Source organism: Sapajus apella, unplaced genomic scaffold (assembly GCF_009761245.1).
Source record: "Sapajus apella isolate SASKATOON/1434 unplaced genomic scaffold, GSC_monkey_1.0 scaffold36, whole genome shotgun sequence".
Taxonomy (NCBI): Eukaryota; Metazoa; Chordata; class Mammalia; order Primates; family Cebidae; genus Sapajus; species Sapajus apella.
In genome coordinates this window covers 26,052,642-26,176,273 of record NW_022436976.1, presented here as the reverse complement: position 1 = coordinate 26,176,273, position 123,632 = coordinate 26,052,642, and the positions used below count along the sequence as shown (strand labels likewise).

General features: G+C 36.7%; 2 protein-coding genes across 6 annotated transcripts; one reads left to right on the top strand and one right to left on the bottom strand.

Moving 5' to 3' along the window:
* The first annotated feature begins 2,988 nt into the window (after window positions 1-2,988).
* Window positions 2,989-66,552, top strand: HOOK1 (hook microtubule tethering protein 1). Of its 2 annotated transcripts, XM_032296841.1 has the most exons (23): window positions 3,008-3,309; window positions 10,199-10,284; window positions 16,188-16,260; window positions 19,283-19,330; window positions 20,532-20,664; window positions 22,466-22,533; window positions 23,988-24,050; window positions 24,972-25,055; window positions 28,053-28,219; window positions 33,074-33,214; window positions 34,354-34,555; window positions 35,114-35,224; window positions 43,552-43,560; window positions 48,399-48,486; window positions 48,789-48,849; window positions 50,042-50,182; window positions 52,479-52,572; window positions 54,259-54,293; window positions 54,817-54,899; window positions 55,521-55,621; window positions 58,235-58,336; window positions 61,241-61,309; window positions 63,002-66,552. In XM_032296841.1, the coding sequence occupies exons 1-23, from the start codon at window positions 3,244-3,246 to the stop codon at window positions 63,170-63,172; spliced, it is 2,196 nt and encodes a 731-aa protein (XP_032152732.1). In that variant the 5' UTR covers window positions 3,008-3,243; the 3' UTR covers window positions 63,173-66,552. The 2 variants fall into 2 exon arrangements, with proteins under 2 accessions (XP_032152733.1, XP_032152732.1); XM_032296842.1 differs by lacking the exon at window positions 43,552-43,560 and having other exon boundaries at window positions 2,989-3,309; window positions 63,002-63,186.
* A 15,550-nt stretch (window positions 66,553-82,102) lies between these two features.
* On the bottom strand, window positions 82,103-110,435 carry LOC116563954 (cytochrome P450 2J2). 4 transcript variants are annotated; one of them, XM_032296837.1, is made up of 9 exons: window positions 110,167-110,431; window positions 100,761-100,923; window positions 98,016-98,165; window positions 97,454-97,614; window positions 95,612-95,788; window positions 93,656-93,797; window positions 89,635-89,822; window positions 86,200-86,338; window positions 82,103-82,636 (listed from the first exon to the last, which is right to left on the bottom strand). In XM_032296837.1, exons 1-9 carry the CDS (start codon window positions 110,374-110,376, stop codon window positions 82,458-82,460), a joined length of 1,509 nt encoding a protein of 502 aa, XP_032152728.1. In that variant the 5' UTR covers window positions 110,377-110,431; the 3' UTR covers window positions 82,103-82,457. The 4 variants fall into 4 exon arrangements, with proteins under 4 accessions (XP_032152728.1, XP_032152731.1, XP_032152729.1 ...); XM_032296840.1 differs by having other exon boundaries at window positions 110,151-110,385; XM_032296838.1 differs by lacking the exon at window positions 110,167-110,431 and adding an exon at window positions 110,064-110,120.
* Between the last annotated feature and the right edge of the window lie 13,197 nt (window positions 110,436-123,632).

The window sequence follows — 123,632 nt, the reverse complement described above, 5'->3', positions numbered from 1 at the left end:
ATATATGTATACATATATATATATATACACACACACACACACACATTTCTTTATTTATTCAATATAACGACAGGGTCTCACCATGTTGTCCAGGCTGATCACAAACTCCTGGACTCAAGCGATCCTCCCACCTCAGCCTCCCAAAGTGCTGGCATTACAGGCTTGACCCATTGCACTTGGCCTATGTATTTATGTATATGTTGGGATCTATGCTGTATGCACAGATTCCATGATGACTTTTTTTCTTAGCATTATGTGATAAGCATTTTCCTGAGTAATTAAACTTATTTTAAAATATTTTAATGCTATGAAACATTTCATTGTATACATGTAAATTACTTTGTTTAATCACTTCTCTTCCAGACATTCATAGCTGTTTCTTTTCTTTTTGCTTTGATAAATAGCACTGCAATCAATAACTTTGTTGGCATATGATTATTTTCTTAGAATAGATTCTGAAAATGAAATAGTTGGCTTATAGACTTTGAACATTTTAAAGTCTTTTGATATATATTGTCAAAAATCTTTTCAGAAAGACTGTATCAATTTATAATCCCACAGCTAGGGTTGAAGAGTTAGTTTCACTCCACTCTCCAAACATGGATGCCAACTTCTAAAGGATTAATGCCAATTTAATGGAAATGATGACCCATGTTGTATTTAGCATTTCTTCTAAAGCCCTTTTTTTCTGATTATAAAGTAATATAAGATAATTGTAGAAAGCCTAGAAAATATGAAAGATTTCAAAAATAGTCATTTTTCATTTATAAATAACAACAGTTGGATGATTATTCCTTTGTAGTCTTGCTGTGTATATATTAAAATACATAAATTATATTTATAATATTGAGGTCATATGGTTGCTTTCATCTAATTTTTATTTAATAGTATACATTGTGACAACTTTCCTGAGTTAAATATTCTCCAAAGCATGGAATCTGCTGTAAAATATTTAGCCTTTCTTGCTTATTGGGTATTGTATCAATCAATTATACAATTGATCAATACACAGCATTGCCATACATATCATTGTTCAAAGCGTCCGAATGCACTTCTGATGGTTTCGGTAGAATTTATGACTGGGAAGCAGAATACATTGGAATAATGAGTTTAAATGATATGGATATTTTGAAGTTTCTTGATAAAGTTTGTCAAATTTTCCCTTCCCTGATAATTTACCCTCTATAAAGTCCAGAAGCATAACTTAATTGCCTCCCAGTTACTCTCATGAATTATTTTATTTGAGTAATTAAGTCACTTGTGGCTCTCAATGATAAATATGTTGAGAAGTTCCCATATGTATATATATTTATAGTAACTCATTTGCAAAGTTTACAATTTACATTTACCATGTATGTTTACATTTTAATTACAATGATCTTAGGGATGTGGAGGTTGGGGGCTATAGGAGAACAACCAGTGGGGAATAAAGTCAAGATTCATACCAGGTCTTCAGTTCCTAAATCTTGTAGTTTTCATTAAATCACATTACCAATGTTCCTAGCATATAAAGTGACTCCGGAGGCGTTAAGAAAGTTCTGGAATAATGTTAAGGGAGTCAATAGCAAACACATGTACTGTATTTGTAGAATGAGACTGATTTACACTTGGGGGCTTTTAATTGCAGTCGTCCATCAGTTTTAAACTTTCAGTGTCTAAATATAAAAAAGCGATATAAAAAAAAGACAGCTGTTTTCTTACTCAGAGCATGAATTGATGAGTTTATGAATGAGTGAAGTGACAGCAAAACTAAAAATAGTCTAGCCCTTTTCAATAACCTAAGCCATCTATCAGTACCTTGGAGAGCTTCCAATTTTAGGCCACCTCCCCGCGCCCCTTCTACCCTGCAACATTCTCAGAAAAAGCAAATTTTCAACTGCCAAAGGAAAATGGGTACACTGATATCTTCCATGATTTTCAAAACATTTCATTTATTTTGCTACTTGGAAATGGTCTTGCCTTTTGCCCATGTAAAATAAAATTACTCATGATATATGGTCCCGTGAGAGCTTATTTAAGAAGCATTGACGGATTTCATTTTTCTTATAAATGTGGCACATTTGCCACGTGTGCAAATGAAAACACCCTTTTCCAATGAGTGCCTAGAAGACTTTTCCTTCCTCGAAGAGTTTTAATTCATGGGTATGATTTATTTATTTATTTATTCATTCTTTTTTTTTTTGAGATGGAGTCTCGCTCTGTTGTCCAGGCTGGAGTGCAATGGCACGATCTCGGTTCACTGCAACCTCTGCCACCCAGGTTCAAGCCATTCTTCTGCCTCAGCCTCCCAAGTAGCTTGGATTACCGGCATGTGCCAACAGGCCCGGCTAACTTTTGTAATTTTAGTAGAGATGGGGTTTCACCTGTTCGCCTGGTTGGTCTCGAACTCCTGACCTCAGGTGAGTCACCGCCTCGGCCGCCCAAACTGCTAGGATTATAGGCGTGAGCCACGGCGCACGGCCCGTAAGATCTATTTCTGAAGACAATTTGGAAGCAGAATGTGAGCCTCTACAGGTGTAGCCAGGCGGCGTGCTACCTCGAAGAAAGCGGGAAGACACCTGAGCCCGGCGGGGGCCCTGCTGCCCCTTCTGCCACTTCGGCCACTTCGGCCACTCCCGGGCTGTGCAGGCTTCAGCCTCACCAATCCCCGCCGCGCAAGCGCGCTCGCCTCCCGCGCTCAACCTCCCGCCCCCGCCCTCACTGCACCTGCCAGGTCATAAACCTCTTCCCACTCACTCTCGCTCCCTCCCCAAGGCTCAGGCTTGTCTCACGTTGATTGGTCGGAGCCCACGAGGGCACGCCCAATGAGCAATCCCTCCTGCGCAACCTATCCCGGTTCTTCCCGCCCCCGCCCCGCCCCGCCCGCCCCGCCGGGAACCTACCTTCTCTGTGACTGGTGCGCGCTCAGGTCACTCAGGGCGGCGGGGTGAGGTGTGCGGGAGTGGGCAGGACGGGTGGGAGGAGGGGAGGGGGGAGGAGTGAGAGGAGGCGGGGCTCAGGTGCTCGGCAGCGCGGCCGGGGCCCAGCCGGGGGAGGGGGCGACCGCTGGAGAGAGGCGGGGGCGGGTGAGGAGGGGGTGACGCCAGCCACGTTGGCAGCGCGAGGTTTCGCGCGTGAGCGGCGCGGGACGGGCCCGGTACCGAGCTTTCCTGGGGGCTAGGAGGTCGTGGACGGCGGCTCCTGGGGGAGCGCTGGGAGGAGGGAGCTTCGGTGTCCGCGGCGTCATCGACGGCGGCACCGGCCATGGAGGAGACGCAGCAGCCGCCGCCGCAGCCCAGGCTGCCGCTGTGCGATAGCCTCATGATCTGGGTGAGTGCCAGGAGGCGAGGGGGCGAGGGGGCTGAGGCGAGGAGCTCGGGGCGCCCAGTTCTCCCAGATGAGCGGGGGCCACCTGTACAGGGGTCCCGGCGCGCCCTGCCCGTCGCGCCTCGTGTCGTCCTTGACCGAGAGGGTGCCACCTGCGGGTCGCCGGGCAGGTGTGTGTGCACGGGTTGGTGTCCGGGGGTGGGGGTAAAGGAAGCTTTGGGAGTGTAACGGTGGTGGCTCTGGCTTCAGCCAGAGGATTCGACCTGCATGGTGTCCCTAACAGCTGGGGTATGAACCAAGCGCCCATCCTCTTTCCTCCCCGCTGCCCATTTTCTCCCCCTCAACAGCGCCCGGAGCCCCGGACTTCCTAGATCGCTGACTCTCTTGCCTTCGTCCGCTTGGGTGTTGAAGACCCCTTCCGAAACCTAACCCTGCAGCCCCAAACCACCTTGCTCTACCTGGACACAGGTGGCCAGGAGGTGGCTGGCTGTTTTAGCTCCCAGACTAGTGCTCTTTCAGGACTCTAGAACATCCTATTTTGTAGAAGCCGCTTCAAAGAGATGTTTCCACGTATTTCCTGTCTGGAGAAAAAGATAGGAGTGGGGGGCTCATTTTCCTTTTTTCTCACTAGCCCCCTCTTCCTCCAAATGGACAGCATTTTCTTTAAAGAAAATGAGATGGCATTTTTCTTTAGGATTTATGAATGTTTAGGATTTTTGTTAATTTGTGTTTGGTCTGGACAGGCATGTCTGTCTCCAGATTGTTCAGTATTCCTGTCAGTAAAATGACGTCCCCACCTCTTAGAGTTACTTAAATATCAGTGCTGGCATTCAGGTGCGGTTCTTAACCCATACTGAGCAAGGATGGTGCTTGATGATCCACAAGGTGCTGTTGATGATGCTCATCCCAAACCAGTTGTTGAGTTGTGTGTAGGGGAGTGTGTACAGAATGGAATGTAAACAGACTGGATGAGGAGGCTGTAATCGGTTGAGATTCCCTAGTGATTTCCTATGCATCTAATTCCAAAGAATGAGAAAGTTAGGTTTATGGAAGTGTGTGATGTCTATTGGAAATAACCATAATTTAAAGCGACTTTTACACTTTGTAGGTAAATAACTTTTGCTTTTAGTGGAATGCAAATATTTAGGGTTTGTGAGTTAAAAGCAATTAGGTAACCGTTCAACTGTATTTTCATTTGAAAGAGTTACTAGGGTGGAAGTGCTGTATTTAAGACTGTCATGAAACAAGGCAACATTACTTTTAATGGTTTGTTTTGTTAAAACAGACTAATTAAAGGGTATATCTGAATCTGTTACATTGTTGTTGTAAACCTCATCTGACTGAAGTGTTAAACTTGGTCTTTATGATGTCATTGACTTACATGTGGGGTGGTGGAGAAGCACAGAGTTTTCTTTTGTGTTGCAATATTTTAAAATATTATGTGACTGTATCCATTCTTTTAACCAGAATTTATTGACTTCCAATGTTGAGCTAGGCTGCGGAGGGCTGGAGTGGTAGCCAGAGCTGTGTGTAATTACGGCGGAAGGTAAAATTCCTTAAAGGCTACAAAAATATTTTCAACCAAATGATAAAGAATTATAGATAACAAAGTAAAATTGGTTGTTTGCTTCAGTCTTCTCTTGGGCTGCTGAGCACTGTGGAGAAAATTGAATGACCTTGCAAACTGTTGCCTCCACTAATGCTGCTACTGCCAAATGCACCTTTTCTCATAAGATTGCCCATGCCTAAGAATAACCAGACAGTTTCTCTCACAGTCCTCTTAGCAGATCTTTATCAGTATTCTACCTGTGCCCCCAACTCTTCTTCCTCTCTGGCAAGTGACCACTTCCTTATCCTTGGCTCTGGGTTTAAACTCCATCCCTTCCACATCCTCTTAAACATTACTGTATTATTTGTTCCCTTGTTGTACTTACATCTACTTTGTCTCCATTGGCTCGTTTCTCTCTACATATAAACTTGCTGACATAGTCCCACTTTTAAAAAAAGAACAAAGAGCCACCCCTCCATGTTAAAATCATACTGCACTTCCCCTTTCCTTCACAGTCAAATTTGAGTTGTTTTATACTCACCCTTTATGCTTCTTTCACCCTCATTTAATCTTCAACCCACCACACTTGAGTTTCTTTCCTCTGTGGCTTTCACTTTATTACAAGTTTGCTAAATTCAGTAAGTGTTATATTATTCTTTTCTTACTTGATGGTTCCTTTGTGAAATTATATTGTCTTGATTTCTGGTTCTCTGTTGCTTTTTTTTTTTTTTTTTTAATCCTCTTTAGATGATGTCCAGTGAAATTTACTGTCTTTTTAAAGAAAATTAACTGATTATTTTTGCCTTTGCCAGCAACTGCATTATTGATCTTACCTCACCTACCCAACTTTCTCCAAAGTCGCCTCAAGCAACACTTCTTCAAGCCCATCATGCTGCACTGACTTTCTATCTGTCGAAGAAGCTAAGCTGTTTTAATGCATCAGGGATTTTTTCCCCCTCTACCTAGAATATTCTCCTTCTAGTTCTTCCAGTGTTTGACTGCTTCCATCATTGAGGTCTTGGGGCTGATGTTGCTTTTCAGGGACTCTTTGTTACAGCTATTTTGAAAGTAGTGACCTATTTGTCTCCCACCCTTATTCCACTGTAACCAGTTAACCTCTTTCTCTCTTATCTATAACACAGTATTTTCTAAAGTAATCCAGTTGGCTTTTGGGATCAGAGCTCTTACATGACCTATTTTCTGCTCTGTCCCTAGGAGAACACTAACAATTGCTGCCAATACGACACCAACACTGAATCAAAGTGGTGATGGTAAATATCACTGCCTTGGTTCTGACCTCAGAGACTAGTGTTTCACCATTAAGTATGATATAGCTTTTTTTTTTTTTTTTTAATACTCGGGAGTGGATTTTTAACTGGATCATAGATGGTGGTTGGATTTCAGCAGGCGCAAATCGGGGAAATTCATTCTTCAGACACAGGGAAGAGCCACTAGCAGTAAAACAAATGGTGTCCTTCAGCTACAGATTAGAGGGAGATAGTGGAGCATATACATTTGTCGTGATAACCCTGGCCCAGAGATAGAAGATTTTAAAAACTTATGATGGGGCCAAATCATGGAGATAAGACAGTTGGGAATAACTTTTTTCAGCACTAGGAGGAGAATGGAGCCAAGAACAGAATTAGAGAAGTCGTCAAGAAAAGTTGGTTAGGTGAAGGGATGCATCTTGTGAATTTTTTTTTTTTAATTGTGTTTTATGATTTGGAACTCACCTTCTTAAAATAATTGGTTCTTAGAAATACTGTATTGCTACTTAGCAGAAAATTCAGGGCAAAATGGTAAATATGGGCATCATTTATATGGTGGAGGACATGTATGAGAGTTGGAAGAAATGTTTGTATAAAGATAAATTTAATTCTGCTGCCTGGTTCTGTGACATGGGAAATTTGTTTAATATCTTTGGACCTTCCTCTCGCCAATAAAATTAAAAGGTTGGACCAAATATTTTAAAATGTTTTTCTTGGTTCTTGCATTCTTTGACAGGCAGATGAAGGAAAGAATAATAATATATACCCAAATTTAGAATATTATTAAAAGTTGAATTATTTTTATGAAGATCTTAAAACTCAAAGCAATGATTGTCTTTTTGTAATGAGGAGCTAGAGGAGGAAAATATGAAAATAAAGTTGATCTAAGATTGAGTTTTTGTTGGCTGCCAGTTGTGAAAACTTCATCTTCCTTGATTTCTGTGACATTTATATTGAAGTAATTTAGGAACAGCATTTCCACATTTCTGATTATTTGGTTGATTTATTAATATAGAAGAAAGTAAAGTAGTTATTTGCCAGACTGTGTTTAGTGATGGACACCTGTGGGTGCCCTATCTGTCCTTTTTGGGTCACTCACTAAAAAGACTTAAGTTTGAAAGAATACATTTTCCAAGATGGTGAAGCCCCATCTCTACTAAAAATAGAAAAAAAATTAGCCGGGTATGGTAGTGGGCGCCCGTAATCCCAGCTACTAAGGAGGCTGAGGCAGAGATTTCCTTGAACCTGGGAGGAGGAGTCTGCAGTGAGCCAAGATTGTGCCACTGCCCTCCAGCCTTGGTGACAGAGTGAGACTCCGCCTAAAAAAAAAAAAAAAAAAAAAAAGGAATACATTTTCTTTTGTCTGTCTGCTTTGACCTCACTCTCCCCACGTTTTTTTTTTTTTCTTTTTGAGATGGAGTCTTGCCCTGTCACCCAAGCTGTAGTGCAATGGCACGATCTCGGCTCACTGCAACCCCCATCTCCTGGTTCAAGTGATTCTCCTGTCTCAGCCTCCGTAGTAGCTGGAATTACAGGTGTGCGCCATCACACCTGGCTAATTTTTGTATTTTTGGTAGAAACAGAATTTCACTATATTGGCCAGGCTGATCTCGAACTCCTGACCTCAAGTGACCTCCCACCTCAGCCTCCCAAAGTGCTGGGATTATAGACATAAGCCACTGCACCTGGCCTCCCCACTAAGCTTTTTAATTTATTCACTGTTCTTGGTTGTAAGCCTTTCAATTGAGCCAAATGAAATTACATACCGTTTTCTAATTTATTTTGCAGCTATTTTAAGAACTTCTCAGAGGCACTCCAATGTCCATGGCTGTAAGGAGGGGAAATTGATTTTAATCTGAACATAGTGGTCATGGAGGCAGTCCCTTAGCATGTGTACTCCTAATTTTGCCTAATCTTCTGTGCCTCTGAAATTGTCTTTTTAAAATCATGAATTATATCCATTTTGTAAAAAGTTAATGATGTCACTTCTAAGTTACACATTAAAAGTTAATGTGTAAGTTGGAAGGACTGAAAAGTGGAAGTCACAGTTTATTTTCCTTTAAAAATGCCCCAAGCCTTGGAGTTTCTCTTTCCTCTACATCCACCCAGATGCAAAATACTTCTTATTTTATATTTTAAGTATTCTATTAATTCATCATATCCTCTCAGTCAACATTATGCTGATTCCCTCTATGCTATCTATTTTTGTCATCAGAGCCATTGCAGGAAACTTCTAACTGGTCTGCCCGACTCAAGCATGAAGCTACTCTGTGTCACTGTGCTGCTCTCCAAAATATACTAAAGAATGTCAGTCTTTCTTATTACTTTTCGGTGATTTTTCATTAACCAGAGCGATGGTTCTCAAAAAATGACATATTTAGGAATCACTTGAGGATTTTCTTATTTAATATGTCTAGAGAGTCTGATGCATATTGTTTCTAGACCCTATACTTGGAGAAACCCTGATTCATACCTATGCGCTAACAGCTGCTGAGCTCATACCACATGCCAGTCCCTGATATAAGTGTATTTCATTTAATTCCCCAGCCATCTTGTGAGGTAGAAACTATTCTATTTCCTGTTATGTAGATAATGCCATTAAGTATAAAACAAGTCTAAGCTTCTTGTCTTGGCCCTTTGGACTCCTGCCTGTCTCTTTAACTCTGTTAATTGTCACCTTTTCCCCAGCCTTCTTTGCACTGCAAATCCAGTGATACTAAACTGCGTTTTGCCTAAAAATAATATGTCTTCTCATGTATCTGTACTTTTATTGTATCCGTATTTCCTGAAGCTTTCATTCCTTGACTCTTTCTTTATTTAGAAAATATCCTACTCACCCCTCTAGCCCTTCCATTCAGAAATCATCTCCAAGAAGTCTTTCCTAAATACAAACCCTAATTAGATTGACAAACCCATTTTTTGCAGAACATTTTGTGCATACTATAATCACGGAACTTACCATATTGTCTAGAAATGATTTATGTCTTTTTTCCTCTCCTTAACTCTTGACTGAAGCTACCTTAAGGGTAGAAACCTGGTGATTGTCCTTTGTAGTCCCATCATATGCCACAGTGTCTCACATAGAGTAGGAGCTTAGTAGTGTCTCTGTGTGCTTTGAAAGTAACTGGCTACGTTTTGTTTGCCGGTATCATTCATCTGCATTATGTTAGATAATGGAGATCTGAATTACCAGTTGCCAAATTTCAAAATGCACAAAACCATTAAAAGTGAATTATGGGGGGAGAGAATTTTATTGGATTAAGATAGTTAAATGGTAAACTAAGAAATTATTACTGAATAGTGAAGTGGGTGAGTATGTGTGGCAAAAGAGAATCATAGTATATTTACTTTAAGGTCTTTATAAGTTGAGATTACATCTCCAGGAAACATATCCATCTTAGTTCTGATGTAATTTGCTTTCTAAAATTTTTTCTATCTCATATTTGCTTATTGTAAAAGATAATATTCCACTTCTCTTCAATGTGTACATGAATGTTTAACAGATACATGTGAAAAGTTAGTATACCTAAAGCCAAAATAGATAGAAACAACTCGGCATGGTAGATAGGCCTTGACTCTTCAAGATGTAAGGCTAATTTTTAGATATGAAGCAGAAGTCCTGACATTTCAGAACTCATGGATCAACTGTAAGTAGCTTTAGACTTGACATTTCTAGCCTTTGTTTTTCTATCATATGATGTGAGTGAAATTTTAAGTTGCAAATGTTAGGTTTTCTTGAAGTTCTTTTTCTGATATTCTGCTAAATATAGACAAAACACAAGACTAGAGTTATATACCTGGCTTTGTATATTCCAAATTCTGTATTACTTTATCCATCGCACCAATGTGTTATAATGCCTTAGGCATGATTTTGTGACATGTTTAGTTTATTTTTATAAAGTTACACAGCCATAGAGACATACTAGCATAGTTCCATTTGTTTGTCCAGGTGTACGTTTAAACCAAACAGGACTTTTTTTTTTTTTTTTTCTGTTTTCAATTTATGTTTTTATTTTGTAATGCTACCTTATAGGCATAAAGAAGCAGTAAGGTCATTTGCTTTATGTCATTTTAGCTGCAGACATTCAATACTGCCTCACCTTGTCAAGATGTCAAACAGCTGACTAATGGAGTTGCCATGGCACAAGTTCTTCATCAAATGTGAGTAGTGGTTAGACTCTCCCTGAAAAGCATTGTTAACCTATTGAATACCAAGGAAGAAAACTTAGACTTGACTTCCAAAGGTTATCGAAACTTCATCTTATCCAGTGACATATTCAGGAATATGGCACCAAGGCATTCTTGCAACTAGGGAATAACTAGGGACATTATTCCTCGCTTGTTCATAGAGATACACCTTAACCGAACGTGTTGATCAGGATTCTTATTTATTCAAGATAATTTATTTTGAACTTGTTATGGGCATGTTCACACTATTTTAAAACTATGAAAGAAACAAGTGAATGATATAATTGCTTATGGTGTTTTCTTTGGTTGTACTGTTGTCATTTTAAGATATCCTTGCATGGAGATTATTATTTTAGAGATTATTGAAGCATAAAATATTGAATTTGGAAAAAAAATTTAAAGTATTAAATTTTAAAATTTATTTCTGAATTAATATTATTAATTTATGAGTTTACCAATAATGAAATGAGGAATGAATGGAATTTGAAGTCACAGTTACAGGTAAACCTTAACTAAAAAAGTGGTTGTGTTTGGGCTAGACCCATTTTATATGAGCATATAATATCAAAAGTTTCTAAATCCATTTTTCCCCTAATATTTGTCCACATTGTGTAATGGTTAGGGTTACAGTCTATAATATGAGCTCTACCCTAAGTAGGACAAACAAGGTCAATTCTGTACTCATAAATTATTAATTAATAATTATAACAACTTTATATTAGCTTACTTTGAGACAGAACCCTCTCTCTGCTTCATTGTTTTATAGTCAGATTATTTGTCGCCATCATGTTATATAGATTTACCATGATTGATATTGAAAGCCTTTTAGATGGGTTAGCAAAAATCCTATGCCTGTCTTAGAAACATAATTAAAATGATATTAGAATCCTACTTATTTAGAATCTTCAAAATGATCTATTGTGAATAGAGTGATTTAATGGCTAATTTATGGTTAACACTTTAAAAGACAAACTTAACATGTTAACTTTTGAGGGAGGTGACAGTTATTTTAAAATATGCCATACTCTTATTCTGTCTTTTAAAATGTTTCTTAAATGTTTTATTTATTTATATCTTAGTTGATCTTAAAATTATTTAATTAATCAGAACCAAGCCTTCTGGACATAGTTCTTTTTTGATGATTTGAGAAAGTCATCAATGTTTTTTGTCACTAGAATTTATGCCTTGCCTTCTTCTCATCATGCTATGTTGTAAGTATTGGTGTGGATGTATCAACATTGTGGTTGGTATTAATGTAAGTCTGGTATGCATTCACTCATTTCAACAGTTCCATTCAGAGTTGTCCTTTCTATATGTTTTGGTGGGCTTTAGTAGCTTTATGCCAGAATAGAGACCTGTTTTTACCATGATGTGATGCACAAAGCTCTTTAACCTCCTATACTCTAGCACTGGACCTGATGTTTAGAGTAGAGTCAGTAGATAGAGTCAGCTAAACTATATACTTTCCACCAACTCATTTTTCCACAGTCTGTTGGATTATGCTGTTAATGCTGATCTTCCCTCTCTCTGCATTTTCTTTATTTCTTCTTTCTTGTGTCTGTTATAGTCTTCTAAGAGCTTTTCTGCAGGAAAAATAAAATAGCCAATCGGAAATTCCCTGTCTTAATTAAACAAATGGCCAATGACCTAAAATTAACTCTAAGTACCTCTTTCTCTCTCCTTCTCTCTTTGCTTCATTTACTCAATTTTACATGTTCTTAGGTGCCTGAGCCTCCTTATCATCCAGGGGCTACTTTGTATTTATTTTTATTTTTAAACTCCTTTCCAGTTTTAGAACTTTTCACAAGTCTGGATCTGGATAGTGAGACATAAAGCATACATTTTGTCCCTGGCTTGGACCAGTATATCTTATTCCAATTAAAAGGATTAATTTTACCATATGTCTTGAAACATTTCAAAGCACTTTAAATATGTTACTATTTTGAACATATTGCATTTATGGCTATTGTGGCTGACATCAGATCACATCAAAATTGTTACTGAAGGTAGGACGACAAATTCTGCTTTTTAAGGAAGTAGCAGAATTTAACCCATAGTTCTTTTCTGTTTACTTTAGGCAGATATTTTTCCAAATAGTAATATCTTTAAAAAGTGGTATCTAAACTATTTAACTTAGACATGAAGAGTCATGGAGTTATGCTAGGCTTCTACAGTTCCTTAATCATTCTCTTCACTTTGAATATGTAACATGTAACTCTCTTTTCAAATGCATTTGGAAGCTTCAGTTATTTTAAAAACACATGGGAAGAAAACTGGACAACTGTATTAATTTCCTAGGGCTACTATACCAAAGTGCCACAGACCAAGTGGCTTAAAATAGAAAAATTAATTCTCTCACAGCTCTGGAAGCTAGAAGTTCTAAATCAAGCTATTTTCTGGGCCATGCTCCCTCCAAAGCTTCTGGGAGATGATTCTCTCTTGCCTTTTCTAACTTCTGGTAGCTTCAAGCATTCTTTGGTTTGTGGCAGTGTATCTCCACTCTGTCTTCACATGACCGTCTTACCTGTCTGTGTCTCTTTTCTTTTAAGGGTACCAGGTATATTGGATAAGGGCCCATCCTAATTCATTATGACCTGATCTTACCTTTATTATGTACTTGGAGACCTTATCTCAAACAAGGTCATGTTCACAGGGGTTAGGACCTAAACATTTTTTTTTTTTTGAAGGTAGGATTCATCCCAGAACAACTATAAATTGTTCATGCCATATCTTTAAAAGAAAGGCTTAGCCTTGTCACTTTAAGCACCAGTTAACCTCTCTGTTCCTATTGTCTTTGACTAAACTTTTTTTTTGTAAGAGGGAGAAGAATGAGACAGAAAATGTAGGATAGTCAGAGACCTTAACCATCATGCATTTATTTGTTTATTTGTTTAGCAGATATTTGATCATTTAACATATAAACCATGATAGCCAACATCTGAGTATTTACTAAATAAAGGCATCATTGTAGACCTCATTTGACATTATTTCATTTAAATTTTACTAGTCTAGTGAAGTAGGTGTTATTTTTACCTTGAATTTATAGAAGAGGACAGAGGTATAAGAAGTTGAAATTGCTTTCTGAAGTTAAATAATGAATAAATAGCAAAGCTAGGATTTGCATCAGTTTGGTCTTACTCCAAGTTCAGTGCTCTCAACCAGCTGTAATCATTGAAATGTATTGAAACCATTCCAATAGATTTTTACTTTGGAGTATTAATAAAATGAAAGTCAGTTGTGTATAAAGTATAGATAGATATCTCTATAAGTTTTTACTTTGGAATATTAGTAAAATGTCCATATAAGTACGGACATCTATCTGTGGACATCTATCCATAGACATACTTATATGGACATCTCTCTGTACTTTATACGCAACTGTTGAAAATATAGATCGCAGTTTGATTGATTAATAGAGAAGATTTTTGGATATTTCAAGAAGAATAGGCTCTGGGTGTACATTGAAGTGACACAATAATATTGTTTGTAGTAACTAGTAGGTATTACTTACTGCCTGAATTCAGTTGGTAAAATTGTTGTAGATAAATACCTTGGATAGAGTTAAAACATAGTAATTCTTATTTAGTTTTATTAGAAAATAATTGGACCATATTTTGGTTCGTTAGTCCTGTGTCCCATTTCTTATTTGATATCCCTTGAGTGTTATTGAAGTTCTGGGAAATATAAGAAAAGGAGCTAATTATTGGGGACCAAGACTCTATATGAGGTTGCGACACAAAAGAAAAAAAAAGATGTCCTGTGATTTCTGAGGTTGGAGATCAAGATTAATAGTAGAAAAGGTTGGCTGCCATTATAATTGTTTGAGAAGGGTGAATTTGTGTATAGGAAAATAGGAGATATATTTTTACTAAGAAAGTATTTCTCTGGGCTAAAGCTGATTTGAGGTAGAAGGGAAGATGAGAAATGTAAAGACAAAAGGAATTATCTTGGAAAAACTAGAGAAAAATCGATTATATCTAGATCCAATTTCTAAAGATAATTATAGCATAGAATCATATACTTGGATCTTTTTAGGGTCAGTTAGAAGACTGGGGTAGTAGTCAAGGGGCTCCAGAGAAAAAGAACCAATAGAAGGTCAGTGTGTGTATAATCTGTGCCTGAATATACACATGTGCACACACCAATTTTTTTAAAGGAGATGGCTCGTGATTTGTGGGAGATGACAAGTCTAAACTCTGCAGGGTAGGCCAGCAGGCTAGAGACTCAAAGAAGAGCAGCTAAATTTGGAAGGCCATCTGCTGGGACAATTTGCTCTTTCTTTGTTGGGGGTCAGCCTTTTTCCTAAGGCCTTCAACTGATTGGATGAGACCCACCCACATAATGGAGGGTGGTTTGCTTTATTCAAAGTCTACTGATTAAAATGTTAATCTCATCTAGAAAATACCTTCCCAGCAACATCCAGATGGATTTTACCAAATATCTGGTTACTGTGGGCTAGCTAAGTTGACACATAACATTAACCATCACACCTGGCATACTTCTTTTGGTTAGGACTTTTTATTAATCTGATATAAAAAGAAAGTGAATTGGACAGTTTTGACTCATTAACTCAATTCATTCAATCATTTCAAGTAAATACCTGGTTGGCAGTATAGCATTTAAGTTTAGATACATTGTTTTGGTATTTGCAGCCTTAGCATCTGGGGAAAAGTTGAGCACAATTAACATTAATCTGCTCAAAAGAAAATGGTTATATACAATTATTATGTGTTCATCATGAATAAAAAAATAAAATGATTACAAATTCCAAATAAATGAATTGAAAATGGTGAAGCCATTTTTTTTGGTTATCATAGCCAGAAGTGTTTTCTGTTTTTAGAACATATGAGCAGAAAGATTTCTAAAAAGCTAGGCACTGTGTTCTAGTTTCAGTTTTGGATTCTTTATTTCAAGTTATAACCTTGGAAAAGAAGCTCTTTAATTTTTCCCCTGTTTTAGTTGGCATACCTGTAAAGTAAGAATTTAGATGAGACCTTTAAGACCTCTTCCAGCACTAACATTCTGTGATTTTGAAGTTGTTTTACCCTTAGAACATTTATCACATTCTCCTTTGAGTGTAATTATTTGTGCTTTTTATTTTTCTTCTTTATTAGCTACTTTTCTAAGTGCCAAAATGGTAAATTATTATCATATTAATCTTGTTCAATTCCTTACTCAGATAAAGCATCTAGATATTTGTTTAGAAAATAGTCTATTAGCGTAGTTCACTATATATAGTCAAATGTTGTTCTTCAAATCCTTATTAAATACACTAAAATTTAGCATAGCAGTTCTTTGTCTTGGCCATACCAGTATCAATATAGGACTTTGCTTTTCATTAAAACTAAACTTGTCTTTGTAGACTTCTCATTTAAACTTATTCTGCTTAATTCTACTCAATCGAACAGATTTATTTTGGGCTTTGCCATGTACTGTTAATAGTATGACTCAGGGCAAATTACTTAGACTCTCTCGTCCTCAATTCCCTGAATAGTAAGACTGGATATAATAATGGAGTCTTTGCCAAGTTACCATGATATTTAAATGAAATAACTTGGAAAAACATCAAGCACAGTGCTTGATACAGAGTAGACACTCATTATAATATTGGTTTTTCACCTATTCAGAGTTGAGACTTTTACGTTTTCTGGTAGCAGGGTGCCTACTATTAAATATTTAGTAAATATTTGTTAAATTGAAGGTGTGAATGACTTAAATAACTTAATATGATAAATTATTACTATATAAGTAATATTAAGTATTGTTATTAAGGATAGGCTTTAAGACATAAAGTAACTTTCTCTGTTGGCTCTATTTATGTTTTTTATGTAATAAAAACATTTTCATCTTTAGTATTTTACTTGTTGTTCTTTCAGTGATGTAGCTTGGTTCAATGAATCTTGGTTAAGCCGAATTAAAGAGGATGTTGGGGACAACTGGAGAATGAAGGTATGCAGAATGAATGGGAGAAGTACTTGATTCAAACAGTGGTTCTAAAATTAGCACTAAGCTCATGCAAATCTTTTTTTTCAAATTAACATATAGGACTGTTTATTGTGTACAGTTTGAATTTTAAAACATGTATTCTTTCATGTAACTACCATCATAATGAAATAGAAAATATTCCCACTAACCAAAAATATTCACTTCAGGCCCATTTTCAGTTAATCCCTACCATCATTCTGGCCCTACGTAGCCATAGATCTGTCTAATGTCACTATGGAGAGTTCATTTCTGGAATTATGTGTAAATTGAATCATATAATGTGTACTCTTTTGTCTAACTTCATTCACTCAGTTTAATTTTTGAGTCTCATCCATGTTGCCTGCATTAGTAGTTCTTTTTTTGCTAAGTAGTATTTCATTAGACTGGTATATTATGGTTTGTTTAGCCATTCACTTGTTGATGGATGTTTGAATTTTTATTATTTTTGACTATTGTGAATACAGTAGCTATAAACATTCATACATGAATTTTTGCATAGTTGCATATTTAATTCTCTTGGGTGAATTTCTGGGTGGAATTGCTAACTTGTGTAAGTATGTGCTTAACCTTATAAGAAACTGCCAAACTGATTTTCTGTTTTTCAGTTAGTTTTGTTATGTCTTCTAGGACATTTGTTTCATATAGGTTGTATGATTTGATGATATACAGTTCTTAACTGAATTACTGTGCTAATAATATGCTAATAACTGATCTTTAATGATGTTTCCTTTTCTTTTCCTGCTATTGGTAATTTGTGTCTTTTGAATTTATTTTCTTTGATAAGTCTGGCTAGATGTTTTTCAATTTTACTTATTTATTTTTTAAAGAATTAGTTTACATTTTCTACTCCATTGATTTTTCTCTCTGATTTTGTTATTTCCTTTCATTTATTCTGTTCTTTTTCTTGCTTCTTAAGGTGGAAGCTTAAATAATTAACTTTAGACCTTCTTCCCCCCTAATATTAAGCACCATCTTAGCCTCATCCCATATATTTTGATATACTGTGATTTTATTTTCATTCAGTTCAAAATATTTGGTAATTTCCCTTGTGTTTTCTCCTTGGATCTATGAGTAAATTATAAGTCGGTAATTTAAATTCAAAATATTTGAGGCTTTTCCAATTGCCTTTCTTTTATTTATTGGGAACATACTCTTCATTGAGAAATTATTTTACATTTACTGAGTCTCATTTTATAACTGAACATATGGTCTGTCTTGGTGAATGTTCCATGTGTACATGAAAACAGCATGCATTCTACAGTTGTTATATAAATATAGATTTTGTCAAATTTGTTGATAGTGGTATTTTTTTACATCTTTAATGATATTCTGTCTTATTATACTATGATTATACTATGTGTATAGTATTGTACAAACTCTGTAGAGAGTCCTTAAATCTCTAATGACAATTTCGACATTGTTGATTTCTCCTTTGCATTTCTTTTTTTTTTTTTTCGCTTTTTACTTCGTGTATTTTGAATTTCTGTTATTAAGTTTATTACACACCATATTTCTTGAATGAATTCACTTATTATGAAATGCTTTTCTTTATCCCTGGTAATATTCCTTGATTTGAAATAAAATTTGTATGATATTAATATAGCCACTACAGATTTTTATGATTATATTTTTCATTAGTATTTATTTTTTCATTCTTTTAATCTGCCTATGTCTTTACATTGAAAGTGTTTCATGTAGGCACCCAGTAGTTGGGTCTTACATTTTTATCCAGTTTGACACTCTATTTGATTCTTTATTTTGAAAAAACCTATTTCTTATGTCCATGTTTTTGTTCAAATCCGTGAACGCCTTTAAACTAGAAGTTTTAACATTGTCTCCCAATTCTCTTATCTTTCATTTCTGAACCTATATGTATTGACTGAGTTTTCTTCTAATTTTGGTCCCCATTTTCCTGCTTCTTCATATGTGTAGTAATTTTTTAATTGGATGCTAGACATTATGAAATTTATTATTGAGTATTGATTTTTAAGTATATTCTTTTGAGGAGTGCTATATTTTGTTCTTGCAAGTAGTTTAAGTACTTGGAATCAGTTTGATCCTTTAAAGCCTGTTTTTGGCTGTGGTAGGGGACATATCTGAAATACTCTTTCCTTTAGGACTAAGTTAGACCCATTACTAAGCTGTGACCTTTATGGAGTCTTTAGTGAATGCTTTGTGCATGTACTGTACCATAGCGTTTTCATTCTGGCTAGTAAGAATTTCAAAAATTTTTTGGCTTGTATAGTCTTTGGGAATGGTTCGGCTTATAGTTCCCTGGATTGTTATTTCTTTGGAAAGAAAATTGAGTTTGACCCATTCACATACAAGCTGGTATTTAGCCAAAGAGTCAAAGGAGCCATTTTACACAAATCTCCAGAGCTCACTCTTTCCATAGCTCCCATCTTTGCATTTGTCTGCCCTGCAAATTCGAACTGCCCAGGCCTTCCTGAACTTCTGATGTCTATCTCTTCAGTCATTGAAAATATCAGGCTTGGTTTGGTTTTCACCTCCCTCTGCCATAGTCTGAAAATTGCCTTAAGACAGAAAGCTTATACTAACTTGTATAGGGCTCATTTTCTGTTTGTTTTCCTTCCTTCAGAAAGCAGAGTTCTGTACTACTTGTCTAAAGCTTGAAAACAATTGTTTAATGTATTTTGTCTTGTTTTCTAGTTATTAGTGACAGGAGAGAAAATCAAAACCCAGTTAATTTGCTCATGACTGAAGGTGGACATGCCCATATATACATTTTTAAAGTGGGCCCTTGAGTTCATTGTGGCCCACTTTAAATATAATCACCCTACTTAACTAACTACTGATTAAAGCTCTGATGGTTAAAAAGTATCATGTGTTTGTATTTCTAGACCTCTATTATAATGTTTTTGTTGTCCTTTTTATTTAGGGGAAAGTTTTTATTGTCTTTCATGGTGGTATAACTTTTCTTTCATTATTAATCTAAAATAAGAGTCTCTCTTTTTTTTCACATTAGGCTAGTAATTTAAAGAAGGTCCTTCAAGGAATTATGAGCTATTATGAGGTATGAAAAACATCTGACTTTGTTTAAATGAAAAATGCTATATGATAATTACTTTGAGATTGAAAAATCACTTGGTTTTTTGTTTATAATATTTTATTGGACTATAAGTCATAATTGGAAAATGTTTTATTGCCATTTTTATAGGACACTTATTTGTGAAAATAAGCAAGGTTAAGCTTAGATATATTGATTTGTGAGATAACATTGCTTAGGTATTGATACTCTCTAAACTGATTATTTTAAGGTAGAATTACCTTTATCTTTAATATGATTTGATTTTGTCCAATACTATGAAGTAGACTTTATAATTAATTAAATTTTCTATTTAAAGCATTATTTTGACATTTCTTCCCAGTGTAAACAATAACAAAGACATAACTGACATTATGCTCATACTCGTAAATTGGAAAAAATGAGAAGTGAAAGTATTATTATAAAGTCATCCTAGATAGTACATTAATCAAGTAGTTTGTTTTTTCTTATTCAGTATCATAACAAGTTCTCTAGTAGGGTTTTTGATATAAGAGAATTTATTGCTTAATGATTGGCAGCTTTTGAATGACTTTTCTATTAAAGAATTTTTGTTTCTATTTTTTTTAAAGTCGTCACACAATTAAATTTGTAATTTCTTCCAAAAATGTTTTAATACTCTCCAAATTTTTCAATTTATTAAATACCTAAAACTGATTTTGAAGCTGTTGTAATGTCAAGAACCTTTTTAATCAGCTAAAAAATAAAAAAGAAAGATAAGACCAGGAAAAAAATTAATTCATTAGATTTGTTGTTCATTTGTAAAAGTGCAGTGGTTTCCATTGCATTTCTCTGTTAATTGATTATATATCAAAATATTCTGAATATTCTTTGGCTTAACATAAGCTTATTATTTAATGGACAGGCATAAGTTTTATCATAGTAGACTAGGCCAAGTGCTTTTTAAATTAAATTCTTCTCTCTAACAGTGGAATCAAAGGATATGTGGTGTGAAACCAAAAGGAAATATAGTGCTTTTGGTTGGTTACTCAGAAATTTTGGGATGTTGCCTGAACATTGCTAACTGGTTTTAATCAATAATTATTGATTGTCATTTGTTATTTTATCTGAGTTGTTTCATGAATCTATGTTTTAACTGTAATAATATTAAATTTAGCAAATTCTTTGTAGCCAACATAAATGAGTGATCTAATTTATTTTAATATTGTAGTTTTTGGGGCAGCAGATTTCAGAAGCACTTATACCTGATTTAAACCAAATAACCGAATGTTCAGATCCAGTGGAGCTTGGGAGGTTGCTCCAGCTTATTTTAGGTTGTGCGATCAACTGTGAAAAGAAGCAAGGTAAGTGAATTTCAATCATTTGAAGATTTCTACTTTCTAGAAACAATCTACATTGCTATACAAGCTAGCATTAAAATGTAGTAATAAAGCTTGGCAGAAAGCACCCTGAGAGGTAAACCAGAAGATCTGAATTCTAGCCCAACTCTGTTATTGAAAAGTGGCATACCTTGAGTGTCCTATTTGTACCTGGATTTTGATATTCATATTCAGTGGCTAAATTAAACATATTTTAGTTTAAGTAGTTTAACATATCCAGTACAGTAAGATTTAGTGGCTAGTCAGTAAAAATTGTACTTATTCATCTGATGCATTATGTCTATTTTACATGTAAGAACCTTATGTGGATTCAGTTTTCATAAATAAATATTCAGTTACTAATTTAGAATTCAGGTTTCTTAAGCTAATCGTCTTCTCTTTTTAGAAACATATCTGTCCAATATATGCTCCAGATAAGTAGTCTAATGATATAAATGGAATTGGTGCATTGCATTGGTATATCTAAACACAGTGATCCATACTTTGCTGAGTACAAAAGGATCATATGTGATTGCATGTAATGATAAATGATGAAATGAACAGGCCCAGACCTCCTTCCATTGAGGGCTTGAATCTGTCTGGGTGGTTAGACTTTTGATGCTGATTTTTCTTTTTATGTGATTCATCCAAAATTGTTCTTAGTACACCACCTTTATGAAAGAATAATGTTGAGTGCTTAAGTTTGCAAAATGCAAAATACTTCCAGCCAAGGCCTTGGAAACATTCAACATTGTCTAACTAATGAAGAAAGGATATAAGTTGGGATAAATTTGATAACAAACTCTGAAAGGAGAAAAATAAAATACATGAAATTAATTGTAGTTTATCAATTATGAAAGGACAGCGACTGGGTGTCAGAGAATTTTTATTAGCCATCTCTACTGTTTACTAGAAGCTTTTTTTCTAGGACAAGCCAGTATTTCTCTATAGGCTTTTATTTCTCACTTATACATAATATTAAAGATCTGTATAATGGGTTTTTCATAAAAGCAGGGACATTTGCTCTTAGAAGGTTAGCACTTATCTAAATATTTAATCATAAATTGACAAATAGCAATTTATTTATAAATCTAGTAATTTTTTGTTGTAATTGTGATTCTTTTTATTTTTTCATTGATTAATGCTTTGTTAATATTTTAATTACTGGTTATTTGTAACTTACTTTTGCTTAATTAATCTTACCAGGTTTGAAGGTTTTATTATCTTTTTCAAAGAGCAAACTTTCAGCTTTGATTCTATTTTGTTTTGCTGTTTAATTTTGTTGTCCTCTCTTATCTCATTCGTTTTTCTTGTGAATTAATCAACTGTTCCTATTCTAAGCTGTAATAGACATGTTAAGTGCTGATTTTGCCTCAAAATGATTATTTTGTTGTATCTTACAAATTTTAATATTATATGTAATATTTCCATAATTTACTTCTAAGCATTATTGAACAATTTTGTCCCATTTTTAAAAGGAATTCTATTCCTATATACGTAACTTTATAAAAGCTTTCACACGTTTGTACTTTTGCCATGTGAATTGATTTTCAAAATGATTTCAAGATACTGCAACAATCTCAATCCTAAAAGAATACACTCATTTGGTTAACATTACTCAGCTTATCTTGGTGAGGAAGGAAGACATACTTGTGGACAAATAATGTATTTACATAAAGGATTATCTGTGGGTAAATGAATTTTTATATTCTCTTAATTTGATGGCCAAGGTACCATGTGTAAAGAATAGATTTTTTTTCAGATTTGATTTTTTTTTAAATCACAGAACATATTCAAAATATAATGACACTGGAAGAGTCCGTTCAACATGTGGTCATGACTGCTATTCAAGAGGTAAATTATATCATGTTCCTATGAATATAAAAATCCTAAACTAAATTATGTAAAACTTTCCATACTTTATGGTTTTCTTTTAATGAACTTGCTCTTTATTGTGGGCCTACTGGCCCTTAGCTAGTGGGTCTTCCTTTTTTCCCGAAAAAGAATATTTTAAAAGATCTTTATGCAATTTAAAAAAAAAGGCCTTTAAGCTCAATTTTAGTGCCTCTTCATTTTAAAAGCTGGTTAATAAATTAGTATTGTGAAGTTCCTTTAAATCAGTGGTCCCCAACCTTTTCGGCACCAGGGACCAGTTTTGTGGAAGACGATTTTTTCACAGACCGGGGGTAGTGGGGAGAAATGGTTTTAGGATAAAACTGTTCCACCTTAGATAATCAGACATTAGATTCTCATAAGAAGTGTTCACAGTAGTGTTTGTGCTCCTATGAGAATCTAATGCTGCCGCTGATTTGACAGGAGGTGGAGTCCAGGTGATAATGCTCTCTTGCCTGCTGCTCACCTCCTTCAGCGCAGCCCCCTTTTTAGCAGGCCACAAACTGGTACCGGTCTGTGGCCCAGAGGATTGGCACCCTTCCTTTAAATAAATTCAACTAAGCAGGAAATGCAGGATAAACAGTCTCTGACCAGACAGGAATTTTTCATTTTTCTTTTCTTTCAGCCAGTTATAACAATCTTTCTTGAAATTTTCATTTTCACCATATGCATTTTCAAAATGTTAGATCTGTGAGCAAATATAGTGGTACTTAGGCTTCAGAGCCAGGTTAAGTTGGATTAAAGCTAGTCTGATTATCTAAGTGGAGCCAGGAAAGATTAAGAATTAAATGTGGTGCCGTGTTGATTCTTAATATCAGCCTAAGGCTGAGGTGAAGTGCAGAGGTAACCTTAGGAAAAGCAGCTTTTGGAAGGGACATGACTTGGAGGGCAACATCATACAGGATGTTGATAGTCTGTATTCCCTGAGTTTACCTTGTTGGTTTGGATTCAGAGCATCCCTATACATAAATAAATCTGCCTTTCATCTCAAAGAGTTATTTCACAGCATCTTTTTTTTCATATAATTGTAATTCCTGCTTTTAAAATGACTTCTCAAAAAGGCTGCATTTAAAAAGTAGTAAGTTATAATGTGTATGAATCACTTAAAAATTATTTAATATGTTCACTCTTCATCAGTAATATGTCTTTTAGAACTTGTATTGAAATTTTTGAGTACACAAGTATTTTGAATATATGTATTTAAAGCACAGTTCACTTATAGGGTCCTCACTAATACGCTTCAATTTGTGTTATTAAATTAAACCTCTAGTAAAGTTTTTATTTGAATAGTGTTCTAAGGACCCTCAAACAAGGAAAAGCCAAATATAAACCATTTTACTGTCCTTTCAAGAAAACGTATTTGACTTCATAAATATCACATTATTATACTTAATTTTACTATTTTAATTTCCTAGTTGATGAGTAAAGAAGTATTGAGCTCTCCTGCAAATGATGCTGTTGGAGAATTGGAGCAACAGGTGAGTATTTTAGTATGGAAGAAAAATGTTGAAAGCAATGTTATTTTTTTTTTGCCAATTACTCTCATAAAGCTTACAAAGAGAGCATATACAAGGATATTTTCTTCCATGAAATTAAGTTTATTCTTCTGTAACATCCCAGTTGAATGGAAGTGGTATTGGTCTCCAGAAATTTTTGTGATCATGTTGAAAGAGTTGAGTGACATTGAACATTCCTTCTGACACGCGTAATGTGTATTTGGCCCATGCTGTATGGCTATACAGCGAAATAGAGGACAATTAAAAAGAAACTCTGCTAAGTTTTAATGTACCTAAGAATGTAATTTTTTTCCCTGTTGCTATTCTCTCACTTGATATTGAAGAAACAGCACAAAGGCCCTATACTCAAGACTCCTTTCCCTGGTTCTTTTTTAGGACTGTATTACAGGGGGAAAGGACACTCTTCTCCCATTTATAACCCTATCTGGGTTATAGGGTAAATGATAAGAGGAGAGGCAAATGCATTAAGTATTTTTTCTGTTATATTTTTAGACATTTCTGTTTTTATGAGTGTAACCAGTCATCTCAAGAAGTAGTTCAAGAGGGCATGTTTAAAGAAATAATTTATTTAAATGCAAATGTGCTGTGTTTTTTTCTAAACTTTTTTTCTGTAATAAAACTAAACAATGCCTCCTCTAATACTTGTAAAAATATTTTACAGGGATTAACATAAAATTGCCTCTGTGGGACCATAGCCTTCAATGTAAATGAGGCCATGTAAATATAATTCACACAAAGAGAACAAATTAAGACTCATTTGTTAATAGGTAAATTTAAAAAATTATTTCCCCTATCAGTGTATATGTGTGTTAAGAGAAGAGTATATTTTTCTATTTGTGTCCAAATGCAATTTACTAAGATTTGGGACACTTTATATTTTAGCTTAAAAGAGCCTTGGAAGAACTTCGGGAAGCACTAGCAGAAAAGGAAGAGCTGAGGCAAAGATGTGAAGAATTGGATATGCAGGTATGGGAAAAACCCTGAGCTGAGGAAAACTTAAAGTTTGCATAGGTTTTTTATTGTAATTCTTTAGCTGGTGGTATGTTTTGTAAATTAGGTTTCACTTCATGGAGGGAATATTAAAAGGATTTCTTACAGGCTTAAATATTCAAGCATTAATTTCATAAATATTTTTTCTCTGATAGTTGAAATTTGCTGGCTTAACTTTCTTTGACAAAATTACTAATTGTAGAATTTCAACTATTTAGATAAAGACTCAGTTTTCATTTTTGTAAAATGGGAAAATTAACATTTTTCCTCCATATTGTGTATGTAAATATTAAATAGAGGGAATTTATGGAAGCATTAAGTGGTACCTGACACTCCCCCCCAAAAAAAATTCAAGCATATGTTTATATGTATGTATGTAGTCTCTCATGCCAAGTTTTTGCTAACATGTATGCATATATGAACATGTATGTATATAATCTTGGGTTCATATGCACATGTATTTTAAAATGAACTTGGCATGAGCAACAATAATTAGTGGTTAAGAGGGTAGATTTTCAAACCAGGCTACCTACATTCAGAACCTGGTCATGTTACTAGTTGGTTATATGCTCTCAAGCACATTGCAGTTACTCTGTACTTCAGTTTTCTCTTTTGAGAAATGGAATGATGATAGCATGTACCACCCAGAGTGGTCACTGGGATCATGAGCGCTTAGAGCCTGGCACAGAAGTGTTATGTATATTGTTTGCATATGTTGTTACCATTACATCAAAATCCAAATGTGTATATTATGCAGTAAGTCTAGAAAAAGGTATACAGAAGGTTAAGTGTACCTTCATAATATGCTATATGTAAATGACTTTTTTTGTTGTTTAAATAATGAGCTAAATATGTAGTTGATTCTCTGAAAAGTGTAAGGGCAAGGAGCAAAGGTGTGGTAGCAATAGCCTTGCTAGAGGAAGTAAATATCTAAAATGACAGGGCTGTATAATGCTTCTAACCCTCAAGAGTTTGCAAATAGGGAAAAGGTAAAGACTTGGTTAGGATGACTAGCCACTTAGGGCAGTGGGAGCACTAGAATTTAGATCTTCTAATTTCCTCTGTAAAAACCAGTCGTCTGTACTTGAATGAAGTAAGCATCTCAGGTAGGGGAAATTTATTCTGTTCTCCTTTGCAACTTTCCTAACTACACATTGTAACATACACTTTTAAACACATGCAAAGTACCTGAAATGTGTTATTTTTAAATAGGATAATATTCACCCTGTAAAGTACTTCATAGGAAGAATATAAGATTGAGCTGTTGAGCTATTACCATTCTCTTGTAGGATCTAGGTACAGTTTTCTGAGAAATTCTTATTCAATAAAGAACACAAAATTCTACATTAAAAGATTTATGTGTTAGTAACAAAAAATGAAGGGTATGTGATCTGGTTTTAGGTGAAAAGTGCAGAAATTCTAAAGAGAGAGAGACAGAGGCAGGTGCAGATTGAACTTATTGCCATGAGAGCTTGTTGAAGGAGTTGCCTTGAACCCCCACCCCATGCTCCAAGTCCTGCTTCTAGGGTGGGAACAAGGGATGTCCCTGTCTTGCATCCCCCTTGCTCATGTCTGTACCAGAGATGGCTCTGGAGCCATGCGGAAGCATATGGATAGGAACACGATTGGTTATTCACCAGATGTTAAAAACTAAAATTTGCCCTTGGTCCTGTTTCTTTTTAGAGGAGTCCTACCCTGTTTTGATGACTGAGGGTGTTGTTTCTCCTCTGTCAATCATTTTATAATAGCCCCTACACTCAAGCTAGAATGAGATATTCCTTTCTTTGTGCCCTACCTTTACCCTATAATGTGCTTCTATCAAAGCACTTTCAACATATTTTACATAATTGTTTATGTTTCTACCCTAAGGGTCTTAAGGGCAGAAACTCTTATTCTTTTTTGTATCTGAATCACTTAGAATTATTATGCATGACAGGTAATAGTAGTCACTAAACAGCTTACATAATAGGCATGGGTGCATGCATTGAATTTGGGAACAGAAAGTTATTTCTTTGTATTGTCTGCCCAGGGACAGTTTCCCAGACTTCCTATTTTTCATTTAGAAGACAGTGTTTGTAACTTGCCTGAGTACTGTGTTCAGGGCAGTCACTTGATGTTAATTTCCTATTAGTTCTTTGTGTCAACATGTAGTCATATTTACATAACTGGGTTGAATTACATGTTTTGAAAATATGGATAGCAAACTTGTCCAGTAATATATTGGAAATCAGAATAGGTTTTTCAAACTAATTCTTAATCATATGTAAAACTTCTGTTCTTACGAAAAGACACAGCCTTAGCTATACATTTTTAAAGGTGTTTTTAAATGGAAAAGAAGTAGAACCAGGAGAGAAAATCATGCGTGTTTTAAAAGTATGAATACAAAAAAATTTCTCCAGGTACTGATGTTGATGTGGTTCTATACTAAGATGTTTTTATCCATTTTAAATCATAAGCAGTTTCAATGTGCAAATGAAAACAGCTTTTTGTTATTGATTCATTAACCAAATGTGCTTATTTCTTGAATATGTGTTGTGTGACTAATAATTTTATAATCTGAACCTATCATGATAACTTTGAACATATTTGTGTATATTTTGGCTAAGTAGGTAACAGCATTCTAAAAATTAGTTTATACCTAAAAGGGGGGACAAATTAATTTTTTGAAGTTTCATTTGTGCATCAAATTTTAGAGACTTATATATTTTCTTCCCCAAACAAAGGCAGGCATGGCATTTTAAAGATATATTTACTCTATTTTCTCCATATGTGTATTGATTTGATTTCTTTTGTTTGACTTTAATCTCCTAGACTCTGAATTCTATATTCAGAAGGATCTTTAGAACTCATCTAGTATGACAGACCAAGCTAATTAACGGCTTAGTCAGATTTAGAATTCAGAACTCCAGACTTTATTAAGAGTTTTTGTTTGTTTTTTCTGCTGGTGCTTATGTATGTGTATTTGTTTCTTAGGTGACTTCACTGCAAGATGAAAAGAATTCACTAGTTTCTGAAAATGAGATGATGAATGAAAAACTTGACCAGTTGGATGGCTCTTTTGATGATCCAAGCACAGTGGTTGCAAAAAAGTATTTTCATGCACAGTTACAACTAGAACAATTACAGGAAGAAAACTTCAGGTAGCATTTTTAATAGAAATCATTTTATGGAGTTCTATTATACTAGTAGCAAAAAATTACAATATCAACAACTAATTATTAAGCATTGTTAAGCATTTTTAGGATACTGATTAAGCTCTAAGCTCCTGAAAATACCAAATGGTATAAGTGGTTCCTGCTCTCACAGGGCTTATGATCCAGTTAGGAAGTGGGAGATATACATAAAAACAAAACAATTTAAATGTGCATTAAGGACCAAATCAAGGGCATAGGAAAGCCAATAAGAGTTACAGGGAGTGATTGCTGAAACCTGGGAAGAATGGGGAGTTTCTCACATAAGATAGGTAACCCTATAATAAATGGAAAAAATATAAATCATAAGCTAAGTAGATGCTTTTCATTTTAACTTGTATATTTCTTTAATAAAGTCATGAATACTTAACCTTTAACAAAAATTGATTATCTTTTGTGTGCTTACCACTGAGCCTTAAACTAGAAGACCTTGAGGACAGGCACTCTAATTGTACTATGCATATATTTTTTATCTTATTTTTGATATAACTTCAAACTCACAAAGTTACTGCTGGGGACATGGTGGGGGATGGAGACAGCAAACCACCATGCCATGTATGTACCTATGCAACAATCCTGCAGGATGCAGGATGTGCACATGTACCCCAGAGCCCAAAGTACAATAAAAAAAAAAGAAGTGAAGGAGAGATTATTTTTCTACAACAAATTCCAAAAGCAAAAGTTTTTGGCCCACGTTTTCTTGTTACTTTAAGGGAAAAAGAATTTATCAACATAATGATGGCCAAGGTAGTTCCATACATATATAATATATATAACATATTAACATATAATATATTGATATATCAATATATTAATATATAAATTACTAATATATGTTAATGTATTATATTGATATATTACTATATTATTTTGATATATTAATATATAATATATGCATGTGTGTATGTATGTGTGTGTGTGTGTGTGTGTGTATAAAATATGTATTTGCCTTAAATGGAAATAAAAACAAAATTTAACAACAACAACAAAAAGTTACAGGAATACTACAAGAAACTTGTTTATTCCTTTTACTCAGATTCAACAATTATTTTACAGTCTCTCCATTTGCTTTAGCAGTCTCTGTATATAGTCATAATTTGCATACTTTTTTCTCAGCTATTTGAGAGTAAGTTGGACACATGTCTCTTTACCCCAGTATATTTCAGTGCATATTTCCTAAGAATGAGGACATTCTCTTTTAAACCACATTATTTTCACATTATTGTGAAAAATGATATAACCATTAAAATTGGAAGCTTTTTCTGGACTCTCATTTCATTTCTGTTAGTAAATTTCTTCATGCCTATATGACACTATCTTATTGTAGTTTTAGAGTATAACTTTTGAGATCTAGTAGTGTAAGTATTCCAATTTTGTTCTTTCTTTTCAAAATTTGTTTTGGCTATTCTAAGTGTTTAGCATTTTACTATAAAATTGAGAATCAGCTAGTCAGTTTCTATTAACAACCTTTACACGCAAGTATTTTATGTTTTTGATGCTATTGTAAATGCAATTTCAGAATTATGAAAATTTGCTGCTAATATGTAGATAGATGTACAATTATGTATTGAAACTTCAATCTTATATCTTGAAACATATCTTAAATATATTGAAACATATATCTTGCAGTTTCTTGATTCACTTATTTAGCTAGTAGTGTGTTTACATTAAAAAAAAAAATCTTTAGTTCATTCCTGCTGCTTCAACAAAATACTTTAGACAGAGTAATTTATAAACAATAGAAATCTACCACTCACTGTTCTGAAGACTGGGAACTCCAAAATCAAGGCACTGGTAAATTCAATGTCTGTCTGAGGGATTGCTCTCTACTTCCAAGATCGCTTCCTCTTGCTGCATCTTTAGGTCCCTTTAATGGCTTTTATAAGAGCACTAGCCACATTCATGAGTTCAGAGCCCTCATAATTTAGTCACTTCCCAAAAGGCCTTACTTCTTAATACCACCAGAATGGGAATTAGGTTTCAACATGAGTTTTAGAGGAACAGAGGCTATGGATTCTACAGTCATCCATCTGTTAATAGAGCTGTACATCTTCCTTTCATTATTTCTGTCTTGTGTTTATTTTCCTTGCTTTGTTGCAAGAACAGCCATCATTGCTTTGTTCCTGGTCTTAGGGGGATCATGTGCAATTAGGAGCCATCAAGTGTAATGCTAGCAGTAGAGTCTTTCTTTGTGCTTTTTGTCAGATTGAGGAAATTCTGTTTCCAGCTTGCTAAAAGTTGTTTGTTGTTGTTGTTGTTGTTGTTGTTTTTAATCATGATTGGGTGTTGATTTTTGTCACATGATTTTTCTGCATCTTGAAGAGATGGTGTAGTTTTTCTTTTTCATTCCTTTAATATAGTGATTCATTTTTAAATGTTAAAAACCTACAATCTGGAGATAAACCACTTTGTTCATATTTTATTATCCTATATATATATATATGACTAGATTCAGTTTGTTAATAATTTGAAAGAATTTTTATAACTGTCTTTATAATAGATATTGGTTTGAATTTTGTCTCTTGTAATGTTTTGTTCAGGATTTGTTATCAGAGTTCTGCTAGTCTCATAGAATAGCAGGCATATTCTCTCTTCCTCTATTTTCTGAAGGAGTTTATGTAAAAATGTTATTTCTTTCTTAAATATTTGATACAGTTAATCAGTTTGGGCCTATGGTTTTCTTTGCGAGTGGGTTTTTACTGACAAATTATTTCTTTAATGGTCATAGGGCTTTTCAGATTTCCTATTTCATCTTGTGTCAGTTTGGTAAGTTGTATTTTTCAGTGTATATGTTTATTTAAGTTATTGAATTTATCGACATGAAGTTGTTCATGATACTCTCTTCCTATCCTTAAAATTCAGTGTATATGTTTATTTAAGTTGTTGAATTTATTGACATGAAGTTGTTCGTAATATTCCCTTCTTATCCTTATACTGACTATGGCAGATGTGATGATATACCCTTTGACATTCCTAATATTGCTTGGGTTTTCTTTCATTTTTCTTGATCACTCTTGCTAGAGGTTCATCAGTTTTCTTAATCTTTTCAAATACCCTTTATTGGCTTTCTATATTATTAGTTTTAGATTTCTTTTTTTATACTTACTTTGGATTTAAGTTTCTCTTCTTCTTCTAGCCTCTTAAAGTTGAAACTTATCATTGATTTTAAGCCTTTCTTTCTTTCTAACATAAACCTTTAAAACTGAGAGACACTGGTTTAGTGTTGTCCCCCATATTTGATTCCTTGTCTTTTTGTTATTGTTTAGTTTGAAACATTTTCTAAATTTCATTGCGATTTTTTTCTTCACTCAGATGTTATTAAGAAATGTGTTAATTATCTATTTAAAGCTTTTCTAGATTTCGTATTGTGACTGAGTTCTAATTTAATTAACCTTTATTACTAGAGAACATGTTCCATGAGATTTCAAACTTTTGACATTTATTGATACGTATTTTATTTATCATCATGTATTTTATCGTGTTGAATGTTCTATATACATTTGAAAAAATGTGAACCCTGTAAATTTAGGCTTAAATGTTCTATAATTGTCAGTTATATCAAGCTGGTTAATAATATCATTCAGATCTCTCCTGTATTTTTACTGATAATTTAGTTTTATCATTTATTGGGAGATGTGTTAAAATTTTCAGCAATGATTATGGATTCGTGGATTTCTAATTTTGGTTTAAACAGTTTTTGCTGCTGGCATTTTAAAAAAAACTTGGTTTTTAGGTGTGTATACATTTATGATATGTCTTTCTACTGAATTAACCCTTTTAAAATTATGAAATATCTCTTTATTTTTGGTAGTACTTTTTGTCTTAAAACTTACTTTATTTGAAATAAATGTAATCACCCAGTTTTCTTTGCTTGCTTCTTGCATGACATTTTACTTTTCATCTTTACTTTTCTCTGTCTTTATAGTACAATGTTTCATAATTAGCATATTCTTGAACTTTGCTTTTTTATTCTCTCTGATAGTCTCTACCTTGTGTTTTATTGATTTATCTTTTATTACGATTATTGATGTGGTTGTATTTAGATCTATTAATTTGCTATTTGTTATTTGTCCCATTTGTTCTTGTATTCTTTTTATCTGTCATGCATTCTTTTGGGTTAATCAAATAATTTTTTAATATTTGATTTTAATTGCTGTATTCTTATTTTAGTTTTTGCTTTTGTTGTTGCTCTAGAGCTTCTAAATTTGTCTTTATCACAATCTATACAGTTCATATTTTACCACCTTACATGCAATGTGTATTTTAAAATGCACAAGATATTTCTCATCTTTTGAAATTAAAATTTGCTAGAACTAGGTATAACTAAATACAGGTATTGATCGACTTACCACCTATGCAACTTATGACCATTCGACTTTATGACCACAATCGCTAGCCACGACTGCTCCACGTCTGGCAGCGCAAATGTTGCCCAGCTGGGCGTACAACAGTGCGGAGCAGCTTCCGGCAGCACCACCATCTCCGCGTGCACCATTTCAACTGTACATATAGCCTACTCAACTTACGAGCAAATCGTGTTACGACCGGTCCGCAGTCCCGACCGTGGTCGTAAGTCGGGCACTGGCTGTACATTGTTTCAGGAATGAAACTAAAAATTGCGAACGTTAAGTTTACTTCTCATGTCTGTTTCAAAATTAACAGCTGAAAAGTATCTTATTCCTTCAGTTTGTCCTTTCTTGAATATAGAATTTAAACAATTTTAATATTTTCTTCTAAGCTCAAGTTTTGGTAGGAAAACAAATCATGGAGGTTATAAATACTTACTTTTTTTTTTTGTTCAAGGCTTGAAGCTGCAAAAGATGATTACCGTGTTCACTGTGAAGAACTTGAAAAGCAGCTAATCGAATTCCAGCATAGGAATGATGAATTGACTAGTCTTGCAGAAGAAACAAGAGCCCTGAAAGATGAAATAGATGTTCTTAGGTATGGCATGTCTTAAAAAATATAATTATGCCATTTCTAAATTATTGTTTAGTCAATTTGAGTATTTCATATTTTAACCAGAGATTCGTAGGATTATTCCTGTGTATCAAGTATTGATCAGTTTTTAATCCAGGCTGGTATTTTTAACTTCTTTTATGTTTGTTGTTTGGGCTTGCAGTTCATGGATAATACTCAGTTCTTATGAGGACATACTCAATTCTTATTAGGACATTTTCACATTAGAACCCATAAACCCCAAATGAGACCTTTAATTAAATTTTGTAAATGGAGTAGTTATAGATACATTTCACTTGACCTCCTTGTACCTATCATTATATTTTGTGACATTTTTGTGTAAGGGAATATATTCTCAATCCATATTTTGACATTTGATTAACTATAAATCAAATATAGGCAAGAATCCTAACTTTTTATTAGGGTGGATTGTCATTTGGCAATATAACATTTATGTTTTTTTTCCTATGAAATGTTACCCAGTAAACAGTCTGTTCACATGATTTGTATTTTTTGTTAATTTTTAATTAGTTATTTTTTGTAGTTCCAAACACTCATTTGAAACAAAATTTGTATAACCATTGATTTGGGCCTGCTTGTGATAGTGAAGTGATTTGGTTTATTTGTTTGTTGGTTTATTTATGTATTTAAGTCAGGTAAGCACAACTCCAAAGGGAAGTGCTTTGCCTGACAAGTTTTTAATTTAATCAACTTTCTAAATACAGTATGTCAAATACTTAAGAACAAAACCATGCTGAATGTTATACACAAATCAAGGTTGACCTGTATGCTGCAGAGCAGCTGAGTTTAGTTTTATGTATAAAATCATATTTTTAAATTCATTGTGCTAATGTATGAAACAGTTTGATAGTTTAGTATGTCATATTTGAAGCATTTTATTTTGATGGCTTTATACCAAAAAGGTTGAATTTTAGATGGATTTAGGCCAGAGTCTGTTTCCATAGTTCTCACATTTTCCTCTTCGATTTCCTCTTCTCAGTCACTCTCATTTATTTTTCTTTTTTCTTTTTGGTGATAGTTTGGAAGATTCATTTTACAGGAAGAGTAAAATTATGAGTATATGCTAGTTTTTATACAGTAATGCTTAGTCTTTATTATTATAGGGCTACCTCTGATAAAGCAAATAAACTGGAGTCAACAGTTGAGATATATCGTCAGAAACTACAAGATCTGAATGACCTTCGCAAGCAGGTGAAAACTTTACAGGAAACCAACATGATGTATATGCATAATACAGTCAGCTTAGAAGAAGAATTAAAAAAAGCAAATGCAGCACGTACACAATTAGAAACATACAAAAGGCAGGTAAGAAACATCTTAATTTTTAACTGATAAAATGCAAGAGTTTAACTTTGTTATTCCTTTTAATTTCTTAAGAATGGTACAGAAATTAAGATGCATTGCTTATAATAAGCTACGAACTTATTCTGATGAATTTCTTTCTTTAATTTTAATTCAAGGATTGATAATTGAGTTTGAGTTATCTGGGTCTTTTACCTTTTTACTGCCTTCTGCTATTATTTTTTCTTTTGAGATTTTATTGTTTATTAGTATTTCTGGTAAGCAGGGTTAACGCCTAGTGAATGGAGCTGTAATCTAAAACATTCTGTTTGGTATTTACCAAATAACATTAGGAGGCTGACTTTTAATTTTTTTTTGGCTAAATTATTATTTGAATATTTTTAATTTTAGGTTAATTCTTATCTACATGTTATTTTCTGCAAATATTTAGAACTAGACTGCAATTTTAGTATAGATATTTTATTCCTAATCAGTTTTTCATTTACTCAATTCTGAAAGACTTTTGACATTTATACATTTATATGTTTATAAGGACTTTCTTCCTTTTGTTTCTGACATTAGGTTCAAGATCTTCATGTAAAACTTTCCTCTGAATCCAAAAGGGCAGACACACTAGCATTTGAAATGAAACGGCTTGAAGAAAAACACGAAGCTTTACTTAAGGAAAAAGAGGTAAACATAAATATAATTGATAAGGAGTATGTTTTTGTCTTAGATTTTTACTATCCTTGCTCTTCCTGTGGTGGTGATGATGTCTAACAGCTTTGTCTTCCTACGAATTGAAATTTTTGACACAGAATAGTCTTGCAAAAATGACCTGCTTCTTTGTTCCATTTTTTTGGTTTTCTTCACAATGGTAGATGAAATGTTAGAGGCAAGGCCATAAGTCTCAATGAATATTTTCTAACTGGACTGTCAATTGCTTGAGATAAAGGACCATAGATAGATAATAATTTTGTGACAACTTTATTAAAATTTAATTTACATACCATAATTTCACTTATTTAAAGTATACAGGTCAGTGTTGTTTTTTTTAAGTATATATTTTATTGCACTTTAGGTTCTGGGGTACATGTGCAGAATATGCTGGATTGTTGCATAGGTACATACATGGCAATGTGGTTTGCTGCCTCCATCCCCGTTACCTATATCTGGCATTTCTCCCCATGTTACCCCTCCCCAACTCCCTACCCCCGGCTGTCCCTTCCCTAGTCCCCCCCAACAGACCCCAGTGTGTGATGCTCCCTTCCCTGCGTCCATGTGTTCTCATTGTTAAACACCCGCCTATGAGTAAGAACATGTGGTGTTTGATTTTCTGTTCTTGTGTCAGTTTGCTGAGAATGATGGTTTCCAGATTCATCCATGTCCCTACAAAGGACACAAACTCATTGTTTTTTTATGGTTGCATTGTATTTCATGGGGTATATGTGACACATTTTCCTTGTCCAGTCTATCATCAATGGGCATTTGGGTTGGTTCCAGATATTTCTATTGTAAACAGTGCTGCAGTGCACATACGTGTACATCTGTCTTTATAATAGAACGATTTCTAATCCTTTGGATATATACCCAGTAATAGGATTGCTGGGTCAAATGGAATTTCTATTTCTAGGTCGTTAAGGAATTGCCACACTGTCATCCACGATGGTTGAAATAATTTGCACTCCCACCAACAGTGTAAAAGTGTTCTTATTTCTCCACATCCTCTCCAGCATCTGTTGTCTCCAGATTTTATAATGATCGCCATTCTAACTGGCGTGAGACGGTATCTCAATGTGGTTTTGATTTGCATTTCTCTAATGACCGGTGATGATGAACATTTTTTCATGTGTTTGTTGGCTGCATAAATGTCTTCTTTTGAAAAGTTTCTGTTCATATCTTTTGCCCACTTTTGTTTTTTCTTGTAAGTCTGTTTTAGTTCTTTGTAGATTGTGGATATCAGCCCTTTGTCAGATGGGTAGATTGCAAAAATTTTTTCTCATTCTGTTGGTTGCTGGTTCACTCTAATGATTGTTTATTTTGCTGTGCAGAAGCTGTGAAGTTTGATTAGGTCCCATTTGTCTATTTTGGCTTTTGTTGCCAATGCTTTTGGTGTTTTAGTCATGAAGTCCTTGCCTATGCCTATGTCTTGGGTGGTTTTGCCTAGGTTTTCTTCTAGGGTTTTTATCTTGTTAGATCTTACATTTAAGTCTTTAATCCATCTGGAGTTAATTTTAGTGTAAGGTGTCAGGAAGGGGTCCAGTGTCTGCTCTCTGCACATGACTAGCCAGTTTTTCCAACACCATTTATTAAACAGGGAATCCTTTCCCTGTTGCTTGTTTTTGTCAGGATGTCAAAGATCAGATGATTGTAGATGTGTGGTGTTGCCTCCGAGGCCCCTGTTCTGTACCATTGGTCTATATCTCTGTTTTGGTGCCACTATCATGTTTTGGTTGCAGTAGCCTTGTAGTGTAGTTTGAAGTCAGGTAGCGTGATGCCTCCAGCTTTGTTCTTTTTGCTTAGAATTGATTTGGCTGTGTGGGCTCTCTTTTGGTTCCATATGAAGTTTAAGGTATTTTTTTTCCAGTCTGTGAAGAATGTCATAGGTAGCTTGATAAGGATAGCATTGAATCTATAAATTACTTTGAGCACTATGGCCATTTTCACAGTATTGATTCGTCCTAACCATGAGCATGGAATGTTTTTCCATCTGTTTGTATCCTCTCTTATTTCCTTGAGCAGTGATTTGTAGTTCTCCTTGAAGAGGCCCTTTACATCCTTTGTTAGTTGTATTTCTAGGTATTTTATTCTCTTTGTAGCAATTGTGAATGGCAGTTTGTTCTGGATTTGGCTTTCTTTAAGTCTGTTACAATGGGGTCTTCCAAATATACAATCATGTCGTCTGCAAATAGAGACAATTTGACCTCCTCCTTTCCTAATTGAATACTCTTTATTTCTTTTTCTTGCCTGATTGCTCTGGCTAGAACTTCCAATACTATATTGAATAGGAGTGGTGAGAGAGGGCATCCTTGTCTAGTGCCAGATTTCAAACTGAATATCTCCAGTTTTTGCCCATTCAGTATGATATTGACTGTGGATTTGATGTAAATAGCTTTTATTATTTTGAGATTCGTTCTGTTGATACCTAGTTTATTGAGAGTTTTTAGCATAAAGTCTGTTGAATTTTGTCAAAGGGCTTCTCTGCATCTATTGAGATAATCGTGTGGTTTTTGTCTTTGGTTCTGTTTATGTGTTGAATTGCGTTTATAGACTTGCTGTGTGTGTTGATCCAGCCTTGCATCCCTAGGATGAAGCCTACTTGATCGTGATGGATGAGCTTTTTGATGTGCTGTTGCAATCGGTTTGCCAGTATCTTATTAAAGATTTTTGCATCTGTGTTCATCGTGGTTATTGGCCTAAAGTTTCTTTTTTAGTTGAGTCTCTGCCAGGTTTTGGTACCAGAATGATGTTGGTCTCATAAAATGAGTCAGGGAGGATTCCCTCTTTTTGTATTGTTTGGGATAGTTTCAGAAGGAATGGTGCCAGCTCCTCTTTGTACGTCTGGTAGAATTTGGCTGTGAACCTGTCTGGACCTGGTTGTTTTTTGGTTGGTAGGTTATTAATTGCTGCCTCAACTTCAGCCCTTGTTATTGGTCTGTTCAGGGTTTTGACTTCTTCCTTGTTTAGGCTTGGGAGGGTGAGAGTCCATAGAGTTGTTTGTAGTAATAAATTTATGTGCATAGAGTTGTTTGTAGTAATCTCTGATGGTAGTTTGTATTTCTGTGGAATCTATGGTGATATACTCTTTATTGTTTTTTATTGCATCTATTTGATTCTTCTCTCTTTTCTTTTTTATTAATCTGGCTAGTGGTCTATTTTGTTGATCTTTTCAAAAAACCAGCTCCTGGATTTATTGATTTTTTTGAAGGGTTTTTTGTGTCTCTATCTCCTTCAGTTCTGTCCTGATCTTAGTTATTTCTTGTCTTCTGCTAGCTTTTGAGTTTTTTTGATCTTGCTACTCTAGGTCTTTCAATTTTGATGATAGGGTATTGATTTTAGATCTTTCCTTGCTTTTTATGTGGGCATTTATTGCTATAAATTTTCCTGTAGACACTGCTTTATATGTGTTCCAAAGAGTCTGGTACATTGTGTCTTCATTCTCATTGGTTTCAAAGAACATCTTTGTTTCTACCTTCATTTCATTGATAGCCAGTCAACATTCAAGAGCCAGTTGTTCAGTTTCCATGAAGTTGTGTGGTTCTAGTTAGTTTATTAATCCTGAGTTCTAATTTGATTGTACTGTGGTCTGAGATACTGTTTGTTATGATTTCCATTCTTTTGCATTTGTTGAGGAGTGATTTACTTCCAATTATGTGGTCAGTTTTAGAGTAGATGTTATGTGGTGCTGAGAAGAATGGATATTCTATGGATTTGGAGTGGAGAGTTCTGTAGATGTCTAGGTTTGCTTGGTCAAGATCTGAGTTCAAGTCCTGGATATCCTTGTTAATTTTTCTGTCTCATTGATCTAATATTGACAGTGGGATATTAAAGTCTCCCACTATTATTATGTGGGAGTCTAAGTCTCTTTGTAAGTCATTAAGAGCTTGCTTTATGTATCTGGGTGCTCCTGTATTGGTTGCGTACATATTTAGGATCGTTAGCTCTTCTTGTTGCATTGATCCTTTTTACCATTATGTCATGCCCTTCTTTGTCTCTTTTGATCTTTGTTGATTTAAAGTCTATTTTATCAGAGATAGGATTGCAACTCCTGCTTTTTTTTTGCTCTGCATTAGCTTGGTAAATCTTCCTCCATCCCTTTATTTTGATCCTATATGTATCTTTACATGTGAGATGGGCTTCTTGGGTATAGCACACTGATGGGTTTTGACTTTTTATCCAGTTTGCCAGACTGTATCTTTTGATTGGGGCATTTAGCCCATTTACATTTAAGGTTAATATTGTTATGTGTGAATTTGATCCTGCCATTTTGATGCTAGCTTTTTTTTTTTTTCCCATTAGTTGATGCAGTTTTGTCATTGTGTTGATGCTCTTTACTATTTGGTATGTTTTTGGAGTGGATGGTACTGGTTGTTCCTTTCTATATTTAGTGCTTCTTTCAGGAGTTCTTTTAAGGCAGGCCTGGTGGTGATGAAATCTCTGAGCAATTGCTTGTTTGTAAAGGATTTTATTTCTCCTTTGCTTATGAAGCTTAGTTTGACTGGGTATGAAATTCTAGGTTGAAAGTTCTTTTCTTTAAGGATATTGAATATCGGCCCCCTCTCTCTTCTGGCTTGTAGGGTTTCTGCAAGAGGTAGCCTAGTCACAGTCTGCCAGCAGAGGCGTTGCTGAGCTGCTGTGGGCTCTGCCCAGCTGCTGTGCAAACTTCTTTGTGGTTTTGTTTATAGAGGTATAATTAGAACTGCCTCAGTAATGGTGGACTGCCTCTGTAATGGCTGACTGCCTCGGTAATGGCAGATTGCCTTGGTAATGGCAGACTTCCTCGGTAATGGTGGACTGCCTCAGTAATGGCGGACTGCCTCGGTAGTGGCGGACTGCCTCGGTAATGACGGACTGCCTCGGTAGTGGTGGACTGCCTCGGTAATGGCGGACACCCTTCCCCCCATAGAGCTGGACTGTTCTGGGTCCAGCTGCGCTTGCTGTGAAACTCTCAATCCAGAGTCTTTCAGATTGCTGGTCTTTGTGGGGGTGGGACCCACTGAGCCAGATCACCTGGCTCCCTGTTTCAGCCCCCTTTTTTAAGTTGAATGGGTGACCCTGTCTCCCAGGTGTGTCAGGTGCCAATTGAAACGACTGCTCAGATTTGTGTGAGTTTTTGTGTGGAGACCCACAGCGCCAGCTGAAACAGCCATGCTGGAGACCCTTGGTGCTTTTCTGCCTGGAAATCTCCTGGTCTGTGGGTAGTAAAAACTCATTAGGAAATACAGTGATTACTCACCCTCTGCGTTCTCGCTGAGAACTGCACTCCAGAGCTGTTCCTATTCAGCCATCTTGGATTGTCTCCCACAAGTCAGTGGTTTTTAGTATATTCACTGAGTTGTATTACCATCAACTTAATTATACTTTAAAACACTGCCATCACTCTGAAAAGGAATCTCATGCCCTTCACCAGTTAACTTGCCCCCTGTTCCTCTCAGCTCTACTCTTTGCAGCTGTTAATCTACTTGCTGTTTACAGATTTTCCTAGTCTTTCTAGAATATGTAATCATATACTTGGTGGTTTTTGTGACTGACTCTTTCAAGGTGCATCCATGTTGTAGCATGTATCAGTGCTTTATTCTTTTTATTGCCAAATCATGCCCCATTGTATGGATATACTGCATTTTGTTTATTCATTCTCCAGTTCGTGGACATTTGGGTTGTTTCTACCTTTTAGCTGTTATGAATAATGTTGCTATGAATTTTTATGTACAAATTTTTATTTAGATATGTTTTCATTTTTCTTGAGTATATATGTAAAAATGGTATTGATGGGTCATATGGTAACTATGGTTAACTTCACATCCTTATCAACACTTATTATCTTTTTGATTTTAACTATCCTAGTAGATATAAAATGAAATGTCATTGTGTTTTTGATTTGCATTTCTCTATAAACCAATGTTGTTGAGCATGTTTTATGTACTTATTATCCATTTGTATATCTTCCTTGGAAAAATGTCTGTTAAATCCTTTGCCCATGTTTTACTTAGGTTATATGCTTTTTAATTATTGGGTCGAAAAAGTTTTTTATGTATTCTAGATATAAGTTCCTTGTCAGGTATATGATTTGCAATTGTTTTTTCTATTCTATGTGTTGGTTGTTTCACTTTCTTGATGATATAGTTTGCAGCACTAAGTATTACATTTTGATGAGATCAGAGTTACTTGTTTTTCCTTTTGTTGTATTTCCTTTTGTTGTATTTCCTTTTTTGGTGATGTTTCTAAAAAAAAAAAAAAAAAAAAAAAAAAGATTGGGTAACCTAAGGTACAAAGATTTGCCCTGTGTTTTTCATTTAAAAAGTTTTTTAGTTTTAGCTCCTGTAGTCTGTGATCTGTTTTGTATATGGTGTGATGTAGGCATCTGACTTTATTCTTTTGCGTGTTGATACCTAGTTGTCCCAATAATAACTGGTTGATAAAACTATTCTTACTATATCAATTTGCCTTGGTATTCTTGTTAAAAAATCACTTGGCCATGATACTTTAATGGAATGGTGTACACACGTCATTATACATTTGTGAAAATCCATAGCATGTATAACAAAAAGAGCGAACCCTAATATAAATTATGGGCTTTAGTCAATAACAGTGTATCAACATTGGCTCATCAGTTCTAACAAATTGCCATACAAATGCAAGATATTAATAATAGAGGAGACTGAGAGTGAGAAGAGGGTAAGGGGAATATAAAGACACTCTGTGTTTTCTGCTCAATTTTTCCAAAACCCTAAAACTGCTCAGAAAATAACCTCTATTAATAATTTAAAAGGTTTAAAAAATCATTTGCCCACAAATGTAAGGGCTTATTTGTAGTCTTTTAATAGTCTATTATTGGTCTTTATGTCTAATCTTATGCTAGTACCACACTCATGTATTGATAATTTGTTACTGTAGTTTTGTAGTTTTGAAATGGAAAGGGTAAGTTTTCAAACTTTATTCTTCTTCAAGGTTATTTTTGTTATTCTGATTCCCTAGCATTTTCATGTGAATCCTGAAATCAGCTTGTCAATTCTTGCAAAAAAAAAAAAAAAAAAAAAAAAAAGGCAGCTGAGATTTTGATAAGAACTTACTGATCTGTAGATTAATGTAGACTAATTTAGAAATGATGTCACTTAGTATTATTTTTCTACTCCATGAATGTGGGATACCATTTCATTTATTTAGATCTTAAGTATCTTTCAACAATATTTTGTAGTTTTCAGTGTGCAAGACTGGTACCTTTTAAACATGTATTCCTAAGTGTTTCATTCTTTTTGTTATTTTAAATAAAATTCTTTTATCAATATCACTTTTTGATTTGTTAACTGCTAATATATAGAAATGCAATGGAGTTTTGTGCATTGATCATGAATCTTTCAGCCTTGTTGAATTTGTTTATTGGTTATCACAGTTTTTTGGTAAGTTTCTCAGGATTTTCTATATATAATATTAGGACCACTGCAAATAGAATTGGTTTTACTTCTTTATTTGCAGTCCTGATACTTTTTATTTTTCTTGCCAAATTGTACTGGTTAGAATTGTCAGTTCAATGTTAAAATAAAAGTGGCAAGAACAGATATCATTTTTTTGATTCTGATCTTAGGGGAAAAGCATTGAATTTTTCACCATTATGTATGAAATTAGCTGTGAGTTAGTTGTTTTCATTTTTAGATGCCCTCTATAAGACTGAAGAAGTTTCCTTCTATTCATAGTTTGTTGCCTGCTGTTATCATAAAAGGGTGTTGGATTTTGACAAATGCTTTTTCTGGGTCAGTGAGATGACATATAGTATTTGTATTTTATTATATTAGTTTGATGTATTACATTGATTTTTGCATGTTAAACTGATCTTGCATTACTGAGATAAATTCTACTTGTTTATAATATATACTTTTAAAAAATATGTTGGCAGATTCAGTTTGCGAATATTTCATTGAAGATTTTTCCATCAGTATTATAAGGGATATCGGTTTGTAATGTTCTTGTGAGGTCATCACCTGGTTTTGATATCACTAGCCATCTAGAGTGAGTTGAGAAATTTTCCCTGCTCTTTTATGTTTTGGGAAAGTTTGTGAAAATTGGTATTAATTCTTCTGTAAATGATTTGTGGAGTTCAGTTTTCTGGCCTTGAGCTTTATTTTTAGGCAGTTAACAAATTACTAATTCAATCTTCTTAGTTGCTCTAGGTCTATTCAGATATTCTATGACTTCTTGAGCTAGTGTTACTAGTTTGCCTCTTTTTAGAGATTTGTCAATTTAATTTATCTAATTTATTGGCTTACAGTTGTTTATTGTTGTTTCTTCTTTATGTGACAAACAAGAGAATTTTGGTAAGTAGTGATATCCTCTCCCTTATTTCTAATTTTGTAATTTGAGTTTCTCTGTTTTTTTCTTGGTTAGTTTAGCTAAAGATTTGTCAGTTTTGTAGATCTTTTCAAAGAACTATCTTGTGGCTTTTAAATTTGTTTTCTATTTTCTATTATTTTTACTCTAATATTTAATAATTCATTGGTAAAGGAACACAAATTCCTTTGTATTTAAGGTTTTTTTTTTTTTCCTAGTCAAAAGTTATTGATTTAAAATTATATAGACACTTACAGCTTTAAATTTACCTCAGGATTTATTTTGCTGTATTCTGTGTTTTAGCATATTACATTTTTGTTTAATTCTTTTGAATTTATTTTTACTTTCCCTTATGATTTCTTCTTTGACACTTGGTTGCTTATGAGTATCTTGCTCAATTTTCACATATTTGTGAATATCCTAAGTCTCCCTGTGCCATTGATTTATTTAATTCCATTGTGGTCAGAGAACATAGTGTGTATGCATTCAGTCCTTTGAAAATCATAGAGCCTTGTTTTATGACCTAGCCTGTGGTCTGTTGTGGAGAGTATTCCATGTGGATTTTTAAAAAATGTGTTTTCTACTGTTGGATAAAGTGCTATATATGTCAGTTAGATCTGGTTGGTTTATAGTGTTGTTCAAGTATTCTACCTTGAATCTTTGTGTATAGTTCCATCTTATTATTAAAAGTAGGATACTGATATTTCCAATTATTGTTGTTGTATTGTCTCTTTTTTCCTTTAATTCTGTCAGTTTTTACCTCATGTATTTTAGGTCTGTTTTGTTAGGTTCATTTACATTTGTGATTATTTATCTTTCTGATAGATTGATTTTTCTAATATCTCTTTTTTTTCTAGTTACAATATTTGTCTTAAAGTCTGTTTTGTTTAATGTTAGTATAATCCTCTATCTTTCTTTTGGTTAATGTTTGCATCATATTTTTCACTCTGTTATTTTCAAACTATATTTGTGTCTTTTATACTAAGATCTATTTCTTCCACCTAGATCATTTTTAATTGATTCTACCAGTATTTGCTTTTTGATTAGAGTTTATAATCCATTTACATTTATTGTAATTAGTGATAAAAATACCACTTAGGTCTGCCAGTTTGCTATTTGTATTCTATATGTCTTTTTTCATCTCCGTTTCTCTACTACTGCCTTCTTTTCTATTATATATTTTCAGTATACCAGTTTAGTTCCTTAGTTTCTTTTATAAGTTTTTAAAACTTGTTTTCTAATGATTGTTACAGGGAATTCCAATTAGCATCTTACCTTGAAACAATTCATTTAGAGTAAATGGTAACTTAATTTTAATAGTATACTGAAAACTCCAAAATAAAAATTTTTCCTCCCTTCTGGTTTATGCTATTATTGTCACACAAATTATATCTTTATGCATTATAAACTTATAAATGCTGTTTTATAATTAATGCTTTATACTGTTGTCTTTTAAATAAAATTGAAGACGGAAAGAGTTAAAAGTATGTTAATTTTAAAAATATATTTGTGTATATGGTTACCTCTGTTGGTGGTCTTTCTTTGGGTAAATTAAAATTACTCACTAGTGTCCTTTTCTTTCTACCTGAAGGACTCTTTTTAGTATTTTTCTGTCAAGAAAGTCTGCTAATGGCACATTCTGTATTTTGTTTACTCTTGGAAAAATTTCAGTGTATCTTTCGCATTCAAAACATGTTTTGCTAGATATGAAATTCTTGTTTGACAGTCTTTTTCCTTTAGCATTTTATGTCATCCTACTGTGTTATGGTCTCCATTATTTGATGAGAAATCTGCTGTTAATCTTGTTAAGGTTCCTTTTATGTGATTAATCATTTTTCTCTTGCTGCTTTTAAGATTTTCACTGTACCCTAAGCTTTCAGCAGTTTCATTTTGATATATCTAGGTGTGTGGATCCCTTTGAGTTTATTGTACTTGGAGTTTGTTGAACCTCTTAAAATTGTAGATTGATGATGCAAGATTGGAAAAAAATTGATTTCCAGATTTGAAATATTATATTATTTTAAATGTCAGGTTTTCAAGAAAAATGCAAAATATACAAGACATGATCTCTTTCTTTTTTATGGCTGCATAGTATTTCATGGAGTATATGTACCACATTTTCTTTATACAATCTGTCATTAATGAATATTTAGACTGATTACATGAATTTGCTTTTGCTCTTATTAATAGTGCTATAGTGCACATTTGTAGGCATGTGCCCTTTTTAAAGGATGGGGGGGATTTTATAAATTTTTATAAAATTTGGTAAGTTTTTAGCCATCTTTCTCTTCTTCTGGGTTTCCTGTTTTGTGTATATTGGCACATTTAATGGCATCCTACAGATCTGTGAGACTCCTCTGCTGAAGTCTGCAGTGAGCCCATCTAGTGATTTTTTTTTTTTTTTGACATGGTCTTGCTCTGTCACCCAGGCTGGGGTGCAGTGGCACAATCACGGCTCATTATAGCCTCAACCTCTCGGGTATGAAGCAGTCCTCTTACCTCAGTCTCCCTAGTAGCTGGGACTACAAGCACACTCCACCATACCTAGCTAGTTTTTGTATTTTTTGTAGAGACAGGGTTTGCCATGTTGCCCAGGCTGGTCAAACTCCTGGGCTCAAGTGATTTGCCCACCTCAGCCTCCCATATTGAATTTTTTGTCTGTTTTGCTTTTTTAGAGAGAGAGAGAGAGAGAGAGAGAGAGAGAGAGAGAGAGAGAGATGGGGACTCACTATGTTGGCCAGGTTGGTCTTGAACTCCTGGCCTCAAACAGTTCTTTAACCTTGGCCTCCCAAAGTACTGGAATTAACAGGCATGAACCACCACACCCGGACCCTATAGTGAATTTTTTATAACATTCATTGTTTTTTCAACCAAAATTTCTAGTTGATTCTTTTTTATAAATTCTCTTACACTCTCTTTGGTGAGACATTATTATAATTTCCTTTAATTCTTTACAAATGGTTTGCTTTAAGTTCTCTGAACATACTTAGAATACCTCTCTCTGTCTTAGTCTAGTATATCCACCCACTAGGACCCTCAATGGCTGTTTCTGTTGACTCTTTTTTTTTAAAACCTTGTATATAGGCTATCCTGTTTCTTTGTGTATTTTGTATTTTTGTTGAAAGTCTGACATTTAACTAATATAAAATTTCAAATCTGGAAATCAGATTTTTTTCAGTCTTAGGGTTTATTATTGTTGCTGTTTGTTTTTTTAAGTGACTTTTTTTTGGACTAATTCTTTGTATTGTGTAGCCACTGAAGTTTCTGCTCAGTTACCACTGTGGTTAGTTCATGATTGGTCAGAGATTACCATAGATGCCTTGAGTCAATAACTCTCACAGCCTAACATGTCAGAGCTTTTTAAAGATTCCTATGGGCATCCTGTTTCTCAGATCTTTCTTGTAAATTTTTGGTGAGGCTCTTGTGTACCACAGGCATTATCACAGCCTTCGGCACCTGTGGTGGTAAATGGTTGCTGATGATTCTGTTTGCCAAATGTCTTGGAAATACTGTAGGGCTTGTCCTGCAGAGCAAGCAGTGAATCAGGTCAAATCATGAAGAATCCCTATAAATGGGGTCTAGGGAGGTACAAGACAGGTTAAACAGTGACAGTTCTCTGAGGATGGGGCTATTTAAAGGAACCCTATATCCAGTCTGCCCAGTAGTTGCTAGAGCTGCTGGTTTTCACAGCTCCAGCGATTGAAAGGTTGCTGGTTTTCAAGGCTACTTCAGAGCTGGGGAGATGGGAATAGTAGTTGGAAAAGTTAAAAGAGCAAAAAGCTTGCTATTCTAACCAAGGTTTAGCAGGTTTACTTTAATAAATGCTCATCAGACTGTCGTAGGCCTTTGGCTTATTCCCAGAATTCTGAAATAGTTGGTAGTGACAAATGTGCTAGTGTGTGTGTTACATTAATGGAGGAACAGATTTACAGAGGTCTTTGTGCCTGTTTATGCTAGATCTCCAACCTATAGGGTTCAGAGATCCTTAAGGCACCTACAGACCCCTTGAATCAGTTACCAGTTTACTGCTAAATTGATTTGAAATACGCAATGGATTAATTAGAGCTTAGTTTCTGGACTTGGAACATAACAGCATTTAATAGATGATTTTTATGTTCAGCAGTACTTTTCAAGTTCTGGGAAAACAATTTAAACATGAGCCTTCTGTCCAGAACCTAGGAAGTTTGTCATTGGTGTAGACCCTAAAATAAAATAGTCAATGACATAAAGTACCAGTTTGCTGCCCTTGGAAAATGGTGTTTTTCCACCAGTGCATACCTCCAGGATACTAATTATCACTCCTTCAGTTGAGTTTCACGGTAGTGGTAAAAAGAAGTAACTAGTCTCCAGTATCTCTTACACACCAACGTATATTCTGGATCCTTGACTAACTACCACCTTTGTTACTCAGAACACCTCTGCAAGGATTTATGTATCCGTATTCCTATTTTGAAGTTATGGATACTGAAGCCAAAGAGTTATATAAGTTGCCTAAGACAGTAAAGCCAGGAAGTGGTGAAACTGATATTCAACCCATGCCTCCAAAGTCCACGCTCTTTTATTACCCCAGTTGCATATCTGTCCTCTGTTACATAATTGCATTCATTTTGTTCAAAGATAAACTATCTGATGGGGAAGTCAAAACCATGTATTATATAAAGACACATATTATTAATGTAACTTAATAGAAAATGAGCCTCTTAAAACTAAATCATTGTCGCTTAAAATTAACTATCAAGCTAGTTAAGCTAAATTATTGTAAGCATAAAGTGCATTGTTTATAGGCAGAGTTATATACTTTGCTGATGTCAACAATTCTTTTCAGAGACTAATTGAGCAGCGTGATACTTTGAAAGAAACGAATGAAGAACTTCGATGTTCACAAGTACAACAGGATCACCTAAACCAAACAGGTTAATTTTGTTAGATTTAGAAAAGTTTCAGCCTGGGGAACATAGTGAGACCCCATTCAACAAAAAATAAAAACTTAACATGTCATGGTGGTGCATGCCTATATTCCTGTCTACCTGGGAGGCTGAGGTGGGAGGATCATTTGAGCCCAGGAGTTTGAGGTTGCAGTGAGCTATGATTGTACCACAGCACCCCAGCCTTGGTGACAGAGAGAGATCCTATCTCTAAGAAAAAAAAAAAATAAAGAGTTCTTTTAAAATAGTTGAAATACTGAAATGCTAATTTATTTTTTGTTATTTTTTAGGTGCATCTGCTACAAAAAGTTATGAAAATCTTGCTGCTGAGATTATGCCTGTGGAATATAGGTAAATTTGTTTCTGTCATTTGATAGAATTATATTTAATATTATAACATTTTGTTTTTGTAAGTGTCTTGGCCTTTAAAAACTTATTTTGTGAATCATAGAGCTGAAAATTGCTGTTTGATCTACTTAAACTTTCTAAATCAGATTATTATTGTTACCACAGCAATTTAAAATTTTATCAGAAGTAAAATTTTACAAACCCGTTGAATAACATATTCTAATTTTTATGACATGACCCCCATAATACAAAATTGCTTTAACTAGGGAGGTATAAGTATATACTTTAAAGTTAGAAAATTATTAGAAGACAAAAATAAATATGATTTAATAAGTCTTTGATGGGGGAAGTGGTAAATGTATAAAATGAGAATAGTTACTTATCTTGCATAGTGGGGAGTCAATCATTAAGTTAAAATTAGTAATTTAAAAAATAGCCCTATGAGCTTTTTTAGAAAGAGTTATGGTATTAGCACAGTCCTGCAGGATCTGCACATGTACCCCAGGACTTAAAGTACAATTTAAAAAAAGAGTTATGGTATTGGCATTCAGAACAACAAAAATTGGGATTAATTGAAATTAGTTGCTTTTGAAGAAAGGGATTTGGCAGGGGAACAATTAAAGGAGAGTATGACTTCCCTATTTAATACAAACAATAATAAAGTAAAATCAATACTAATAAAAAGTTGCATTTTTAAAAAGTACATGTAAATCTTTAATAAAAAATTTTAGAAAGAGAAGATCTAGAAACTGTCTTATTACCATTATAAAGTATCTCTTAAAATTTTAGTCAAACTATTGCTTCTTAAAGCTATTTCTTTTATGTATTTATAAGAATATACTGTGTGTTTCCTTTAGTGAATAGTTTCTTAATTACCAAAGTAAAATAATTTCTATTATCTCCCTGGGAATGACATAATAATAATTTAATTATTTATAGCATAATCCTACATGGTGCCTCTAAAATTTTACTACTTTTTTTAAAGGCACAGTATTGCAGTGTACATAATTTTTTCTTAACACTTACATAAGTTTTTGTTGCAGTTTAAGAGTTTTATGCCCTACCAGCTGTGTTAGCTGGACCTGCTTGCATCTTAAAATGGCAGCTATTGAATGGACAGGAATTTCCTTTTTTTAACTAAAGAATATAATGACTCAAATTCTTAAAAATTAAAGATTTTGCTTTGTAACATCAGGGAGGTGTTTATTCGACTGCAACATGAAAATAAGATGCTTCGCTTACAACAAGAAGGCTCTGAGAATGAACGTATTGAGGAACTTCAGGAGCAGCTAGAACAGAAACATCGTAAGATGAATGAACTGGAAACTGAGCAGAGGTGATGTGCTCCTTAGTAATTGAAAATCTTGGCGATTTAATTAGCGAACCACAAAATCTTGATTCACAAAAGTGGAAAATATTATTGTAGTTAAAGTAATTAGAATCACCTAGAAATAGTTTGAATTTTTTTTGTTGGTAGTCTTTCATCACTATAAGCTTCACTCTGTGAAAGAAGTCAAGTGATTCATTTCAGTTATATTTATAAAATATATACATAATCCATTAATTTCAGCAGCCTTGGTTAACCAGGCTACTTATTCTTTTTATTATTATTATTATTTTGAGACAGAGTCTTGCTCTGTCACCCAGGCTGGAGTGCAGTGGCACGATCTCTGCTCACTGCAGCCTCCACCTCCCCAGTTCGAGTGATTCTCATGCCTCAGCCTCCCTAGTAGCTGCAATTAGAGATGTGCACCACCACACCCTGCTAATTTCAGTTTTTTTTTTTTTTTTTTTTTTCCTTTTTGAGATGGAGTCTTGCTCTGTCACCCATGCTGGAGTGCAGTAGCACGATCTGGGCTCACTGCAACCTCTGCCTCCCATGTTCAAGTGATTCTCCTGCCTCAGCCTCCAAGTAGCTGGGACTATAGGCGTGTGCCACTATACCTGGCTAATTTTTTTGTGTATTTTTAGTAGAGACGGGGTTTCACCATATTGGCCAGGCTGGTCTCAATCTCCAGACCTCGTGATCTACCCGCCTCAGCCTCCCAAAGTACTGGGATTACAGGCATGAACCACCACACCTGCCCAATTTCTGTACTTTTTAGTAGAGACGGGGTTTCACCATGTTGGCCAGGCTGGTCTCAATCTCCTGACCTCAGGTGATCCACCTGCCTTGGCTTCCCAAAGTTGCTGGAATTTCAAGCATGAGCCACTGTGCCCAGCCCAGCAGGCTACTTATTTTTGAATTTCATTTAGATATGTTTACAATTCAGAATATTTGACAATAAATAAATGACAATTTGGTTTTCTACTTGTCTCATGCATAGATGAGATGTAGATTGTGGAATCAAATTTAAATCCCACTTTTAATTTAACTTATTAACTGTTTCTGGACAAGTTACTTAAACTTACACTCAGTGCTTTCAAGTGTAAATACAAGTTGTTAGGAAGACTATAGATAATGAGCTTAAGGCAAATGATGTACTTACCTGGTACCAATGAAGTGCTCAAAACTTTTTCTAATCATAATAATATACTTTTCTAAGTACTTTTTTGCTATTAACTCAGTAAATCCTCATAATAACTCTATGAAATAGTAACTATGATTAGCTCTTTTTCTATGGATAAGGAATATGGATACAGAGAAGTTAAATAACTTACCTAAAGTTATATAGCTAGTAGCTTTGGATCCTACATAATGAACTCTCTGTCAATCTGATTACTGAATGTTTACTTTTAACTATTATGGTAACCTGCTTGTTATAAATAGCACTCTTACTATAAGGGTATTTGGATTTATTTAACCTTTATTGAATCCTAGAGACCAACAAGTTTTAGACACACGTGAATCTTATCTTTTTCAAACTTGTGTGTATAATGTTACGTGAACTGTGGTTAAAAGAAGAATAACAATTTAGTTTTCTGAAGAGGCCATTAAATATTACTATATTATTCAGTTCTATACCACTTGTTGGCACTGGGGAAACCATTCCAGCTTTTAAGGAATTAACATAGGAAAGTAGAAATGTAAATAGATAATTGCTGTATTATGTGATAACTACAACAATGGAGTATTATAACGGGTAGGTGAGTTAATGTGTGTGGATATACATGGAGGGAGACGGAGATACTAACTCTTGCTGGCAACTTCCAGTGGAAGTAACTCTTAAGCAGAGTTTTAAATAATGAGATTTTGCCATGTTAGAATCTGAATTAGTTGCTAGTACCAGTCCCTTTAATTTAAATTTAAAAAACCATGTAGAAATGATTGGAAAATGGTTGACTACTTCTTCCAGTACACTGTGAAATCTGAAATAGAAGACGGAAACCTTGTTTTCATTCATTAAAAATACAACTATAGAAAAATTAAGCTGATTTTCTGATTTTTCTAACAGTGAGTACAGCGTAGAAATGTTTTTGCCACCGACATTTAAGTTCCTTAAAATTTTAAATGTAGGCTTATATAGAAGTAGTCTACCCTACTCTATGTTATTACTAGGCACAGATAATTGTTCTGCATTTGTCATTGCTGTAAAAATATATTTTAGTTAATTTGCTAACTGGATGTACCTTTGTAGATCCTTAAGTACTTTTTCAATACAAATAAATGCTTATGACTCATCTTACAATAGGCTGAGCAAAGAGCGCATTAGAGAATTGCAGCAGCAGATTGAGGACCTCCAGAAGTCTTTACAGGAACAAGGATCCAAGTCTGAAGGCGAAAGTGTAAGTAACTTGGAAATTATAATAATTCTGCTGTGTATGGCTTCTCTCTAATAGGTCATGATGCCCAAATTAATCTTGTATTTGAAAGTGCAGCCCTTATCATTGAGAGTACCCTTAAATACCGTATATATCTGCATAATAGATGCAATGATTTTGCCAACTTGGGGACTATCAGTTGATCATGTACATTGGAAGGTAATTTCTATCTGTCCTACTTCAACAGTTATACCAAAGTTCATGATGATTCTTGATTGAGAGCATATTACAATTGAGGCCTTCATAATTCTGGTGGAATTCCAACAGAGCTGTCCTGAGAAAAATCCAAATGAGAGTTACTAGCAGTCAGAATTGAGGAAACCTTCTAGTGGGAAAAGAGAGAATGGGGAAATGATTTCTACCAAAACAGAATGCCAAAAATGGATTATACCCATCTCTGAAGGACAGAAACTTTAATGCAGTCTTGGAAGCGTCGCTTATTTCTTTTTCCTTCCTTAATGATTCATGGCCTTACCAAGTTCTGATGGTTTTTAATGGCAGATATTGTGAGGGCAGAGATAAGAGGATTTAAAAGAGATCAAACTTAGCTTAAATCTCACTATACCTAGCAACTTTTTTATAGTTTGGTCTTTTTATGTGAAGAGGAAAAGAAGTAATGATTGAGAGAGGGATGTACTTAATTAAAAATAAAAAAAAAATGGACTAGATATGTGTTAGGTATGTCTTTATTGATTGAGATTAGATAGAATGTTAGGTGATATACCTGTGTTGATGGGGGAGGAAAGTCTGCAGAGTAAGTAAAGAGATGAAAATTGAAAGGGTTGCATTTCCTTTCTGTCTTTTATGTGCTTTATATTATTTTCTTTTTTCTTCCCTGGGGGCTTGGAAAATAGAAATCGTCTCATGCATGGCGGCATCTCATATGTGCATATATACGGTATTGTAACTTCTCTAATACAAATATTATTTTAAGCCACACTAGAGAATACTTTTAAAACGAGGTCTTGGAGGGGGAGCGCATTTTGGCTTGCAGTATTTTAAAGATAAATGTCTTTATTATTTTAATATATTGGTGTCCAACTCGTATTTCAAATTGTGTATTTTAAACACTTCACCTATACAGTAGGTGTGGAAAAACTATTGCAATTTAAAGTACTGGTTTTTAAAAGAGGAAATTGTATGTTTAAAATTTTGCATTTTAGCAGTATTCAGTTGCTTCATTTTGGTGTTCATTATTAAAGTATTTGCAATTATAATAATAAAGTTTTATTATAAAGATAATTATTTTAGATCTTTAAGTTTGTTCCTCATAAGAGGCCCAAAATCTTAAAATTTGTATTCTGAATAAATGATTCTTTAATATTTTAATGTTTGATACTCCTCAGTATAGCACATTGAGCTTGCATTTGCCATTTTTCAAGTTCAGATTTAATTTTTATTCAGAAATATGAGGCATTTTTCTTTCGTTGTTGTTTTTAATCTCATTTTCTATTTTTTCTTTCCTTTTGGAAGTAAAAAAAAGAACCTAAAAAGTTCATGCTTCTTAAAATGGGTTATTAGAAATACAAATTTTAAAAATACAGTTTTGCACAGTACACCTTTAGAAGGAGGCAAAGAGATTTAGATGTCTGGAAAATTGACCTTTGTCAAGATAGTCATCTTACAGCAATTTTTTTTTAAATTTTATAGTCCAGCAAATTAAAGCAGAAGTTGGAAGCTCATATGTAAGTAAAACTGATACTCCTTTTCAAATATGAGAGGGGAGGGGTTGTAAAAGCCTCTAAAGTTAATCTCCTTTTCAGATTTTGTTTAGAAAAGCAAATATCTTGATGCTAACTGATACTCACACCTGCTGCAAAAACTGAAAAGCATGCTAAAGGTTCAGCCTGCCTGCTTACCCACCCCAAATTCCTACTTCTTTCATTTAATATCATTTGAAATGTTTAAAAAACATAACTATCACAACTAGATTAATGGGATGTTAAACCTATAAAATATTTTACTTTCTTAGGAAGCAGGGATGGCAAGGGAAACAATTTAACCTTTTTGGCACCCACCCGCTATGTGCCTGACTTTACATCCTCATGATGACCACTATAGTCAGGCAGATAGTATTCCCATTTCACAGGTGAGGAATTAAGGATCAGAAAGTGGCTTGCCTAAGGTCGACAAATGTTATATGGCAGAAACAAGTTTTCATTCTTAGGTCTGTCTGACCCCAAGCTCCATACTTTTTCTACCACTTAGGGAAAAACTCACAGAGGTCCATGAAGATTTACAGAAGAAACAAGCACTCATTGAAGATCTTCAGCCAGATTTAAATCAAAATGGTAGGTATTTGTGAAAACTTGGATCAGACAACAGTGTATATAAGGACCTTACCCTGTTTTATTGAAGGATACAAGGTCTATGTGTAAGTTTTCACACAATGCATAGATATATATATTGTAAAAAAGAACCATTATAATTTTTAGTGCTGAAGTGATTAATAAATGATATTAAAGCAAAAAAAAAACTAATTAAATTGATGGATATATGGGAGTATCAAACATTAAAAAATAAATTATAATTTGTGGAAATGTGGATAAAAATGACTTCAAATCAGATTGATAAGAACTTCAAAACATTGTGTAGAAATGCTTTATTTTTCTTGTGGTTGTGCTTACTGTGAGGTATACTTGCTGTTTATACTTGATAGAAAGCAGAAAAAGAACTAAATAAAGCAGATTGTAGATTTTTTTTAAGGGACAAATAATAAATAATTGAGGATGTATTGGTTGTATTTCCAAACTTTTAGATAAGAATTCACTACAAAGAATAAATAGTAGGCTTCTCATTTAAGTTATCTTATCAGTCTTTAGAAAATAAATATTATAATTTTATGTGAGGATGAAATATTTTAATAGTAAATATTAATAACTGGTCATGTTTCATTTTATTTTTACTAATAGTACAAAAGATCAATGAACTTGAAGCTGCTCTTCAGAAGAAAGACGAAGATATGAAAGCAATGGAAGAAAGATACAAAATGTACTTGGAGAAAGCCAGAAATGTGAGTGACTTATCTTTCAGAGCTCAAACCTTGGGGGCCCATGTTTTAGCGAGGCCCTTTTCACCAGACTTTTCTGCCGTTCTTGTATCTGTATCTAATCACTTTTAACTGTACTGCCTCACCTACCAGGTTTCTTTGGTATTTCCAGGTCAGTTCACATACTCTTAGTCTGACTCATCAGTGTCAGATAAAATAAACCATAACTAACAGGGACTGTTTAGACACAGACTGTAGTGACGTCAAGAGGCAATGGCTATAATGTATGGAATGTTAAGTTCTTGGAAAATAAGCCTAGAATTCTTATTTGCTAGAATCTTGGCAAATGTGCTAAGAACATAATTTTTCTAGGAATAGCAAAATGAACATTTTATCTTTTGTAAAAATTTAGCTCTTTAAATGTGTTTAAAAATTGTTGTATTATTTAGTTTTAGATTAGACAGCTAAACACTTTTCAAATGTTCATTGGACTCAAGGTTTAACAAGATAGACGTTTACTTCATAGTCACATTGAGTCCAATCATGAATGGGGAAGGAACACTGCTTCATGTAGTCATTCAGAGTCCTAAGCTGACAGAGGCTCTGCCTTCTTCAGCATAGGGGTCCCAGGTTCACTTGACATTGTCCAACTAGTACATGAGAAAAGACAACCTAGATTGCATAGGAGATATATAATGGCCTGAAAACTGCATAAATCACTTTCACTCCCACTTTGGATACAGGGATGTGACCACACCCAGCTTTGGGAAGCACAGCTATGTTTCTAGAAGAAAAGAGAAATAGGCTTGGTAAATATGTAGGCAGTTTCTACTGTAATTAAGTTTCTTCAGTTACAAATGTGTAAATGTTTATGGTAGAAAATATAAAATATAGGACGGTTCCCAGAGACACTATTGTTAACATTTTAGTGTATTTTCTGTTTAACAGTTCATTTTTTTCTATGTATATTTTCTCTGATGGGTGATCGTAACGTGTATGTGTGTACACAACACACATATACGTATATAAAACTTGTATTTTTAAACTTAATATTTATTGAGCACTTACTATGCTAAATACTAGGTAGAAATACAACAGTGAGTAAGACAGACAGACGCTACATTTATGGAACAGACTTTGCAAAAGTAAAATAATGCCTGTATAATATTTGTGTGGGATATAGCATAGTTTACTTAAGCATTATCCTACTATTAGAATTAATCTGTATTCATTTTCTTTTGGTTTTTTGATCCTAGAAATAAGACTATAGGCAACATAATTATACAGAAAGCTTTCTCTTTATTTTGGTTTATTATCTTAACCTTATTTCCTATAAATGGAAGTACTGGGTCATATAGTAAGACCATAAGATGCTTAATATGTATTTCTAAATGACATTTTAAAAGGATTGTAAATAATTGAACAAAACTATGACAATGAATACCATATTCTTGCCACCATTGAATAATATCATTTAAAAGACAGTTGCTTGTTTTCATAAACATGATTTTTTCCCGTTACCTTATTTGAGGCAAGAAGTTTAAATGATGGTTAAGATACTGGCTAAAGTAATAACATATGTCCATTGTAGAAAATTCAGAAAATATAAAATCGTTTATCATTTAGACATAATAAACTATGATTTGCTCTTTGTAATTAAATTGATATAAATTATTTAATGTGTTCTGCTTTTATGGTGTGCATTCCATGAGGGCAGGTACCGTGTCTCCCATAAATTGCTGAATCCTCATATCTGCCACATAGTTAACACTCAGTAAATGGTTTTTGGATGAATAAAGGAGCCACAGTAATATTTTAGTATATTACCATCCAGTCTTTTTCTTTTCTTTTACCTCTATAAATATAGATGACATTTTCCTAACTCATTAAATAATTTGAAATATTTTTAATAGTTTTATAACTATATCATACAGATGTCCCCGTTGGAAATATATGGTTTTTGCTTGAAATGTATTCTTGACATTTCTGAATTGTTTTTCTAACAGAATGCTATCTCCATAGTTTAGCTGAATCTCTTTACTACATTCAGGTCAAACATTTCTTTTTACTCAATTTTTAGTAATTAACATAAATATGCTTCAGCACCCTACCTTTTGCAAATAAAATCACCAGCATTTGTTATATTGATCTTATATATTGAATTACATTTGACTAGATAATAATAGTAAAAAAGATTATTGCTAAGAATTTTTTCTGTGTGTGTTATTCTTACTTTATACAAATCAGTAAGCTCCCTTAGTTATTAAATTTATTAAATTCATTTTTTTAAAAAAAATCTCAAATCTAATAAATATAGAAAGTGTTATTTCAAGACTTCAATGCTTAAAGCTTGAATATTGAAAAAGCTAAATAACTATCCCGTGTACTGAACTTTGGAGAAGGGAAATTTGATTTTGGAATGGGGATGTTCATATTTTTGTACTGAATTTTTATACTGTTTCTTGTATATAGAATGAGTTGTTTTTGTTATCCCAATTAGGATTGTAAAACAAGCTACAGTTAGCTCTTGGATGACTTTGTGGATTATTTTCCACCTGACTTACACAGTTTTTACAAGATATGTTCTATATGTTTTAATACTTTAAAGTGAATTTAACATTTTTTTTCTTTAAACAGGTAATCAAAACTTTAGATCCCAAGTTAAATCCAGCATCAGCTGAAATAATGCTACTAAGAAAGCAGTTGGCAGAGAAAGAGAGACGAATTGAGATTCTGGAGGTAAAACTTCTGTGTTTACTCATCTCTTAATTATTTTGTTGAATCCTGGTAATTAACTGCTGTCCTATATTTGCCATTAACGATCAAGTTTTACAAGCAGTTTAAAATGTCATGTTTTCACACTCAGTGTGTTGATTGCAAAGCATATCACTGGCCGACCAATTGATGGACTGTGTACAGCTCATGTACCTTGTTTATATGCAGTGTTGTATCTCTCCCCGTCTGTAACAGACAATATATGGCTATTCCTGACTTTCTAATGGAAGCCTGCTATAATGTTCCTTTAAAAATAATGCAAATATGATTTCATTGGGGGGAAAAAAACCCTGACCTTTACCATTTAAAAAAGATACTGTGTTGATTCAGTCAACTACATTTTTCTTATCTTCAGCCTGTTTCTCACCTGAACCTAGATAAACTTATTAATAGTGAAATTTCCAGGAGAAGGAAGTACTCACAGAATCCCAGTGAACCTCTGAACTAAAGTGGCAATCTTAGTTATTAATCATGCAAAATTATATTAGTAATGGCATGCTTTTATTAATTGAGTCTTTAAATTTTAAAGATAATTTTGTGTTAGTGGTTATATTATTTTTATGAGCCTTAGATAAGTATGTCCCTATGGAATTATGTATTCTTAGATTTATAATTGAGCACATTCTGGTTTCCTTTGCAAAGTGTTTTACAAAACTATATTTAATAGTGTGGTGAGATTTGATACTATTCTTCAAGTAAATATATACTTTCTTTTAATAATATATGCATAATTGAAGAGCCATGTTGAATTCTACATACTGGTCTTGAGATTCTCATAAATGGTACTCAGTTTCTTTTTTTCTTTTCCTTTTGAGATGGAGTCTTGCTCTGTCACTGAGGCAAGAGTGCAGTGGCACAATCTCGGCTCACTGCAGACTCCGCCTCCTGGGTTCAAGCAGTTCTCTTCCCTCAGCCTCCCCTTGTAGCTGGGATTACAGGTGCATTCCACCAAGCCTGTCTAATTTTTTTATTTTTTATTTTTAGTAGAAATGGGTTTTGCCATGTTGGCCAGGCTGGTCTGGAACTCCTGACCTCAAATGATCTGCTGTCCTCAGTCTCCCAAAGTGCTGGGACTACAGGCATGAGCCACCACACCCAACTGTATTCAGTTTCTTTTTAAATCTCCTAAGAATGTTCTATTTCAAATGAATGCACTCTATTTATGTACCTTTTTCTTGGTTTTTGAGCAAGTAGGTATGAACTGTGGTAGAAATATTTTTATTTAAAGACTTTAACACCCCCTCCTCCCTACATCCACAGTACATCACCATTCTCCCTGCATCCACAGTACAACGCCATTCTCCCTGCATCCACAGTACAACGCCATTCTCCCTGCATCCACGGTACAGCGCCATTCTCCCTGCATCCACGGTACAGCGCCATTCTCCCTGCATCCACGGTACAGTGCCATTCTCCCTGCATCCATAGTACAATACCATTTTCCCTGCATCCATAGTACAACACTGTTCTCCCTACATCCATAGTACAACACCAACCCGATGTGTCTATTAGTGCTTGTCTAGGCTATGTTGTGTGTTCTCAAAAGCACTGGGTAGGCAGATCTGTCTGAAGAAATGCTATTAATTCTTCAAGTTCCAAGTCAAATATCTCTTTCTCTTTTAAACTTTCCCTCTATTCCTTAGGGAAAGGTAGTCTCTCCATAGTGAGTCCATGTACTTTGAACTCATAATTTATTCCACAACAGCATTGGTGTTCCTTTTGGTACATGTGGATGCGTCTTGATGACAAAGACTGTATATTTTATCCCTGTACCCCTGACATTAAATATTTCATAAATCAGAAGCCAGGGTTGCAGTATTATTAGTAACTTCTTATCTTAAAATTGTTACTTCTCCTCTCTGGTTGGCCACCATTTCATCTATAAGATGATGAGACTGGGACTGGATAATCACTGAAATCTTAAATTGCTCTGTTTACGTCCCAGTGAAAGTCAATGAGAATATACACCATTGTTGATGTTTGAGATGTACATCCTCAATAGATATGATGAGAAAATAGTCTGTCTAACCATAAGACTGAGGCAAAGCGTAGGTTAAGTCATAGGACATGGGTGTTTAATTTGTGTGTGTTCATCTGGACACACACTGCAAAAAGAGAAAAGGAGAAATGTAAGTAGCAGAGGCTGTTCTAGCTGCCATCCCTCTTGGGAATTCTGTGCCTGGAGTGGGTGTGAGTCTGAAGAAGACCATCACTTCTCTTTTGGGCTTGGGTCTTATATACTTTTTCATGAGCATCCTATGTATCAAGATTATAGTATTTATATAAACCAAACTGTGGTACTCAGCAGAATTACAAAATTAGGTGTATTTGAGTAATTAAGAAAAGCACATCAGTCTCTGTGATGGCATATAAATATAGCTATGGAATCTAGTACACAGGCCACCAACAATTAAGAGAGAAATTTGTATTAATTTTTATTTGTATTAAGCTTTATAGGCAACTTAAAAAGATTTTTCTAGATATCTTTGGCTACGTCCTCTTTCTCCTTAGCTTTGACTCATCCACAGGTGCAGCTCTGTTTCGTTTACCTAAGCCAGTTGTTACTTTTTTCTCTAGATATGGTGGGCAGTAGTCTAAAAATCACTAGTTGTGTATGTATGTGTTTAAATCACTCTCTTCCACCAATAAGTTTCTTGAAATAAAGGTTTGTTAGCTACACATCTTATTCTTTCCTAAAGGTGTTGTGCATGCATTTGTGCATGACTCAGTTTACATTTGACTATGTCATGTGCCTCACAAATGCACTGTTTAGATTCTCTCAATAATGAGCATAGTGAAGAAATTACTCTGTTTTTAGTAATTTGGGGTAATTTCCAGGATTTTAATTGTGCTCGTATCTTTTTTCAGAGTGAATGTAAAGTGGCAAAATTCCGTGATTATGAAGAAAAACTCATTGTTTCTGCCTGGTATAATAAGGTGAGCTGAGGTTCAGCTAATGATTGAATGAGAGCAGTATTTATCAAACTTTTTTTTACCAAGTACAACATAAGGAAATATATTTTATTTTATACCACAAACCAAGACATAGCATGTTTATGTTTATGACTGAAACAAGTTACCCTGTGTTGCACTCAGATATTTCTTTGCATTCTGTTTTAGTGTTGATTCTAATCCACTAAATTGATTTTGTGACTCATCAGCCTTTAGCTGATACATATGAAGCATAGGTGAAATAATTCATAAGAATTTTTAAAATTGCATTGAGCTGAAACATTCAATTTGTGCCCATAAAGGGTTTCTGAAGAAATATGAAGATCTGCGTAATACAAAATTAAGTGCTTCGAGTACTCAGTGTTTATTTTAACGTCCTCTAAAGCCTCCGTGTGTCCTTTACTGTATTTGTTATTTTATTTTTTTATCCAGGGGATACTCTTCATAATTGTCTCTTTGTCCTACCAAAGAGAAAATAGCATAGTTTGAAATGTGTTTTATTTTGTCATTGGTAGTATAATGGGATATTTTCAAGAGTAGCATTTCATGATGTATATGGTTCTTTTGGGTTATTCTAATCAGCCAGAATAGGTAATAACTTAACTGTTATCTACTTTTATCTATTCTTATTTATACAAAGGCATATCACTTTATAAAATTCCCATGTGTGAATGCTGTGCTCTACCAGAAAGCACTAGTCATTCTCCCTGAAACATGACTCATGCTTTCATGACACCAGGCTTTTCATCCGACTTCTTTCTTCTGTTGGGTAAAATGTGGCTTAAAGGGCCCTGAAGGAAATTATGTGTGAGGTATTCTCAGAATTTTCTTGAGTCAGTCATCCTAGTTGAGATCAGGGACCATGTATCATTTATTTGTTCTTCCGTGACCTCTTGATACATAAATCAGTGAAGATATTGTAGCCGAGTAGTCCATGATTGATTCATTTTTTTCAACTTATATTTGTTGAGCATCTATTATCCATGTACTGTACTAGTTACTAGTGATGCTAAGTTCAGTAAAATTGTATTTTTTATGTGGTCTAGTGAGAGAGTAATGACTTCCCTTACAAGAAATCCAACAGCCAAAATATGGTAATTCGTCAGGTATCAGTATCTAGATAGACTATAGTACATTTAAACTATACTGGTGGTTCTCAAACATTAACATGCATCAGAAGACTTGAAAACACAAATTGCTAGATGCACTGGCAGAGCTTCTGATTCAGTAGGTCTGGGTAAGGCCCCTAAAAAAAATTGTTTTATTTTTAACAAATTCCCAGTGATGCTAATCTCGTTAATCCAAGGACCACACTTCAAGAACCATTGATCTAAACCATTTTATTATGACAGGTTTGCTCATAGGTGGTAGAATGATGGCCCAAACAAAAAAGTTGGTATAATTAAATCTAATTCCAGGCCATTATTTTAAGCTACTATTTTTGATGATTTTAAATTTAGTGGATTAAATAGAGAAATTGGATTTTGTGCCTTCTTACTAGCATTACCATTTCTCAGATAAATCAGCTTCTGAGCCCTTATTTTCCACTATAAAAATGAGGAAAGCCTTAGCTTTATAGGTTAGTTTTAAGGATTAAATATATTTATGTGAAAAGCACTTGGCAAACTCTATTTATAGTCATGTTAAATAAAGAATGTTATGTATTTCTTTCTTCAGAGTCTAGCATTCCAGAAACTGGGGATGGAATCTAGACTTGTGAGCGGCGGTGGTACCTGCAATGACACTGGTGCCGGCACTCCTGCACGGTCTTTCTTAGCACAGCAACGGCACATCACCAACACCAGAAGAAATCTCTCTGTTAAAGTTCCTGCTACAACATCTGATTAAACTGCAAAACAAAAGAACAAAAAACCATAAATAGAAGTGCCCTTAAAATATTTTATACCTTTCAACTAACCACCAGATTGAAAAAGAAGTTTATGATGCTGGATATCGGGTATTTTAAAATCCACATACATCAAATTAATTTTACGAGTTGACTTCAAAAACAAAGTATAGAATTAGCTGTCTCTCTGGGGGAGCACCGTTGAATAATTGGAAATGTAATTATACACATATTTCAAAAAAAACATTTGTCTTTTGAGAGTATTAAAATTTCAAATTGACTTTGTATATTTTAGTTAAATGTTTTCAGTTGTACTAGTAACAATTTTCAATAGATATTTAGTAATATTTAATCTTAAAATGTTATCTAGATTTGTTTTACCTTTTTTTTTTGATTCATATAAAAACAGTCTTGAGGCAGGCACATGGTAAACTATGCAAGGGTGATTTCTTTGACTTAATACATACAAGGCTTTACTTCTGTCCCTAATTCTTCCATTGAATGTGTACCTATCTCTACCTGTCATGTCATGGAAGATATAACATTTGGAAGATATGACAATTGAAATGACTTTGGAATAATAAAATTGATTAATTCGAAATTTTACATATTCTGAGAAGCTCATAGTTCTTATTTGTACCTATGGTAAATAAGGGCTTTTGGGCATCATGATTAAAATGTTAAGCATAGGAAATAAACTGACATTTGTAATAGAGGACTTTCTGATGGAAAGCAAGCAAAAATATATACATCTTTTGTGAAATGTCTACATACTTTTTAAGGTAATTAATGAGGATTTCAGTTATTGCTTTTAAACATAAAATTATAGTTAGCTTCTGCTAAAAATTGTATCATATAATAATTTTGCTTCATTGAAAAGAAATGTTGCAGTCATGAAACAAGGTAGGATCAGTTTGATTTTGTTTACTTATTAAGGAATTTATCTTGAGCTCAGCTTGTGGTATTCAGTTCATTTCGGCCCAAAGCTCTCATTTTAAAAGGTGTTACTTTTGAACTTTTGGGGTCATTTTTTAAAGTTACCACTTTTGAATTTTAGTTTTGATAAATATGTGCTGATCTATATCATAGCCATGAACCATATATGACAATTTAAATATAATTAATTGAAATTATAAACTCAGTTTCTTGGTTGCACCAGCTGCATTTCAGATGCTTAGTAGCCACATGTGGCTAGTGGTTACTGTATTGGACAGGGCAGCTCTAGAATACTTCCATCATTGCAGAAAGTTCTATTGGACAGCACCATAATAAATCTTTTTATAGTAACTTAGAAATACTATTTGATATTAGATGTTAGACCCCCCCCAAAAAAAAAAGAAAAGAAAAATGTTAGGACGATTTCTGATATAAAAAGGAGTTGAATTGTAACATAATTAGCATCTTACATTCCATACAGTTGAATACCTTATGTTGTGACAACCATAGTTAATCGTTTCAGTGCTGTTCAACACATGAACCTATCAGCAATGTGTTTAGACCAGGGGTCAGCAAACTTTCTGTGAATGGACAAAGAGTAAATATTTTAGTAAATGTCTTAGGCTTTGTGCAATCTTTGTGGCAATTACTCAACTCTACCATTATAGAGTTAAAGCAGCTATACACAGCATGTAAACAAAATGGGCATGATTGTGTTTCAGTAAAACTTTATTTACAAAGACAGGTGGTAGGCCAGATTTTGCTTGCATGCTGTAGAGCTGTGGTCTAAATTTTATTACTAGCTTTTCTTTGCAAATACAGTGTATTGTTCCATTTACAGTATTATTCTTTTTTAGGCACCTGGTTTTTAGATTCTTGCCTGGTAACTTTTTACTGAAAATACAAAAATTTCATACTGCATTTGCATCTCTGAGATTAGGGAGCACCTGTCAGGATATTTTGTTCTATCAGGGTTACTTCTGTTGACTACCTCTTAGATTTTGATACAATTATATTGTGGGGTTTCATTTTCGTATATTCTTGTAGTGTCTGCTTGCCTGTGACTTCCAGTAAAATAAAATAAGCCTTTGAAAATATTTTAGCATGGTATTTAACATTTTCTAAATATTATGGCATTTTGGCATATTTTAGTCAGTGAAGACATCTGCCCTTTTGGTGTTTCTACTTGCTTATGATTGAAATTTTACAAGTCCTTCAAAGCTCCCTTTTAATGGAATTTATTGTAAAACATTAACTTTAACAAATTAGTGTTTTCACAGGTTGGTTGCTTATAAATTTTCAACTATTATACTTGGAATTTCTAAATCATGCAATTTCTGAATAAGGACATTAAGGCTAGATACACTTTTCTTAATAGAGAAAAAGCAAATTTTCTGATTTATCACTTTTCTAGTTGATAAGTAGAATTTAAAATATTTCATATGTAAGTATTTATATGACTAATGCAATTTAAAGTTCTGTATTGTGATTAATCATACAGAAATTCAGGAACTGATCAGAAGTGAGATTCTTTTCCACATCTGGTTAATGTAGTGAGTTGACACCCTGTGGGTGGTAAAGCATTATAAATACTTCATCAGGAACCATGATTTATACACATCTGTGTTATAAGGGAGGCTTGAGTACATATACCAATGAAGAGATATTCAGCATTTGTCTATTTGATAAGGAATTAAATGTCCTAGTGATTACAAAGTAAAACTACAGACCAATTTGGAAGTGATTGTCAGTGTTCAGCATTTGCTCTAAGGTTAAAATTCCCTTTCTTTTTAAGGCTGTGTACATATGGCAGTGATATCTATATTGAGATTAACTTATGTATTGAGAAAAATTTGAAGTTTATTTTTTCAATGAATAAGGCTGTCACACGATTTAGTATAGATTAATGATGTCTTTTTTAGAAATATTAAACTGAGTATTCCTCATTATGTCATCATTTCTGATAGAGTGCTAATTCAAATGTTAGATAACGTTTCTACGTCTATACCTATTTCTTTCTAGGGGTACATCTGACCCTGGGGCTTGCGGGTGGCTTTTAGGCCATAGTAGTGTCTGTGTTAGGTTCTCTAAATGTGTATTTAATGAGATACATTCCTATGTAAAAATGTGTGTATATGAATGTATGCATACATTCTTATTGTGCACTTGTGCATTGTGAAAAAGTAGTTTGGAAATTTGTAAAGCACAAACCATAAAAGAAAATAGCGTGGAGTTATTAAATGATGTAGCACAAATGTAATGTTTAGTTTATGAAAGGTCCTTTCTATTTTCTATGGCAAAGACTTTGACACTTGAAAAATAGAACCAATATTTGATTTATTTTTGTAAGTATTTAGGATATTATTTTAAATAAATGATTGTCCATTATCAATATAATAGTTGTGAAATGATTTAAGTAAATAAACTTTATGCTTCTGTGTGTTGATTTTGATGGGTTTTTAGTGGGCGTAAATCCATGTTTATTTGCTGCATTGTAATAGAGGACTGAAAATATTTAGGTTGGTAAAGAAAAAGTAATTGCATTAATTCTTCTAATTTTGTTCTTCCTTTAAATTTTGGGGGGAATGAAAAGATATATTAAATGATTTGGGGATATGTCTTTTTATGCTTCCAATTTCACCTCTGGAACCTAGGCCTCTTGCATTAACACAGAATCAAAACATTCCTGGGGCCAGGCATGGTGGCTACGCCTGTAATCCTAGCACTTTGGGAGGCCGAGGAGGGCAGATCACTTGAGGCCAGGAGTTCAAGACCAGCCTGGTCAATATGGAAAAACCCCATCTCTACTAAATACAAAATTTAGCTGGGTGAGAAGGTGCACACCTGTAGTCCCAGCTACTTGGGAGGCTGAGGCATGAGAATCACCTGAATCTGGGAGGCAGAGGTTGCAGTGAGCTGAGGTTGTGTCACTGAACTCCAGCCTGGGTGATAAGTGAGACTCTGTCTCAAAAAAAAGAAAAAAGACATTCCTGGGTAATATTTTAGAGACTACTATTTATCCCTGAATATCCAGTCTACCCCTCTTTAGTGATGAATCCCATATGTTGGCTTGTTACATTATCATATCATCCAGTAAAAAAAAAAGAAAACCAAAACTGCTTCCCAGATTCCCACATAACTAGGTGGGCTACAGCTTTTTTCTGATACCTAGCTTGAATGTACACAATTCACATTCCTTTGAAGTCCCAGGAGATATGCAACTTTCAAGCTTCTCTCATTGTCTTTGGCTTTTGACAGTTTGACTATCAAAAGATGGTCAATTGTGGATCCAGGTGTGGACTTCTTCAAATTTATCCTACTTGCAGTTTTTTGAGTTTGAATCTGCAGATTAATGCTTCTCATTAAACTTGGGAAATTTTTAGCTATTATTTCTTGAAACATGCCTTCTTCCCCTTTCTATCCTTTTCTCTGGTACTCTCATGTACCTGTTTATATACTTGGTGTGCCACATGTCTCCAAGGCTCTGCCCATTTTTCATCATTCCCGTTTGATTCCATTCCTCAGAATAGATCATCTCATTGATTTATCTTCAAGTGTATTGATTCTTTCTCTGCCAGCTCAAATGTGCGGCTGAGTTCCTCCAGTGAATTTTTTATTTCAGTTATTGTACTTTTCAACTCTAGAATTTCTATTATTTGCTGCTTTCTTTTTATTTCTAACTCCTTATTGTGATATTCTATTCAGTGGAAAATCATTCTCATATATTTAACTTAATTCTATAGGCTCACAGAACATACTTAAAGCTTTTGTCTAGTAAATCCAATGCCTGGGCTTCCTCGGGTTTCCAGTAACTTTTAACCTGTGTATGAGCTGTTGTTTTCTGTTTCTTCACGATTCATAATTTTTTATTGGAAATCTGATCTTAATATGTGGAAACTCTGGAAATCAGACCCCACCACAGGGTTTATTGTTACTATTGTTGCCTTTTGTTTAGAGACTTGAACTAATTCTCTAAAAATTCCATTCTTCATCCTGTGCAGCCACTGAATTCTGTGCTTTTTAAGCATAGTGGTCAGCTAATTTTGGACAGAGATTTCCTTAAATGTTTTGAACTGATAAGTCTCTCAGCCTTTCCCAAAGGGGCTCTACAAATGTTTTGGGTTATACCTTTAACACTCCAGCAGGTAATTTACAATTCTATCATAGCCTTAGTTTCCTGCTTACACAGACCCTCACAGTCAGCCAGAGATGAGAGATTAGGGTCATTCCAGGTCTTTTCCTGGGCATGCATGTAGCCCTCACATGTGCATGGCCTTCTAGATTCCTAGGCATATGTCAGAGCGTTAAAAGCCCCAGTGGGCATCTCTATTCTCAGTGTATCCTTTTAATTCTCTGTTAGCTCCAACTTGTATTGCTACCTTGGGTTACCTTAATGTTGCATAATTGTCAGTTTTTGTTTTTGTTTTTGTTTTTTAACAAATGTCCTGTAGTGTGGTTCATACAGAATGAGCTTTTAGTAAGGTAAAATAAAGACAAGCTCTGAGAATGGGGCTTTTCAAGGAACTGCCAGAAAGGTCACATAATGACAACTTTCTGGGAATGGGGCCTTTCGGGTACTCTAAACCCACTCTGTTCCTTCCCTCCAGAGGCTGCTTGATCATTGGTATTCACAGCTACCATAATTGTGAGACTTGCTTTTAAGGATACTTGAGAGCTGGGGAGAGGAGATCCAGCCTAGGGCAAATTAAAACAGAGCTCCCTGTTCTTACTGAGAGCAGCTGTTCTTTTTTTAAACAAATCCTCAGGTTGTTGCAAGACTTTAATTTTCACTATTCTGGAAATGTTGAGTTTGACCATTTTTGCTCATACTTCAGTGCTTTTATGGAATGGATTCTTGGAGCTCCTTAATTTACCATTTCAGAAGATCTCTCTGCAAGTCAGATATTTGGAAGTAGGAGTGACCTTAATAACCAATATTTAAAGCCCACCTTTTCCAGAATGTGAAATTAAGGAATATAGAGGTAGAGGACTTGCTGCATAGCTACCGAAAATTTATGGCATACTGCAGCATTAATTTCACTTGACTGCTTGCTCTCTCCTACCCCTCCACCCCCCACCCCCACTATACATTCAACAATTATCCCCTTTCCTGAACGTCCACTATGCATGAAACATGTTAGGTACTGAATCTGTGTGAACAAGACTCAGTCACCTCTGAAAAGCTCATTTTAATTGGGAGATTATATGGAAATAGGAAATAAAACCTTTTAAATTAAATTCTCAGGGAATGGAGGAAGGAGCAACTGAGAGGCAATAAAAATGTCATTAGAGAGTTAACATTTAAGTTGGCCTTTACAGGATGAATAGGAGTCTGCCAGGTATAATTGAACATTTCTTACAGAAAAACTAGCTTGTATAAAGACATGAAGATGATGAAGGATCTGGCCTATCCAGGGAAGTAATAGTTCAGTAGTTTGGCAAGAGAAGTACTAAGAGATGTAATTCAAGAGGTGAGTAGGTATCAGATCACAAAAATTACCATATGTCCACCTAAGGAGCAGTTTCATGCATATGGCTGCGCAGGCCCTATATGAGGGGTGTCCAATTTTTTGGCTTCCCTGGGCCATGTTAGAAGAAAAATTGTCTTGGGACACACATATAATACACTAACATTAATGATAGCTGATGAGCTAAAAAAAAAAAAAAGAAAAGAAAAATCTCATGCTTTAAGAAAGCTTCCAAATTGCGTTGGGCCGCACTCAATGTTGGGCCGCACTCAAAGCCATCCTGGGCCACTTGTAGACTGTGGGCCATGGGTTGGACAAACTTGCTCCACATGCTCCAACTCCAGAGGGCACCATTCACCCAGATTACAAATGAATGGCAGCCTGGGGTTTTACAACATAGCAGCCCTACTGAAGAATCTGTAATTTATCCTGCAGGCAGCAGGGAGAAAATCTTGTTCTGTGGATACAGTGAGGAAAAGATCAAATTGCCTGGGGAAAATAAAAAGGTCTAGAAATAAGTTCTCCAATTGCATAACTGGAAGTTTTCCTAAAATAACCATACAGCAATACTACCATAATTGATTATCATGTTACTTTGATCTCATGTTTTCACGAGAAAAACGGTGCAGGTGTATCTGACAGCCGAGGGTAAGTTATGCTGCAGTAACAATTCTGAAATTTTAGTTAATAAAAAAATAAGTTTATTTCTCACATAACATGTTCATCTTGAATAAACTGTGACTCTGCTTCATGTCTTTGTCACACTGGACATAGGCTGACAGACCCTTATCTAGAACACTGGTGGTCTGTTGGCAGAGAAGAAACATGTTGCACTATAGCAGCTTCCAAGCACTTAGAAGTGGCTCGTGGAACTTTTGCAATCATTTTATGGATCAAAGCCAATCACATGGCCATTTCTGAATTCATGAGGGTGGTTATACCTAATCACCCCACAGGGAGGAGCACCACAAGGAGAGGCATCCCAGAGAGGGACAGTGGACTTTGACCAGTCAAGATACTCCACCACAACAGGTGTGATTCTACTTTTCAGATTAGGAAACAATTTCAGGAAAGTAAAGTAACCTATTTAATTCACAAGCAAAAGGTAATAAATGGCAAAAATCACTAATGGAATTCAGGCCAGCTTAGCTACAGAAATCTGACCTCCAGTTCCTCTGACTCCCAGTGCTACCCTGCTGAGTCTTTTTAATGTTGTTTTGTATGCATCAGAGCCCTGTGATGTCTTTGGATGTATTTTGGCAAAGAGAAGCCTCTGTTCTGACCCTAATTGTTATAACAGACATCGTCAATGACAGTAAAAGTCTGTGAAAGTGACCCTTAACTTAATTCCTTACCTATTTCAAAAGAAGAAAAGGTTCTTAGCTTTCCAGAGCGGAACAAATAGCTCGTGGTGAATACACAAAAACTGTATGACCCAGAAAGTACAAAATCTTTATCCAGGGCATCAGCCTGTTGGTGAGAAACAAGCATGGGGAAATCGGCTAGGTGGCCCCACTCCAGAAGGCCAGCTGGGACTGAAACGGTCAGGTAAGACAGGAGCCTGTGCTCCTTCATTGCGTTGCTGAAACTTATAATAGAAGCTAGTGTGAGGGCTGTGAAGTAGGTCATGGGGTGAGATGACAAGAACAGAGGCGTAATGGCAGAGATCTGACTTCTGGTAGTGGGTCCCACCTAGCCCCAACCCACAATGATTCCACTGATTTTGTTCGTTAATTTGTTATTAAACCTTACCACAGTACAAACACTGTTCTTAATACTGTGGACTCAGAATTGAACAAGACAGATACTGCTCCTGCCCTCAGGGAGTGTTACGTATTAGCTGTCGCTATGTGAAAATGCACCTCAAACCTCAGTGGCTTAAAACAGTATAACCATGTATTTAATTCATAAATCTCAGGTTGGAAATTTAGGCTGACTCAGGCAGTTCTTGTCTGGGATCATTTATGCATGTGCATTTAGCTTCCAGATTTGTTTGGATCCAACTCATCTCAGGTCGTTATGCACAGCTCTGGGGACTGGTCACTATCAGCTGGGGCAAGTGATGTCAATGATGAAGCCACATGTTTCTCATCATGCAGCAGAGTAAAGTGGGCTCATTTTAATGGTGGCAGGAGAGTCCCACAAGAGCAAGCAGAAGCACACACAGCCTCTTTGGCCCTGGGGTCAGCCAGGAAAGTCATTTCACCACCAGGCCAGCCCCAAGTAAAGAGACTGTGAGTAGATGCTAGCTCATGAGGAGAGGAGTTGTAAAGTCACATTTCAAGGGGTGTAGATACAAGGAAGGGAATTATTTTAGCCTCTTTTTACAGATAAATATAACTCTCAGCCACTCTTAAGCTCCACGAAAAATACAACAGGGTAGAGTGGCTTCTGTTTCATGCTGTGATAGTAAGTGGACTGGACTAGCCCTTCGACCACAAGAAAAACCAAAGAAGTGGACAAGGTAAATAAACTTTTCAGATATTGGAAAATTGAAAGTGCAGGACTGTGCTTCCCAATAGAGAGGAACAAATGAAGTGAGCTCTACAATATCTGGCTTTCTCCCTGGAGGGATTTACTAGACTCCATTTCAAGAAGCAGGGAAACAATCAGAACACAGTAGTCTTGGTAAGATGAGAAAATAGACTGGAGTTTGGGATGAATGACATGGCTAGAATTTATAGAATAGAGAAAGGTGGAAACAACAGCAAGAAAGAGCTCCAGATATCTTGAAAGAGATCAGCTGAATACCAACCTTTGCGTGTGTAGAGTAAGACTCTATGAGGCTGGGCAAAGGACATCTACCAGGAAGAAAATGCCTACCAGAGAGCTATAAACTTAATGATTATCATAGCTTTTTTAAAATTACTTTTTATTATTTTAAGTTCTGGGATACATGTGCAGAACCTGCAGGTTTGTTGCATAGGTATACATGCACCATGGTGGTTTGCCACACCTACCAACCCGTCATCTACATTAGGCATTTCTCCTAATGCTATCCCTCCCCTAGTTCCCCCACCCCCCAACAGGCCACGATGTGTGATATTCCCCTCCCTGTGTCCGTCATTGTTCAACTCCCACTTATGAATGAGAACATGAGGTGTTTGATTTTCTGTTCCTGTGTTAGTTTGCTGAGAATGATGGTTTCCAGCTTCATCCACGTCCTTGCAAAGGACATGACATTCTTTTTTATGGCTGCATGGTATCCCATGGTGTATATGTGCCACATTTTCTTTATCCTGTCTATCATTGATGGGCATTTGGGTTGGTTCCAAGTCTTTGCTATTGTAAATAGTGCTGCAGTAAACATATGGGTGCATGTGTCTTTATAGTAGAGTGATTTACAATGCTTTGAGTATTTATCCAGTAATAGGATTGCTGGGCCAAATGGTATTTCTAGTTCTAGATCCTTGAGGAATCTCCACAGTGTCCTCCAAAATGGCTGAACACTCCCACCAACAGTGTAAAAGTGTTCCTATTTTTCCACATCCTCAATAGCATCTGTTGTTTCCTGACTTTTTGATGATCACCTTTCTAACTGGCGTGAGATATCGCGTTGTTTTGATTTTATTCCTCTAATTACCAGTGATGATGAGCTTTTTATCATATATTTGTTGGCCACATAAATGTCTTCTTTTGAGAAGTGTCTGTTCATATCCTTTGTCCACTTTTTGATGGGGTTGTTTGTTTTTTTCTTTTAAACCTTATACAAAAATTAACTCAAGATGGATTAAAGACTTAAACATAAAGATAAAACCATAAAAACCCTAGAAGAAAGCCTAGGCAATACCATTCATAACATAGGCATGGGCAAAGACTTCATGACTAACACACCAAAAGCAGTGGTAACAAAAGCCAAAATTGACAAATGGGATTTAATTAAACTAAAGCGCTTCTGCATAGCAAAATAAACTATCAGTGAACAGGCGACCTACAAAATGGGAGACAATTTTTGCAATCTATCCATCTGACAAAGGGCTAATATCCAGAATCTACAAGGAATGTAAACAAATTTACAAGATTGCCATAGCTTTTACAGGATTGGAATTAGCTATATTTATTTAAAGTGGAGAGACCACACTGAATACTTCAGGCAATCAGTACAGACTCCAGAAAGATTACTCTTTAGGATGCCTAGAATGAAGGCTGCTTCAGACCCACTCCAACAAAGCTTTAAAATGAGCTTCAAAAAGATTAAGATGTCCTACCGGTAAACTAACTGCCTATCAAAATAAAACTTAATACTCTTTAAAGAAAGACAATGTAAACATTCAACAATGAAAAACTTATATAATAATTACTAGACATGAAGAAGTGGAAATATGTGACCTATAACAAGGAAGGAAACTCAGTTAACAAACACAGACACAAACAACAGACAAGCACTTTTAAATGGATAGTATATTAAAAGATCTAAAGAAAAATAACAGAGAAATAGAAACTATATTTAAAAAGATGCATTGGTACTTCTAGAAAAATAAAATATATAAAATAAAAAAATAAATAGGTGGGCTTAATGACAAAGTAAACACTGCAGAGGAAAACAAAAGTGAGCTTGAAGACAGGGAAATAAAAACTATCCAAACTAAAGCATGGAGAAGAGAAAGACTGGGAAATATTAGCAGGACCTTAGTGGCCATAGTTCAGCATTGAGGGGTCTCAGATGTCTGACTGAAATCTCAGAGATTTGGGAGCAGGAAGCTGGTTCAGAAAAAGCATTTAAAGTAATAATGGCTGAAATTTATCCAAATGTTCTAAAAACAATAAACTCATATATACGAGAAGTTCAATAGATAAACAACAAGTAAACAATACCAAAACACATTATTACCAAATTGCTGAAGAGTAAAGATAAAGGAAAAAAAATCTTAAAAACAGCTGGGGGACAAATGACTCCTAATGAATCAGGGAAAAAAGATGTGAGTGATTGTGGCCCTTTCATCAGAAACAACATAAGCCAGGAAACAATGAAATCACATCTTCAAAGTGCTATTAAAAAAATACCTGTTAATTTATAATTCTATATCTGGTGAAATTTTTATTGAAAAATGAAGGCAAAATTAAGACATTCTGTGATGGAAGAAAAAGAGAGGAGGAGGGAGAAAATCTGGAGAGAATTCAAGCCAAAATATATTGTGCTGGTTTTCAAGAATAAGTGAAATGGAGAGGAGTCAACTTGGGGGACTTTGTTAAAATACCTATTCCTCCTCCAAAGATGGTTATGCAGTTATGACATTGGTGAAAGATGTTGTGAAGCCATGTGTATTTCAGAAATGTTTCCTTTGGTTTTCATAACCCAGTGGGGACTACTAATGTCAGTTGATTTGTATATTTATAGTCTCCCATTTCTCACTTTCATCAGCACTGGAATGAGCTTTTAAGAAAGACTGGTCCTGTATCTCCCTTTGTTAACCACTACCTAAGAATCATAAGTGTTTATTGAATTGACTTAAAATGACTGTAAATGTAAGGCTTGGTACCAAAAGCACAGCTCCATTTTCTCTTTCCAAGTAGAAGAAGCAATTCATAAAATTTGGTTTTTCCACACTTAGGGAGATACCACCAGCATATGGGGGTATGGAGGGGAGCAATGCAATTTTGCCAAGTGAGAAAATATTATTAGCCAAGTGAGAAAATATAGGATGCTGTCATACATTCAAAGCTAATCAGAATAAAGGAAGGAGCATCTTCCATTGCAGATGTACTTGGAACTGTACTTTCAGATAGTTAAGGCAGAAACTCCCATGTATATGCGTGATAGAGTAAAATTTAAAACATGGCAAGGAATCCTTCATAGTATATGTCACAGCCTGGCAAAGCAGGGTCCAGTGTTTGCCACATTTATAGTTCTGTCCTCTTCTTGCTGTTCACAGCGCCGACCCTGGGCCACAGCAAGATCCTGAAGTGTCTTGTGAGTCATTTATTCATTCCTTCCTTCAACACAGAGAGAGAAATAACACTCATTAGGGTCTCACTGTGGGCTGGATATTATATTTGTAACAGGATATCAAAATGGGGTTCTTAATTTCTCAGTTTTACCTGGCGTCCCAGTTACTGCAAATAGTACATGCCAAGTGCTATTAAACCCACAGCTGTAAAGTAGGGCACTTGAAATCCTATGTGAGACTTGTGACAGGGGCCTCAGATAACTGTTTTTGTGACCCTTATAGCCCATTGCCTACGTAGAGGACTAAGGGAAGAGGAAAAGAGACTTCTGTGGTGAGGAATGACAAAGACTCAGCTTCTCTAAACCACCTCTGTACTGACCTTGGCATCTATCCATGTTGGGCCTAATGACCGAGCTGCAGCAAGAATCTTGCTAAGTCAGTGCAGAGGCAACCCCCGACCCCTCAATATCTGATCTAAATATTCACCTCCCACCCTTGTTACCTGATCACTCAGGTTTGCCTTCAGCAAGAATCCTGTCTAGTGGATTTAGCCAGAATTTGTCCTTACCCCTGATACTTCCTCTTAGATTTTCCATCACCAACACAGCTTCTTGACTATAAATAGCCACTTGTCATCCATACTGTTTTTGGAATTGAGCCCAGTTCTATACTGAAGTATCTTTTCCATTATTTGTTCCTGGCTAAAATTTGTTTTTACTGCTTTAAATGCAGTTCAGCTCTGGTTTTCTTTGACAGGCAGGTCCTCCTGACCTCCCATCCATCTCCCACGAAACGGAAAAGGCATATGATTTCCCCTCACCAGGTGAGAGTCTTCAAGCCAAGAGACAGTTGCCTGTGTTTTGTAGTTGTGTGGGGCAGCAAGAATCAGTGGCTCACAGAAGCCTGAAACTTTCTCTAAGCAAGAGGTCGGGTGACACTCCAGTGGTGGCTGAGGAGTGGGGGCTCTGTTGGAGGACTCTGCACTGCTTCTTATGCTACCATGAGGGTGTGGGACTCCAAGTAGGCCCCATGGCACAACTAGCATGGGGCTGTCTTGGGTCCCAACAAGAGGACTCCTGGAGATATAATGTGTCCTGAAGAGGAGCTGCACTGGCAGATGCCCCAGAGTGGAAGAGCAACATTAAGCTAAGGAACAAACACTGTCCACGTCAAGGGTGCTGCACACAAAGGGCCCTGGTGGGATGGGGTGGGTGGTGGATGAGGTAGGAGTGCCCATGAAGGAGGGAGCACGTGGTGCAGAGAGAAGAGCTGGCGAACCTCTGCCCACCAGCCTGGAAACCTTCCAATTCTAAAACTGACTTGAGCCAGGGAAGCTAAATCAGCAAATGTATGGAGTTATATACACTGTATATTTTTTGGGCAGCAAATGATAAGGACCAAAATGACACTTAGGAAGGAGTGTGAGGACAGGGATGTTTATTATATAAGAAATATTTTGAGACTTGTCTGAAATTTCATTCAGAGGGAATAAGACATAGTTCACAGACTGTGGTCAGGGGGTGGGGTGGAAATAAAGCCACTTGTCTTGCACTCTAATGAGTCTTATGCCCCTTCAATCTGTTACACAGACAGGATTTCATGTTTTTATATTTTATCCTTATCCCACATCGTGAGGTACTGTTTAAGGGGAAGAAATGGGAGGCTTGCAGGTTTAAATGTCTTGCTCAAAGTCATGGTAAGGGGCTGTGGAGTGACAAATGAGGGTAACCCTGGACAATCATACCTAATATCCTACCCTTTTTCCTTTTGGAGGCTTAGAAAAAAGTTGGCTCAGCAGACTTGACTGAGCTCAAGGGTGTACAACTTGATACTAGGGGTGTCTGCAGTTTCTCTATTCTAACAAAGACACTTCTTCACCCAGGAAACTGTCCTTGCTACTTATCACCTAATCAGCCCTGCCTCCAGTCTGTATATATGTAGGACACTGTATTAGTCCATTTTCATGCTGCTGATAAAGACATTCCTAGGAATGGGCAATTTACAAAACAAAGAGGTTTAATAGACTCACAGTTCCACGTGGCTGAGGAGGTCTCACAATCATGGCAGAAGGTGAAAGTCACATCTCACATGGTGGCAGAGAAGAAAGCTTGTGCAGGGAATCTCCCCTTTATAAAATCATCAGATCTCATGAGAACTCACTATCACAAGAATAGCACAGGAAAGACCCACCCCCATGATTCAATTATCTCAAATTGGGTCCCTCCCACAACACATGGAAATTACAGGAGCTACAATTCAAGATGAGATGTGGGTGGGGACAGAGCAAAACCATATCATTCTGGCCTGGCCCCTCCAAAATCGCAGGTCCTTGCATTTCAAAACCGATCATGTCTTTCCAGCAGTCCCCTAAAGTATTAACTCATTTCAGCATAAACTCTGAAGTCCACAGCCTAAAGTCTCATCTGAGACAAGACAAGTCCCTTCTACCTATGAGCCTGTAGAATGAAAAACTAGTTACTTCCTAGATACAATGCAGGTACAGGCATTGGGTAAATACAGATGTTCCAAATAGGAGAAATTGACCAAAACAAAGTGGCTACAGGCCCCATGCAAGTCCAAAATCCAGCAGAGCAGTCAAATCTCAAAGCTCCAAAATGATCTCCTTTGACTCCATGTCTCACATCCAGGTCATGCTGATGCAAGAGGTAGGTTCCCATGGTCTTGGGCAGCTCTGCCCCTGTGGATTTGCAGGGTACAGACTCCCTCCTGGCTGCTTTCAAAGGTTGGTGTTGAGTGTTTGCAGCTTTTCCAGGCACACAGTGCAAACTGTCAGCAGATCTGCCATTCTCGGATCTGGAGGACAGTGGCCCTCTTCTCACAACTCCACTAGGCAGCGCCCCAGTGGAGACTCTGTGTGAGGGTTTCAACCTCATTTCCCTTCCGCACTGCCCTAGCAGAGGTTCTCCATGAGCACCTTGCTTCTGCAGCAGACTTTTGCCTGGGCATCCAGGTGTTTCCATACATACTCTGAATTCTAGGCAGAGGTTCCCCAAGCCTCAATTCTTGACTTCTGTGCACCCACAGGCTCAACTCCATGTGGAAGCTGCCAAGACTTGGTGCTTGCACCCTCTGAAGCCATGGCCTGAGCTGTACCTTAACTCCTTTTAGTCATGGCTGGAGTGGCCTGGTTGCAGGGCACCAAGTCCCTAGGCTGAACACAGCAGAGGGTCCCTGGGCCTGGACCATGAAACCATCTTTTCTTCTTAGGCCTCTAGCCCTGTGTTGGGAGGGTCTGTGGTGAAGAACTTTGACAGTCCCTAGAGACATTTTCCCCATTGTCAGCTCCTTGTTACTTATGCAAATTTCTACAGTCAGCTTGAATTTCTCCTCAGAAAATGGGATTTTCCTTTCTATCACATTGTCGGACTGGATATTTTCCCAACTTTTATGCTCCCTTTCCCTTATAAACTGAAGACCTTCAACAGCACTCAAGTCACCTCTTGAATGCTTTGCTGCTTAGAAATTTCTTCTGCCAGATACCCTAAATCATCTTTGTCAAGTTCAAAGTTCCACAAATCTCTAGGGCAGGGCCAAAATGTTATTAGTCTCTTTGCTACAACATAACAAGAGTCACCTTTGCTCCAGTTCCAAACAAGTTCTTCACCTCCATCTGAGACCACCTCAACCTGGATTTCATTGTCCATATCATTAGCAGCATTTTGGTCAAAGCCATTCAACAAGTCTCCAGGATGTTTCAAACTGTCCCATATTTTCCTGTCTTCTGAGCCCTCCTAACTGTTCCAACCTCTGCCTGTTACCCAGTTCCAAAGTTACTTCCACATTTTTGGGTATCTTTTCCACAGCAGCCCCCTCTACTGGTATCAATTTGCTATGATAGGACATTTCATACTACTGACAGGGACATTCCTGAGAATAGGTAATTTACAAAAGAAAAAGGTTTCACAGGGTTGTGGAAACCTCACAATCATGGTGGAAGGTGAAAGGCATGTCTCACATGGCAGCAAACAAGAGAAGAGAATTTGTTCAGGGAAACTCCCCTTTATAAGATTTCCTGACACTTTTTCACTATCACAAGAGTAGCATGGGAAAGACCCGCCCCCATGATTCAATTATCTCCCATCGCGTCCTTCCCAGAACACAGAATTAAGGGAGCTACAATTCAAGATGAGATTTGGGTTGGGACCCAGCTAAACCATATCAGGCACTGTGAGAGCAATCCCCCTCCTGAACCTCTCTTGGGTGCATGCAGCCTCACTATGCCCAACCCAGGTACACTTCCCTAACAACTCAGGATATGCTTTGTCCCATGCTCCTTCTCTGCTGTAAGTCCCTCAACCTCCAACCTGGTTTTAAATTTATGTTGCAGCATGCATGTGTTTGTGTCTGTTCGTAGGAGAGTGGTGGAAAGAAGATTCACAGCCTGGGTGCCTTTTGGTAAATCCATGCCTCATCCATGATACCACAGATCATGTTATATTGTTTGCACACCATGTGTCATCAGGCACTGATACAAGGGAAGGGGGTCAGGGGCCCTGGAGCTTCCAAAATAGATGGGGGAAAAAGCGAGTTACAAAAGTGCATATAGAGCAAAATCTTTGTGTAAGACAAGAAGTGCTTGGACAAAACAGGAAGAAAGAAATTCTTTTGTCTTGTCTTCCACCAAAACTCGTTGGAGAAGCTCATATTTTAGAGCCTCTCCTATGAGCTTTGAGAAAAAAGAGATATTTTATATGGCCAGAAAATGTAGTTACTCACAGTCATCTATTCCCCAAGGTTTCTGGTTAATTGTGCTCACAACCTATTTGGCCCTGGGTCCCATTGCATTTATCAGGTCAGGATGAGTTCCCAGTGGTTTTACACTTATTTCCCTAATTAACAGGTGTGTAGTGCCCATCTGGAATCATAGAAAGTGCACAGCAGAGTAGAAGTGGAACTCAGATGACTTCAACAAAGTCCTTCATTTTATAAATGAGGACACTGAGCCACATAACGTATTTTGGCTGTCCATTTGAGTCTCCTACTTGGGTGATCTGATTGGGGAAAAATGGAAGACAAGGTCCTGGATGTTTGAGAAGTTCAAGTTCAGGGCCTGATTGGCTTCGTTTTATTCTCAGAATACCACTTGGCCTGTTTTCTAAAGATGCAAATTTCTGGTGGGTTACAAAAAAAAAAAAATGCACATTTGTGGGGCTCTTACTTCCATTCTTTCTTTTACTAGGGAAGGACCAAAGCCTCCCCACAAACATTAAAAAACCCAACCATGTCCTCCAGACATTCTCTTTTCTTGGCTACCCCAGCTAGCTCAGGAGCAGTCAAACATTCCTCCCATCCTTTTCTGCTCCCCTTTCTCACAGCATCAATTTAACTGACTTTTCTCCGAATCCCAAGCGTCAGGAAGAAAGAGCCTTAAGACTTCATGACACATTTTGTTTTAAGCTGTTTAAATTACTTGGGTCTAACTACTTGTTACGGTTTTGGTGTTTGTCTTCTCCAAAACTTATTTGAAACTTGGTCCTGAATGCTGCAGTGTCAGAATGTGGGGCTTGATGAAAGGTGATTGGGCTATGAGAGCATGGCCCTCATGAATGCATGGATGCCATTGTTTTGGGAGTAGGTTCTTTGTTGTGAGCACGGGCTGATATAAAGTGAGCCTGGTACCTCCTGCTTACTGTCTTTTGCATGCATATGCTTGTCCTTCTGCTCTTCTACCATGAGAAGACACAGTTTGGAAGCCCTCACCAGAAGCCACCACCATGCCCTTGGGCATCCCAGGCTGCAGAAATGTGAGGCAAATAAACTCCTTTTCTGTATAAATATCGAGTCTCAGGCACTCTGTTATAGCAACAGAAAATGGACTAAGACACCGCCTTAGGAAAAATGATCTTTTTATAAGGCTTAGCCCAGTTTCCCAGAGAGTTTGTTTGTTTGCCTTGGTACTGGGGTCACAACTTCATATACTATCAGTGATACCTGGCCTTCTATATTATAATCCTTATCTCTCTTCAGCAGCCACACCTAGAAGCCAGGAAGCAGGGACTGCAGTGAACCAAGATGGCACGGCTGCACTCCAGCCTGGGCAACAGAGCAAGAATCTATCTCAAAAAAAAAAAAAAAAAAATACCAAGGCCCAGGGAGTTTAGGCTGGTAATACTAACCACCAAAATCTTACAATCTAGTTGCAAGAAAAGATCACGCCCCCCATCATTAAAGCCAATGTGAAGCAACATGTGAATAAGTGCCTGATGGAGGATTAAAGGCAAGAGGTATTGTTAAAGACGAAAAGTATTTCCACGTTTGTTCCTCAGGCCTGTTTTCCAGGTTGGTTAATTGTGGTCACATTCCACTTGGCCCTGGGTTCAAGGCCAAGGTAGTGTTTGCTTACGTAAACCACAGAAACTTCTTCGATGACACTTGCTTTCCCCATCTCTAAAGGAGGAATAAAACCTGTCCTGCTGACTTCTCAGAGGATCAGTTTCAGACAGAAATAAGATAAAGCTCGCACAGTGCTACCAAATGGGGGACCTCCATAGCTCGCTTCTGTGGCTGTTCCTAGGGCCTACTTTTAACTCTTATCAACTATTTTGCACATGTTGACCTGAGCTTCTCAACGGACCAAAAGCAAATACATATCTTACTAAAGAAGTAGGAAGGAGGCACATTACAGATAGAAATTTTATGATGTGCTTTATGGTTTATAAATCACTTAAAGTTCACCATTTATTTTGATTCTTATAAGAACTTTCTTTATGGAAAGAATCATTATCCTCATTTCATCTCCTAGATAAACAGTAAATCATGTAGCACATAGATGGTTTTTCCAAGGCTTTGGAGGAGATGGTAGAGCTGGGATTTGGATCTAGTTTTCTCTGAGTCAAATTCCTTTGATCTTTCCTCAAAGTCGCTTTCATTTTGTCCTTTAACATCTGAGCAGGCAGAGAACGCATGTCGTGTCTTGGGTTCAGAACACACGCCATGTCTTCTTACTTTCCTTGCCTCTTTCTTCCCTGACAACGTCACACCCGAGGAACAGCGCAGAGGCGGTGACTGACTGGGGAAATGGTGACACCCATTCTAAACTTCAGGCTCAGCTTCTCATTGTCTGGGGGCCTGAAGGTAAATTTTTGCACAAGGGAAGTGAAGAAAATAAACAGCTCAGATCTGGCCAACTGTTCTCCAAGGCATGCCCGCTTTCCTGTAAAACAAAATCAAAAGACAAGTTATCTTCTCAGGCGGCACTGGTGCCTAGCAGAGATTGGTATCCTCAATCACATCCTAAAAAAAACCGGAGCAGAGTAAGGGCCTGTAGGCTCCAGGGCTTTCTGGCCAGCAGCTTATTTAAGTCTGACAACCACTTGGGTTCACCAATGCATAGAAAGTAGAAGTCCGGAAACACAAAGTCAAATGCCTTCAGGGGTCAGGCAGGCGAGCTTCCAGGGTGAAATTGCAGGGTGTAGGACCATAGAAGTGGAACCCCTGGGCTGAGCTAGAAAGTGGGTGTTTAGCCTAAGGGCTTAAAAAAATCATTTAACAAACATGACCAGAAAAAAGACAACAAAAACAACCAAACATGTTAACTTTTTTAATCTTTAAAAGGAAATTGTTCAAAATGTAAGGAAGTCAATGTCAGAAGAGAATTCCTAAGGTATAAGTCATCTTCTCCTTGTACCACTTTTCCTCCTTAATCATGGGGGGCCTACTGGCATGGCTGGCCCTCTGTATTGGGATTGCTTTGGCCTCCATCCTTCAGACTTCTATCTCCTGATGCATTTAACTGGTCCTCATCCCATCACATCTTCTGTGGGACTCCCCAGATAAACTGCTTGCCTTCTATGAATTTCATTCTTCTCAGTCAGAGAAAGAGATGGTGAGAACAAAATAGCTTCAATTTCTCCCTCTCCTTGGCTCCACATCATCTAAAATGTGATGTCATAGCTCTTCCCATCAAAAATTGTAGTAATATCCCCTCCCCTGAAACTGGGGCTGGCCTTATGACTGGCATTGGCCAACATAATGCAATGGAAGTGATGGTGTGTTAGTTCCCAGTCTGGACCTTAAGAGGCCTGGGTGCTTCCATTCTCCCCTTTTGACCTTACCACCACCATGTGACTAGGCCAGGACAGCTTGCTGGAGGATGAGGGATAATGTGAGAAGAGCCCCACTGTCCCAGCTGAGGATATCCTAGATTAGCCATCAGCCTGTTGACCTGTAGCCAAGATCAGAGAGATCAAGGGGACCCAGCCAAGATTAGCAGAGTCACATATCTGACTTCTAGACTTGTGAGCAATAATTCATGCTTACTGTTTTAAGCTGCAGAGTTTTGGACTCTTTGTTATGTAGCAATATGCTAACTGATGAGTATGTTATTAAATTGGTCAATCTTAAAGTAGAGAAGCCTTACATGGGGAAGTAAGCTACGTTCTAGTCATACTAGAGAGAACACTATACTATAATATGAAAACTTGAGTTTTAGGTCCTGTTCTGCAAGTTCCTTGAGCATATAATCTTGGATAAGAAACAACTCTCTCTTATTTTTAGTTATCTTAAATTAAAAGGAGATGCCAATCCATTTCCTGTCTATTAATAACTGCAAATGAAGTATCTAAAAGAGTGCAATACAACTCTCAACAAAGCAGCAGAGAGCCACCATGTATAGTTTTTAAAAATACTACTGCTAATGGAGATAAGATATATATGTGTGTGTGTGTGTGTGTGTGTGTGTGTGTATATATATATATATATATATATATATATTTTAACAGGAGACATGAAGCAACTCTGAGAAAGAGGCTTCAGTCATGTGAAGAAAATGTATCCAGGCATCACTTAGCCTAGAAGATCCTTTTTCCTTTCAAAGCCATGGACTTCGAACAAGATTTCCCTCATCATAGGTACAGCTAGCATTGGGTGAGGCATTTTTGTGGAATGCAGAGAAGGTCACATTGCTAGCATTTCCACATGGATGTGGTGCAAGAGCCAAAGAACAGGAATAATTAATTATCATAATTGGAACATAACAGCTGAAACTTTGTGCTGTAATACAAAATTTGAAACTATTGTAGACAGGAAGACTGGAAGGTATTCCTACATCTTATATCAGCTTTCCTATTCAAAGTGAATTGTCCAGTGTGAGCACACGTGACAGAATCAGATGAAGAAAGACAAAGGCAGAATCTATCATCAGAATCAGCCCAGAGACACCTAAGGCAACACAGCACACGAGGCGAGCATGGGCTTTGGAGTCACACCAATGTGGGTTGTTCCACTTCTGCCCTTTCTGAAACTTAGTGTCACTCTCAGTAAAATGATCTTGTCTCAGAACATCCATACATACTTTAAATTAACAATAAGCAAACTATCATGCATTCCACAGTGTGAGTTTGCATAGCATTTAGTTATTTTCAGTAGATAGCATTAGGAAGAACACACACTTTAGTTTTCGATAAGTCTGGTTGACTTTGATCCTAGCTCTGTCATATGAGTTTCATGACTTTAGTTTCTATACTTGGTTAAGCCTCAGTTTCCTTATCACTAAAGTGGTTATAGTAATATAAACATTACATAATTACACTAGAACATATGCATCATGGCAGCAGTTTTGCTTTGTTTTCTGTTTCACTCATTCATTGTCATACCGCCAGGGCTGAATGTTTGACACATAATAGATGCTCAGTAAATATTGATGGAATTAAAGAATTGTGAAATTATTTGAAACAATCTTTAAAACATATCTAACTTAAAACCTGGAATATACTAAGAATTTTTGTTATTGATTTTTCAATGTCATGAGTTAAAAATATCTTTTTGGACCCGGTTATCTTAAAAACAGGAGAAAAAAAGTTTTCACAGCGTCTTATTTCCTAATTTTCAAGTTACATATTATATAAATGTATTAATTAGATTTTAAAAAAGGAATTAAAATTTACAAACTACAAAGAACCTTTTCAAGGGAGTCCTCAGAGAGTAGAATCCAATCTACTTAAGCCACTGACCGATGCCCATGTGGCAAATAAGTTTCTCCTTCCCCTTGTTCCTCTCTATCTCCTATTATAGATCAGCTCTATTTCTGTATGAGTGGGCAGCCCTTAAAAGGAACTGAGGGCATTTTAAAATTTAGTAAAGAGGGCAGCACCCGGCCGGGCACAGTGGCTCATGCCTGTAATTCCAGCACTTTGGGAGGCTGAAGCGGGTGGATCACCTGAGGTCAGGAGTTCCAGACCAGCCTGGCCAACATGGTGAAACCTGTCTCTACTAAAAATGTAAAAAATTTGCCTGGCATGGTAGTGCATGCCTGTAATCCCAGTTACTCAGAAGGCTGATGCAGGAGAATTGCTTGAATCTGGGGAGGCAGAGGTTGCAGTGAGCAGAGATTGTGCCATTGCACTCCAGCCTGGGCAACAAGAGTAAAACTCTGTTTCAAAAAACAACAACAACAACAACAAAAAACAGATGGCAGCCCCCAATCCTCTTTGTGAGCTGGAGATGGAGCCTGAGTCTCGGTCCCCGGTGTTCCAGAGGACAGAACGCAGAAAAGCTGCAATCTCCAGCAGAGGCAAGGGAGGGCTTAGGAAGTAAGGGCAGGCTGAAGCAATGCCCAGCCCTAGAAATCCCAGGGCTGTCCCCAACAGCAAGATGGAGTGAGTCTCACTGGCCAGGCTGTCTGGAGACATTCCAATGAAAGCCAAGGAATACAGGGAGAGGACAGGAAGGGTGGGAGAGGTGCCCTGGACTCCCATCCACCTGTTTATTACAACTTACCTATTGAGAAAGGCATAAAGGCTTCCCTTTTCTTAAACTGTCCATTCTCCAGAAAATGCCCTGGATTGAACGTGTCAGGGGTGGCCCACTCTGTGGGGTCCCTGTGCAGCGCCGTCAAATTGGTCAGGATCATGGTTCCCTAGAGAAGGCAGCAGAGACTCAGGCAAGGCTTGACCCATGAAAATGCACATCTTTGCAGAGGGGTGCTCATCCTCGGGCTTCCATGCTGGGAGTCTGACCATACTCTGAACTGCCCCACCCTCCCCCACTGTGGTACACAGTCTCTTGTGCCCCCCAACCCAGGGCCCTCCTCTTTGTCTGGGACAGCTTACAAATTAGATTGGATTTCCCTGCTGGGAATTTGAACTGGGGTGTTTGGCTACTTTGACTGCAGGATGGATCTTCCTTACAGGGATAGGTCGGTTTAGGTAGGTCTTGGAAGGAGGGGACATGAATATACTGAGGAATAATGCAACAGTCAGTCTGCACTGTACCAAGACCAGCTCAGCTGCTTAGTGAAGCCGTAATGATGGCAGCCCCACCAAGGTAAAAGACATCTCATTCATCTTGGTTTTGCCATTCTCTTTCCTCCAGTGTCTAGTACATGGCACCTCGCACCCCACTCCCCACAGTATGTTTAGTAATAGATCAGACAGATCCATGAAAGGAGCCCCTGTCCATCCAAGTACATACTAAGAAACACAGGAATCCCTAGAGGGAGGTTTTCCTTTACTCTGCCTTTATCCAACCCATCAGCAAGACTGGTCAATTTTGCTTTCACCTCCATTCCATGTCTACCATGCCCACTTAGCCCAGACTGCTTCCTGGCTTCCTGGACCCCTGTAATAGTTTTCTGTGCCCCAAAGCCTCTCGCCTCTTTCAATCTACTTCACACTCTGGAAGAGAGTGTGCTTCCAGCATGATTTAGTCATGTCACTCCCCGCCCCCCACAGCCTCCCACCGCTCATACCTAGGACTTGACACACTTCAACAGTTACCCATTGCTCTCAGGGCAAATCCCCATCACCTGGTCCCTGTCTGGGCCACTCTCTTCCTCTGCCTGCACTCCCACTACAGGACCCTTCTTTCAGTTTCTGAAACATGCTGTGTTCCTACTTATTTCAAAACCCTTTTTAAATGCTGTTTGCCTTGCTAGAAATGTTCTTCCTTCCCACTTGGTCATCAAGCTGACTCTTAATCATCCGTTATCCTCAGCTCAAATATCCCTTCCTTTTGGAAGCCTTCCCTGACCACTCCTGCTAGTCTGTGTTTTTAAAGACCATAGTGAGTTTTTTTGTGGGGAGGCAGTTATCATGTTTCTAAATATTATTTGCATGATTAATTTTCTCAGGGTTGTTTTGCCAGACCTGAGAATTTCAGGTACTTAGTGTTTGTTGAACTCATTCAAATATTAACATATTAATATAATATTAATTCAAGAAATGAATGTCAATAATTTTCAATATTAGTAATAACTGCTACTGTAAGCACTTTCTGTATTAAGCACTAGGTTAAATGGCCTACATGCATAATTTCATTTTATCTCCAAGTGGATCTTGTAAGGTAGGTTTCAATGCATTTTACAGATGCAGAAGTTGAAGCTTTGAGAGTCACACAGTAGGAAGAGGCAGAGCCATGATTTATACTAGGTCTATTTGACGTCAAAGTGATAGGTTGTAGGTAGACTGTGTACACACAGTTACTTCAATTTGTCAGTTCCCAAGATGGTTATTAAAGCTGACAAAAATAAGTGGCAGAAGTCTGTTGAGCTGAGCTGGTTTCCTTGAGTTAAATAAACTGCTAGAAAAACACAAACAGCACCTGGGGAATTTAGGCCTCAGCCTTTGCCCACTGGATGGTCAATCAGTAAGGAAACAGTAAATGTAACAGCTGCTTTTCCTGGCTCTGTAGGGATAGTAACCAAGCAGTGTCCAATGGGTGAACTCTTCTGATTCTATCTCTTGAGATTTTCCCCAGGTATGACACACTCAGAGGTACTTAGACAAACTGGAAGAGATCCACAGAGGCTGACCATAGTGGTGAGAAAGCAAGGAAAGGAACTGAAGATGTGCAGTGTGTGGAGAGAGCACTAGAGGGCACAGGATGGCTGCCTGTAGAGATCCGAAGGGTGGCGAGTGGGAGACATCAGAGTTCTGTTTGTTGCAGAAACAGAAAATGAAATACTGCATGTTCTTACTGATAAAGGAAGCTAAACATTGGGTAGACATGGACATAAAGATAGGAACAATAGACACTGGAGATTACTGGAGGAGAAAGGAGGGACAAGGGTTGAAAAACTAGCAACTGGGTACTATGCCAGCCACCTGGGTAATAGTTCAATTGTAATCCACACTTCAGCATCATGCAATGTACCCTTGAAGCAAAACCTACACATGTACTCCCTGAACCTAAAACAAAAGTTGAAAGAAAAATAAACAGTTCCATTTGTGAGTAGAGGGAATTTAACCGAGACCAACTGAAAAAATAGCAGGAAGATGCTTTTAAAGTTAAAATAAAGCAACTCCTGTGAAGGGAGCACAGTGCTGTACCAAAACAAACAGACAAACGAACAAACAAACAAAAAAACAGAACAGATCTGCTTTCAGATCCCAACTCTTTGTAGTGGAGAGATCTCCTGCAAACCTAATTTTTCTGAGGCTTGACTTTGCAATCCATAACATGGGAATAACAAGCTTCTTCTGAGTAAACTTATTCAGAGAATTGAGTAAGGCATTTTGAAAGAGGCCACATTGTCCACGAACCATAATCATTGCTTAATAAATGTTCGCTTCTTTCTTTCCCTTTCCAGTAATGAATATTGCACATACTTAGATTGGCTTCCTTGTAAGATAATAAATTACACATCATGGGACTATAAGAAAAAAACTGGAAAAATACCTGTGGGGATATTATGTTAAAAACAGCAGCATTAATGTGATGTTGGCCCAGGTGGTCTTAAATGTCCTTTCGCATTTTAACATTCTAGAATCCCAGGATCGGGAAGCGGAATTTCCCAGAGTTTAACAGATCCCGAGTCTGGTGAGATGTTCTACCAAAACAAAAACAAAAACAAAAACAAAAAAAAATGTGTTCTATGATAAAGTCTGACCTAGAACTGCTGCCTGTCGTGGGCTCACAGAGTCACAATGCACATTAACATAGTAAAAACACTGAGAAGCCCCACAGCAAAGGAAAGCCAGTATTTATCTAAACATATTTGACGTAGGAATCCTTCCTGCTCCCTTCCCGGCCATACCTATTTATATCTAGTTGAAGACTACACATAAAGAAAATCTAGTACTATATCAGGTACAGATATCTTTCTCTTCCATTTAAATGATTCCTTAGGACAAGAACAAATGTCACTTCTCAAGTTCAGGTTTCTACCATCTAAAAGATGGGCTTGAAGACCTGAGGCCAGGCATGCTTAATTACCTTGGGCAGGTGGTACCCAGCAAAAGTACTGTCAACTGTGACTTCCCTGGGAACATTCAGGGGGACGATGTTGCCCATTCTTTGCACCTCATGGATGACAGCATTGGTATAGGGCATGGACTCCCGAACGGCGGTGCTCGGCTGCTGCCCGTGGCCAATCACTCCGTCAATCTCAGCTTGTACTTTTTCTGGTAAAGAAAGAGGGTTCTATTATTTTTTCGACATTTCTGCTTCATTTTAAAGAGGTATGAGTGATCTCCAAGATCTCATCTGTTGTATTTCAGTTAGTGACCAGGTTGCAAGAAATAAAATGGTTTTTAACCTTTTGAAAGGCTCATTCAGAAAACTACAAACTCTATAAATCTTTTGAACCTGGTTATGTTATGTGGTGAACTAATCAAGATTAACATGGCTAAACTCCATCAGACCCCAGCAGACTTGGTGTCTGGTGAAGACCCACTTTCTGGTATATAAATGGCACTTTCTCACTGTGTCCTTACATGGCAGAAAAAGTGAGGCAGCTCTCTGGAGTCTCTTTGATAACAGTACGACTCCCATTCCTGAAGGCTAATCACCTCCCAGAGGTCCCACCTCCTGTATCATCATACTGGTAACGAGGTTTCGACATGTAAATTTGGGCTGGGGTGGGCCAAATATTCAACCCATAGCAGGTCTACAGACTCTAAGTTCTCAGTAGACATGTAAGAGTGGAAAGTGGGCCCTGCGGTGAGACCAATCCGGTTGCAAACTCTTGCTCCACAATATTGATGCTGCAAGTTATTTATACTCTTTAAACCTCAGTTTCCTTATTTGATCAGTGAGGATAAACCCACCTTCATCTTAAGGATGTTTTGAGATTTACGTGAACTGATGTTTTGAGATTTGTGTGAACAGATAGAACTGCTACCAGTTTCTTTCATTGGTTGAGTGCTCACCTAACCAATGATAGAAAATGACAGAAACTGGTAGCAATCCTGTCTCTTTTCTCTATGTCTAGAGTAATAGACATTTTAGCTGGTGATCTGATTGTCCAGTTAAATAATATATTTTGCCGGTCCTATTGTAACTACGTTGATCATATTACTAAATTCTGGCTAATAGAATGTAAGCAGAAGTGATGTTTAATCCTTAAAACAAGCTCTTTTTTTATTGCATTTTAGGTTCTGGGGTACATGTGAAGAACATGCAAGATTGTTGCATAGGTACACACATAGCAGTGTGATTTTCTGCCTTCCTCCCCTTCACCTATATCTGGCATTTCTCCACATGCTATCTCTCCCCAACTCCCCACCCCACATTGTCCCTCCCCTATTTCTCCCCAACAGACCCCTGTGTGTGATGCTCCACTCCCTGTGTCTGTGGGTTCTCGTTGTTCAACACCCACCTATGAGTGAGAACATGTGGTGTTTGATTTTCTGTTCTTGTGTCAGTTTGCCCAGAATGATGGTTTCCAGGTTCATCCATGTCCCTACAAAGGACACGAACTCATTGTTTTTGATAGCTGCATAATATTCCATGGTGTATATGTGCCACATTTTCCCTGTCCAGTCAATCATCGATGGGCATTTGGGTTGGTTCCAGGTCTTTGCTATTGTAAACAGTGCTGTAATGAACATTCGTGTGCATCTATCCTTATAGTAGAGCGATTTATAATCCTTTGAATATATACCCAGTAATGGGATTGCCGGGTCAAATGGAATTTCTATTTCTTGGTCCTTAAGGAATCCCCACAATGTCTTCCACAATGGTTGAATAATTTACACTCCCACCAACAGTGTAAAAGTGTTCCTATTTCTCCACATCCTCTCCAGCATCTGTTGTCTCCAGATTTTTTAATGACTGCCATTCTAATTGGCATGAGATGGTATCTCAATGTTGTTTTGATTTGCATTTCTCTGATGACCAGTGATGATGAGCATTTTTTCTTATGTTTGTTGGCCTCATGTATGTCTTCTTTTGTAAAGTATCTATACATATCCTTTACCCACTTTTGAATGGGCTTGTTTGTTTTTTTCTTGTAAATCTGTTTTAGTTCTTTGTAGATTCTGGATATCAGCCCTTTGTCAGATGGGTAGACTGCAAACATTTTTTCCCATTCTGTTGGTTGCCGATTCACACTAATGACTGTTTCTTTTGCTGTACAGGAGCTGTGGAGTTTGATTAGGTCTCATTTGCCTATTTTGGTTTTTGTTGCCAATGCTTTTGGTGTTTTGGTCATGAAGTCCTTGTCTACGCCTATGTCCTGAATGGTTTTGCCTAGATTTTCTTCTAGGGTTTTTATAGTGTTAGGACTTATGTTTAAGTCTTTAATCCATCTGGAGTTAATTTTAGTGTAAGGTGTTAGGAAGGGGTCCAGTTTCTGCTTTCTGCACATGGCTAGCCAGTTTTCCCAACACTATTTATTAAACAGGGACTCCTTTCCCTATTGAGAACAAGCTCTTAAAGGAAGGATATGTGCTTCCTCCACACTTTTCGCTTTCTACTGGTGGAAAGCCTTTTGGTAAGCCATCTTACAGAGTGCTAACAAGGACATCATTCATTCTAGTCACAACAGAGCAAGTTGGAAGGAGTTTGAAACCCTAATGGCTTTGCAAAGTCTAGTTTGGATGTTTTCTTACCTGAAAGAGAAATAAACTATCATTTTCAAAAAACATTTTAATTGGGGGTAAAATACCCATAACATAAAATATACTATCTTAGAATTTTAAAATGAACAGTTCAGTAGTATTAAATATATTCATGTTATTATGCAATCAGTCTCCGGAAATTTTTCATCTTGCAAAACTGAAGTCGACTGACTTGATTGATTTCCCTCTTGCCTCTGAGCTTCTTGAGGACAGGAACTCTCTCTTACATTTGTATTACCTGAGCCCATCACAGTTCAGCCTCTATATCCCCTCCCTCAGCCTCTGGCCACCACCATTCTACTTCATTTCTCTATGAATTTCACTACTCTAGATAACTCATGTAAGTTGCATCATACAGTGCTTGTGTGTTTGTTGCTAGCCTTTTTAACTGAGCATGACCCTGGATGCATATACCCAAATATACACATATAAAGCATACATTTATGCAGGTGCAGATGAAAAAAATAAAGTTCTGTGAACAAACTTACCTTAGTACACGGGAAGCACTATGATCTTTTCTATTTCTATTTTAAGAAAATAATTGTGATCTTGGTCTACTAAATTGATTTTATGCCTTATTAATAAATGGTTACCCACAATTAGAAATACAGTATTGTTAAGAGTTCCAATCCCCCATGTGTTCAAACTGTTCTGGAAGCTGGAGTAAGAAAAATGATTAGAACATCATTCTTGAGTGGACTATAGTCTGTGGGGAAACTATATGAATAATATAGAATAAGCCTAGTAATAAAGGCACATTACGTCATCTCTGGAGGGAGAAAATGCTAATAATTTCCTAGGGGAGTACAGAAGCATCTTAGGGAGGTAGTACTTAGCAGATTCTTCAAGAAGATCTAGGAGTTTCTTATGTAGGAAAATTGGGCAAGTAGAGGGAAAAGCATATATCATGACATAGAGGTATAATACAGACTGCAAAGAAAATGATGTGTCATTTATTGAGGCCACCATGGAGGGGGGGTGGGGCCAAGCCTGGACAGGAAGAAGGGGCATATAATATACACCAGACTAAGGTGTTTGAACATTATCCAGAAGGAAATGGGAAGGCATCATTTAAAAGAAGGGAAGGGCACAATCTCTAGATTTTCACATCAGAGAGTAACTGTTTCCTGGAACTAGCATGTCAACTGACTTCATTGATTTCTCTCTTGCCTCTGAGCTTCTTGAGGACAGGGACTCTCTCTTACATTTGTATTACCTGGCCCACCACAGTTGAGACAGAAAATATGAAGAACGTGCAGTTTCTGAGTCCTCATCACCTCATGACTGTTCTGTCTTTTCATCCTCCGGTGCTACCTTCTGGCTCTGACTTGAGGCAGCATGCCCCAGGAGGCACTATTCTATCCTGGTCCAGGCTCACTCACTGACATGCTCACCTTGGATTTCTGGGTAGAGGGCCATGTAAAGCAGAGCCCATCTCAGTGTAGTGGAAGTTGTCTCGGTTCCAGCAAAGAAGAGGTCCAGGGCACTACAGATGAGGTTTTCTTCATGGAAACTTGAAGTAGGATTGTCTGTGTGCTAGAAAGGACAACGTTTCATGTTATTTATCGCCCTGATACACAGGCACTTCATCTTAGGAGGAAATTTGGATGAAATTGTCCCCAAAAGAAACAATTTTCTCTTTGGCCTCTTCAGAAGGCAGACTCTTATTACAGCAATATCATTAGCACTGTTGTGCTCCAAGTGCTGGACACCTTTGGATAGATGAAAATCAAGACAAATATTTTCTTATGTCTGTAATTTGGGGAAAGCTTTTAGTACAGTGCAACAAGAATAGGATGTGAATAAGACAGATTTGGCTTCCAATATTAACCACTTAAATTAGTAGCTGTATGACCTAGGGCAAGTTACTTAACCTCTCTGTTCTTCAGTTTCCTCTTTTATAAACTGGAAATTGCAATGCACACCCCTTAAGAGGATATTATAATAATATCAGTGCAAGGGCACATAGCAAGTACTCAACAAACGTTTGTACTGATAACAGAAAGGACAAATGAAATTCCTCTTAAGAACAACAATTCTCATATCTCCTCATTCATCTTTTCTTTTTCAATTTGAAGCTCTCTGATTCTACCAACCATTCTTCATGATACTCTGTCATCTTTACCATCATCCTCTGGAAGCTTCAATTTGTCCAACGTTTCTCTTGATGTAAATGGGCCCTTCCCTACCTGCACAACATATAGAGAGTCTCCTCTTCTGAGGATAAAACAATACTTCTATAAATGTCATGCTAGTAAGGTAAAATAAGAAGGAAAGAAATCCACCATTCTTTCCACTCCAGAAAGAGGACTCAATACGTGATGTGTAAAGATTGTAGTATTGATGCAATAATATTTGTTAATCAGAGGGGTAACTGTGTTAAAGGCCAGGCATCCAATGTGGTTTCCTCCTCACTTCTGACCTATAATGTTGGAAGGTGAATAGTACAAGACAGAAGGGAAGGCAAAAGCCAAACTCAGGCCTTAATAAAGTTGGTCTTTAAACTCTGGGATCCAACTCATCTTTACTTGTCATCTCTATGGGCCTGAGAAAGGGGTAGGTAATTGGGTCCAGGCCCTACCAATGATAAAACAGGGCTTTGAAGATTAACTGCTATGTTCCCCCTTTATATATAGCTCCAGATAACAGTAGAGAGTAGGGGATGGGGTTGAAAAGGCAGTATTTGGGCATTCACAGGTCTTCAAGCCAAATGCCATTAACCCTCATCTTTACCTTTAAGTGCATCACCAATCCTTGAGTTAATGCTATATTTTCTGAAATATTGCCCCTATATTTAGTCCTGTAACAGGCTGAATAATCACCCACAAAGATATCCGTCCACATCCAAATGGGTGGAGCCTAGGGATGTTATGGGAAACAGGAACTTGGCAGATGTGGTTAAGGATTTTGAGATGTGCAGATTATCCTGGATCATCCCAGTGGGCCCAGTATTATCATAATAGTCTTTAGGGAAATCAGAGGGTCAAAGTCAGAGACAAAGGATGTCAGGATGGAAGCAGATACCAGAGAGAAGAGAGATGCTGTGCTTTTGGCTTTGGAGATGAAGGAGGGGGCCACAAGCCAAGGGATACAGGCAGCTCCAATAAGCTGGAAAAGTCCTAGAAACGGATTCTCCTCCAGCATATCCAAAGGGAGCCAGCCTAGTCAAAACCTGACATTTAACCCAGTGAAGCTGATTTCATGCTTCTGACATCCAGAACTGTAAGAGAATGAATCTGTGCTATTTTAGGCACCAAGTTTGTGATCATTTATTACAGCAGCAGTTGGAAACTAATATATTCCTATTTGCGCTTTAAGAACAAAATGCAAAATGACTTTGGTTTTCTCACCTTTGACATTTCTTTGAGGTAAGCATCAATAAAGTCTCTTGTTTCTGCAGGATTCCAATCCCTCCTGTGTTTTTCAATCATATGAGAAACAAACAATTTCAGTTTTTCCCAGTGACTGAAGAGAGTTTGGTGGGGTCCAGGCAGGAGTTTCATTATCCATGGAAAGATATTGTAGAGCTAATTGACAAAAACAGAACAATCATGCAGATAACATGGTGCCATTTTTCCACTTTTTAGACAACAGAAACCATCTTCTCTTTCCATCTTTTTATTTGCTCACACTTAACCCTTAGTTATCCTTGACCCCTCTTTTCTCTGTTACCCCTCTATCAAAACAGTTCAGCTCTCTGTCAAAAATATATCCAGTCTCAGACCACTTCTCACCACCCCAAGAATATGCCACGAAGAAAAATACTTATGAGACATCTGGGGACATCCAGGTACTGGATGAGTGTTTGAAGGCATTAAATAATTATTGTTCATGTTTTTTCAGGTGCTGTGGTATTTTATTTTTGTTAAAAGATCTCTTTAGTATTATATACTGAAATATTTATGGATCAAATAAGTGAGGTCTGTAATGTGCTCCAAAATAATTCAGGGACAGTGGGAATGTGGTAGTAGGGCATAGATGCAGATACAATGAGAATGGCCACATGTTGATAATTGTTAGAGTTCATTGATGAGTACACAGTGATTCATGATTGTATTCTCTCTTTTATATACGTTAGTAATTTCAAAAATAAAGTCCTTTTTTTAACCAAAAATTTTTTTAAACCAAAATAACTTTTTAAATTTTGTAATGGTATACTGCAAGGACATTGTAATGGTTTAATTCAAGGACATTCTTTTTACTGAGAACACCAAGAAAAGATGAAAAAGATACATGTGTACCCATATAAGCACACATACATACAAACCAAGGTGGTGAGGTAGTTTCCAGGATAAGGCTTAGGGGAAGAAGAAAGCACAGGGGATGAACTCAATACTTGGGGTCAATTTCTCCCCCACACCCCTGCTCCCAGAAATGTCTTCCAAATTCAGCAAAGAGTCTGAGAGACCAAGAAGCTGAGAAGAGTTTTTGACAAAGACTCAAAGGCTTAGAGTGACAAAAATTGGCGTGTAGGGCCCACCAAGGAAGTAGTGAGGTTTGAACCCCAAAGGGATACACTATATGGAATTAGAAGATGGATGATATTAAATGCTGGTGGGCATGCAAATAATGCAATGAGCTTGGAAATCTTCAAATATCTTTTATATCCAGATACATATATAAAAGAAATGAGTGGATATAACCACAAGAACATTTGCACAAGAATGTTCATGGCAGTTTGATTCACTGTATCCAAAACTTGGAAACAACTTAAATGTCCAACAGTACAGAATAGATTAACAAACAGTGGCACATTCATACAATGAAATACTAATCTGTATTAAAAAAGAGCAATCAACACAGATGAATCTCAAAGCAACTTGCTGAGGAAGAAACTGGATACAGAAGAAAACCTCTGAGGGAGGATGGAACTGGATAGGTTGCAGAAGGACACAGGGAAGAGAGACTCAAAGGCAATGGCAATATTGTTGTTCTTTTTAAAAAGAACAACATAGATGGATAGGTGTATGTCATATCACATGTTGTACTTTACATGGCTGTTAGAAATGGTTTTTGCATATAAATATTTGATATTACTTAAAAAACTAAAGTTAACAGATTGATTTTAAATCAATTTTGAAAGATTACATTTCAGCTTCATAAGCCCACAAAAAACTACAAGGAAAAACCCATCTGTGTCTGACATTGGCCCCAATTTGCCTAACTAAGATATGGAAAGAAAGCTGCCTTACCTGGCATGTCTTTGAAGCTTCCAAACGTATGACTTCATCCAGTAATTTCAGCAGCTCCTGAAACTGACCATCCTGGTACTCAAAGCGTCTCCCAAAAGTGATGGAGCAAATGATATTGGAAACTGCATTGTTGATCTTGAAGTGCGGGTCAAAAGGCTGTCCTGGAGGTGGAAGAAGGACAGAGATGGATCCTTCTGATGGGTTGGTCTCTGCTTCCTTTTGAAAGTCTACTCTATATTGCATAAGACATACATAGTGCAGAACCATATATGAGGCTCTGGCCACATGACCTTACACTGGGTCTGACATACAAGTATTCAGTCAATTCCAGGAAAGTCAAACTGTGGACCAGGGCTTAAATTCAGTAATGTGTTTAGTGACCATCTTCGTGTATTTACTTATAAAATTCTTTAAGGACAGCGTAGTGGTTAAGTTGCTCACTGTTCTGTCTTCATTCCTAGCACAGTGCTGGGCATAGAACAAGCACTTACTCTCTTAGTAAGTATCTGTCCAGTGAACAAATGGGCCATAGTCTCTCACATCTGTCGTATGCAATGCTCACCGTTCTCCTCTTTTATTGCCTCAGTGAGGTGGTGGGCCTCCTCCTGTATGCGTTCTTCTAAGCTCTTCTTTCCTAAACCAAAGTTCCTTAGTGCTGTCAGAGTGAACCTTCTTTGCTCCTTCCACACCTGGCCATTTGACATAATCAATCCTGGGTAAAAGAAAGTTAACATTATGGTATTCTGATTCCATAATGTGAATATCCAGCAAATGATATGGGGATGTGTATCAGATGAAGGACAGGAGAAGAGCATTAAGGCACTTGAAAACTGCCCAGAGAAATAGTACGAGAGCAATGAATATAACGGCTAACATTTATTGATTCCTCTCAATATCAAGCACTTTAATATGTATTTTGTTGTGCATTATATAATTTACTACTCACAGAAACTCTTTGGGATATGTACAATTATTACCATCCCCACCCACCCATTTTACTAATGAAAGAACTGAGGAACAAGGGATAAAGAATAAAGTACACTTTACAAGGTCTCACAGTATGTTAGCAACTAAATAGATGTTCAATTTCAGGTCTGCCTAATTCCAAAGCTCATGCTTTGATGATTAGCTACATAAGTAAAATTAATATTTATGTTATGCTAAACAGTAGGAATGCACTACTGGATAAGACAATGCCTATACTCTTAAAGAGGCGAAGAAAGGCTTTATAGGAGAGGTCCTATCTAAGCTGGACATGAAAAGATGATGGAAGGGCTCAAGAGAGTAAGTGAAAGTTCCATAAAGAAAGAAGAGTACAGGCAAAGAAAATAAATTTTTTGGTGTGTTTAACAGACCATCATTTGCTTTATAATACAGGTAATGCCACACTCCTTTCAATTTCTTCAATTCCAGAGCACTCCTCAACACCTTTTAATATCTGACTTTGGCCTTCTCACCCAATGAATTGGTCCTCCTTGATGTCATATCCAGGGAGACCTTTTGACCTCATCTTACCTGGTGCAGCATTAGACACGTCTTTCTTGAAATACTGCCTTCCAGTGTGCCCAGAATACCACTCTCTCCAAATTTTCTTCCTAATTCTCTGTCAGCAACTTCCTATATCTTTGCTGGTTCATCTATGAAATCTTGAAATGGTGGAGTTCTTCAGGAACTTCTTCATCTAAAACCTCTTTTTTTCCTCACCCTATACTCTATTTCTGAGAAATCTTATCAACTCCTAAAATTGTAAATAACATCTATTGATAGTGATCACCTATTTCTGTCCCTGAGCTCCAGAAGCATATATACAACACTGCCTACTTGACTTTGCTGACTTAAAGACATTTTGAATTCTGCATATCCATGATTGAACTCACAATATTCTCCATAAGACTTTTCACCCATGCCCGGCTAAACCAAATACATTGTCCTCTTCTACGTGTTCCTTCTTTCCATCATCTACCCTTTTGAGTGTCACCTCAACACCTGCTTCTCTCTGCACCCAGGTCATCATGTCTTATGAGGTGTACCCCCTGGATATCTAAAATCCAGGTGTACACTGCCACTATCTTGATCTAACCTACTGTTATTTCTCTACTGGTATTGGACCCCCTAGCCTGAGCTACCACTGTCTCTAACCTAAAATGCTACAAAAGTCATTTGCTGCTTTTCTTCTATTCTCTAAATGGCAGCCTCAATAAATCCTAGAAATCTACAGTGTAAATATGATAATTCCCTTCTCTACTTAAAGCCATTCAAGAGCTTCCATTAATGTTAGGATAAAAACTAATATTCTTAACAGGAACTTGCATGAGCTACTCCTGACCAAACTCAGCAGCTTCATCTGGCTTTAATTATCTCCTTTTAATTCCCATGCTTGTCACGTTGGCCACCTTTCATTTCTTCACATTCCTTGTCCTTTTCACTTCAGGGACTTTTCAGAGTCTATTCTGTCTACCAGATTATTTTACCAGTTTATTAAATGAATAGTTATTTACTTACTTTTTCTGCATCCTAGGGCTACATTAGTAAGTACATCCTGCACTCGACTTTATAACACTGTAGGCTTCTAATTATTACAGTTGACTGATACTATTTTTCTCGCTGCATTGAATATAAGCTACATAGGACATGGATTTTATTTCTTCTACTCACTGTTACATCACTCATGCCTAGTACTGTGCATCACAAAGCAGATAATACAGTGAATGGATGTAGAATTAATAGATGAAATATTTCAAAGAATTGAGAAGCACCTAAAAGTGGTGCTTTGATAGAGTCATAGATTTGAGATTTTCATTTCAATTTTTAAATGTTTCCGTATATTTAATGGTGATTTTCACTGTTCATACCAATCTGTTCTAACATGGACCGGAAAGCTCAAGATCATCTTTGTGTGACAACCTTAATAAAAGAGAATAAGGAACTAGAGACAGGAAGAAGCAGCGGCAGATGGAGGCAGAGCCACATCCATTTTCCTAAGGGAAGAGGGTTGGAAGAGGAAAGCAGAGAGAACATGTTCCTCAGCTATAAATGGGTAATGTGGTTACTTCCTTGTAAAAGCATCCAGAGTAGGTTTGGGCAGGGCATGAGGCTTCTCCCAAATCCAAGTTAGGGATGGTTTTATCAAATCCTTGGAGGGAGTGGCTTCAATCAGGCAATGTGAATATCCAGCTTCCTTAGTGGCAGGAAATTTACAAAGGGGCTGGTTTCTAGGAGTGTTGGAAAATTAGTCACCAAGATGCCTTCAACAGACTATAGGAATCTCAACATCAAACACCCACCTTTCAATGGCCAAGAAACTTACCATTTTTCTTAAAGATACGTTCTCTTATAGGGGTCACAGGGCGGCTCCCAAAGTTTTGGTCCATGTGGATAAGGGCTTCTTTGATTAAGGGCAAGCCAGTAATAAGAACTGCAGAAATGTTACCAAGCTCCAAGCTAAATAGGTTCCCATATTTCTTCACAAACTGAAAAACAGTTAAATAGCGATAGGTGAATATGCACATGTTCACGTGTTTAGAGATGGAGGATGGGTGTGTGTAGCTGGGGGGCACATATTGAGAGGAGTGTGTGTGTGTGTGTGTGTGTGTGTGTGTGTGTGTGTATGTGTACATTGATGTCATGGGAATGCTTTTATTTCATTTTCTCCTCCTATCAACAAGGCTCAGATTCAATTCACTTCAGGATGTGAGAGTTTCCTTATAAAGTACCTATTTATATATTCAACCAACATGAATTGAGTGAGCATCTATCATGTGTCTCTAGAGCAAGGCGTGAGGATAAAGCTGTAATAAGTAGATAAGTTCTGGCCATGTGCAGTGGCTCGTGCCTGTAATCACAACACTTTGGGAGGCCAAGGTAGGCAGATTGCTTGAGCCCAGGAGTTCGAGACCAGTCGGGGCAACATAGTGAGACCCTGTATTTACAAAATAATAAAAAATTAGCTGGGTATGGTGGTACACGCCTGTGGTCACAGCTACTCAGGAAGCTGAGGTGGGAAGGTCACTTGAGCCTGAGAGATTGAGCCATGATCATGCCACTGCACTCCAACCTGGGTGATAGAGTGAGAGCCTGTCTCAATCTATAGACACAGTAAACAAGATTTCTAACCCCAAGCATCCTAGAGTCTAGTGAATAGAGAGAATTCAGCACATCTGAATTCTCATCTGAACACTAATCGTGTCTCAGTCACTTAAGAAGGCTGACACATGATTATTGTTAATCTGGTGTACCAACCAAGGACTTCTTAGTAAATCATAAATAGCTCTTTAACCAAAAGAGAATGTCCCCTTCCTAGAGTGGACATAGATAATAGAAACATATGCTAGATAATAGAAGGTGCATTATATGGTAGTGGCAAGGCTTGGAGGAAAGCCCTCGAGCTCTGGAGTTATGTAATAGTCTGGGCTATACAGTTCAATCATTTTAGGCTCTTGGGGAAGTTGTTTTATTTTCTGAGCCTCAGCTCCCCAGCTATAAAAGAGAGAAAATTATTCCTCCCTTTTTGGGTTCTGCAAGGAAGAATGAGAGCAGCAATGTGAAAGGCACTTTGTCTTCTGGTTCCAGGCGCACAGCCACCCAGATAGTCTCCAAGGAATGAAAGAGCTCTGTGTGCAAAGGGCTGTGGATGCATTCTCATGGTGGCAGAGAGTACAGGAGCCCACTGGTGTGTGGGAAGAAGGCACTCATGGTCACAGGCAGCCATTGCTAAGCACCTTTCATATTTTATCTCATTAATCTCACAACCACCCTATAGTAGTAATAATTTTTCTCATCTTTCAAGAAGGAAAATGAATCATAGCTGAAATAACATAGCCAAGGTGACAAAGTTGTTGAGTGGTGCAGGGAAGTTGCCAGGCATTGTGTAAAGACATGAATCTGAGATGGCTCCAGAACCTTAGAGTTTAGTGGGAGTGATAGAGTGAAAGTAAGAATGAATGAGAGTGAGAGAGTCTGCAGGCAGTGGTAACAATCCAAAGGGCTCCATTTCCTTCAGATATGTGTGGCCTCTTCTCCCCAACCCAAATGCCTTTGCACTTACATTTCACCATGTTCCTCTTAGAGTCCTGTGCCTAATGGTCCCCATCAGAGCAAGTACAATGGATTCAGTCTCATCCCACCACCTTGCTCCCACATTGAAGACCAAGCCTCAACTCAGTCCTTGTATTCTTTTTACCCAGAGTCCTTGATCAGTCTTTATCTCCTACACAGCATGTCCTGTCCTGCTAGAAAGTGCAGAACTGAGATTCAATCGCAAGTCAGTTTGCTCCTAAAGTATGCGTCTTTGATTCTAAGAAACAGCAGTAATGGGAACATACACATTAAGCACATTTTTTTTATGATGTTTCCTTGCTAAATTCCTAGATGAACTTCTTAGGCCTGACAAGAAGGATTTCTTGACTAATGCAGAACATTACATAAAAATGCTTTTTGAATAGCTGAAAAATCTCAGGTTAAGTTAAATGACTTCTAACTGGCAAAGTATACAGCCTAGAATCTCAGCTTGTACTTGGGAGAGATTCAGAACTCAATTACTATTTACCGAAATAAAGTTTCACAAATTTTATTTATACCAACATTCTGCCACAGCATAATTCTAGTTAAACAGAACTAGATCAAAAACTTGTATGGTATCATCAACTGTTTAAACACTGGGTAGGTGGGAGCCCTGGGATGAGGATGGCAATGTCTTGCAATTCTTGTGTATACCCTGTCAGTCATTATACCAATTGCTTTAGAAAAATTCAGTGACACAGAGGGCCTCTGAGAAGACTTTGTAAGGCAGAGCACACTTTTCAATTGTATATCATTAATTGAGCCATGAAAAAACCCTCAACAGAATAGGAAACAAAATGTGGTAAAAATAAGATGCTTTGAAAGGCAAAAACAGGCATAAAATCAGAAGTGAAAATAGAAAAAGAAAAGAACTGAAACACAATCTATAAAAGTAAAACAAAAGCAATAGAAGACAGGAAATGTACTGCTAAGAATAAAAATTTCAAATGTGACATTAGCATTTAAAAAACAAAATAAATGTTTACAGCAAAGAGGAAGAAGTAAAGAACTAGTGGGAGACGAGATTGAACTACTGAACTGTGGCTACCAAGAGATATAAAGTTGACAGAGACTCCACTGAATCTAAATTTTTAAACTTAAGAATCAACAGAACAAAGACATGAAAAGAGGAAAAGAAAAACAGAAACAGAGTGTACTAATTCACACTCTTGCCAGCAGTAGGTCAGAGGGCCTGTTCCCCTGAACTCTAACCAACACTCAGCTCTGTGTGTGTGTGTGTGTGTTTGTGTGTGTGTGTGTGTATGTGTGTGTGTGTGATCCTAATAGGCATGAAAATGCATGCTGTTTCTCTAAGGTTTAACATCTTTCCCTCACTCTAGATGTTGTATTTTTAAAGTCACATGTTTACGTCTCTCAAACACTTCTGTTTCAAAGTATTCAACATTTTTCTCATTGATACATAGAATTTCTGATAAAAAGTTGAAAATATAATTTTATTTTCATTTACATGCAAATCTGGAAAGATATCTACCAAGGTCCTACAGAGGTACTGCTAAGTGTGTGTGTGTGTGTGTGTGTGTGTGTGTGTGCGCGCGCGCACATGCGCGCGCACACATGCACACGTGCACACATGAACAGTGGTTGCAGGGTGAGCACAAGGACAGGTAAGAGTCTCTCTCTCGTTAAACTGTATTTTCATATGTTGTCTCACTGTGTATGTATTGGCTTTATAGTTGAAAAGCTGTTTTATCCAATAAAGAAAAAAAAAAGAAAATAAGGAAATGAGGAATAAAGCTTTAAAACAGTGGCTCTTTACCTTTTTGAGTTATAGAATCCTTTGAAAATATAATATATATCATAGATCTAACTCTCCAGGAAAAACATATATAACTATATACATAAACAGCTTTACATGCAGTTTCAGGAGCTACCAGTCCTCTGTAGCCCAGGAACTCCTTCTAAGAATAACAGTCTCACAGGTAGTTCTTGGGGTTATGTTGGTTTCTAAGAACAGGCTGTGGAAATCAAATTCATGTTCAATTTAACAGGATTTTACGAGATGTGTAAGAGTTACCAGGAAACTTCTGGCACTGGTATATTATATGTGGAGGTAAGATCAATATGATATGATGTTTTTCTAAAGTGTCAAAGTCTCTTGGGAGAGACTGTGCAGAAAAAAAAATTGGAATGCACAGCAGATGACCTGTGTTATTATCCTGATAGAGAGGGACATAAAGCTATCACAAGAAGAGATGACTTTCCACCACAGATATAAGAAAAATATATTTTTAAAGAGTAGATGGTATCTGAGCCAGATCTTAAATGAAGGTCATAATGCCACCAAAAACAAACAACAATGCCCAAACCACAAAGATAATAAAAAACAGGTAGCAAGAAATCAAAGGCATTCCAGGTTGTGGGAACGTCATATGTAGGTGTAAAGGGGAAATGCAGAAGATGCTTGGGAGCAAGAAAGCCACCTTGTCTGACTGAAGCATAGGGTTCATTAGGTAAAGAGCACTGACCATGTGGCAGGTCAAGGCCAGGTGCTGGGGAATGCAATGAGTCCTTCCCTTAAAGAAGCTCACAATCTAATGGAGCATGTAGATAAATAATCACTTCTCATTATACCATTCTTTACAATACAATATCTGGTGGGAGGAAGTTAGAAATTGCAAAAGGATCCAGGGTTGAGGCAGGTTCCTGGAAAAAGTATGTTCGCAGTTGATAAGGGGGATGGGAGCTAGGCTGAGGATAGTCTTAACGTTAGGTATAAAGTTTTGGATCTTGTTTGGTTCTCAATCAGAATTCTAAGTTGTTTGTGTAGGAGAGTTGTTTAAGTAAGCGAGTACTTAAGAGTTTGGATTTTGAAGTTACACAAACTTGTTTGAATCCAGGTTTTGCTTCTTACTTTCTGTGTGATTTGAGAGAAAGTTATTAAACTTTTTCCCATCTTAGTTTTCAAATCTATAAAATGGGCATTGTTATTAGTTTCCATGTTAGTATTGTTATGATAAGTAATCATAATACTAAAATTAATAATAAAATTATTATGGCTTAGACCATTTTCCCCTATTAAAAATCTCCTGTCCCTTTACTCCATTTAACCACTTGCCAAAAATCAAAATTTCTTTTAAAATTCAGCACAATTTATTCCAACATTTTAATAAAGGTTATCCCCAGGGTTTCTATTCAGTGATCCAGTCTCCTGATATCCCATTTGGTTACCAAGAGTCTACACTATACATTTAATCAAACACTGCCTTGTACTTTGCCTGGTATATGATAAGCACTTAATAAATGCCTGTTGAATGAACAGAATAAATCAACTATACTTTAACCATGTCATAAAATTTGAGACAGCATAAATTATATAACAGATGTACAAATCAAATAGTCTCAGGTTCAAGTCCTTGTTTGTTATTATTTAGCTGAATAACCTGGGCAGTTCACTGTTTGTTCTCAGCCAGTTTTCTCCATGGTAAAATGGAAGCACCACCAAATCATACCAAACTTGTGTGCCTATCATGAAGATGAATTGAAAATTAACATAAAAATCCTTATGTAAAATCTATTAGTTAGTACTTAATGTTTCCCAATTGCAAAAATGTAAATTTAATTAGAACTAAATTGCATCATTTAACTCCATTTGTTTTACACCCAGAAATATAAAAATACAAATCTATAAAAAATAAAAATAAACAGTAACGATGTGATAAAAAGTCACAGGGCCAGGGATGAGATCCTAGTCTCAGTTTTATCACTGGCTAGTTTTGTGACATTAGGCAAGTCATTTAACCTCTCTAGAGACACCTATCTTAGGAATACAACAAAGGTGCAGACCAAGCTTCTTATTTCAGACAAGACCGAATAAAAGCATTCCATTTTACTTCTGTTAATCATGACACCAATTAACACAGACAAAAATATCTTCAAGAAAAGTCTACTCTCTCTAGCCAAAGGACCAGGAAAAGGAAAGCCCGACATGACAGAAACCATTTTTCCTTTTTACTTCTTTGTTGTGGAGGCAAATGCCATGAAAAACATACGAACCTTCCCAACTCTTAAAGGTCCTACAGCACTACATGGATGGTACCTTATCTTTTCACCCTACATTGCAATAATGAGGTAGTACCTGTCTCTGCTGAGTCTGTGAGCTGAAGTTTGACTTCTATTCCTAAGCTGCAGTAAAGAAACTCCCTGCAGGAGTCAGAGAGCAAATGAGGATTTCCAGCCTTCTTCCACAGTAATAAGGAGGTGTACTTCCTCTTGGAGCAGATATGGGCAGATCTCTGACTCTCTTCCCTCTGTAATAAAGAATAAGCTACTATAGCGGAGGGATCTCTGTCTTCTATTCCATCTTCCTTTTCCCCAGCTTGCACTGATGAGGATGTGAAATGGATTCCTATGGGAGAGGGTAATACAAAGTGGAGTAGACAAGACTAGTCTACTTTATAACCTGCACTGACATTTGAACTGCCACCCACAAAAGTGAGCATTCAGAATCTAAATAGGCTATATGCTAAAAGATCTGTACAGTGTCCAAGGTAAATCTTATAACAAATATATAAAATGCCCAGGATATAGTCCATAATTACTCACCTTACCAAGAATCAGGAGAATATAAATTTTAATGAGTTGACACCAACACCGAGATGACACAGATGTTGAAAATATAGAATAATTACATATTTTAAAGCAGCGGCTATAAAACTTTTCCAATAACTATGAACACTCTTGAAACAAATAAAACATTAGGAAATTTTGACAGAGAAATAAAAGATAAAGAAGAACAAAGTGAAAATTTTAGAACTGAAAATACAGTAGAATAAATTTAAAAATTCAATAAAATAGCTCAATAGAATTGTAATGATAGAAGAATCTGTGAAATTGAAGACAGGTAAGAAGAACATATTCAAACTAAACAACATGAGAAATTACATTGGAAACCACAAAAACTGAGAGTCTCAGGAACTTTAGGCATAAGAAGAGATCTAACATTTGTGCTGTCAGTATCCAAGAATACAAGAAAGAAATAAAAAAGAATGCATAGTTGAAAAATATTTGAAGAAAAAGTGGCTGAAACGCCCCCAAACTGGCAAAAGACAAATCTACAGATTCAGAAACCCAAACAGGATAAACCCAAAGAAAATGGCACCAAGGCCTATCATAATTAAACCTCTGAAATTTAAAACAAAGAAAATTTCTTGAAGGAAGGCAGTGAAAAAAGGCTCATTACATAAGGGGGATAACAATTCAAATGATAGTAGATTTCTTAACAGGAACCACAGAGGCCAAAAAGAAGTAGCGTAACATTTAAAAATGTTGAATGAAAGGAATTGTCAACCTAGAATTGTATGTCCAGTGAAAATATACTTCAGAAATGAAGGTGAAATCAAAGCATTCTTAAATGAAGGAAAGCTAAAAGAATTTCTTGCCAGCACACCTGCACTAATGACTAAAGAGAGTTCTTCAGATCTGAAAGGATATGATACACTTCAGAAATTAAAACATCAGAAATGAAAAAAGATAAATGAAAAGGGTAACTAAATGAATAAATAAAATAGACTGTTATTCTCTTGAGTTTTCAAAATTGCACTTAACATTTAAAAGCAAAATTATAATATTATCTGATGTAGTTTTCGATGTATACAGAGATAACACTTATGACAATTATAAAGTGGAGAGCGTAAAGGAACTAAATGGTTGCACGATATCTATATTTCACTTAAAGTGGTAAAATTTTGACACTAATAGACTGCAGTCAGCTACATTTGCATATTATAATCCTCAGGGAAATAACTTTTAAATCACTATACAAAAAGAGATGCTAAAAAATACCTCAGATAAATAAGAATAAAATTATTTTTAATATGTTCAAATAATTCACAGGAAGATAGGAAAAGGAAAACAGAGGCATAAAAAACAAGGAAAAACCAAATAAATGATAAAATGGTAGACAATTCTTAATATGTCAATAATTACATTAAATATAAATAGTCTACATTCACCAATTAAAAGACAGAGATTGGCAGAATGAAAAAAATGACCCAAGCATATGCTGTCCTCAGGAAGCTAATTTCAAGTACAATGATAGAAGTAGGTTAAAAGCTAAGGAATAGAAATGCTCATACCATGTACATACTAATCAGAAAAAAGTTGTGGCTATATTATATCAGATAAACTAAAGTTTAGGCAAATAAAATTATCAAGAATTAAGAGGGACATTACAGGATAAAAAGATCAATTCACTAAGAAGCCATGATAATCTTAAATGTGTATGCACAAAACAAGAGAGTTTCTAAATACATGAAGGAAAAACTACTAGAACTGAATGAAGAAATAGATAAACTCTAAATTGTCCTTGGCAACTTCAACATTCCTCCTTCAGTAGTTGATAGGCTCAGTAGATAAGAAGTCAACAAGGATATAGGCAAACCAAACAATATCATTGCCCAATAAAATCAAATTGATATTTACGCCAACAATAATTTATATCAATTACTCCACCCAACAATAATCAAATATACTTTTTTTTCCAGCCTGCATGGCACATTTATCAAGATAGACTATATCTTGTGTCATTTAATCAACCTTAACATATATAAAAGAACTGAAATCATACAAAGTATGATGTTTGACCACAATGGAATCAAACTGAAAATAATTAACAGAATGATAACAGGAAAATCTCCACATACTTGGAAATTGAACAACATATTTATTAAACAAGAGCAAAGGTTTGGTAGCTTAGCTTTAATATTCTGTGACTAATTCTGTCATTTAGTCACTTAGTATTACCAATTGGGTATTTCTCCCATAAAGTGATAAAGCTTGGTCTATCAATATTTGAGTACAATATACAGCCATGTGTTTAAAGTACTGCATGTGTAGGGAAAGGGAAACTAATATTTGTTATGTATCACCTATAAGCCATGTCAATATGGACCATTCACTATTTTATTTAATCTTCATAATCACTTGTCACAGTGTTGTCTCTCAGCAAGGTGTCTGCGCTGAGTAGCAGGAAAACCAGCATTGGTTTCTTGAAATGGGGTTTGATGTCTGAGAGAACTTCAAAGAATTCGGTCACCAGAGGTGGGGAGACCTGATAGGAGATTATTGTATAGAGGTGGAAAGAAGCTGCGTCAAGAAGGGTCCCAGGTGGGTGTCTGAAGTCAGGAGTCTGAACACCGTTTGGCGAAAATTTAAACAGAGGGAGAACATTTGAAAATTACTTAGTGAGAGAGTGCACTGCACGGGAAGGAGGCTGAAGGTGGAGGACTCATTTAGTGCAGTGGCAACAACCCAGTTGAGAAATGATGAAGATTGAGGCAGCATCATGACTACTTTACGTAAGGGCAATGAAGCTCCTCAGAAAGAAAGTATAGTGCTTTTAAGGACAATCATATAAAAGAGGCCAAGGTAATCACATTACCTTGTTCCAATAATCTTTAACATGACAACATGCAAAATAGTCAACATTTAATAACATTCCATCCCTAGAAAGTGCAGGTGGAATCATGACAGTTAATGGGTTAGGAAATGAAACTCAAAGCGGGTTTTACCAGGTTACCAGCGTAAGCCATACCTCTTTCTGCCCTTTTACCCCCCACCCACGTTCCCGGAACATCCCTCGTCCTGCAGAACAGGGTTAGGGTCAGATCGCGCCAGGCACCTTCTATCGCTCCTACCAGCTGAATATCCAGGTGCGACTTCTCGAAGTCCACATGGAAGAAGTTGCCAAAGAAGGGCAGGCCCCAGGGCCCCGGCGGGTAGTTCTTTGGGCGCCGTCTTTTGAAAAAGTCAGAAAAGAGCAGAAAGGCGACAGTGCCCAGCAGGAGAGTCAGAGGACTGAGCACTGCCCAGAGGGCAGCCGCCAGGGAGCCCATCGCTGCGAGCATGGCCCGGACGTTCTGCTCTTCTGTGGTCGGAGCAGGCGTCCGTCCCCACAGCGCCTCCCCGCCCCGCCTCACTCCCAGCCTCGCCCCGCCTCACTCCCAGCCTCGCCCCGCCTCCCAGCCCCGTCGCGCCTCACTCCCAGCCCCGCCCCGCCTCACTCCCAGCCTCGCCCCGCCTCCCAGCCCCGCCCCACCTCACTCCCAGCCTCGCCCCGCCTCCCAGCCCCGCCCCTTCGCAGCACCCAGCGGAGATGCCAGGCTCTGGATTCTCGGGGAGGACACGCACCGGACTTAGAAAAGGCCAGGCTAGAAGCAGTTTCTTTTCCATTTAGAAAGCCCATGGGTTTACAGAGAGCGCCACAGACGTTTGGGCCTCTGTTGTTCAATCAATCGTCTCTCCCGTGATTGGAACCGTGCCTGGTAAATAGTGATGACAACAGCAGTACCTAACATTTCTTGGGCTCTTACTATATGCCAGGCAGCATATCCGCCTCTTTACATAAATTGTTATTTCATTTTGATAAAATTATGCAGGAGATGCTCTCGGTAGTCTCATCTTGTAGCTGAGGAAGTAGAAAAGTTAAGTACTAAGGATGTGGTGAACAAATAAATCCACCCTCTGAAAGACATCTAAAAGAGGTCCTGTATTTGAAAGTGTTTGGAAGATTGAAAGGCTCTACGTCAAAGCTGCTAGCACTGAGCAGCGTCCAAAATAAGTGCTTAATCAACATTTGTTGAAGGAATGTCTTGGTCCTGATCCTTACTGGTTTACTCTTTAAGGCTCCTCTCCGAAGCCCCAAGACTGTAGGACCACCAGGTTCCAGCCTTTCATACCGTTTGGTGAGTGACTGCTTGGGTTTTACAAATGGTGAGACTCAAAACACAAAACATAGTTTTGGAATGGTATAGTATGCACTCATGTACTTAACATAGAGACACATATTCTGCTTACAATATTTTATTTTATTTGTTTATTTTTGAGACAGAGTCTTGCTCTGTTGCCCAGGCTGGAGTGCAGTGGCATGATTTTGGCTAACTGCAACCTCCACCTTCTGGGTTCAAGTGGTTCTTCTGCCTCAGCCTCCCATGTAGCTGGGACTACAGGCACATGCCACCAGGCCCGGCTAATTTTTGTATTTTTAGTAGATAAATGTTGGCCAGGCTGGTCTCAATCTACTGACTGTAGGTGATCCACCTGCCTCAGCCTCCCAAAGTGCTAGGATCACAGGGCATGAGCAAGAAATGAAATGAGAATTGAAGTCTCTTGCTCTCTTTCCAAAATCCAGAGAGAAATACTGGTCAGAGCTTAGCTTGTATCCTTCTAGTCCTCACTTTCCTGTTTTACTACAGCTGTTATGCATCCATACAATATTTCTAATATTCATATATTTTTTGCAAGAATTATTCTACAACTGTTTTTTTCTCTCTCAGCATTGTATGTTTGAGTTTTATCCTGATTGATATATGTGGCTCTAATTTAATTTAATAGATGGATAGTATTCTATTATTATGCCACAATTTATTTGCTCATTTCCATAACAGTGGGACATGAGGTTTGTTAAATAACAGGTTTTTTATATCTCTCCTTCCCTTTTATTTTTTGCTTTAAAAAATGATACAGGGGAATGACTTCCATAACGGCAGCATAAGAAACCCCACAGTACCTCTTCTTGGTAAAAAACTGTGATTGCTAAAAACTATTTATAAAACTAAAATAATTTAAGTTCCTGAAAGTTGTTGTAAAGGCATACAGTAAATAAATAAATTTTATTTAAGAAAAATTTACTAAACCCTGGTAAAGACAGTAAGAGTCTGTGGCATTTGAACCATAACCCACTCCTTCTCCTAGTCCCCAGATCAGTGTGACAGAAACCCCATTCTTGTCAGTTATATCAAAGAACACTTTCCCTAGCTCCCAGGTGAAGGCTACAGTATCTCCCTGAGAGGAAAAATCTGCTGGCATTTCTCATACCCAGCCCCCAGAATTTCATGTTGCAGAAGCTCTATTCTAGACAAGACTGGCTAAGAGGTCTAGGGATAACTGCCTCCCTCCAGCTCTGACTTGTAAGGCAGAAATAATACTTACCCCAGGCCAGCAGGCTGGCAATACTGAGCCATGATTTCCCTCATCTCAGCTTTCTCATGAGATAGAGGTTCCACACTGGGAGAGGTTAGCCACAAACACCAGAGATGAATACCAGAAACAATAGAGATTTCGGTGGTAAGCAGTTAAGAGGAGGCTGGCAGTTCCATGAGAACAAGAAGCTAAACCATAGGGTAACTAGAAGTTTGCCAGGGTCAATCAGCACAAGAGATAGCCAAGAAGAGCCTTCCTGGGCAGGAACAAATCTCAAAGAATGGCCTCAAAGACTACTCCTGAGAATAAGCCCCAATTTAACTGGATGAAATTGCAAAGGAATATATGACCCAAGGCATTGTTGAAAACAATAGAGCAATCAGCTGGAAGTCAGTGTGTAATACCAACAGAGGCAGACAGTTTTAAATATAGAACAGAAAAAGATAATCAAAGAGAGCCCTTTTAAAACCAATGTCATTGTGTTGTGACTGGTGCACACCCAAGTCCATGTCCTCAGAGAAGTGACATCAGAGGCTTTACACTATAGAGAAAGTAATGTTTCTCTAAATTAGCCAGTCTTGCCAAGTCCGTAAATAAATAAAAATATAAACAAAAAGAACTGGGAGAAAAGGGCAGATCATTAGCCATGATTGCCATAATATATTATCTAAAATGTATAGTTTTCAACAAAAAATGATAATACATATTAAAAAGCAGGAAAGTGTGACCCAATAAGGAAAAATCAGGCAACTGAAACTGCCTGTGATACAGCCCAGATGGTCAAATTTAGCAAAGACTGTAAAGCAACTTAATTATAAATATCTCCAAAGAACTACAGAAAATTGTGGTGAAGGAAGTAAAGGAAGATATGAGACAATGTTTCAATAGATAGATGATCTCAATGATAAGATAGAAATTATTTTTAAGAAGTGGAATTTTGGATTGAAAATTGCAAAAACTAAAATTAAAATCAACAGTAGATGTAAAGTAGAAAAGGAAAGAATCAATGAACTTGAAGACAGCTTGATAGAGATTATGCAATGTAAAGAACAGAGACAGATAATATGTGGAACATCATTAAACACACTAGCATATATGTAATCAGAATACCGTAGAATATAATGGTGAGAAAAGAGCAGAAACATATTTGAAGAAATAATGGCTGTAAAATTCTCCAAATTTCATGAAAAACATTAACCTATGTATCCAAAAAGTTCAATAGGCCCTAAATAGGATAAATGCATTGGAATCCACACTCAAATACATCATAGTAAAAATACTGAAACACAAAGACAAAGAGAAAATCCTACAAGCAGCATGAGAAAAACAGTCCATTCAAATAAATTGGAACTCCAAAAAGATTAACAGCTGACTTGTAATTAGAAAAAATGACGCCTAAAAGGCAGTAGGATGATATATTCAAAGTGCTAAAAGAAAAGAAAAGAAAAGAAAAAAACTCGGAAAACTGTTAACCCACTTGAGTTCGGTCCCACCTCTTGGCTACTGTGAACAATGCTGCTCCAAATGAGGGTGTGTAAATATCTCTGAGATTCTGCTTTCAATTATTTTGGGTGTGTTCCAAGAGATAGAGTTGCTGGATTACATGGTAGCTCTACTTGTAATATTTTTAGGAACAACCATGCTATTTTTTATAGTGATTACACCATTTTGCATTCCTGGAAGCTGTGTCCAAGATTTTCAATATCTCCACAACTTCATCTGTATTTGTTATTTTCTGTTATTTTTGTTATGCTATTCATCCTAATATGTGTAAAGTAGCATCTTATTGTAATTTTGATCTTAATTTCCCTAATAATTAGTGATGTTAAATATATTTTCATGTTCTGGTTGGTCATTTGTATACCTTCTTTGGAAAAATATGTATTCATGTTCTTTGCCAATTTTTAATTGGGTTGTTTGTTTTTTTACTGTTTAATTATGGGAGTTATTTATGTATTCTCTATATTAATCTTATCAAATATATGATTTGGGAATGTTTTCTCCCTGAAAAAAGTGTCAGCCAAAAATCTTATATGCAACATATGGTTTATTTTTTCAAAAATGAAAGCAAAAACAGCTATCTCCAAATTCAAAAAATACAACCACTGAGAATTTGTTGCTACCAGACTTTAAGAAATACTTAAGAATGTCCTTAGATTGAAAGGAACTGACCTTAGTTAGTAATTAGACACTACGTGGGAACACAAATTTCAAAGTTAATTATGTGATTGTAAAAGATGGCATAAATGTGTATTTCTTCCCTTTTCTCCTCTTAACTGCTATAAAGAGTATTTGTACATATGTCTGGTTTCCAGTCCAGTGTGAATGGAGCTTGGAAGTCCTCACTCTCATCTTTGCAACAAGAAAAAAGCTGGACAAACAGAAAGTTAACAATTCTTCTTAGAAAACAGGTAAGAATAGGGTAGATATTAGTCCAACTACATCAATAATCATTTTAAATATCAGTGACCTAAATACACTTATTAAGAGATATAGTCTTTCAGAGTGGATTAAAAAATATTCTTTTCAGAATGTTTGTTGTTAGTGTACAGAAACATAGCTGATTTTTGCATTTTGATTTTGTATCCTAAAACTTTGCTGAATTTGCTTATTAGTTCTAACAGTTTTTGGGGGTTGGTGTGTGAAACCTTTAGGATTTTCTATATATAAGATTATGTCATCTGTGAAGAGAGAAAATTTACTGCAGCATTAAAAAGAATAGACTTAACTAAGGAGGCAAAAGATTTGTACACTTAAAACGGCAAGAAATTGCTAAAAGAAATTAAAACAGACACAAATAAATGGAAAGACATCCCATGTTCATAGATTGAAAGACTAAATATTGTTAAAATGTACGTATTACCCAAAGTAATTTGAAGATTTAATGTCATCCTATCAAAATCCTCTCGACTTTTCCTTTTTGCGAAGAAATTAAAAAATATTCTAAAATATATATGAATCTACAAAGGACCCTGAAAAACTGAAACAATCTTGAGAAATAAAAACAAAGCTGCAGGCACCAAATTTTCCTAATTCCAAAGTATTACAAAGATTCAGTAACCAAATCAATCTGATACTGGCATAAAGATAGACTTAGATACCAATGAAACAGAATAGATAGAAACAAATTCATGCATATATGATGAAATGGTCTTCAACATGGATGTCAATACTACATAATGGGGGAAGGATAGTCTCTTCAACAATGGTAGGACAAAACTGTATAACCACATGCAAAAGAATTAAATGGAACCCTTATTATACAACATAGATAAAAATCAACTCAAAATGGATTAAAAACCTAAACATATGACCTGAAACCATAAAGCTTCTAGAAGAAAACATAAAGAAAGGCTTCATAACATTGGTCTTGGCAATGATTTGTATATAACATCAAAAGCAGAGGCAACAAAAGCAAAATTATACAAGTGAGAATACATCAAACAAAAGCTTCTTCACAGCAAAGGAAACAATCAATGGAGTGAAAGTATTTGCAAACCATGTATCTGATGGAGGTTGATATAAAAATATATAAGAAATTCCTACAAATCAATAGCAAAAAATCTCCAAATAACGTGATTTAAAATGGGCAAATGACTTGAGTAGACATTTTCCCCAAAGAAGACATACAAGTGGGTGAACAGGGAAATGAAAATCACACTCATAATGAGGTATCACCTCATACGTGTTAAGATAACTATTATTAAAAAGTCAAAAGATAATATATATTGGCTAGGATGTGAAGAAAATAGAATTTTTTTGCCCTGTTGGTGGGAAGGTAAATTGGTACAACCATTATGAAATATGGAGGTGCTTTAAAAATGTTGAAATAGAATTACCGTATGACTCAGCAATCCCATATCGGGTTATATATCCAAAGACAATGAAATCACTGTATTGAAGAGATAACTGCATTGCTGTATTCATTATCCCATTATTTACAACAGCCAAGATATGGAAACAATCTAAGTGCCTCCTGATAGATGAAGGGATAAGGAAAATATTTTATACACACACACACACACACACACACACACAACAGAATATTATTCAGTCTTAAAAAAAGGAGGACATCCTGCCATCTGCAACAACATCGATGAATGTGGAGGACATTATGCTAAATGAAATAAGCCAGTCACAGAAAGGCATATACTGTATGATTTCAATTTTATGTGGAATCTAAAAAAGTCAAACTTATTGAAATGAATGAAAGCATGGTTTACTAGGGTTTTCAGGTGGGGACTGGGGAGATGTTGGTCAAAGGGTACAAACTTGCAGTTATAAGATCTATAAGTTTGGAGACCTAATGTACAGAATGGTGACTGTAGTAAATAGTGCATTGCATACTTGAAATTTGCTGAGAGTAGCTCTTAAGGATCTACACAAATGCACATGCGTGTAAGTAACTACGTGAGATGATGGATATGTTAAGCAGCTTGATATTGGTAATCACTTCATAATGTATACCTATATCAAAGCATCACATTGTTCACCTTGAATATATACAAATTTTATTTGCCAATTATACTTCAATAAAGCAGAAAAACATAAAAGATAATCCAAAAGAAAAAAAAGAAATACTTAAATATGTATCTAGCAAAATATGTAAAAATGTATATGCAGAAAACTACAAAACTCTGATGAAAGAAATCATAGGAAGTGTAAATAAATGGAGAGAGATTCCATGGACACGGGTAGAAAGACTCAATATCATCAAGATGTCAGTTCTTCTCAGTCTGGAAAAACTTCATGTTCTGAGTAGAATATAGTCTCCGTTCCTTCATTCCTTCCTTCCTTCCTTCCCCCACCCCCCTTTCTTTTTTGTGAGATGGAATTTTGTTTTTTGTTATTGTCACCCAGGCTGGAGTGCAATGGCACAACCTTGGCGCATTGCAACCTCCTTCTCCCAGGTTCAAGTGATTCTCCTGCCTCAGCCTCTGGAGTAGCTGGGAATACAGGTGCATGCCTGTTTTTTTTTTTTTTTTTTTCCGTTTTTTCTTTCTTTTTTTTTGTATTTTTAGTAGAGACAGGGTTTTACTATGTTTGGCCAGACTGGTCTTGAACTCCTGACCTCAGATGATCCACCCACCTCGGCCTCCCAAAGTGCAGGATTACAGGTGTAAGCTGCTGCTCCCGGCCCAGAATATACTCTTTTATACTTAGATGTGAATATTAATCCTCCAGTTATCTATGTGCCAAATGTCATAATGGGGCTTTTTACATTTACTATTTCACCAAATTCTTAGAAAAGGCTTGAGATGTAGGTGCTACTGTCCTAATTTTTCAGATTAGAAAACAAAAGTTTGTGCATTTGAAATCACTTATTCAAGCTTAAAATATCAGTGAATGGCAAAGCAAAAAATCAAACACAGCTCTGCTTGAGAGCCGAATTTGTGTTGTTTTCCTGAAGTATAAAATCAGGAGTGAATTCCTTTACCCTGTGTCAGATGTGAACACCTCTGCGTAGTCTCCCAAAACTTCATAATCATGACACCCTTCTTCTCCAGCCTAGCCCTCTGATTGAATCATCAATTATTTTGAAAGATGCACTTTATTCCCAGTGACTTCCCCCTTTCATCTGCATAAATATTTCTACCTTTAAACACATGTACCTTGGACTTTCTTGGGGTGCCATCTCTAGTCCTGCTGTTTATCTAAATCCTTATCATCTTCAATTTAGGTCCTATGTCCTCCAGAACTTTGTGTTTTTTTGTACTTTGCTCTATCTTGATTATTTGCTTTTTTCCCCCTGCTATCTCTGCCTAAAATTAATACTGAAATACTGTGCAAACATCAAGGGCCAGGTCAAAGGCTCACTGTCCCAAGACATGGGATCAGATATTCCCTTATGGAGTGATATCCAGAACTAGTTTTCAAAGGACTTGTTAACTGGCCAGCGAGTTGTTAAGCAGTTTACATGCTAACTTCAGGAATAAATGTTGAGTTATTACCATCACATATCATAACCATAAATTGATTTCTACTCAGAGTAACTCAGGTTACTTATTGGTTTTAAAAAAGCAATGAGAAGTCCTGAATAGTAGCTCAGGCATAGGGTAACCTGCTGTAGCAATGACCCCAAATACGTGTGATTCAAACAGGATTAAAGTTTGTCTCTAACAGAACATTCCAGAAACTGGCAGCTGGTCTGGCCACCAGATAGGTGGTTCTGCTCCATGAAGCCTCCAGGGTTCCAGTTTCTTTTCATCTTGTTGCTTCTCCATTTCCTATGGGGTAGTCTTTGCCCCCACATGCATATGCGGTTCAACAGCACCACAGCTATATTTTAGTCTTCTGGAAAATGTTAGGAGGCAAGCATTTATTTTTTGAAAGCCTTGACCCGAAAATTATCTTAATCACTTCCACTTATACCCCATTGTCCAGAATCTAGTAATATGGCCATGGCTAATTGGCAAGGGAAACTGGCAAATATAGTTTTCAGCTAGCAGTCATGTGTCTGTCTAAAACCCTAGGCGTACTATTACTAAAATAAAAAAAAGGAGAAATCGATATTTACGGGAGTAACTAGTGTTAGCCATAGGCTGTGTGCTAAACTCATTGGGAACTAACTTAAACACAGTTAGAAATCTTATAGGTCAGAGTCAGAATTCAAGTAGTTTGCTCGGATCAAAGTTGTAAAACTATGGGTTCCAGATAACTTAGTACCAAGAGAATGGCAGCAAGAAGTCCTTCTCTCTTGCCTCACTTGTTTTTATTTTAATAATGAAGATTGATTAGCCTGTGTCTAAAGATATGCATTAAACATACGTGACTGGTATGTACCTGTTCCTACCATAGTGTTTTAATCTCTCTGCCAATCTCACTAGCATGGAGGCCAGATATTGCAGTGGGACTCTCTTCCTTTGATCCTCTTCCTCCTATGTCCAGGGGACACTTTTTGCTTTATTTAACAAATGTTAATGTCATGAACTTTACTAGGAGATTAAGAGCCATAGTTCTTTTAATTTTTTAGTTTGATATTTCAATAAACTCAAAATATATCGTTGGGGATAGGGCATAGCTTACTCTCTGGGAGGTAAATAGCAGGAGCATTACTTTGGCAGCAAGAGTCTTCTGGTTGTCATCCCGCTTAGTTTGTTCTTCCTTGTCCTTTATTTCATTTTGGATAAGGGTTTGTAAATGTAGGTGGTAGGTCTCTGACATTGCTTCCAGAATCACCACCTCTTTACTCAATGTCTTAAGAACCCCTGTGCCTTCACTCTTTAAAACCCAGTGCCCAAAGTAATTTACAGATTCAATGCTATCCCCATCAAGCTACCAATGACCTTCTTCGCAGAACTGGAAAAAACCACCTTAAACTTCATATGGAACCAAAAGAGAGTCCACATAGCCAAGTCAATTCTAAGCAAAAAGAACAAAGCGGGAGGCATCACACTACCAGACTTCAAACTATACTACAAGGCTACAGTAATCAAAACAGCATGGTACTGGTACCAAAACAGAGATATAGACCAATGAAACAGAACAGAGGTCTCGGAGGCAACACAACATATCTACAACCATCTGATCTTTGACAAACCAGACAAAAACAAGCAATGGGGAAAGGATTCCCTGTTCAATAAATGGTGTTGGGAAAGCTGACTAGCCATGTGCAGAAAGCAGAAACTGGACCCCTTCCTGACACCTTACACTAAAATTAACTCCAGATGGATTAAAGACTTAAACATAAGACCTAACACCATAAAAACCCTAGAAGAAAATCTAGGCAAAACCATTCAGGACATCGGTGTAGGCAAGGACTTCATGACCAAAACACCAAAAGCATTGACAACAAAAGCCAAAATAGACAAATGGGACCTAATCAAACTCCACAGCTTCTGCACAGCAAAAGAAACAGTCATTAGAGTGAATCGGCAACCAACAGAATGGGAAAAAATTTTTGCAGTTTACCCATCTGACAAAGGGCTGATATCCAGAATTTACAAAGAACTAAAACAGATTTACAAGAAAAAAACTAACAAGCCCATTCAAAAGTGGGCAAAGGATATGAACAGACACTTTACAAAAGAAGACATACATGAGGCCAACAAACATATGAAAAAATGCTCATCATCACTGGTCATCAGAGAAATGCAAATCAAAACAACATTGAGATACCATCTCACGCCAGTTAGAATGGCGATCATTAAAAAATCTGGAGACAACAGATGCTGGAGAGGATGTGGAGAAATAGGAACATTTTTGCACTGTTGGTGGGAGTGTAAATTAGTTCAACTATTGTGGGAGACAGTGTGGCGATTCCTCAAGGGCCTAGAAATAGAAATTCCATTTGACCCAGCAATCCCATTACTGGGTATATATCCAAAGGATTACAAATCGTTCTACTATAAGGACACGTGCACACGAATGTTCATTGAGCACTGTTTACAATAGCAAAGAGGTGGAACCAACCCAAATGCCCATCGATGATAGACTGGACAGGGAAAATGTGGCACATATACACCATGGAATATTATGCAGCCATCAAAAACGATGAGTTTGGGTCCTTTGTAGGGACATGGATGAACCTGGAAACCATCATTCTCAGCAAACTGACAGAAGAGCAGAAGATCAAACACCGCATGTTCTCACTCATAGGCGGGTGTTGAACAATGAGAACACATGGACACAGGGAGGGGAGCACTACACACTGGGGTCAGTTGGGGGGAAATAGGGGAGGGACGGTGGGGGGTGGGGAGCTGGGGAGAGATAGCAAGGGGAGAAATGGCAGATGTAGGTGATGGGGAGGAAGGCAGCATATCACACTGCCATGTGTGTACCTATGCAAAAATTTTGCATGTTCTTCACATGTACCCCAAAACCTAAAATGCAATAAAATAAATAAATGGGGGAAAAAAAAACCCAGTGAGTATTGGGCCTAACTGAATCTCTTAAGGAAGCTACAGAGGGAGAAGAGCTTTGCAGCTTTTCTGCAATAAGGTGTCTCAGTAGCATAGACAGATGTCTATAGTTCATCACTATTTGGTTAGTTAGCTGCTATAGTGGAAATGCATTCAACAGACACTGAATGCCTACAGTGGCAGGCTACATGTGGGTAATGGATATATTGCAGTAAGCAGAAATAAGTAAGTTCCTGTTCTCATGGAACTTACAACCTACTTCCTATGCCCAAAGTAATGTGAGTTTTCAGATCTAGGATTAGTCCTTATATATTTCAAATGGTTCCTCTCTGTTGAAGCCTACTGTCATGTACATATCATTGTATCTCATGCCCTGAGAGCTCCTGCTATCTTATGATTTTCACAACTGGAAGTTCAGATTTTTTTCATTTTTCTTACTAGCCTAATTGTGCTGTAATGTTGCTCATTATACTCACTTTCTAGTGGGGACTTTGTTTTCACAATTACACAGATATCTGTGTGGAAAAATAGTCACCAAACTATCTCTCTTTGTTCTAAAACTAGTTAGAATCAAGTGGTCAGTCATGAATTTAAAAAGTACCCCAAACGCTTTACGTCTTCTAATATAATATACCAGTCCTAAAAAATAACTTTATTGAAGTATAATTGGTATATGATAAACTGGCACACTTACAGTGTACAAGTTGATAAATTGTTGAGAGACATGTAAAATATCTTGAACTAAATAGACAGGCTTCTAGCCAGACTAATAAAAAAGAAAAGAGAGAAGAATCAAATAAATGCAATAAAAAACGATAAAGGGGATATCACCACTGATTTCACAGAAATACAAACTACCATCAGAGATTACTACAAACAACTGTATGCACATAAACCAGTAAACCTGGAAGAAATGGATAAATTCCTGGACACTTGCACCCTCCCAAGACTAAACCAGGAGGAAGTTGAAACCCAGAATAGACCAATAACTTCAGGGCTGAAGTTGAGGCAGAGATTAATAACCTACCAACCAAAAAAAGCCCAGGTCCAGTCAGGTTCACAGCCAAATTCTACCAGATGTACAAACAGCTGGCACCATTTCTTCTGAAACTATCCCAAACAATACAAAAAGAGGGAATCCTCCCTAACTCATTTTATGAGACCAACATCATCCTGATACATAAACCTGGCAGAGACTCAACTAAAAAAGAAACTTTAGGCCAATATCCATGATGAAAATCTATGCAAAAATCTTCAATAAAATACTGGCAAACCAAATGCAACAGCACATCAAAAAGCTTATTCATCACGATCAAGTAGGCTTCATCCTAGGGATGCAAGGCTGGTTTAACATACCTAAGTCTATAAATGTAATCCATCACATAAACAGAACCAAAGATAAAAATCACATGATTATCTCAATAGATGCAGAGAAGGCCTTCAACAAAATTCAGTAGCCTTTTATGCTAAAAACTCTCAATAAACTAGGTATTGATGGTACGTATCACAAAATAATAAAACTTATATATTCCAAACCCACAGCCAACAAATTATTGAATGGGCAAAAACTGGAGGCATTCGGTTTGAAATCTGGCACTAGACAAGGATGCCCTCTTTCACCAGTCCTATTCAATATAGTATTGGAAGTTCTAGCCAGAGCAATCAGGCAAGACAAATAAATAAAGGGTATTCAATTAGGAAAGGAGGAAGTCAACTTGTCTCTATTTGCAGATGGCATGATTGTATATTTAGAAGACCACATCCTCTCAGCCCAAAGTCTCCTGAAACTGATAAGCAACTTCAGCAAAGTCTCAGGATACAAAATCAATGTGCAGAAATCACAAGCATTCCTATACACCAATAACAGACAAACAGAGAGCCAAATCAAGAGCAAACTCTCATTCACAATGGCTACAAAGAGTATAAAATACCTAGGATTACAACTAACACAGGATGTAAAGGACCTCTTCAAGGAGAACTACAAACCACTGCTCAAGGAAATAAAAGAGGACAAAAACAGATGGAAAAATACTTCAAGTTCATAGTTAGGAAGAATCAATATCATGACAATGGCCATACTGCTCAAAGTAATTTATGGATTCAACACTATCCCCATCGAGCTACCAATGACCTTCTTCACAGAACTGGAAAAAAACCACTTGAAACTTCATGTGAAACCAAAAGAGAGCCCGCATAGCCAAGACAATTCTAAGCAAAAAGAACAAAGCTAGAGTCATCATGCTGCCTGACTTCAAACTATACTACAAGCCTACAGTAATCAAAACAGCATGGTACTGGTACCAAAACAGAGACATAGACCA

What these genes read in the sequence shown, in the direction of transcription:
- HOOK1 (XM_032296841.1), top strand. Translation starts at nt 3,244, where the DNA reads ATGGAGGAGACGCAGCAGCCGCCGCCGCAGCCCAGGCTGCCGCTGTGC. An exon ending in GCACAAGTTCTTCATCAAAT is followed by an intron (nt 10,285 to 16,187) that starts GTGAGTAGTGGT and finishes TTGTTCTTTCAG; the next exon opens with TGATGTAGCTTGGTTCAATG. An exon ending in GAACTGGAAACTGAGCAGAG is followed by an intron (nt 50,183 to 52,478) that starts GTGATGTGCTCC and finishes ATCTTACAATAG; the next exon opens with GCTGAGCAAAGAGCGCATTA.
- LOC116563954 (XM_032296837.1), bottom strand. Translation starts at nt 110,376, where the DNA reads ATGCTCGCAGCGATGGGCTCCCTGGCGGCTGCCCTCTGGGCAGTGCTC. An exon ending in CGCACCTGGATATTCAGCTG is followed by an intron (nt 100,924 to 110,166) that starts GTAGGAGCGATA and finishes ACTGTTTTTCAG; the next exon opens with TTTGTGAAGAAATATGGGAA. An exon ending in ACGTATCTTTAAGAAAAATG is followed by an intron (nt 98,166 to 100,760) that starts GTAAGTTTCTTG and finishes TCTTTTACCCAG; the next exon opens with GATTGATTATGTCAAATGGC.